This window comes from Cervus canadensis, chromosome 19 (genome assembly GCF_019320065.1).
Source record: "Cervus canadensis isolate Bull #8, Minnesota chromosome 19, ASM1932006v1, whole genome shotgun sequence".
Lineage (NCBI taxonomy): Eukaryota > Metazoa > Chordata > Mammalia > Artiodactyla > Cervidae > Cervus > Cervus canadensis.
The window spans coordinates 343-144,521 of NC_057404.1; the positions used below are offsets into that span (position 1 = coordinate 343).

At 39.6% G+C, this 144,179-nt stretch overlaps 3 protein-coding genes and 1 long non-coding RNA gene across 5 annotated transcripts in view; 2 read left to right on the plus strand and 2 right to left on the minus strand.

Moving 5' to 3' along the window:
- Positions 1-5,905: 5,905 nt before the first annotated feature.
- LOC122422375 lies at positions 5,906-25,469 on the minus strand. Its single transcript, XR_006263799.1, has 4 exons — positions 25,459-25,469; positions 19,368-19,374; positions 16,118-16,126; positions 5,906-6,028 (listed from the first exon to the last, which is right to left on the minus strand). It is a non-coding gene; the product is annotated as an uncharacterized LOC122422375 (long non-coding RNA).
- Positions 25,470-44,307: 18,838 nt separating this feature from the next.
- TXK (TXK tyrosine kinase) lies at positions 44,308-85,978 on the plus strand. Its single transcript, XM_043438825.1, has 14 exons — positions 44,308-44,537; positions 45,548-45,650; positions 46,339-46,544; positions 50,287-50,352; positions 57,065-57,119; positions 65,575-65,654; positions 66,565-66,692; positions 69,822-69,896; positions 72,653-72,824; positions 76,088-76,304; positions 78,760-78,824; positions 79,828-79,946; positions 82,506-82,663; positions 85,314-85,978. The coding sequence occupies exons 1-14, from the start codon at positions 44,464-44,466 to the stop codon at positions 85,380-85,382; spliced, it is 1,587 nt and encodes a 528-aa protein (XP_043294760.1). The 5' UTR covers positions 44,308-44,463; the 3' UTR covers positions 85,383-85,978.
- Positions 85,979-101,113: 15,135 nt separating this feature from the next.
- Positions 101,114-125,776, minus strand: NIPAL1 (NIPA like domain containing 1). Of its 2 annotated transcripts, none has more exons than XM_043438654.1 (6): positions 125,607-125,776; positions 116,721-116,981; positions 109,396-109,452; positions 106,113-106,203; positions 104,263-104,423; positions 101,114-103,738 (listed from the first exon to the last, which is right to left on the minus strand). In XM_043438654.1, the coding sequence occupies exons 1-6, from the start codon at positions 125,650-125,652 to the stop codon at positions 103,122-103,124; spliced, it is 1,233 nt and encodes a 410-aa protein (XP_043294589.1). In that variant the 5' UTR covers positions 125,653-125,776; the 3' UTR covers positions 101,114-103,121. The 2 variants fall into 2 exon arrangements, with proteins under 2 accessions (XP_043294589.1, XP_043294590.1); XM_043438655.1 differs by lacking the exon at positions 125,607-125,776 and adding an exon at positions 124,851-125,149.
- An 8,847-nt stretch (positions 125,777-134,623) lies between these two features.
- CNGA1 (cyclic nucleotide gated channel subunit alpha 1) overlaps positions 134,624-144,179 on the plus strand; it is a 44,025-nt gene continuing 34,469 nt past the window's right edge. The window contains exons 1-2 of the mRNA XM_043438559.1: positions 134,624-134,750; positions 136,231-136,410. Of these exons, the coding sequence (XP_043294494.1) occupies positions 136,380-136,410 (31 nt within the window). The 5' untranslated portion in view covers positions 134,624-134,750; positions 136,231-136,379. The remainder of the gene's footprint in view (positions 134,751-136,230; positions 136,411-144,179) is intronic.

Sequence of the window (144,179 nt, forward strand, 5' to 3'; positions counted from 1 at the left end):
TTCCACTGTGGCATTCTATGAAGAAATGTGCGTCTTTTAAAGAAGAGTCAGAAAAGTGAGGGAAACAGAAAACCCAGAGGAGCCCCTGTAGTTTGGTGAAGGCCTTAGGAGGTCACTTGTAAATGCTGCTGGCTGTCGGGAGGCAGTCTCTTGTGACCGATGGGCACAGAGCTCTGCAGGCTTGTCCTTTGCATGGATGTTCTTGTTTGTGGAAATCCAGCTCGGAGCCATCTCCTGATGTGTAAGAATTTCCCAGACTAGACCCCTAGGCAAATCCCTTAGGGCCACGGACTCCTTCCTTCATTCTATTTGTCTGTTTGACTGAAAAGCAGCAATGACCTATTTTTCTTTAAATCTGGTCTATCATCCAGGCCTTGGAGTAGTATTTCCCATCCCTCTCAATAGGCTTGGGTTCCAGGAATGAATTATAGTCAGTTGTCCATGATTTTACAGATGAGGAAACTGAGACCCTGAGAGGGTGGAGGACTGTCCAAGGGAGAATGGGATATCCTTCCAGGAGCCCTGGCTGCTGGGTTTTTAATGAGCTTCCTGCCCAGCATGGTCATTAATTGGCAAGTGTTGACGTTGAGAATAAACTATTGGTAGAAATGTAAAAGGCTTTTTTAAAGAACATGCCTACCAGCTGGGCATCTTATGGAGTATTTTCATTGTACTCCCCAACCCTTGGAAAGTGCTGGGCACAGGGCAGATGCCTCATCATTTTTATTGACTAAGTTCAATTTCACACAATTATATCCCTAGTGTCAGCAACACTATTAGGTATGTTAGAACAGTGATCATCACAGTTGGTACTTCACAGATCAGTAAAGAAAGAAAACTTTTTCTTAGGAAGACTGTAACAGAATTGCTAAGTTTTAAGTTTATTCCACAAGGATATTAAAAAAAAATGAAACAAGTCTCTCTAATCATCACCAAGGCTATTGGAGATCTGTTGAGGACCCCACACAAGGGAGGGTCTACCTCTTGGGACACCCCTGCTTCAGCATCTCCCTAAGCCAGCAACCTGGGACACCTGAGTACACTTGAAGTTCCTTCCTTGACCTTGGGAATTTTTTTGGAAGACAATTTTTTTGACAGACAGGGGTGGGGGAAGGTTAGGGGATGTTTCAAGTGCAGTCCATTTATTGTGCAGTCTATTTCTCTTTCTGTTCCCTGGTGGCTCAGTTGGTAAAGAGTCTGCCTGCAATACAGGAGACCTGGGTTCAATCCCTGGGTCGGGAAGATCTCCTGGAAAAGGAAATGACAGCCCACTCCAGTTTTCTTGCCTGAAGAATTCAATGGACTGAGGAGCCTGGTGGGCTACAGTCCATAGGGTCACAAAGGGTTGGACATGGCTGAGTGGCCGAACACCTATTTCTATTATTATTTCATCAGCTCCACCTCAGATCATCAGGCATTAGATCCTTGAGGTTGGGGGCCCCTGCTTTAGTTCCCTCTTTCATCTTCTACACAGCTCTAGTCTGCTTCCTCCTCTTCCACCTGCAGAACTACCTGCTGGGCTTCTCTGAATGTGACTAAGAATCTCCTTCCCTCACTTCCTTTTCTCTGAGCCCGTTCTCCTAACTAGGTTTCCCTGATCTCCATTTAGGATCTTTTGCCCCAGGTGGTGCTAGTGGTAAAGAACCTACCTGCTAAAGTAGGAATTCGACCCCTAGGTTGGGAAGATCCCCTGGGGGAGGGCACTGCAATCCACTCCAGTATTCTTGCCTGGAAAATTCCCATGGACAGAGGAGCCTGGAGGGCTCTGACAGTCAGACGTGACTGAAGCGACTTAGCGCAGCATACCAGAGGACCTTTGAACTGCAGACTCATGTGATTGTTTTGGCTCCTTGGAGTCCCTTGTCATTCGTGTATTGCTTCCTAAAGTCCTCCAGGGGGTAACAGGAAGGCAGGCCAGGGGTGTTGGAGAGAGAAAATAGGCTGCAAGTGTGAGACATTTTTTTCTTTCTCTCTTAAGAGGCAGGAGGAAACAAACTAGTGTTACATTTTTTCCCCTTTTTGATACAAATTTAAAAGGAGGTTTCTCTTAAAATTCTGTGTTGCCATGACGACTCCTGGCTCCACCTGAATTTAACTTTTCTCAAACCTTGAGTTAAGCAATGCATTTTTCTTATGGAAATGTTTATCTTAAGCTATGTGAATGTACTATGTATTTACCCTAGACTCTGTCTTCAAGTCAGTTCCTCCCAAAGGCTCAGAACCAACTTGACAAACAGTATGTTTTACTCATACCTTGTTCTCCTAATCTATGTTCATGAAACTATATGTTTGCTTGGAAATCTGCCTTTTTTCAAGATTCATGTCAATCACTTTATGGCCCGGCATGACTCACCTGCTGCCAATGTTATCTCAGTGCATGTTGTGGGTGAGGGGCCTGGTGCCATTCTCTGAGACATTGCCTTTCTTTAATTAGCAGACTGATAGTGGCTGTATAACATCTGGCTAAAGACTAGCAAGGGGTACTCTTTCTGCCCCTTCTGATGTCTATGTCATCAGCTTTCTCTATCTCTTTTATTCTTTAATAAAACCATGACACAAAAGCTCTGAGCGATCAAGCTTCGTCACTGGCCCTGGATTGAATTCTTATCTGGAGGCCAAGAATCCTGGCATCTTCCATGGTGTAGCAACAACCTTTCAGCCTTTTGTAATTCACATTGAATCTTCATTTCAGATTGAGGATGCATTCCATGGTGTTGCCATCTTAAGTCTTTCCATCGCTATGGAATATCTGTACATGTATTTAGGATATTTTTCAGCAATCATGTATAATTTCCAGTGTGCCAGTCTTATCATCCTCATTACATCCATGGCAAAGTATTTTATTAATGTTGAGATTATTGAAAGGGAATTGTGTTTTTAAATTCCTTTTCAGATTATTTGCTAGTGTATACAGATAAAACTGTGTAATCATTCATTTTTTATCAGTTTGGACAGCTTGATAGTTGTCTTTACTTTCTTTACTTTCTCATAATTTAAGATTACCCTGGCTCATATATTTACTGTCTCACCCCTAGTCTCAGTCATTTCTTCAAAGAACCTCTGTCCTTTTATTATTTCTTTACCATTGAGTTAGTTTTGACTGTGCTGGGGCTTTGTTGCTAGATGTCTGGTTGTAGTGAGCAGAGGCTGCCCTCTAGGTGCTGTGCCATGGCTTCTCATTGCAGTGCTTTCTCTGGTTGCAGAACTTGGGCTCTGGAGCATGCAAGCTTCAGTAGTTGTTCAGGGGCTTTGTTGCCCCTGGGCATGTGGAATCTTCTAGGACCAGGGATTGAACCTGTGTTCCCTGCATTGGTAGGCAGATTCTTTACCACCGGGCCACCAGGGACGTTTCCTGTTCCCTTTTATTAGAGAATGATATTAAAACATACATGTAGGAGCTAAATATGCTCAACTGACAATACATGGAAATATATACATGTTTTCCAGCTTACCTTTGAACATATTCAGTTAAAGGTAATTTGTGATGATGTCTGCAACCTGATCCACCATGACATGGATATTGTAGCCTTTCCTTTTGTTTATCTGTAACTTCCCATTCCAGTGGTAAGATACCTGGCTTCCACCACTTGTCACGTATAGAATTCAGTGCATGTCCCATGTGGTTACTGAAAAAACTGCCAGACTGTCTTCCAAAGGGGGCTGTGCATGCATCCCACCAGTATCTTGAGTATGTTTTTGTATGATAGTTTACTATCAGTATACCCTCCGTGGCCCGGTGTCTATTTCAGTCTTTACCAGTTATGAATGGACTTGTTTGCTCTAGTGTTCTTGGACAATTTGAGTGCAGATTCTTTGTCAGACATGCATTTTTTTAAGGAAGACGATTGTATTTATTTTTGGCTGTGTTGGGTCTTCGTGTGTGGGCTTTCCCCTAGTTTGGGTGAGCGTGGGCCGTAACCAGTGGTGTGCGGGCTTCTCACTGCAGCGGCTCCTCTCGTTGTGGGGCACAGGCTCACGGGCTTCAGGAGTTGCAGTGTGTCAGCTCGGCGTTGTGGCTTCCAGGCTCCAGAGCACAGGCTCCGCAGTTGTGGCACACGGGCTCCATAGCACGTGGGATCTTCCCATCCCAGGGATCACACCTGCATCTCCAGCACTGGCACACGGGCTCCATAGCACATGGGATCTTCCCATCCCAGGGATTACACCTGCATCTCCAGCACTGGCAGGCGGATTCTTTACGACGGAGCCAACAGGGCATATTTTAGATTCTAGTTTTCCACACATGTATCTGGTGAAAGAGGCCGGGATCAAGAGGCCTGGCAGCTGGGAATCCTCAGCCACAGTTCTGGCTGTGCTATCAAAAGCTCTGGGGCCTTTGGCAAGCACCTCAACCTCCCTGGGACTGTTTCCTCCCCTCAGAAATGCCCTGCTGTGGGACTATAGCCCACCAAGCTCCTCTGTCCCTGGGATTTCTGAGGCCAGAATACCGGAGGGGGTGCCATTTCCTTCTCTAGAAGATAGCATTTTGAAGGTATTTTCTCCTGGACATTGGTTTTGATGAAGGAAGGGGGATCCCTTCCAGGGCTTGAGAGTGGGTTCTTGTCTGACACTTGGAAATGAGTTGTCCTGGGAGAGGAGTGCTGTCCAAGCGAGAGGCTTTATTGGGAAGGGCTGCCGGGGCGGAGGGCAGGAGGGTGAGGGAAACGGAGAGAACTGCTCTGCCACGTGCCTCACAGTCTCAGGTTTTATGGTCATTGGGTTTGTTTCTGGCTTGTCTCTTGCCAGTCATTCTGAATTGGGATCCTTCCTGGGGGCACACGCACCACTCAGCCGAGATGGATTCCAGTGAGGAGGATCCTGGGAGGTTGGTAGGACCTCTGGACTGGAGTCTCCCATCTCCTTTTGTCCTCTCCAGAATTCTGGTTGGTGGTAGCTTGTTAGTTCCTTGTTCCTTACCAGGACCTCCTGTTGTAAGATGACTCCTCCAAGTGTTTTCTCTTCTCTGTTGCCTGGCAAGGGTGGGTGGTCCGTGGTTCATCTAACAGTTTGTCTTTTGGTTCTCTTGAGTAAGGTCCTTCACAGAATAAATGTATAAAATTGTACAAATCAATGTTTTAAATAATTTATATTCATAATTTGGTAAGTTGGCTTTTTTGTTGTGTGTTAGAACTCATCACCAGACCAAAGGTCATGTAGATTTTTGTTGTTTTTCTAAAATTTTTACAGTCTTTTTTTGGTAATTGAATTAAGGTGTGAGTTGCATAGTTTGTGTTTCTGTTGATTTCATTCCCTCTGTTTGGTTTTCTTTCTTTTATTTTTTTAAACAGTTATTTATTTTTAGTTGATTGATCATTGCTTTACAATATTGGTTTGATGGTCATACATCACATGAATTAACCGTAGGGGTGCATGTGGTCCCTCGCTCTTGAATCTCCCTCCCACGTCTCGCCCATTCCCACCTCTCCAGGCTATCAGAGAGCCCCAGTTTGAGTTCCCTGAGGCAGACAGCAAATTCCCAGTGGTTGTCTAGTTACCAAGGTTGATGTCCATGCATCCGTGCTGCTCTCCCCGTTCACCTCACCCTCTCCCTCTCGTTCCCCACCCTTGTCCGTAAGTCTGTTCCCTATGTCTGCATCTCCACTGCTGCTACGTGAACAGATTCGTCAGGACCATCCTTCCAGAGTCCAGGTTTTTCTCTTTCTGGCTGACTTCCCTATTTCATACGCTCTAGGTTCATCCACTTCATGAGAAGTGCCTCAAATGTGATCCTTTTTGTGGCCGCATTCCATGCAGGCTCTGACTGTTCCTTACCGTGTTTTGAGGAGGGTCGTGGAGCTATTCGGCTCCATTTGGGTTTGGGCTTCCAGTCTGAGCGCTCCCGCAGAGCTGCTTCTGGGGGAGCCCTCTGGGCTGTGTGAGCGCGGGGCTGCCCGCTGTTCTCCGGCGGCCCGCAGGGGGCGCCAAAGCCCCCTCTGACCCGCGGGCGCAGGACGCTCTGCCCTCAGACTGGGCTCGGTGACCAGCTGGCGGGAGCTTTCTCTCCTCAGGGCCGTCAGGGCTCGGGCTTCTGGAAACGGGGCTGCGTCCAGGCTGAGAGGAACGGGCCCGCCTCAGTGCCCCAGCAGGGAGGCGCTGCAGGAGGGAAAAATGAGGACGAAGTAGACGTTTCCTGTGTCCAGCTGAGCGCTGATGGGAGGTCCATCTCAGAGGACTCGGGGTGCGAGGGGAGAGCGCCATGTGCAAAACGGCGGGTTTTCAGTTAGATTTCTGTTAGATGATCTGGAGGATGACCAGTGATGTTGTTCAGTGCAGGTGGCCAGTTTTCCTGACACTGTTTCTTGAGAAGACTGTCCTTTCCTCTTCGATCGTTCCCGGTTTGATGTTCATGAACTGACCGCGTACATGTGGCTTCACTCCTGGGCTCTCTATGCCTTCCGCGAGTCCACGTGTCTGTGTTCTTGCCAGTTCCTCACTGTGGTGCTTCCTACCGCTCTGTGATGTAGTTTGAAGTCGGAGAGGAAGATGCATCCAGCTGTGTTCTTCTTTCTCAGAGTCTTTTTGGCTGTTTAAGGGCCTGTTCAATATTAGCAGCCTAATATTAGGCATATTTCTATTTCTGTGAAAAATACCATTGAATATTATTTTGTGATCGCAGTCAATGTATTTGTTGATGGCTTTGGTTGGAGTGGACATTTTAATTCCTCATTGTTCCAGTGCATGAGCGTGGAACAGTTTTCTGTTTATTTGTGTTTTCTTTGGTTTCTTTAAAACTGCTTTCAAGTGTTCTGACTACTGGTATTTTATGTCCTTGATTAAGTTTGTTGCTAGATATTTTATTCTTTTTGATGCAGTTATAAGTGGGATTTTCTTAATTTTTGTTTCTGATTGTTATTAGTGTATAGAAACACAACTGATTTTTGTATATTGATTGGGATTGTAAATTGTAGTATTTTATATGATTGTAAATTGATCCGAAATGATTCAGTTTTACTGAATGTAGTCTAACAACTTTTTGTGAAGTTATGTGGAAAATTTTAATTGTAAAATCTGTTTCTCCTGCAATAGGTCATCCAGAGGACCCAAGACATGGTGGTTACTAATAGACTTCCCACAGTACTTCTTCATTCCATGTGGACTCCTACAATGGCGGTGAGCATCACAGCTTCCCTTGAACTTCATCTGGGTAAGTCTTGGCCTGTATAAGAAAGTTTCATGCCTGTCTAATCTGATTTTCTTTTATGGTATTGACATGGTTGCTTTGAAACATAATTTACTTTCCAGTAATTTAAAATGTACAGAAAACTCCTAGCAATGGGAAAAAGCACTCACATTTGCCACATCATCTAAAATACTCTGTGTTTCATCCAAAATGGGTGCATTCTCCTGCAGAACCAGCACATAACCTCCAAAATCAGGAAATCACATGGTTTCTACATGATAATGTAATCCACAGCGCCACTTCCACTTTCAGCAGTTGTTCAATTGTATGAATATATCTTTTTTTCCATCTTCATCCTTTTTTCTTTTTTTAGAGTGTTACTGAGACTTTCAGTTATTTTTTTCAAAGCTTTTTCTGGCTTTGGATTTGACTTGTTTGGATATCTCAGACTAGTGGAATCACAGAACGTTTGTCCTTTGTTGGTCTGGTTTATTTCACTTAATATGATGACCATAAGGTTCGTCCACAATGCAGCATTGTCAGAATTAATGACTTTTAAGGGCTGAATCATATTCCATTGTGTGTATACCACAGTTTGTTTATGGAATTGACTGCCATGGACACTTAGATTGCTTCTGTTTCTTGGCCAGTGTGAATCATGCTGTTGTGAATATAACTGCAGAAATATGAATTTTTTCAGCCCCCTTTCCCAAACCTTTTGGGTATATAGCATGAATTAGAATGGAAATATATATTTATTCCATGTGTTAGTTTTGGAGTAATTTCTGTAATGTTTTGCATAGTGGCAGCACCATTTTAGTTTATATGGTAGAATACTGTTCAAGCTTCTGAATATATCCTGTGTTGCATATTCAGTCACCCACTGATGGACACTTGAATGGGTTCTACCTTTGGGCTATTGTGAATAATGTCACTATGAATATTTGTGTACCAGTTTTTGTTTGAATTATTAACAAATACATAGTACTATATATGAAAGAAACCGCAAGGACCTACTGTACAGTTTAGGAAACTGTATTGAATATCTTATGATAATGTATAATGGAACAGAATCTCAAAAGGAATATATGAAAAAGACATAATAGCCATAATAATTATTGTGCCAACAATATGAGTTATCATAGCACTACTCAACATGTATTTATACATGCCACTAAGATATTCACATCTGTAAGTATATTTCACTGATCAATTATATAAAAAATAGAGAACTCAGATAATAAATAAACTTCCTGTCATTGCTCATCATCATTTATGCACTATTACTCCCTGTAAACACTCATTGTATAAGTGCTGGACTAGGAATTTACATTATTGTAAACCAAGAGATTGTGAAGATGTAAGGAAGTATAGCTTGTTTAATTCCTTAATGAAGGATTGTAGAACTCTATGTACCTGAAGTGAATGAAAGTCAAACAGTTTAATTGAGCCACATTCTTACTAGAGTGATGAGCTTCCACCCCTTCCAGTGTTAGCTCACAATTAAATCCTGAAGTCATCTGGCCTCAATGTCTGCTTCCTGCCATCCAGAAAGAAAAGGTGAGGAAGTCCTGACAGAATTGTTGCTATTTTTCTTTTTTTGATTTGTATTTTATTGCAGGGCTTGGCAAAAAGAGGGCCTAACCTGTGTTTAGAGTTCCATCCCAAGGCTTGCTCTGGCATGTTACATATGTTGACAAACTGCTGATTATTTTCAACAAAGGACAATGATCTGCACTTCACTGTCTGTTGCTTGAGCTGGAATGGTAGGCATCCCTTTAAGTGCAGTCCTTCAGGCTGAAGTAGGCATACCTGAAGCAGCAGCGTAAGATGAACACATTTATCATGTAGACCTCGCATCCCATGAATTTGTAATAATTTTTCAGTTATACCCATCATCATTGGAGGAACTGACTTGTCCCAGTAATAACTGGAGTACCCAGTATAACAGTTCCTTGACTAAATAATAATGCTTACAAGTACTTCTTCCAATGTTCTTTCTTCTACCCTGGTCATGAACAGGAGAAGCTGATGGCTGTGGTTATTGAAATGTATATTGATTCCTAGGTGGCACAGTCAGCAAATAATCTGCCTACCAGTGCTGGAGATGGAAGTGATGTGGGTTTGATCCCTGGGTTGGGAAGATAACAATTCATACACTCATTTTATGTGAACAAGTTTGATACTCATGAGTTTTTTTCTTCTGTATACAGAGAAACAAATGCTGTTCAAGGACACTGAAAGAACCCTAATGTTGAAAATCAGATCTGTGTTGTGAGCGATGCTTAGAAATGCATGAGTTGAAGCATAGTGTCATGCCTATCATCCTTGTAGTTCCCTCAGTGAAATATTTTGAGAAAAGCTCTTCATGCATGGTATAGATTCATGAAGAAGCTAAATAGCATTAATCGTTTATGTTGACAACTGTGAATTTAAATCTCCTGTGAATCCTATGTGACAACCACACATACCAACATGATTTATTAGTATTATATCAATATTTTTAGTCCTATTGTATTTCAACTAAAAATATCAATATATAATTGTACATGAATTCAAGACATAAAATCAGTGCAAATACAAAATACGCCATCCTTTGAGGAAGGGAGCAAAAATTCTATGTGCTTTGCCTATTGCATTTTTATATATTAGATCCTTAAGTATTTTATTCACCACACCCAACTGAATGATTAACAAATCTTCAGAGAAGAAAGGATCATTTCTCTTTAACAATGAATAGTTGAACTCCTCTCAAAGCAAAGTCATAAGTGAGTCTAATTTTGTGTGAGACCATGAAAACTCAGTGTTTCTATTGTGCAACATTCCCTTTCTCCCTACGTGCAGTAGAAGTCATTCCCACTTCCCAACATGTCTGTCTTCTGTCCTCTGGAGTATGTATTACTTCAGCTCACCATGGCCTAGTAGATGGAAATCGTCAGGATATTCTAGAAACACTTTTTGCTGCAGTCTCTTCAGGAGGTTAGAACTGCTGCAAACCTCAGGATTTTACCAAGCACTTTTTACAACCTCAGATAAAGGAGAAGTCAACACTCATCACAGCCACAGGCTTCCATGGCCTGTACATGATTGTTGGCTTTGCTTTCATCATCATCCTGTTTCTTATACCCACTAAGATGTCCCTGTATTTTTTTGTCATCATTTTATCTTTGATGGTTTTTAGATCTATTATGGATTTTCCTATATATCTTTACTTATTGGTGAGGGTCTTATGTTAGTAGTAGTTACTAAAACTGACTTCCAGTCAGTTAGCTGTGGTAGAATAGGAAAAAGAATAACCAACTGTATATTATTATTATTATATATTAATATACTATTAGTTTTATTGTTTGCAGTCATCCAATTCTAACTTTCTGAAATAAACATTCAGGAAAATCACGTCCTTTTGAGTGTCCATTTGACTGTATAGGAGCACGGCAGTGTTATGACATAAAATTGTTTACAGTTTCCATTATGTTTCTTCTGTTTGATGTATATATCAGCCTTTGGTTCTATCACTAGCAGTGCAAGTAAAAAAATAATTAATTAGAGCTGCTATGGTAATTTAACTGTTAGCAATAAGTATAGCATAAAGTGAATACAGAAGAGGTTAGAGGAGACCAGATATGAAAGTTAGTTTAAAAGAAAATATACAATGTTGGATGATTACAGTAGGATTAATTTATATTTATGAAGTTCCTTTAGTATAGACAAGTATTCTATCCTTTCAGTTTCCTTTGCAGGGGTGTTAATGTACAGATTCCAGTACCATGGCTAGAGTGAATAATACTATCATTCATGAGAGCAACTCTAAGTCTTAGTGCTCATATCACTCAAGGTATTTTAATACCTATTATGTTAGTAGTGTTTGTAGTTTGTGAAGTCACATAAGTTGTATTCATTCAAGCAATAGTGTCAAACAGCTATGGCATCAATTATAGATGTGAATAGATATAGAATGTGAATCCGTTTCACTGTGACAGGTTATTATTTAAGGTATTCTATTAATGCCAGTAACAAAGCTGTGCAGAGATGATACAATGTTTATTAAGAAAACAAGATTTACTAATTTGTTTTATTATTCTATTTCTTTTAAGCCGATTTAATGAGCACAGGCTTAACTTCTTGTTAACTTGTATGACCATCAGCAGTTTGACCGAGTTGAAGAACATGACTTGTTCGTAGTCTTCCTCATCAGCTCACTCCATCTACTAGCTTTAAAATTATTTAGTACAGAGCTCAAACATTGTCTAGGTGTTAATCCAGTGTTTTGCTTGATTATCTTGCAGGATCAATTTAAAAGTAAAAGTATGCCTGTATGGGTTGGAGCTCTGATCCCAACAGTCCATGTAGAAGCTTCCACTGAGAAAGGAAGGAGCTCACAGTTTACAGTTAAGAGAGGGCTTCCTGGGAAATAAACTGATTAGGAAGCTATGGTTTTGCTCTTGGGTTTGCAAGTCCAGGCGTTTCATTTTTCAGTTTACCCATGGGGCTTCCTAGGTGGCCTAGCGGTAAAGAATCCATCTGTCAATGCAAGAGATACAAAATACATGGGTTTGATCTCTGGCTCTGGAAGGACCTCGGAGGAGGAAATGGCAGCCCTCTCCAGTATTTTTGCCTGGAAAAAATCATGGACAGAGGATCCTGGTGGGCTATCATCCATAGGATTGCAAAGTGTTGGACACAACTAAGCAGCAGGCGTGATATAGCATAGGAAAGCTGACTCAGGAGGATAAATGTACGAGACGCACAAACAAAGATAAAGAATCTTGAAAGCATCACAATAAAAAAAAGTCTTGGTATATACAGGGGTTCTTTCATAAAATTATTAGAGGATTTTGTAGCAGAAACATTACAAGCCAGAGGGAGTAGGATGATACAGTCAGAGAGCTGAAAGAAAAAAAAAAAAGCAACACTTGCCAGCCAAGAATGCTAAATGGAGCAAAACTGTCCTTCAAAAATGAAGGAAAAATAAGGAACTTCCCAGATAAAACCTGAGGGAGCTCGTCACTGCTAGGCTTGCCTTAACAAGAGTTGCTAAAGAAAGTCTTTCAAGTTAAAATAAAAGACCCTAGGCAGGAACACAAAAGGATATAAAACTCTCCCTGGTAAGGGAAGTATATATATAAATACAGAATCCTTTAATGGTGGTACATAAATCATTTTCAATTCAGATATAGAGCTTAAATTATAAAAATATACTTATGAAATATGTTAATGGATTAAAAATATTTTTAAAAAGATGAATGTTTGACATTGATAACAAAGGAGTGGTGAAGACTTAAAGAAGTAGAGCTGTTATGTCACTGTACTTAATTTGTTATCAGTTTAAAATTGATTATTTTAGTTATAATACGTTTTATATAATCAGTAAAGAAAATACCTGTAGAAAATGCACAAAGGAAAATGAGAAAGGGATCACAGTCTGCCATTGTATAAAAATAAACCACAGAGAAAAAAAAAAAAAATAAACCACAGAGAGAGGCAGTGAGAGGAAAGGAGGGACAACACAATCATACAGCATCAGAAAACAGTAAACAGAACGACAATATGAGGTTCTTTCCTATCACCAATTACTTCAAATATAAATGATTTAAACTCTCCAGTCAAACTCTCTCTATATATGCCTTATATCTAGAGAGGCAGCTCCTTTCTGCCTCCTTATGTCTAGTAAGAGAATCACTAGCCCACTTCAACTGGAAATGTACCAAAAAGATAATGGGAATATAGTTCAGTCAAACAGGCAGTTTACAAAGTCAACAGTCATGCATTAAGTCTATAGAGTTCTATGCAATATGCTTCTTATATTCACAACTGCAGATTCAACCAAACATAGACCAAAAATATATTTTAAAAAATCAAGAAAGTTTCTGAAAGCAAAGCTTGAATTTGCCCTGCACCAGGAACTATTTATATTTTTTATTTCAGAATTTACTATTTATTTCAAAATTTACCTTGTGTTTACAACTATTTGCATAGCATCTGCATTGTATTAGGCATTATATTAATATGTAATCTAGAGATAAGTTTAAGTATATGGGAGGATATGTGTAGGTTATATGCAAATACCACATGATTTTGTATGATGAATTTGAGCATCTGTATGGGGTCCTGGAATGAGTCCCCGAGAATTTCAAGGGACAATTGCATTTTCTTCTCTTTTCTCGCCTTACATATTCTCCTGGCCACCTCAGTCTTCTCTATGACTTTGACTACCATGTCTATATGAATATTCCCCAACTTTATATTCCCAGCTTGGATGACTATAGTCTTCTCTATAGTCTTAGATAACCAAGATGCTGATAGACGTCACCTCGATATCTCACTTAATCTTCAATTTGTTCAGGCTGAATTTGTCTCTTTCCTCTTTGTCTCATTTTGGTTAACAGTACCATTATGTACCTAGCACTCAAACCAGAAATCTTCTAGTCATTCCATACAGTTTTCCTTCCCACACACATATGACTAGTGAGGACTAGTCCCATTTACTCAATTTCTCCTAAATTTCCACTGCTGTTATTCTGATGCAAACCATTATCCTCTCGCATATAGATCAAGGCAACCATCTCCTGCCCCCTACCCTCTCCTGTTACCCCATCCTTCTTTGTGCTTTAAGAATAGAAACCAGATATATTACTCTTCTATTGAAAGCCCTTCACTGATCCCCTTTAAGATAATGGGTGAAATCCAAATGTTGCATACCTCAACACTGTACTTACCTTTTGAATTACGTACTTATTTTATCTTCAATATGGCCCTTCACATTTATAACAGACGACAAAGCAGTCATATTTCTACATGGATCCAATACCCATTAACCACATAACCCTAATATAAACACTGTGCTCACATCATTTAATTCACTTGCACCACCAAAATACCTCTCCACCACATATCCAATCACTAACATTGGAACATATGTATGTCACACATATTTTAACATAGCAATCTAATATCCAACAGTAATCTGGGTAATTATATACACAAGATATTTTTAAATCAGAAATATTTCAACATATTCCAGGTTCTACGATTATTTAATCCTCACAAAAGTAGAATTAACAGCGCATTTTTCCACTAGAATCCAAAGCACTGCGCAAAATGACAATATGAATGTCATGCTCATCACTGACAATGAAAATCTTAATTATGCCCATCCGAAAAAAGGTCAGCATTGTTGCTCTAACAAACTTTTTAGTGTTCCAATACAAGTTCTACCCAAATCCATAAAGAAAGACATATGCATAGGAACCTACAAATTGAAAGTACATCCTTTCAGATAAATATTGGACATCATCTGTATGAATGTTTAAGCCATAACTTCAGACATTCTTCAAATTCACAACAGGAAAGTATGGCTACACACAATCCATTCAGTTTTATAAACTATCAATGAATAACCTCACAAGGAATTTAAAAAAAGGTGACCATTTCAAATGTCATTTTCAATATTTAATAGTTTTGATCTATGAACAAGACTGTAAGACAGAAATTTAAACAAGTATGACCAAAATAAATGAAGTAAATCCTCAATAGATACGAAAACATCCCATGGTAGTGAAATCAATGAACATATTTATTAGGACTTTAATGCACAGACATATCTCCAGATTCGATGTGATCAGAATTTATATTTGGCAAAAAATACAAAAGTTGATTTTAAGAGTCATATTATTTTTCTTTGTACCCCTAAAAAGAGAAACAAACTTGAAAAACATAATCGAAATTGCAGACTCACATTTCCCAATGCCATATGTTAGTATACAAAGCAACAGCATATCAAATTTTGTAATACTACCATAAACATATGCATTTAAATTAAATTGGATGAAATACCTGAAAATAAACACATACTTCTAGACTCAGTGTTTCACAGGCAGATAACATACAATGAATGAAACTGACAAGGTAACAGGCAGTAAGGCCAGGGGTCTCCAAAGGAGGAAACAGACTGCAGGCGTCAGACACATTTTCTCTCTCTTAAGAGGCAGGAGGATACAAGCTGGTGTTTTTGTTTGTTAGGTTGGTTGGTTTTGTTCTGTTTGTTTTGTTCTTTTGCCCTCTATACAAATTGAAAAAGAGGTTTTCTCCTAAAATTCTGTGTTGCTATGACACCTGGTTCCACCTGAACTTAACTTTTCTCAAACCTTGAGCTAACCAATGCATGTTTCTTATGAAAATGTTTGCCTTAAGCTATGTGAATGTACTATGTATTTACCCTAGACTCTGTCTTCAAGTAGGTTCTGCCTAAAGGCTCAGAACTAACTTGATAAACCAATATGAGTTATTCATACATTGTTCTCCTACTCTATGTTAATGAAGCTATACATCTGCTCATGTCAATCGTTTTATGGCCCAGGATGACTCACCTCGTGCCATCTCCATGTATCTTGTGGGTGAGGGGCCTGCTGCCATTCCTTTCTCTAATTAGTAGACTGCTAGTAGCTACATAACATCTGGCTAAAGACAAGCGGGGGGCACTCTTTCTGCCCCCTTCTGATGTCTATGTCAGAAGCTTTCTCTCTTTTGTACTTTAATAAAACTTTGTGACACAAAAGCTCTGAGTGATCAAGCCTCGTCACTGGCCCTGGATTGAATTATTCTCCTAAGGAGGCCAAGAATCCCAGAATCTTTCATGGTTCAGCAACAACCTTTCAAAACAATGGTCTTTTCAAAAAATAATGATAGGTGATTAGTATACACATGCATATGAATGAAATGGGACCCATATCTCAAACCATATAAAAATAAATCTTCCCTCAACATAGATATAACACAATCAGCCCTTCATATGCATAGATTCTCCAACTATGAATACAAATATGGATGTAAAATATCACAATAAATTCCAAAGTTTAAAAGTGGTAAATATTGACTTTCACCTGCTGGTACCTCTTTACCTGTCATCTCCATTATATCAGCTACAACAATGAATCATGTGCTGTGCTAAGTCACTGACATCGTGTCCAACTCTTTGGGATCGTTTGCACTAGGGCCCACCAGACTCCTCTGTCCATGGGATTCTCCAGGCAGGGATACTGGAGTGGGTTGCCAAGCTCTCCTTCAGGAGATCTTCCTGCCCCAGGGATAGAGCCCATGTCTCTTTTTTTTTTTTTTTTTTTTTTTTTTTTTTTTTTGTGGGTTTTCTCATACATTGATATGAATCAGCCATAGATTTACACGTATTCCCCATGTCTCCTGCATTAGCAGGTGTGTTCTTTACCACTAGCACCACCTGGGAAGCCTTGAGACACATGAACACCAGTGGATCTGGGGATCCACGGGGCATATACAGAACCATTCCTCAAATAAAATGGAAGAATGACTTTAATCTCAAACAAAACATGAGCATACATATTTCTTCAATCTGACGAATGCCATGGACCGATGAAGGACTATGTGAAGAATACTTCAAAGTCGATTTGGCAAACACAGCCTAAGTTGGCTATATTTAGTCCTCACATGAATAAGAATGTCATTAGTAGTGGTCGTTTCAAATAAGTAGCATGTGAGGCTGTCTACACTTATTGTGATTTGAGGTATACCACATTCACAAATTTCAGTAGCATTGGTGCAAAAACGATACATTTCTCAGTGGAAGCTTCTACATGGACTGTTGGGATCAGAGCTCTAACCCATACAGGCATACTTTTACTTTTAAATTGATCCTGCAAGATAATCAAGCAAAACACTGGATTAACACCTAGACAATGTTTGAGCTCTGTACTAAACAATTTTAAAGCTAGTAGATGGAGTGAGCTGATGAGGAAGACTACGAACAAGTCATGTTCTTCAACTCGTTCAAACTGCTGATGGTCATACAGGTTAACAAGAAGTTAAGCCTGTTCTCATTAAATCGGCTTAAAAGAAATAGAATAATAGAACAAATTAGTAAATCTTGTTTTCTTAATAAACATTGTATCATCTCTGCACAGCTTTGTTACTGGCATTAATAGAATACCTTAAATAATAACCTGTCACAGTGAAACGGATTCACATTCTATATCTATTCACATCTATAATTGATGCCATAGCTGTTTGACACTATTGCTTGAATGAATACAACTTATGTGACTTCACAAACTACAAACACTACTAACATAATAGGTATTAAAATACCTTGGGTGATATGAGCACTAAGACTTAGAGTTGCTCTCATGAATGATAGTATTATTCACTCTAGCCATGGTACTGGAATCTGTACATTAACACCCCTGCAAAGGAAACTGAAAGGATAGAATACTTGTCTATACTAAAGGAACTTCATAACTATAAATTTAATCCTACTGTAATCATTCAACATTGTATATTTTCTTTTAAACTAACTTTCATATCTGGTCTACTCTAACCTCTTCTGTATTCACTTTATGCTATACTTATTGCTAACAGTTAAATTACCATAGCAGCTCTAATTAATTTTTTTTTTACTTGCAATGTTAGTGATAGAACCAAAGGCTGATATATACATCAAACAGTAGAAACATAATGGAAACTGTAAACAATTTTATGTAATAACACTGCCGTGCTCCTATACAGTCAAATGGACATTCAAAAGGATGTGATTTTCCTGAATGTTTATTTCAGAAAGTTAGAATTGAATGACTGCAAACAATAAAACTAATAGTATATTAATATATAATAATAATAATATACAGTTGGTTATTCTTTTTCCTATTCTACCACAGCTAACTGACTGGAAGTCAGTTTTAGTAACTACTACTAACATAAGACCCTCACCAATAAGTGAAGATATATAGGAAAATCCATAATAGATCTAAAAACCATCAAAGATAAAATGATGACAAAAAAATACAGGGACATCTTAGTTGATATAAGAAACAGGATGATTATGAAAGCAAAGCCAACAATCATGTACAGGCCATGGAAGCCTGTGGCTGTGATGAGTGTTGACTTCTCCTTTATCTGAGGTTGTAAAAAGTGCTTTGCAATATCCTGAGGTTTGCAGCAGTTGTAACCTCCTGAAGAGACTGCAGTAAAAAGTGTTTCTAGAATATCCTGACGATTTCCATCTACTAGGCCATGGTGAGCTCAAGTAATACATACTCCAGAGGACAGAAGACAGACATGTTGGGAAGTGGGAATGACTTCTACTGCACATAGGGAGAAAGGGAATGTTGCTACTCAGCCTAGTACAAGTGTAGAAGCAACAGCTCAGTGATTAAACCTTTAAAGACTCAATAAATATGAGAACGACTGGTAGGAATAAACCTTCAGAAGTGCCTTCTCAGACCTCCCATCATAAGCACAAGCATAATAGAAACACTGAGTTTTCATGGTCTCACACAAAATTAGACTCACTTATGACTTTGCTTTGGGAGGAGTTCAACTATTCATTGTTAAAGAGAAATGATCCTTTCTTCTCTGAAGATTTGTTAATCATTCAGTTGGGTGTGGTGAATAAAATACTTAAGGATCTAATACATAAAAATGCAATAGGCAAAGCACATAGATTTTTTGCTACCTTCCTCAAAGGATGGAATATTTTGTATTTGCACTGATTTTATGTCTTGAATTCATGTACAATTATATATTGATATTTTTAGTTGAAATACAATAGGACTAAAAATATTGATATAATACTAATAAATCATGTTGATATGTGTGGTTGTCACATAGGATTCACAGGAGATTTAAATTCACAGTTGTCAACATAAAGGATTAATGCTATTTAGCTTCTTCATGAATCTATACCATGCATGAAGAGCTTTTCTCAAAATATTTCACTGAGGGAACTACAAGGATGATAGGCATAACACTACGCTTCAACTCATGGATTTCTAAGCATTGCTCACAACGCAGATCTGATTTTCAACATGAGGATTCTCTCAGTGTCCTTGAACAGCATTTGTTTCTCTGTATACAGAAGAAAAAAACTCATGAGTATCAAACTTGCTCACATAAAACGAGTGTATGAATTGTTATCTTCCCAACCCAGGGATCAAACCCACATCACTTCCATCTCCTGCGCTGGTAGGCCGATTATTTGCCGACTGTGCCACCTAGGAATCAATAGCCACAGCCATCAGCTTCTCCTGTTCATGACCAGGGTAGAAGAAAGAACATTGGAAGAAGTACTTGTAAGCGTTATTATTTAGTCAAGGAACTGTTATAATGGGTACTCCAGTTACTACTGGGACAAGTCAGTTCCTCCAATGAAGATGGGTATAACTGAAAAATTATTACAAATTCATGGGATGCGAGATCTACATGATAAATGTGTTCATCTTACGCTGCTGCTTCAGGTATGCCTACTTCAGCCTGAAGGACTGCACTTAAAGGGATGCCTACTATTCCAGCTCAAGCAACAGACAGTGAAGTGCAGATCATTGTCCTTTGTTGAAAATAATCAGCAGTTTGTCAACATATGTAACATGCCAGAGCAAGCCTTGGGATGGAACTCTAAACACAGGTTAGGCCCTCTTTTTGCCAAGCCCTGCAATAAAATACAAATCAAAAAAAGAAAAATAGCAACAATTCTGTCAGGACTTCCTCACCTTTTCTTGCTGGATGGCAGGAAGCAGACACTGAGGCCAGATGACTTCAGGATTTAACTGTGAGGTAACACTGGATGGGGTGGAAGCTCATCACTCTAGTAAGAATGTGGCTCAATTAAACTGTTTGACTTTCATTCACTTCATGTACATAGAGTTCTATAATCCTTCATTAAGGAATTAAATAAGCTATACTTCCTTACACCTTCATAATCACTTGGTTTACACAAATGTAAATTCCTAGTCCAGCACTTATACAATGAGTGTTACAGGTAATAACAGTGCATAAATGATGATGAGCAATGACAGGAAGTTTATTTATTCTGTTTGAATTCTCTATTTTTATACAATCAAGCAGTGAAATATACTTACAGATGTGAATATTTCAGTGGTGTGTATAAATACATGTTGAATAGTGCTATGATAACTCATAGTGTTGGCACAATAATTATCATGGTATTATGTCTTTTTCTTATATTCCTTTTGAGATTCTGTTCCATTATATGTTATCATAAGATATGCAATACAGTTTCCTAAACTATACAGTAGGTCCTTGTGGTTTCTTTCATATATAGTACTATGTATTTGTTAATAATTCAAACAAAAACTGGTACACAAATATTCATAGTGACATTATTCACAATAGCCCAAAGGTAGAGCCCACTGAAGTGTCCATCGGTGGGTGAATGAATATGCAACACAGGGTAGATTCAGAAGCTTGAACAGTATTCTACCGTACAAAAAAATAAACTGAAATGGTTCTGCCGCTGTGCAAGACATTACAGAAATTACTCCAAAACTAACACATGGAATAAATATATATTTCAATTCTAATTCATGTTGTGTACCCAAAAGGTTTGGAAAACAGCGCTGAAAAATGCATATTTCTACAGTCATATTCACAACAGCATGATTCACACTAGCCAAAAAACAGAAGCAACCTAAGTGTCCATGGACAGCCAATTCCATAAAAACTGTGGTATACACACAATGGAATACGATTCACCCCTTCAAAGATGGTAATTCTGACAATGCTACAATGTGGACGAACCTTACGGTCATCATATTAAGTGAAATAAGCCAGACCAAAAAAGAACAAACGTTCTGTGATTCCATTAGTATGAGATATCCAAACAAGTCACATCCAAAGCCAGAAAAAGCAGAAAGTGATTCCCAGGGATCGAAGACAATTCATGTTTCATGGAACCCACCCAATTTCCCTTGGGGAAACTGACTTCCCATGACATCTCCAAAACCAATTAGACAACTAATTGGAAGCCATATCCACTCAAATGAATGTAAACAATTTTACAATTTACACCAACCTCACTCAAACTTCTCAACAGACAAAAGGCAAAACTGTATCTATGGTACCTCAGCTTTGCTTAAAACTGTATCTACACTACCTCAGTTTTGCTTATGAAATTTAACCAAAAAAAAAAAACCACTAAAGTATACCCAAAAAAGGATATAAAATTTATAACATGAACTTTAAAAAATTATAAGTTTAAACTGTGAAAAACTGTATTCACAAAATTTAAACACAAGCCACAGAAAAATATATTTACAAAATACATATTTGATAAAGGATTGTACTCCAACTATACCAAAAAATCTGGAACAAACAACCTCATTTAAAGTGTATAAATCTGAACACCTGGCCAAAGAAAATATACAGATAGTAAATAAGCATATCAAAGATACTCAAAATCATATACCATTAGGAAATTACAAACTAAAACAACAGTGAGGTAGCACTGCACACCTATGAGATCCAGTAAACTCAAAGTGGGCGGGGCTTCTCTGGTAGCTCAGGGGTAAAGGGGGCGGGGCTTCTCTGGTGGCTCAGGGGTAAAGGGGCGGGGCTTCTCTGGTGGCTCAGGGGTAAAGGGGCGGGGCTTCTCTGGTGGCTCAGGGGTAAAGGGGGCGGGGCTTCTCTGGTGGCTCAGGGGTAAAGGGGCGGGGCTTCTCTGGTGGCTCAGGGGTAAAGGGGCGGGGCTTCTCTGGTGGCTCAGGGGTAAAGAGGGGTAAAGGGGCGGGGCTTCTCTGGTGGTTCGGGGTAAAGGGGGCGGGGCTTCTCTGGTGGCTCAGGGGTAAAGGGGCGGGGCTTCTCTGGTGGCTCAGGGGTAAAGGGGGCGGGGCTTCTCTGGTGGCTCAGGGGTAAAGGGGGCGGGGCTTCTCTGGTGGCTCAGGGGTAAAGACTCTGCCTGACAATGCAAGACACTCAAGTTCCATCCCTTACACAGGAAGATCCCACATGCCACAGAGGAACACAGCTGGATTCTTCCACAGCTAAACAAGGCTCACCTGTGACCTGAGCACTACATGTCTAGCACTTAGAAAACAGCTTTGAAAAAGTGTCCAGACAACGTATCACACAATTATACACAGCAGCTCTACTTGTAACAGCTAAAAACTTTCAAATATCAGGATGCCTTCGGTAGATGACTGTGTAAGCAAATTGGGATACATCCAAAGTGAAGGGGAGCAAATGCTACCCCAGAATATACCTCTTCAGCATGAGAATTAGTTGGACCTCATTAACTTTTTTTTTTAAGAGGACACATGATCATCTCTGAAAGCCAAGTTCAAGATGGCTCTTCTGTGAGTCACATTTACAAGAGAAATCTCATTTCAAAGGAATCCTCGATATAAACCAGATAGAAGGATGACAGTCTTGTGAAACGCTTTTTTTAAACAATAGGGAAAGCTAAGACGTAAATCTGTACAACAACCATACCCTTCCTTTCCTTTGGTTTTATTTTTTTAATATTTATTTGTTTTTTTATTTGGCTGCGCCAGGTCGACCTTCATTGAGGCAAGCCAGATACTTAGCTACAGCATGCAAACTCTTCGTTGTGGCATGGGAGATCTACTTCTCAGATCAGGGATTGAACCCGGGCCTCCTTCTTTGGGAGTGTCCAGTCTTAGCCACTGCATGACCAGGAAGCCCCTGTTTTGTTTTTAGATGAAGATGTGATCTAAGGTGATATCCTGGGCCGTTTCAGTCACTGACTCAGTTTCCTGAGTTTCTCCAAAGCATGCACAAGATACACATTATTAAACTGGTTTGCAAAACAAGTTAACGTAGTTCATACGACAACACTGTATGCTTACAAATATCTACGTGGTAAATGGCATGCTATTTATTTTTAATTACTACGGGGGGAAAAAAAGAATGCAGGATCCATACATGTTACAACATGAATAAACATTAAAACCATTTTTAGTGAAAAAATTCATATAGAAAAGGCCACCCAGATCCCATATTCACCATGTCTGCTTTAAATCCATCAAGTTTGTCCAAATAACTGAAAATCTCAGTAACACTCTTAAAGGGGGGGGGGAGGGGGGCGGTGAGGAAAAGGATGGGAATAAAAGATATATTCATACAAGTGAACAATTGATGAAAGGGAAGTGGGGCTGTGGATTACATTATAATGTAGAAACCATATGATTTCCTAATTTTGGAGGTTATGTGCTGGTTCTGCAGGAAAATACATCCATTTTGGATAAAACACATAGAGTATTTTAGATGATGTGGCACGTGCGAGCACTTTTTCCCATGGCTAGGAGTTTTCTGTACATTTTAAATTACTGGAAAGTAAATTATCTCTCAAAACAACCTTGTCAATACCATAAAAGAAAATCAGATTAGACAGGCATGAAACTTTGTTATAGAAGCCAAGACTTACCCAGACGAAGTTCAAAGGAAGCTGTGATGCTCACCACTCTTGAAGGAGTCCACATGGGATGAAGAAGTACTGTAGGATGTCTATTAGTAACCACCATGTCTTGAGTCCTCCAGATGACCTATTGCAGGAGAAACAGATTTTACAAATGAAATTTTCCTCATAACTTCACAAAAACTTGTTAGACTACATCCAGTAAAGTTGAATAATTTCAGATCACTGTACAATAATATAAAATAATACAATTTACAATCCCAACCAATATACAAAACTCACTTGCGTTTCTATACACTAATAACAATGACACAAAAATTAAGAAAATCCCACTTATAATTGCATTACAAAGAATAAAACATCTAGCAACAAACTTAATCAAGGACATAAAACACCAGTAATCAGAAAACTAGAAAGTACTGTTAAAGAAATCAAAGAAAACACAAATAAACAGAAAACTATTCCACGCTCATGCACTGGAACACTGAGGAATTAAAATATTCATTCCAACCAAAGCCATCAACAAATACACTGACTACAATCACAAAATAATATGCAATGGCATTTTTCACAGAAACAGAAATATTCCTGATATTAGGCTGCTAATATTGAACAGGACCATAAGCAGCCAAAAAGACTCTGAGAAAGAAGAACATAGCTGGATGCATCTTCCTCTCCGACTTCAAACTACATCACAGAGCGGTAGGAAGCACCACAGTGAGGAACTGGCAAGAACACAGACATGTGAACTCGAGGAAGGCATAGAGAGCCCAGCAGTGAAGCCACATGTACGCGGTCAGTTCATGAACATCAAACCGGGAACGAGGGAAGAGGAAAGGACAGTCTTCTCAAGAAACAGTGTCAGGAAAACTGGCCACCTTCACTGAAGAACATCACTGGTCATCCTCTAGATCATCTAAAAGAAATCTAACTGAAAACCCGCCGTTTTGCACATGGAGCTCTCCCCCCGCGCCCCGGGTCCTCTGAGATGGCCCTCCGGTCAGCGCTCAGCTGGACACAGGAAACGTCTACTTTGTCCTCATTTTTCCCTCCTGCAGCGCCTCCCTGCTGGGGCACTGAGGCGAGCCCGCTCCTCTCAGCCTGGACGCAGCCCCGTTTCCAGAAGCCCGAGCCCTGACGGCCCTGAGGAGAGAAAGCTCCCGCCAGCTGGTCACCGAGCCCAGTCTGAGGGCAGAGCGTCCTGCGCCCGCGGGTCAGAGGGGCCTTTGGCGCCCCCTGCGGGCCGCCAGAGAAGAGCGGGCAGCCCCGCGCTCACACAGCCCAGAGGGCTCCCCCAGAAGCAGCTCTGCGGCGAGCGCTCAGACTGGAAGCCCAAACCCAAATGGAGCCGAATAGCTCCATGACCCTCCTCAAAACACGGTAAGGAACAGTCAGAGCCTGCATGGAATGCGGCCACAAAAAGGATCACATTTGAGGCACTTCTAATGAAGTGGATGAACCTAGAGCGTATGAAACAGGGAAGTCAGTCAGAAAGAGAAAAACCTGGACTCTAGAAGGATGGTCCTGACGAATCTCTTCACAGAGCAGCAGTGGAGATGCAGACATAGAGAACAGACTTACGGACAAGGGTGGGGAACAAGACGGAGAGGGTGAGATGAATGGGGAGAGCAGCACGGATGCATGGACACCAACCTTGGTAACTAGACAACCAGTGGGCATTTGCTGTCTGACTCAGGGAACTCAAACTGGGGCTCTCTGATAGCCCAGAGAGGTGGGAATGGGCGGGGCGTGGGAGGGAGATTCAAGAGCGAGGGGCCACACGTACCCCTACGGTACATTCATGTTGATGTATGACCAATCAAACCAATATTGTAAAGCAATGATCAATCAACTAAAAATAAATAACTGTTAAAAAAAATAAAACAGATGAAATGAAATGAACAGAAACACAAACTTTGCAACTAACACCGTAATTCAATTTAAAAAACTATAAAATTTTAGAAAACAACAAGAGATCTACATGACCTTTGGTCTGGTGATGATTCTAACACACAACAAAAAAGCCAACTTACCAAACTATGAATATAAATTATTTAAAACATCAGCTTTTACAATTTTATACATTTACTCTGTGAAGGACCTTATTCGAGAGAACCAAAAGGTAAACTGTTAAATGAACCACTGACCACCCACCCTTGCCAGGCAACAGAAAAGAGAAAACACTTGCAGGAGTCATCTTACAACAGAAGGTCCTGGTAAGGATCAAGGAACTCACAAGCTACCACCAACCAGGATTCTGGAGAGGTCAAATGGAGATGGGAGACTCCAGTCCAGAGGTCCTACCAACCTCCCAGGATACTCCTCGCTGGACTCCATCTCGGCTGAGTGATGCATGTGCCCCTAGGAAGGATCCCAATTCAGAATGACTGGCAAGAGGTGAACCAGAAACTAGCCCAATGACCATAAAACCTGAGACTGTGAGGCATGTGGCAGAGCAGTTCTCTCCGTTTCCCTCACCCTCCTGCCCTCCGTCCCAGCAGCCCTTCCCAATAAAGCCTCTCGCTTGGACAGCACTCCTCTCCTCGGACGATTCATTTCCAAGTGTCACACAAGAACCCACTCTCAAGCCCTGGAAGGGATCCCCTTTCCTTCATCAAAACCACAATCCATGAGAAAATATCTTCAAAATGCTATCTTGTAGAGAAGGAAATGGCACCCCCCTCCAGTATTCTGGCCTCAGAAATCCCAGGGACAGAGGAGCTTGGTGGGCTACAGTCCAACAGCAGGGCATTCTAAGGGGAGGAAACAGTCCCAGAGAAGTTGAGGTGCTCGCCAAAGGCCCCAGAGCTTTCGATGGCACAGCCAGAACTGTGGCTGAGGACTCCCAGCTGCCAGGCCTCTTGATCCTGGCCTCTCCAAGTACATGTGTGGAAAACTAGAATCTAAAATATGCCCTGGTGGCTCCGTCGTAAAGACTCCGCCTGCCAGTGCTGGAGATGCAGGTGTGATCCCTGGGATGGGAAGATCCCACGTGCTATGGAGCCCGTGTGCCAGTGCTGGAGATGCGGGTGTGATCCCTGGGATGGGAAGATCCCACATGCTATGGAGTCCATGTGCCACAAGTGCGGAGCCTGTGCTCTGGACCTGGAAGCCACAACGCCGAGCTGACACACTGCAACTCCTGAAGCCCATGAGCCTGTGCCCCACAACGAGAGGAGCCGCTGCAGTGAGAAGCCCGCACACCACTGGTTATGGCCCACGCTCACCCAAACTAGGGAAAAGCCCACACACGAAGACCCAACACAGCCAAAAATAAATACAATCGTTTTCCTAAAAAAATGCATGTCTGACAAAGAATCTGCACTCAAATTGTCCAAGAATGCTAGAGCAAACAAGTCCATTCATAACTGGTAAAGACTGAAATAGACACCTGGCCACGGAGGGTATACTGACAGTAAACTCTCCTACAGAAACACCCTCAAGATACTGGTGGGATGCATGCACAGCCCCCTTTGGAAGACAGTCTGACAGTTTTTTCAGTAACCACATGGGACAAGCACTGAATTCTATACATGACAAGTGGTGGAAGCCAGGTATCTTACCATTGGAATGGGAAGTTACAGATAAACAAAAGGAAAGGTTACAAGATCCATGGAGACATCATCACAAATTACCTTTAACTGAATATGTTCACAGGTAAGCTGGAATACATGTATATATTTCCATGTATTGTCAGTTGAGCATATTTAGCTCCTACATGTATGTTTTAAATATCATTCTCTAATGAAAGGGAACAGGAAATGTCCCTGGTGGTCCGATGGTCCTACCAATGCAGGGAACATGGGTTCAATCGCTGGTTCTAGAAGAGTCCACATGCCCAGGAGCAACTAAGCCCCCATACAACTTTTGAAGTACTTGCATGCTCCAGAGCCCAAGTTCTGCAACCAGAGAAAGCGCTGCAATGAGAAGCCATGGCACAGCAGCTAGAGGGCAGCCTCTGCTCACTACAACCAGACGTCTAGCAACAAAGCCGCAGCACAGTCAGAACTAATGCAATGTTAGAAAATAAAAGAACACCAGTTCTTTGAAGAAATAACTGAGACTAGGGGTGAGACAGTAAATATATAAGCCAGGGTAATCTTAAATTATGAGAAAGTAAAGACAACTGTCAAGCTATCCAAACTGAGAAAAATGAATGATTACACAGTTTTATCTGTATACACTAGCAAATAATAATCTGAAAAGGAATTTAAAAAAACAATTCCCTTTCAATAATGTCAACATTAATAAAATACTTTGCCATGGATGTAACGAGGATGACAAGACTGGCACACTGGAAATTCTACATGATTGCTGAAAAATATCCTGAAAACATGTACAGACATTCCATAGCGATGGAAAGACTTAAAATGGCAATACCATGGAATGCATCTTCAATCTGAAATGAAGATTCAATATGAATTATAAACGACTGAAAGGTCGTTGCTGAACCACAAAAGGCACCAGGATCCTTGGCCTCCAGAGAAGAATTCAATCCAGGGCCAGTTGACAAAGCTTGATCGTTCAGAGCTTTTGTGTCATAAAGTTTTATTAAAGTATAAAAGAGATAGAGAAAGCTGCTGACATAGACGTCAGACAGGGGCAGTAAGAGTACCCCCTGTTAGTCTTTAGCCAGATTTTATACAGCCACTGCTGCTGCTGCTAAATCACTTCAGTCAAGTCTGACTCTGTGTGACCCCATAGACGTCAGCCCACCAGGCTCCCCCGTCCCTGGGATTCTCCAGGCAAAAACACTGGAGTTGGTTGCCATTTTCTTCTTCAATGCATGAAAGTGAAAATTGAAAGTGAAGTCACTCAGTCGTGTCTGACTCTTAGCAACCCCATGGACTGCAGCCCACCAAGCTCCTCCGTCCATGGGATTTTCCAGGCAGCCACTAGCAGTCTGCTAACGAAAGAAAGGCAATGTCTCAGAGAATGGCACCAGGCCCCTCACCCACAACATGCATTGAGATAACATTGGCAGCAGGTGAGTCATCCTGGGCCATAAAATGATTGACATGAATCTCGAAGAACGGCAGATTTCCAAGCAAATGTATCATTTCATTAACATAGATTAGGAGAACAAGGTATGAGTCAAACATACTGGTTTGTCAAGTCAGTTCTGAGCCTTTAGGGGGAACCGATCTGAAGACAGAGTCTAGCAGAAATACATAGTATATTAACATAGCTTAAGACACACATTTCCTTAAGAAAAAATGCATTGCTTAGCTCAAGGTTTGAGAAGAGTTAAGTTCAGGTGGAGCCAGGAGTTGTCATGGCAACACAGAATTTTAAGAGAAACCTTCTTTTAAATTTGTATCCAGAAGGGGAAAAAATGTAACACCAGTTTGTTTCTTCAGGCTGCTTAGTTCAGTTCAGTTCAGTCACTCAGTCCTGTCCAACTCTTTGTGACCCCATGAATCGCAGCACACCAGGCTTCTCTGTCCATCACCAACTCCCGGAGTTTACTCAGATTCATGCCCATCGAGTCAGTGATGCCATTCAGCCATCTCATCCTCTGTCACCCCCTTCTCCTCCTGACCCCAATCCCTCTCAGCATCAGGGTCTTTTCCGATGAGTCAACTCTTCACACCAGGTGGCCAAAGTACTGGAGTTTCAGCTTCAGCATCAGCATCAGTCCTTCCAATGAACACCCAGGACTGATTTCCTTTAGGATGGACTGGTTGGATCTCCTTGCAGTCCAAGGGACTCTCAAAGTCTTCTGCAACACCACAGTTCAAAAGCATCAATTTTTCGGCATTCAGCTTTCTTCACAGTCCAACTCTCACATCCATATATGACCACTGAAAAAACCATAGCCTTGACCAGATGGACCTTTGTTGGCAAAGTACTGTCTCTGCTTTTTAATGTGCTATCTAGGTTGGTCATAACTTTCCTTCCAAGGAGTAGGCGTCTTTTAATTTCATGGCTGCAATCACCATCTGCAGTGATTTTGGAGCCCAAAAAAATAAAGTCTGACACTGTTTCCACTGTCTCCCCATCTATTTCCAGGCTGCTTAAGAGAGAGATTTTAAAAAAAGAAAAAAAGTCTGATGCTTGCAGCCTATTCCCTCTATCTGGAGACCCCTGGCCTTCCTGCCTGTTACCCTCTCAGGGCCTTTAGGAAGCAATACACAAGCTGACCCTAACATACAGGTGGAATGACAAGGGTCTCCAAGGACCCAAAACAATCACAGGACTCTGCAGTTCAAAGGTCCTCTGGTGTGCTGTGCTAAGTCGCTTCAGTCACAGTGGACTGTCAGAGCCTGCCAGGCTCCTCTGTCCATGGGAATTTTCCAGGCAAGAATACTGGAGTGGGTTGCCGTGCCCTCCTCCAGGGGATCTTCCCAACCCAGGGATCGGATTCCTGCATTGGCAGGTAGGTTCTTTACCACTAGCACCACCTGGGGCAAAAGTGCCTAAATGGAGATCAGGGAAACCTAGTTAGGAGAAAGGACTCAGAGGGAAGGAAGGAGGGAAGGAGACCCTTAGTCACACTCAGAGAACCCCAGCAGGTAGTTCTGCCGGTGGAAGAGGAGGAGGAAGCAGGCTGGAGCTGTGTAAAAGATGAAAGAGGGAACTAAACCAGGGGCCAACCTCTAGGATCTAATGCCTGATGATCTGAGGTGGAGCTGATGAAATAATAATAGAAGTAAGTGTTTGGTCACTCAACCATGTCCAACCCTTTGTAGCCCACCAGGCTCCTCAGTCCATTGAATTCTTCAGGCAAGAATACTGGAGTGGGGTGTCATTTCCTTCTCCAGGAGATCTTCCCAACCCAGGGATTGAACCCGGGTCTCCTGCATTGCAGGCAGACTCTTTACCAACTGAGCCACCAGGGAACAGAAAGAGAAATAGAGTGCACAATAAAGGGACTGCACTTGAAACATCACAAAACCTCCCCCCACCCCTGTCTGTCAAAAAATTGTCTTCCAAAAAAACTCCCAAGGTCAAGGAAGGAACTTCAAGTGTACTCAGCTGTCCCAGGTTGCTGGCTTAGGGATATGCTGAAGCAGGGGTGTCTCAAGAGGTAGAACCTCCCTTGCTTGGGGTCCTCAACAGACCTCCGAAAGCCTTGGTGATGATCAGAGAGATCTGTTTCATTTTTTTAAACATCCTTGTGGGATAAACTTAAAACTTAGCAGTTCTCTTACAGTCTTCCTAATTAAAAGTTGTCTTTCTTTAACGATCTGTGAAGTACCAACTGTAACAATCACTGTTCTAATATACCTCATAGTGTTGCTGACACTATGGATATAATTATGTGAAATTGAACTTATGCAATAAAAATGATGAAGCATCTGCCCTGTGCCCAGCATTTCCCAAGGGTTGGGGAGTATAATGAAAATACTCCATAAGATGCACAACTGGTAGGCACATTCTTTCAAAAGGCCTTTTACATTTCCACCAACATTTTATTCTCAATGTCAACACTTGCCAATTAATGACAATGCTTGGGTAGGAAGCTCATTAAAAACCCAGGAGCCAGGGTTCCTGGAAGAATATCCCATTCTCCCTTGGACAGTCCTCCACCCTCTCTGGCTCTCAGTTTCCTCATCTGCAAAATCATGGACAACTGATGATAACTCATCCCTGGAACCCAAGCCTATTGAGGGGGAGGGAAATATTACTCCAAGGCCTGGATGATAGACCAGATTGAAAGAAAAATATGTCATTGCTGGTTTTCAAACAGACAAATACAATGAAGGAAGGAGACCCTGGCCCTGCGGGATTTGCCTAGGGGTCTAGTCTGGGAAATTCTTACACATCAGGAGATGGCTCCGAGCTGGATTTACACAAACAAGAACATCCATGCAAAGGACAAGCCTGCAGAGCTATGTGCCCATCAGCCACAGGAAGAGACTGCCTCCCGACAGCCAGCAGCATTTACAGGTGACCTCCTAAGGCCTTCGCCAAACTACAGGGGCACCTCTGGGTTTCCTGTTTCCCTCACTTTTCTGACTCTTTTCTTAAAAGAAATGCACATTTCTTCATAGAATACCACAGTGGACCTTAGACCTCAATTTGCAAAAAACTTGGAGCTTTTTTTTTTAATTAAAGTACCACATAATTTAAAATTTTTACACGTTCTAGTTATTCAGTTCCAAAACACCAAACTTATTGCACAGGGTACCCATGGAAAGGCCCCCTCTCAGCAGGACAGCCACAGATTCCCCCATGAAAGGGCAGCAAGGTGCCCTCCTCCCTTCTTTCCTGACTTGTTGCACCAGGTTTTTAAATCCACGCACCCTACTCAGTTTCTAGGACCCTTCCCTGTCCCATCCCAGCATGTGGTCAAGGGCCCGCTGGGCTGGGCCAGCCGGCCAGAGTAAGGGTTGTGGCGCCCCAGCAGGTGAAATCACCAGGCAGGATAAACCCCTTGGACTTCCAGCAGGCACTAGGCTGCTTGGGAAAACCGCGCGGGTCTGAGCTTTACGCGAAGGGGTAAAGCGGTAAAGGCCTTGACCCCAAGGCGAGGTCTTTCTGCCACCGCCAGGTTAGAGGACTCCAAGACTGTGCCAACAGAGAGGGCAGAATACGTGGCTCCCTGCGCCACTGAGCCCCAGTTCCCTTACCTGTGGTCCGCACCCCTCCGCTCCACCACTGCATGCCGATCGATGGGGACCCAGGAGCCCACGAAATGGACATTCCCAGCCTCAATGGCAACCGCTGAGAGCACAACTGGGACCCCCGCCCCCGACACGCCCCCGGTGCGCCCCGCCCCCACGCCTACTTCCAAGAGAGGCGTGCAGGCCTCCCTACTGCCGCCAGGTGAAGCACAATGACAAGCAAATCCACCCCACAGACACAATCCAAGCTTTTTATCAGCTGATCTGTCTATAATTTAGGGATAAAACTATGACTACAGAAAGGAAAGATGACCTGACCTAGGACAGTCATGATATTCTATAGAACCAGAGAAAATTGGTTACAAAGGAAAAAAAATTTTTTTCTTGGAAATGGTAAAGCTGCTTCTTTTGCATATGCAATTCAAAACAATTAGCTTGTTACAACAAAGGCCTGCCTAGGGCAAAGATTGAAGTGAACCCTTTCCACATCCTTGAAGGACTACCCTAGTTCAGACGGTAAAGCAACTGACTACATCGCAGAAGACCGGGGTTCAGTCCCTGGGTCGGGAAGATCTTCTGGAGAAGGGAATGGTAAACCACTCCAGTATTCTTGCCCCCCCCCCAAAAAAAGGGGGATGCTCAAAGAAATATTTTAAATCTCAGGCAGAAAACTAGATCTCTGTCTGTCTGGATTTATGTCTCAGTGTGAGTTGGGCTTCCCTGGTGGCTCAGAGGTTAAAGCGTCTGTCTGCAATGCGGGAGACCTGGGTTCAATCCCTGGGTCAGGAAGATTCCCTGGAGAAGGAAATGGCAACCCACTCCAGTAGTCTTGCCTGGAGAATCCCATGGACAGAGGAGCCTGGTGGGCTACAGTCCATGCGGTTGACTGAGCGATTTCACTTTCACTTTCAGTGTGAGTCTTCTGTTTTTTGGTAATATTGCTGAAGTTGTGAGTTTTCATTTAAATGGTCTAAAAAAAAGGAAGCCGTTACAAATCAAACAGTTGTAAATACAAGAAAAAATTTACCTAAATATATTTCAGATTCACATCAAATGGGAAATAGTCAATATTAAATATCTAGTATTTTTTTTTACTACTCTACTATAGCCATGTCTAAGAGTCATTAACAGTAAGCACAAAATTTTCATAGTGCCTAGGTTTATTATAAGTTACAAATTGCTATATGGTTATATTTGTCACAAGTTTGTCAACAAAGAAAGTACCTCTAAAAACAACAAAAAAAAAAAAACTCCTAAAAAATGTAAATGTGATATGAGCTTTTAGATAAACTATTAACAATAATTATACTCTAAACTATCTGTCTATAATAGTCTCGATTGAAGGCAGAGGAGAAGGGGACGACAGAGGATAAGATGGTTGGATGCATCACTGACTCGACGGACGTGAGTTTGATCAAGCCCTGGAGTTGGTGATGGACAGGGAAGCCTGGCGTCCTCCAGTCTACCGGGTCACAAAGAGTCAGACACGACTGGGCAACTGAACTGAACTGAACTTACAATAGTTTCTCCAGATTTTGGTTACCTGAGTCTCTATCATTGTGCTAAACTAAGTGATGACAGTGTATTGAATAGCTAGGTCATTTCCAAATAAATTAAGTTTCTGAAACATCCACTACTTGATAGGACCTTCCTCTTACACAGAAACTAAAGAGATTTTTGACTATCCATGAATAGTGTCTGGTGCCATCCTGAGATGTTCGGTGTAAGAAAGCAATTTTTTTATATATATTATCACTGATACGTATGTTCACCAATCTACAGAATGCCAATATAAAAGTCAGTTCTTTGTTGCTTAAGGAAAATGTACAACTTGTTATTAAAGAAGGTATGAGGAATGAAATCACATTTGATGAAGGAAAACGAAGTAGTTCTGACTTACAGGTAGCAGTTTCAGGATGGGAGAAGCAAAGGAATGGATACAGAATGGGATAAAGAGGTTTTATGGAAAGTGGACCCCCAGAAAAGAGTTATGTGCCTAGTACAAGTTTTCTTGAGATGTTGAACTGCCTTTGCTAATGGATTTTAAGTTTCTTTACCTCTTAAGTGATCTGTTCTAGGTTTACCTTTGAAATCTTTTGTTAACTTTGGCTAAGTGGATAAATATTGTTTCACGATGACTTATTTGATCCTACCTGACTGTTAAAAACCCTTTTGATATTTATGAACAAACCTTCCTAAATAATTGACTTCTAGCTAACTTTGGGATGCTTCAAAGCCCCTGAGGCCTCCCAAGGAGAGATATTAAGCAACCTGAGTTCATCAGGAGTGATAAATCTTCCCAAGTTATATTATATGGTGGATGTTACTATAAGGTATAGTTTGGGCTGAGGCAGAAAAGAAGGAGAGAGAGATGGCATTTGTAGTTGGGCAGGGGGTGATAAGTCCCAGATAGCTACAAACGGCCTGGAGCCTCAGGGCAGGACCTAAAGTTGGGTTTTATTTCCTCCGAAGTTAGATGATTCAGCAAGGGCCTTTGAGACTGTTGTTTTCTTTTCTAGGCCCAAAGACTCCTTCAGTTACTAACATAGGTATCCTAGAAATTATGTGACATCCATGAAAATCTGGTATGTCCTGGTAAAATGCTGTCAGTTATAATTCTAGTTACCATATTACAGTGTTTCAATCACAGCAGTGACCAGACTACTTTGTCGATTTCTATCTAATCAGGTTTTAAACATGCCTTCTATGGTTTCACACTGATGCCTTTGCAAAAATACTGCTACTTCAAGATACATGAAAAGACTTTTCTAAGCTTACCTGTAAACAATTTTTTTTGTTTGTTATCTGGTAAGCTGATACCAGAATGTAATTTAGTCTCCTCTCTAGGTTAAGAGAACAAAGTTTTCTTAGAATGCAGCTTTCAATCACAGATGAATTTCTTTACCTTTCAGTGATTTATATTTGTTTTTATCATCTGTTTTTTACTTCGGTAAAGTAAATAAGCATTATTTAAGATTATGGTACATGTAGGATGGACCAAGCTTTCCCCACTCCTGCAAATTCCCTTAAGCCCTCAGATTCTTCTCATGGGACCAAGGTCCCACTTCCTTCCAGAGGGACAATCCAAGCTTTTTATCAGCTGATCTACCCCTGATATCAGAGTCAATTTGAGCATGAGTTGCTCTATAATTTAGGCATGAAACTATGACTACATAAAGGAAAGATGACTTTTTGATGCAGGATGGCCATGATATTCCTTGGACTTCAGAAAAAATTGGTTAAAATGAAACTTTTTTGCTTGGAAACTGCAAAGCCAGTTCTTTTAGCATATGCAATTGAAAACATCTAGGTTGTTAGGTCAGTTTTCATTCTGGTCCCAAAGAAAGGCAATGACAAAGAATGTTCAAACTGCTGCACAATTGGACTCATCTCACACACTAGTAAAGTAATGCTCAAAATTCTTCAAGCCAGGCTTCAGCAATACGTCAACTGTGAACTTCCAAATGTTCAAGACGGATTTAGAAAAGACAGAGGAACCAGAGATCAAATTGCCAACATCCACTGAATCACTGAAAAAGCAAGAGAGTTCCAGAAAAACACTTATTTCTGCTGTATTGACTATGCCAAAGCCTTCAACTGTATGGATCACAATAAACTGTGGAAAATTCTGAAAGACATGGCAATACCAGACCACCTGACCTGCCTCTTGAGAAATCTGTATGCAGGTCAGGAAGCAACAGTCAGAACTGGACCTGGAACAACAGACTGGTTCCAAATAGGAAAAGGAATATGTCAAGGCTGTATATTGGCACCCTACTTATTTAACTTATATGCAGAGTACATCATGAGAAACGCTGGGCTGGATGAAGCACAAGCTGGAATCAAGATTGCCAGGAGAAGTATCAATAACCTCAGATATGCAGATGACACCACCCTTATGGCAGAAAGTGAAGAGGAACTAAAGAGCCTTTTGATGAAGTTGAAAGAGGAGAGTGAAAAAGTTAGCTTAAAGCTCAGCATTCAGATAACTAAGATCATTGCATCCAGTCTCATCACTTCATGACAAACAGATGGGAAAACAGTGGAAACAGTGGCAGACTTTATATTGGGGGACTTGGAAATCACTGCAGATGGTGACTGCAGCCATGAAATTAAAAGATGCTTATGACTTAGAAGGAAAGTGATGACCAAACTAGACAGCATGTTAAAAAGCTGAGACGTTGCTTTGCCAACAAAGATCCATCTAGTCAAGGCTATGGTTTTTCCATATGTCATGTATGGATATGAAAGATGGACTATAAAGAAAGTTGACAGCCGAAGATTTGATGCTTTTGAACTGTGGTGTTGAAAAAGATGCTCGAAGGTCGCTTAGACTACAAGGAGACCCAACCACTCCATCCTAAAGGAAATCAGGTCTGAATATACATTGGAAAGACTAATATTGAACCTGAAACTCCAATACTTTGGCCACTAGATGCGAAGAGCTGACTCATTTGGAAGTTGCTTTGATTTGCCTGTGAGTGTGGGAGCCCTACCTGGGCACAGGGCCTCAGGGGCCATTGCCACTGAATCGTGACCTCCACACAAGCGCATTCCAGCTGTGTGACACTCAGCACGCAGGAGACTGGGAAAGCTATCTTCCTTGGAGGAAGGAAAGGCATCCACAGAGAGAGTGTTTTCAGGCCTCTATTTGCAGCAAGTGTTTTGCTTCTCAAATGTCAGACCTGCAGGCCTGCTCTGAGTCAGGGCCGTGTGTCTCCCTGCAGACCTGCATTCCAGAGTCAGGGCCGTGTGTCTCCCTGCACATTCCGAGCCTTGAAAACACATTCCTGGGTCAGAGAGGGCTGCCCATGAGGAAGAATGCTGTGGGAGTGTGTCTGAGGGGGCCGGGTGCCATGGTGGGGTCATCTAGTCGAGGGCACCTTGCACATCCAATGGGCCCCAGGCAAGGAGTTACAGACCAGCCCCTTGTTGGAGATATCCCAAAGCGAGGAGCAAAGCTAACTCTGTCAGAAGGAGGAAAACAGCAATGGGATGGATTTTCAAGCAATTGCTAAGTCACACCGCGTTAGGCTCCCTGGGAGAAAAATGCGAATTTCGGCCCCTAGGCCCGGTATAAAGGGGTGCACATAGGGTGATTTTCCCACAGGATCCAGGAATGTTCCAGACAGACCTAGGCTCACTAGCTGTTGCTAGGCTGCACTGCTTCAGGCGCCCGGGAGAGAAACAGGCGCTCTGTGGCCCCTAGGTCCAGTGTACAGGTTCACACACAGGGTGTGTCCCGGTAGGAACCAAGAATTTTCCTGACAGTCCTAGGCTCACTAGAGCTCTTTCACAGAGCAAAGGGGACAGAACAGACATGTGGAGGTGGCTCTGCCTTTCCCTGTGAGTCTGGGGCTATTCCCTATGGCCCCAGTCTCAGGGGAAACTGCCCCTGAGAAATGACCTCCAAGAAACGCTTTGCCAGGAGGCTGGGAAAGGGAGCTCGCAGGATGTGAGGAAAGCGAGCCTCCTTCGGGGAAGAAGAGGCTGCCACCTGGTGTGTGTTTGCAAGCCTCTATTTGGAAGGAACAGTTTCGCTTATACAACGGGAGACCTCCAGATCTGCTCAGAGGACCGAAGTTCCGGAAGCAGGAGCATGTATCGCCCCTTCCCTTTGCAATCCTCCAAAGACATTCCTGGCTGATAGCGGTACTGCCCTTGAAGAAGCAAGCAGCAGGAGTGTGACATGACTGGATGCCTTCCTGGGCTCAGCTCCTCAAGGGGCCTTTCATCTCGAAGTGGGCCCCAGGTCCCCTTGGGCAGGCGGTTGGGCCCTCTTCCCTCCACACTGCCGATGGGTGGAGCAAAGCTAGCTCTGTCAGAGGTAAGAAAAGAGCAATTGGATGGATTTTCAAGCTCTTGCTAGGCTGCACCACTTCAGGGCCCACTCGAGCAAAACAGGCTCCCTGTGGCCCCTAGGTCGGGTATACAGGTTCACACACCGTGTGTGTTCCCATAAAAGCCAAGAATTTTCCTGACAGACCTAGGCTCACTAGAGCTCTCCTACAGAGCAAAGCAGAGGGAAGAGATGTGTGGAGGTGGCTCTGCCTTTCCCTGTGAGTGTGGGGCTACTCCCTATGGCCCCAAGCTCAGGGATAACTGCCCCTAAGAAAGGAACTCCAAGAAGCACTTTTCAAGGAGGCTGGGACAGGGAGTTTGCAGGATTCGGGGAAAGTGAGCCTCCTTCGGGGAAGGCTCAGAGGACAGAAGCTCCAGAGGCAGAGCCGTGTATCTCCCCTTCCCTTTGCGATCCTTGCAAAGATATTTCTGTCTGATAGCGGTACTGCCCATGAAGAAGCAAGCAGCGGAAGTACAGTTACCTATTGAATTCTTGTTCTAAACGAGCCTCTGATCTGGATGTTATGGACAAGACAAAAGAGCATGCAACTCAGACCCTGAAAATGAAGAGCTTACAATCTAGTTCAATGGTTCTTAACAAAGGGTAATTTTTGCCCTTAGCGGACATCTGACAATGCTGGTAAATATTGTGGTGTTCACACTTGTGAGGGCGAGGTGGGTATTAGAGGGGTGATAGGGCTGTTTCCGCTGGCACCTAGTGCATAGTGGCCAGAGATGCTGCTAAACATCCTGCAATACACAGGATGGCTCCCCACAACAAAGAATTCATCAGTCTAAAGTGTCTAACGTATCAACAGTGGTGAGTTTGAGAAGCCCAGTGAGCAATGAAGGCTGCACAAAGAAATATAAATGACCATGGAAGATGGTACCTAATTAAAAGCCACAGGGCAAGACAGGTCACAGCACTTCGGGAGCCTGAAGGAGGATTAGGCGGTAGTAAAGTACAAAGAAAGCCTTTTTCAGGGTGGAGGCAGAAATAGGCAAGGTGTCTGTGAGAACAGCAAATAGAATAAGCTGATGTAGTACGAATTGGTGAACAGTAAGAGTCGGGGTCGGGGTGATCAGATTTTGAAAGGCCCTGAAAATAAGGAAAGATTCAATCTTGTTGCCATATTTTGTTGAGAATCTATTTTATCAATTTAATTTTTTACTGAGGATTAACTGATATGGGAGTTGGTGATGGACAAGGAGGCCTGGCATGCTGCGATTTGTGGGGTCATGAAGAGTCGGACATGACTGAGTGACTGAACGGAACTGAACTGAATGTTATAATAGCTGTTGCTCTACAACAGTGTTTGGGGCTGTGCTGTGCTGAGTCGCTCAGTCGTGTCTGACTCCTTGTGACCCCGTGCACTGCAGCCCACCAGGCTCCTCTGTCCATGGGATTCTCCAGGCAAGAATGCTGGAGTGAGTTATCATGCCCTCCTCCAGGGGGTCTTCTTGACCCAGTGATCGAACCCACATTTCTTATGTTTCCTGCATTGGCAGGTGGTTCTTTACCACTAGCACCACCTTGGAAGCCCAGTGATTTGGTACATGTATACGTTGCAAAGTGAGCAACACGGTAAGTCTAGTTAACATCAGTCAGCATACCTGGTTACAGTGTAATTATGAGAAATTTTAAGATCTAAGCTCTCAGCAACTTTCAGAAATGCAATACAGTATTATTAACTATAGCCACCAGAGAGTCATTTTAGCTGCTGAGGATGTGGAGCAGTTAGCTAAGATAGACTTTTAGGGAAATGAGTATATAGTACGTATTGAGGGGGAGGAATTTTACCAGTGGGGAATTTGACCAGTTTATTCAGTCACTGAAAAAGCCCTGGGTGCCCAGAGGTTCAGAGCAGACTCTGGAGTGAGCCTCCCTGGGTTCTAATCCTGGCTCTCCACTTACAAGCCCTTGACTTTAAACATCTCTGTGACCCAGAGTCTTCATCTGAAAAACTGGACTTCCTTCATGGGGTCATTGTGAGGATTAAGTGAATTAATGCAGAATTATAGGTGTGAGCTTCTGAGGGCTTGGACTAGGCTGGTAGCAGTGGGGAGAAGAAGTAAAAAGCTGAACAATTTGAACTGAATCATGGCAATTGGATATAAAGGATGGGGCTCAGAGAGAATCCATGATTTTGATGGACTCATACACAGACAAAGGAAAACTGGAAAGGGGAAATGATTGGCTAGTTTTCTTATTGGGGCTTGCAAGGAAGATGATAATTCTGATTGGGTAAAAGGTGAGACAGTTGGCTGAATTAGAGAAATAAAAAAATCTTTGTATCTATCACCAAAAATCATATACTTTCAAAAATTTTCAGTCCTAGAATAGGCATCTAACTAGTCACAGACCTACCTGATTTTCTGGGTCTTTGCTTTCTTAGCATGCCAGAAGTTATTCAAGGAGTAAAGTAACCATTATAAATACTTAGCTTTGATGATATTCAATGTTCTAGCTTATATTAAAACCTGTGGCCATGAAGGTCATCACTCACCTTGCCAGACTATCTTACAAAGGTTTCTAGGCTGAGTACAGTTTATTCTGCTTTATTGTGACCAAATTGTTCTCTGTCTTCGGTAGTCAATGACTCCGTTCTACATATACAGTCAAGATCCTATCTTCTCTTATTTCAAGGACTTTCATGATCTAATCTTATATCCCCACTCTTACAGTTCACTACTTATTCTGCTGCTTATTTAGTTGCACCTGCTTATTCTGTCCCCACACATTCAGTTTTCATTTTCCTGTTGGGATTGAATCAAAACAGGTGGGTGCTTTGAAAAAGTTATCATTTGATGCTCCTTCAAACCCATTCATTCATATATTTATTATGCTCAACAAATATTTGTTGAATAATGATTAGGTGTCAAAAACTGTTCAAGCCTCTTGGGATCTAACTGTGAACAAAGTAGACAATGATCCCTGTTTGCATTCTAGTTGAGGAGACAGTAAGGGGAAAAAATAATAAATTGCTTATCATGTTAGCATGTGAGAAATGTTATTTCTTAAAAAAAAAAAGAAGAAAAATAGAGCAAAGTCAGGAATCCTGAAGTTGGCGGGTGGAGGACGGTAGCAACAGCCGTGGGTCAGGGCACTCCTCCCTGAGGGGTGAGATTGAAGCAGACTTGGGGAGTGGAGAGGGCGGTGAAGACTGACACCCAGGGGAGCAGCGGTCCAGGCAGAGCGGAAGTGGAGAGCCTTTGCTGAGAGCAGGCCGGGCCCGGAAGCACTGTGGGGACGGTGTGGCCAGTGTGTGCGGGGTAAACGAGCATGAGCACATTGGAGAGATGGGTGAGACGGCACCAGAAAGCCAGACCATGGGAGGGCTATAGACTATCTGAGAAAACTGGCTCAAACGCGCAGTGAAGTGGAGAGCCATTGTGGGTTTCTGAGACAAGGGGTAGCATGATCGGACCTAGGTTTTAAATTAATTACTCTGCAGGAAAGAAACCATAGGGGGAGTTAAGGGTAGAAGCAGTAGGAAGTTAGGAGGCTATTGGTGTAATTCAGATAATGGAGACTTAGAGCTTTTTAGTAACAGAAGGGTGGGGGAAAACAGTAAAATTTTGAAAACTGACAGAAGCAGTTGAGACCCAAAAGCCTAATAATACACAGTGTAGTGCAAATTTGGGAGGGACTCTATTTGAGTCTCCAGAAATCAACTTTGGGATGGAGAATAGATGGTTTCTTGGCTAAGGAAGAAAGCTACTAAATCAGAGGGGTAAAGGTGAATATTTGCCTGATAGAAATGAGAGGTTTGCCACTGGACCCCCAAGGTGTCTATAGCCCAAAGACAGAATAATGGCAGTGTCCAAATCAGAGAAAGGCATGTAACTAATACATGAATCTAGGTTTTGAAGGTCAACTTCGGTGAAAGGAAAAGGAAACAATATATAATTGATTACTGTCTGGGTGTCCTCTTTATTCTTATTCACCCTGTTCTATCCTGGAAGGATGACCAGCAGGAGTTAAATGTGGAACCAGCCTCCATGGTGGTTTAGTGAGCTTGGCTTCTTGGTATTCCTTCTTCTCCTGGGAAATTAATCTGTAGGGCTTAGTTCAACATGCTTCCAAGCTTTCTGGCTCCTGGTTGCTAAATGGCCTGCTAAAGCCTCAATTCCTATGACATCTGGGAGACAACATCTTGCAAAGTTGGAATGATGTTCTATAGGATAAAGTAAATGTCTTAAACCAGCAGCAAATGTGGTGATGTCTTCATAAAGCTAGGATGCATGAGTCTGGCAACTGAGGGAGAAGAGATAGGAGTGGCCCCTCTTACCAACAATTAACCCACTGGAATATTGTTATTTTCTTTCCCCGTGACTTTTGGGTTTGGTGAGCTTGGAGATACCAGTGCCCAAGAGAAGAATCATTTTCTTAGGGAATATTGGGAGCTAAGACTGTCCTCTGACCATTGTGGGATTCTTGGTATTGGTGAGTTGATGGGCACAGAAAGGACCCAATGTATCCAAGATGAGTATCCCAATTTCCAGAAAGAAACTGGGTTCATTCTTTACAATGAGGACAAAGAGGACTTGTAAACTCAGGGGACATACTAGGTTCATTTCTTTCCTTTTTGGTGGTGAAGTAAAAAAGAATAGCTTTATTGCTTTGCCAGGCAAGAGGATTAGATTGCAGTGGGCCAATGCCCTCAAAACTGTCTCACCCCTGGAGGCAGTAATGAGTTTTATAGAAATGGTCCAAGGAGCATGGCGTGCTCAGCTCATGGATGCGCTTTTGATTGGCTCGTGGTGAGTCAGCATCATCAACTTCTGGTTCCAACAGGTCTGGGGATCATGGCTTGTGGGTGGCATGAGGTTAACTTCTTCCATATGGTGGGGGTTTCAGTATCTGGTTTTAGGACCTAATGAAGCTCAGTCATAATGTCTCATTACAGAAAGAATTCAGTGAAAGACAAAATAATAGGTAAGAGGTAGATTTATTTAGAGAGAATAAGAGGTGAATTTATTTAGAGAGAAATACACTCCACAGAGTGTGGGCCACCTCAGGAGACAACAGTAGCCACTAGCTTCATTTCTTAATATTCAAAATAGTACTGGTCAGTAGAAAATTGTAATAACCCCATTAAGACCAACCGAGGACCCAGATCTACAGGAATGAACATTTGGACAATTCCAGCAGATGAAAACTCCTTCTACCAAAGTGTAAGCAAAGACAAGAGGGTCCAAGGAATGGAAGGTGACAGAGGGCATCTATGATCAACTTAGGACTCAGGATAGCTATAAAGGTGGGAATTGGAGTACCTGTATCCTATGTTACTCTTGTTTTCACCTTGTTTCTTTCTCTATCTGATGTAAGAATCCTAATGGTGGTTAAGGTAATAGGTTTTAGGTGGGCGTGTGATCAAATTGACATCACCTGGTGATAATATGGTAGCTGATGGGGCCCCATTGTATCCTGTGTTCTGGGGGCACAGAGTGGATGCTGAGGGGTAGATAGTACTGTCTTCTGCTTGTATCCTTCCCTCTTCTATGTTCCGGGAGAGAAACTTTACTTTAAAGAAAATATCTAATTTAATCTTTTCAACAACACTGTAATGATAACAGATCTTGATTGCCCTCTTACGATATACCTGGCATTGTTCTAGGTGTTGTGTATGAGCTCATTCAATTAATCCTCACAGTAGCCTTACATGCTAAGTATCCTATTATTCCCATTTTACAGATGAGGCAACTTAAGCACAAAAAGTTAAGTAGCTTGCCCAATCCCACAAAGGTGGAGGTTAATCTCTGCCCCTTAAGGCTTCTCATAGGGGATAGGTATGATTTTCTTGTTTTTACAGATAGGAAAACAATGACTTAGAGAAGTAAAGGGACTTATTCCAGATGTAGTCAGCACCCCACCCACCTCCAGCTAGAATTCATATGCAGCCCTTTCTAACCTCAAAGCTAATGTACTCTGCTTTCTCAATAATACTTCATTTTCAGGGGCCAGTATAAGAAAGAGCTGCTGTGAAATGTAGGTTCTATGAACATAAAACAGCTTTTGATAAATTCATAATTTATTTATGATTTGAAAATAGGCAAATAATCTAACAAATAAAGATTAAGCTTGACAAAAGAAGTGTAAGAATGACCCAGATTTACTAAGTAGTTAGTGCTTTCTTTAAATATTCAGTTTGTTTGAACCTAATCCATAGAAAGTTTGAGATCCAAAAAGGTAAGTGTATTTTTATACACAAAATATAAAAATAGAATAAACATGCTAAATTATATTATTATATATTACATAATATTATAAATACATTTAGTATATTTATATTACTTTATATAAATATATTTTAAAATATATTTGAAGAAATGTGATGGACCTAATTTAAAACCCCTACTAGCAGATTCCCTAGGAGAACGTTGTTTTTGGAATCATATTCTTTGGTACATTTGTCAGCCAACATCAGCCCTGATCAAAGTAAAGTAGAATACAGCGGTCATTTATCATTCACTAAGGAAATGCGTGAAACCAGACCCAGAGACAAGAGCCTGAGAAAGGAAACCACAGTGGCCAGGGTACCAGTAACTTATTTTCAAGTTAGTGACAATCTTTCATCTTCTACTAGTGAAGAAGGGCATGGTAAAGGTTTGCATGTGCTTTATTAATAGGATACTTTCTATCACCCATGCCCTCAGAGATTTCCTCCCTTGGAATAGTGCCAGCAGCCTCCTCTTTCCAATATCATGGACTCCTGGCTTTCTAAGAGCTGAAGATGATCTGCTTTACAGATAACACCATCATCCAGTCGATTTTCTGCTGCTGCTGTTGCTGTTCCATGCAGAAGCGGTGAGTCTGAGGGCAACTTCTCGGGTGGAATCTCCACGTCTCTTTGAATCTGCTGTTCTTCTGCCTGGGAAACTCCTCCCATTTTCTCCCTGTTGAATGGCCATTCATTTAAAGCTAGCGATAGGTCATGTGTCAGGTCCATGGTCCTTTCTCGATCCTCTTGGACTTAGTTGCTCCTTCCGTTGTGTTCCCTGAGCATGCAGCCTGGTTCTCTATTTAATATTTGTTTCACACGTGCTATTCATGTGTCTGTGTCTCACTCTGTAATTTTTACCTTTTAAGGGCAAGAATCCTGCCTTCTTTGAGGTTCTCCCTGAAACTACCAATGTGTTTTATACTTTGGTGCCCAGTAAATGATACATAAAGATAAAAATCCAGGGTGCCATGATAATAGTAACAGCCACTGTTTAATGGGAGTCCTATATGTCAGACTATCCTAAGAAGTTTACGTTTTCTAGCTCAAGTAACTCTCAAAACCACCCTTTTTATTTGTTTGTTTTTACAATCCCCATTATACAGATGAAGAAATGGAGGCCTAGGGAGGTTACATTGCCCAAGGCCATACTATAAAAATGGTAGATCTGGGATCCAAACTCATGTTCTTAATCACTACACCATGTCTACTTTTTAACAATAGATACTTTCAAATGAGGCAATGCATGTGAAATGTTCAACACTGTGCCTGACGCAGAGTAAGGTCTTCATTATCGTGACTGTAATTGTATGTCCTTAATATTCGCCAGACTCTGTTGCCCACGTGACATGTATTTTTCTCAATTTTATTATTCATAACAACTCTATATGCTCTTAGTGTCTCTAGTCCTAGATTTAAAAAAGTAAAATAAAGTTCTGAGAGGTCCCAGAGTACCTTGCCCATGGAAATGGAGTTAGGAAGTCTTCTAAATAAAAAATAGGAAGGAGACTTTACTACTAGCTTGTTTATATAGTCTAGTGGATTTATAGCTAAGAGTAAAATAATCCTTTGTAACGTGATTATTTTTCAATGTCAGACAAGTGAGGACACAAATAAGCCTTAACAAAGATGAAGAACTTTCAGAAAAATACACACAGCGTCGCCCATCGTGGTTCAGTGAATTGCCAAGTAAGAAGCAAGTGAGTATCATTTTGATGGGGAAGACGGCGGGTAGAGGAAGGTGCCATTTTTAGGGTCTGTGCTTCGTGAGGTACCGTTTGCTACCCTGCCCAGACCTAATGTCATGCTTGGCACATAATAAGTTCTCAATAAACTTTTAGTGAATCAATAGCCTAGAAGACAGGGAAAGAAGAAAAGACCAGCCTATTCTGCAATATTTTGGCAGAATTTGAAACTGGGGGAAAAATGCCTTCTGGCTATCACCATTTTGAGGCCGGGATTAATTTTCAGTTCAGTGTTAGAAAATAAGTTTTCTTGAGAAGTTGATAAGCCCAAACACAAGCTTACAGCATATTAAAGGGAAAAGCTTCTTTTTTTTTTTCTCCTTTTTCCAAAGGAGAAAAATCCTTAAAGTGAAGTTATTAAGGAGGAAATAAATTTTTTAAGAATTATGACATGAAAAATATTCAGTGCCATGCTGGCAACAGAATTTGTGATCTTGAGAATTTACAAAATGATGAGTGTGTTGCTGGATCTGAAAATTGTTTTGTAGTTAGTCATTTCCTACGTTTATACCACCCAGGCTTCTGCTTTACTGCAGCAAGCTGGGAGAAACAAGGTGGCAGGCAGATACTCTCTACCCCTATTCTTTTTTAGCTTAGATCACTTAAACAATAGTACCACGACTCACTCCTTAGTTTTTTACAGTCCAACAGGGGCCATGGGCAACCATCAAAACGCAAGCCACTGCCTCCCCTCCCACCATCTGAGGTTTCTGAAGAGAAGATCCACGTTAAGGCACTGTACGATTTCCTACCCAGAGAGCCCTATGATTTAACCTTAAAGAAAGCAGAGGAATATTTTATCTTGGAGAAGTATGATCCTCACTGGTGGAAGGCAAGAGACCGCTTGGGGTAAGACTGGTGGTTTGTCTTTACCAAATTGTTCCTCTTTCAGTCCCTAAAAACTTCCTAAGTGTGAAGTGGATTCTGTTTAGTTTATTAGAGAAATAGACTCTGTTTATTTTTTCAAGGTTTATAACTCTCCCTTGTAAATGAAACAGAAGCTGTTACCACACCTCTCCATCTGTATGAATGGGCATTTCAGGCAGAATGTTATTTCAGGCAGACTCTCCAAACTAGATACATGTGTCTTTATATCCTTATGTAGCCACACACTGCTGTGTGTTTTTGGGCAAATTACTTAGCCTCTCTGTTTCCCTTCCTTCCTTCCTTTCTCCCTCCCTCCTTCCCTTCCTTTCTTTCTTCTCAGGTATAATTGACATAGAACATTATATTAGTTGCAGGTGTACAACATAATGATTTGCTCTTTGTATTGATTGTGAAATAATCACTACAAGTCTAGTTAACATTTGGCAGCATACATAGTTACAATTTCTTTTTCCTTGTGATGGGAACTTTTATGATTTACTGTCTTAGCAACTTTCAGACATGCAATATGGTTCTCTTTTTCACTTTTAATGCTTTTTAACTTTTTTAAATTATGAAAATAAGGTAACACATTACAGGAGACTTGGAAAATATAGAGCAAAGTTACATATAGTTCTATTATATATATTATAATTTTTTAAAAGTAGGTAAATTAAGATGTTTAGTTAGAGTTTCAATATAAAGCCCTCAAAAATTAATAGAATGAATATACAGAGAAGTAGAAGGATATAGTAGACCTGAAAAGTACTATGAATCAATTCAACATAATTTAAATTTATACAACTTTCACACAACAGTAGGATGCAAATTCTATTCAAGTTCCTATAGACAGTAAAAAGAACTAAAAAGCCTCTTGATGAAAGTGAAAGAGGAGAGTGAAAAAGTTGGCTTAAAACTCAACATTCAGAAATGAAGATCATGGCATCCAGTCCTATCACTCCATGGCCACTAGATGGGGAAACAATGGAAACAGTGAGAGACTTTATTTTGGGGGGCTCCAAAATCACTGCAGATGGTGACTTCTGCCATGAAATTAAAAGACACTTGCTCCTTGGAAGAAAAGCTATGACCAACCTAGACAGCATATTAAAAAGCAGAGATATTACTTTGCCAGCAAAGATCCATCTAATCAAAGCTATGGTTTTTTCAGTAGTCATGTATGGATGTGAGAGTTGGACTCTAAAGAAAGCTGAGTGCTGAAGAATTGATGCTTTTGAACTGTGGTGGTGGAGAAGATTCTTGAGAATCCCTTGGACTGCAAGGAGATCCAACCAGTCAATCCTAAAGGAAATCAGTCCTGAATATTCATTGGAAGGACTGATGCTGAAGCTGAAACTCCAATACTTTGGTCACCTGATTTGAAGAACTAACTGATTGGAAAAGACCCTGATGCTGGGAAAGATTGAAGGCAGGAGGAGAAGAGAACAACAGAGAATGAGATGGTTGGATGGCATCACTGACTTGATGGACGTGGGTTTGGGTGGACTCCAGGCATTGGTGATGGACAGGGAAGCCTGACGTGCTACAGTCCATGGGGTTGCAAAGAGTCAAACATGACTGAGCTACTGAACTGAACTGAATTGATAGACAATAAACTAGGAGATACTGGAACATATTCAGGGACATAAGACCAGATCCAGAAATTTCATTGTCTAAATGTATCGAAATCTTACAGAAGTCTGTTATCACTGTGGAAGTAAAACATGCAATACAGTACTATTAACTCGTCACGTTTCTATACATCATATCCCCAAGCCTCATTTATTTTGCAACTGGAAGTTTATACCTTTTGATCCCCTTCACCCATTTTATCACTCTACAACCACCCTTGCTTCTGGCAGCCACTAGTCTATTCTTTGTACCTTGAGCTTGTTTTGTTTCAATTTTTCATTTCTTTTTAAAGATTTCACATGTAAGTGAGACCACATGGTTTTTGTCTTTATTTCACTTAGTATAGTGCTGTCAAGGTCCATCTGTGTTGTTGCAAATGACAAAAATTTTCTTTTTGTGGGTGAATCATATTTCATATGTAGCACATTTTCTTTATCAATTCATCCGTCAGTGGACACTTGGTTGTTTCCATATCTTGGCTATTATAAATAGTGTTACAGTGAACATGGGGGTGCGTGTACCTTTTTAAGTTAGTGTTTTCATTTTCTTCAGATAAATGCCCAGAGGTGGAATTGCTGGATCATATGATAGTTCTGTTTTTAATGAATATTATTTGTAAATAAGAATACTAGTTTCTACCATACAAGTTCTTATTCTAATTTATGCTTTGGTTTTTTGGCAATTTGAATTTTTTTTCCTATTAAGCTCTAAGATAGAAGCAGAAACAGTGTATTACTCATTTTCATATTTCTACAATGGAAGTAAACATTGCAGTAGTTTCTGAATGAAATTAGGCAAAAAGGCCCTGGGATACAAAAAGACTTCTTTGTACCAGTTGCAATAGATTGTTAATTCTAGGCTGAAGTCCTGGGTAGAAAAGAATTCTGAGGGGTATGTCTACTTTCTGGGAGAGGATTCTGGCCTTGATTTCTGATCCTTGTCAAGATTTTGAGGTTATAAATACGTAAGCATTCGAAGTACATACAAACCTCTTTCTTTATGTTTTCCTATTGATTTGGCTCATTTACCAGTTCTTAATTAAGACTCAACATATGCTGGAGACTTTTCAGTGGGTAAAGAGGAATGATGTCCCAGTGATCATGTAAGTTAGTAGGTTCAGGGTTGTATCACTAACTACCCTTGCAGGTGGTGTGTTGTCATGACTCAGACTTAAAGAGAAACAGCACCAATTTTTAACTTCAAAGTTAATAAGTGAAAATAGGTTTTTAAAAAAATAATATTCAAACATGATAAATAGTGCCCAAATTCTGTGTTGCCACACCGCCAAACCCAGACTCTTTCCCAGAAGTAAGCACCATTATTCATTTAGTGATTCATTTCAATGATCTTCCTGTCCAGATCACTTTCAATGCACTTTCTGGGATGTATTAAAAATATGGTATTGTCTGAAGATTTAATTTACTTAAATCTGACTATACTTTGTGTGTTGCTCTGCAACTTCTTATATTCCTCAATAATATGTCTTAGAGATCTTTCATAATTTTAAATTTCAGATTTTGTTGGTGAAGTTATAGGAAAAAGAGAAACTCCTCCCCTGCTGATAAGTGTGAAAATTGCTGCCCTTCGATAGCTGTATCTACTGAAAAGGTGCACTTAATCAGCAACACAGCATTTTCCCTGCTTTGTATCTGTCTTAGAGAAATACTCTTACTTGTACACAAGAAGGCATATTCAAGTATTTCTTTACAGCTTTGTTGTAATAGAGGCATGGCTAAACTAGAATATCTATTCTGTGGGATGCTCTGCAGCAATTAAAAAGAATTAAGTCAATATCTTTGCAATTGATATGTTTTTAATCTAGTTACTATGATTATGTTAAGTGTCTCTTTTTCTATTTGCAAAGATATCTGTGTCAGAAAACATCTTAAACTACTAATGTTAAACATCAGAAACTTATTATTTGTTGTGCAAAGATTTTAGTTGAATGTTGAAATGAAAAAACTTTTTTCTTCTTTCAACAATTTAGTCAAATGAATTTGATTTTCCTCTGCATCCTTGAGGTTTTTTAAAGGGGTCTTTGCCACAATAATACCACAGATGTGCCAAAATTTTGATTTTTGCTTTGTCTTTGTAGGAATGAAGGCTTAATTCCAAGCAACTATGTGACCGAAAACAAACCAACTAATTTAGAAATATATGAGTAAGTGTCCTCCAAACTATGTCCCGTGGTTAATCTATAAAAATCAGGTACATTTGGGTAACTTATCAGTATACATACTGTTTTGGGCCTGAAAAGGGAAAAGAAAGTAATACATTTGGCAGCTTTAGCTTAAGAGATTTTTTATCTTAATAATGGCTGATTCAGAAGCTTCTTTTTCTTAAAATTACTTTTTTTGTTGTTTTGTATGCCAGTTAAAGAACATTTTAACAGTGACTACAAGAAACCAAACACTCATCTTGCACCTGTTTTACTGCATGTCCTAAGTGGAAAAGTTATTATTTAAAAAATGGGGACTTAAAAAAGAATAAAAATAAAAAATGGGGACTTCCCTGGTGGTCCAGTGGTTAAAACTCTACACTTCCACTGCAGGAAGCATGGGCTTTATCCTTGGTTGGGGAACTAAGATCTTCTATGCTGTGCAAGTTGACCAAAAATAAAAACTAAAAATAAAAAATGACATCAATTGTTCATTAATGAAGTTAGACTTAATATACAGACATATTACTATAGTTTGACTCATGTTTTGAAGTGTTTAGAAATCACTGAAGATGAGAAATAGGCTAATGCAGAAGAACTTTTGATATGTTCACTAGAGTTTTGCTTAGAAATGCATTCTTGTTACACTATATTAACGGATTTAGAAAATAGAAACATTAGCAATCACTATTTAACTGCTCAATCTGCAGATCAGAAACTAAGATTGAGATATTAATGTGTAGATAGAAAGTGACAGGGCTAGGAGTGGTCCTTGTTGTACAGTTACCAAGTCACGTCCGACTCTTCGGGAGCCCTGGGATTGCAGCTTGGCAGGCTTTCCTGTCCCTCACCATCTCCTGGACTTTGCCCAAGTTCATGTCCATTGAACGGGTGATGCCATCCAACCATCTCATCCTCTGTCACCCCCTTCTCCTCCTGCCTTCAATCTTTCCCAGCATCACAGTCTTTTCCAATGAATCAGCTGTTTGCATCAGGTGGCCAGAGTATTGGAACTTCAGCATCAGTCCTTCCAAAGAGTATTCAGGGTTGATTTCCTAGTCTTTTATAAATTTAGGTTTGCAGTTTGAGCACTTGAGTGCCCTCCCCCCACTTAGATACTGGTTTTGCAATGAGTATATGTTCCAGTAGGTTGTAATAGGTGATGTGAGTTAAGGCATTAGAACAGGTACTTCCCTGAGAACCAGGCAAATTGAAAGATAACTCAGCCTTGGACTGCCTTGCTGCTCATTGAAGCCCATCTGTAGGCCAGACTCAGCATGCCTGCCTGCCTGCCTGCCTGCCTGCCACGTTGCTTCAATCATGTCTGACTCTGTGCGACCCTGTGAACTTTAACCCGCCAAGCTCCTCTGTTCATGGGATTCTCCAGGCAAGAATACCTTAGTGGGTTGCCATGCCCTCCTCCAGGGAATCTTCCCAACCCAGGGATAGAACCTGCATCTATTACATCTCCTGCATTGGCAGGCAGGTTCTTTACCACTAGTGCCACCTGGGAAACTGCAGACTCAGCACGTGCGTCACCGAAAACACCCATAACCTTACCAGAACTTTCTGCAGGCTGTCTCTGTTCTCCTTCTCAAGTCTCTGTCCTCAGCTCCATCACAGTGCCTCTTCTCTCTTCCTCTCCTGTGCTTAGCTTGTCATAACCCCATCTCTTGACCTGTGTCATTTAGCTCTGCCCTGAAATTCCCGTCTCCACTCAAAGTCCCCAGGTGACTGACCCCACCTTCCTTAGCAAACAGCCCCACAACTCTCCACAGTTGCTCAGGCATGCCCCATGCATGGAGTTGGGGGTGGGGAGTGGGCAAGGGGTACTCACCACTAGCCCCAGCTGAAGCTACTCAGCACAAACAGGTCTCTTTGAAGGCCAGGTCAGGGAAAATTTTGTTTGAAAATCTCCTGCTAAGAAAAACCAGAAAAATAAGATGGTTTTATCACCATATTCTAACTTCAGTTTGGATTTTCCTGGAGAGTAAAGGAGACCTGTGTGAAGGCACCTAACACAGTGCCTGGTGGTTAGAATGGACGCTCTGTAATCAGCAGGGCTACTTCTCTTCCTTCTGTTATGAATCGATGTGCTTGTTGCTTCCCCTGTTTAGACCAGGCTTAGCATCTGGCTTTAACAACTTGTTTATACTGCAGATACTGGATCACAAATTAAACCGCTCTGAAGTTAGATAATCATCTCATTTCCTTAGCCTGGATTTATGTTTCTGTAAGTCTTCTTTTATAATGACTCTAATTATGAAAAGACCAATTTTTAACTTTATTATGGTTTCAAGAAGATTATTAAAATATAGATCATCAATATAAATCACTAAAATTAATCAACCACTTACTATATGCCAAGCACCATTCTACTGACTGTAGTGAAATTACTGTCCCATATTGAAGTGCAGTATTATGGGCTTAGAAATCAGAGAAATCTGGGTTCGAATCCTGGCATCACCCCTGACTAATGGTTCAGCTCTGAGCAAAGTGACCTAATGTTTTTAAACCTCTGAATGATCTGAACCCTGGGGATAATAATGCCTGTCTCATTTGATACATAGTAGCTCTTCAATACATTCTAGAAGTTATGATTATTTCCTTGAACTGCGAAACAAGAAAGACATTTACAGTTTTGTCCACCTTGCCTAGTATAACTGGTATACTACATTCAGAGTTACTTCAGTCCTCCACTTCATTTGTTTGATTTTTATCATTATGTTCTTAGGATAATATTAGATGTTAACTGTTGTAAGCAGTGGAAACACAATACAGAATACACAGAAGGAATCCTGGTTTTCATGGAACTTACAGCTTCACAAGGAAATAGACATTAAGCAACCCTGAATTCACAAATAGACACATCATTTTAAAATGTGGTGTTTTGAAGGAATAGTATGGGGCACAGGAAGGAAACAAGAGGGGAGGGAATATAATTTAAATGAGCATGTTGAGTGGGGAAGACCTTTCTGAGGACATCACTTGAAGCCTAAAGGAAAAAGAAGGGAGATAGGGGGCTGATGGAAGAAGGAGTGCTGTCCACATGGGCTTCTGACATCTCTGGGGAACCTTTATACAGAGAAATGTTTATGGCTACTTTGGTTTGAAATTAATATCCAAATTTTCAACATTACAATGAAAAAACTTTGTTTTCAGTAAGCCTTCAAATTGAACTTTTAAATCTTGATATACTATTTATAGATATATATAATAGATATACTATAGATATATATATATACTATATATATATAGATAGATATATATAATATATATACTATTTATAAATCTAATAAACAAGAACAATCACCTAAATTCATACTTAACATAAAAATGTCCTTAAACAATCCATCCTATTTACAAACTCAGTTAATTAAGTTTCCTGAAACATTTAACTTGCATTAATAAACTGAATAAATTCAGTTTTCTTTATAAAGGACATACCCAACAGGCCAAATTTGCAATGGTAATAGCCCCTTGTAAGTCCTTACATGATCCTGGAAATGTAATAAATTAAACATAAATATTTAATTAAACGTAATGTGAATTGAGTTCTTTTAACCATTTTAAAAATGACTTATTCTCAAACTTCAAATATCAAGTTGAAGTGTGACGTGAAAGTCACTCAGTCATGTCCAACTCTTTACAGTCCATGGAATTCTCTAGGCCAGAATACTGGAGTGGGTAGCCTTTCCCTTACTCTGGAGGATCTTCCCAACCCAGGTATCAAACCCAGATCTCAGGGAAGCCCAAGAATACTGGAGTGGGTAGCCTATCCCTTTTCCATTAGATCTTCCCCACCCAGGAATTGAACTGGGGTCTCCTGTATTGCAGGCATATTCTTTACCAACTGAGCTATCAGGGACTTCCCTTGCAGCTCAGCTGGTAAACAAATTGAAGATTAGTTATAAATCTTAAAGCAAAGACAAAAACCTGATATGCCAGATTCTCTTAAATATATATAATATCTAATATATCTAATATTTTAAATAACAGACATTGATTATCCTGAGCTATGGATATATAGTCTGATTTATCTCATTTTCTCTACACTAAATGCTTAATATTCTCAGGGTCAGAAAGTCACCAAGTGAAGCAAATTAACCTTCTCAGATCTAATAGGGTTTCCAGGTCTAAAACTCAAAGCCACAATACTGTTCTTTACGACTGGCACATGGGAGGCTTACACATATGTTCCATATGTGATGGTTGTACTCAACCACAGTTAGATGTAGTAGATTTTTTTTAAATGTATTAATAAAATCCCCACCCCAGTCCTGTGTACTGGGGCTTCTACTGACATTCAATATTAGTTTTGTAATCAGTGTTGTCTCAATAAAGAAGTTGCAGCCTTACCTATTTGAAAAACACAAAACAAAACAAAAAATTCTTCTACTTTTTATCATCTGATTTAAATAGTTGAAATTCTGAAATACCATGCCTCAACCTTCTCTAAATTACATTTATCCCTTTTCTGCCCTTTGCTTATCATTATCATAATACAGATGGAATTCTGCCTTATTTTAATTGATCTTAAATTCATCATATACTTCTATCTGGTTCTTTTGTTACTACTTTGAAGTCATTCTGAGAATGACTTCCACACGGATGGATTTTTAATTTATATTTAATCACAATTAATATAGTTTATTTATCACTATAATAAGTACAAAGCAACAGAATTAATAATAACATGATAGCAGGTAAAGAAACATTATTTAGAAAAAAATCAGTTTATGTTAGTTCCTCCCTTTTTGAGTGTCACTATGCAGTCTTCTCTTTTCACAACTTCAGTCTATTTCAGTGAGCTATGATCATTAGTCTCTTTTTAGCACCAATATTTCTTAACTTAGCCAGTATGGGGGCCTCTTTAAACTGGTCCCCTGTGAATTTAACTCTCCCTCATTTATTTTGAAAGAACTTCTTCTTTGTACAGCAAGAGGCTCAGACTCACCTTGAAATTCCCTCTCACCATGTGAATGTTCATTAGCAAGTATTGAATGATAGGCACAGTTTAAATTCACAGTTCCTCTTGTTCCTGTTAGCAATAAGTAGTTATAGGACTTTGACTAGAATCATCTGTAATCATCCCTGTCCTCTGTGGTTCATCTTTTTAAAAGACCAATTTCAATTTGAGCACATTAATATTAATATTTTAAAAACCTGGCCATGCTAGTTAGTGGCAGCTTTCTACTATAGAAGGTTAGGGGAAGTCCACATGAGGAGATAGGTTCCATTGCCCCAGGCAGATATGAGTCTCATTCAGCCACCACTGGGCTCCCCCACTTGACTTAATGCCTGGTTATACACACACCCTTTCTTCCGCTGTCCACAAAAATAGTATTTCTGGTAATATTGCATTAACTTCTTTTTAAAATCTTATTTTGAAGTGAAAGTATTTCCATTTTTCTTTTCCTCTCCATTGTTCTACCGTTGTTTCCTCTCTCTTTCCTGTACAACATTTGCTTACTGCTTAGGTGGTGTCACATCAAACCATGTTTGTTTATTTAAAATTTTTTTTTAATTTTTATTAAATATTTTTTATATGGACCATTTTTTTTTTCATTAAAAAAAAATCTTTACTGAATTTGTTACAGTATTGCTTTTGCTTTGTTTTTGGTCTTTTGGCCCTGAGATATATGAGATCTTAGCTCCTGGATCAAGGATCAAACCCACACACCCCTTGTATTGCAAGATGAAGTTTTAACCACTGAACTTCCAGGGAAGTCCCAAAACCGTATGTTTAAATTACAGTGTTCATTAATTATGATTACTGTGTGAACCTCTGATATTTTAAGGTCATTTAATGACATGTTTCATGCAGAGATAACAGGAAGGCTGGAGGCAAAAAAAGGCTTGGTAAATTTCAGCCAGGAAAGAATTCCAGTGTGGTGGAAGTTAGTGAGTTGAGGGAAGAATGAGGAGAATATGAGGCCCAGGAGGGTGTGGGATGGTTAGGGTTAGGGTTAGGGTTGTTCCATTTACTCTATTAAATTACTGATTTTACTACAAGGTGACATACTTTGGAGCTTCCCAGGTGGCTCGGTGGTAAAGAATTTACCTGCCAATGCAGGAGATGTGAGTCAACCTCTGACTGAGGAAGATCCCTGGGAAAAGGAAATGGCAACCCACTCCAGTATTCTTGCCTGGGAAATCCCAAGGACAGAGTAATCTGGCGAGCTACAGTCCATTGGGTCACAAAAGAGTCAGACATGACTTAACAGCTAAACAGCAACAACATATTTAGAAGAATCAGATAAATCAGTGTGAGTTTTAGGTTTGGAAAGGTAACAGCACATGTAAAAGCATGCAAATAAGATATTCCTGAGGGGAAAGAAATGGGTATGTTTTAGTTGGGTTTAACCAAAACTCAGGAAAGTGTTTATCGAAGATGATGACTGTTTAACCACATACATTTCGTGGAAATTTTCAGGAAGTTAAACCATTCAAAATTAAGTGTGTTAAACCAAGTGTGTTTCAGAAAGTTGAACTGAAATATGGTAGAAAAATTAGATACTGGCTTGTAATTAATATAACTGTGTTAAATCAATTGATATATTATTATAGTACATTATTGTTTATGTGAATTAATCAGTCCATTTATAAAATCAGTTCTGGAGTGTGTTTTTTAAAATGAAGGAAATGGAACAGGTTTTTTTTCTGGAAATAAGTGATATATAACATCTAAAAATTATTTTTATTGCTTTTACAGGTGGTACCATAGGAATATTACTAGAAATCAGGCAGAACATCTTTTGAGACAAGAGGTAATTTATTCATAAGTAATTTTGTGGAATTTCAAATTTTCTGAGAGGTAAATTATAAATACTCAGCTAAAATGTTTTATCACTTCCTGATTTTTTTTTAGTTCTAAAATATTATTACAACTTTACTGCTACTACATTTTCTATTAAATTATAAACTAGATTAATTTGTATCAAATCATGTTTTCCATTGATTTTCACCACAATTTCACAAATCTTTCTCCTGAAATGATTTCATCTCTAACATACCAAAACTGCTTCATTCACTGCAAGGTGCATTCTGCCAGAAGGGTCTCTATTTGAACTGCCTGTATACATTTGCATCAATGTCAATCCAAGAGATACTCTGTCCTCCTGAGCTCAGCATAGACTCATAAAAAGCACAGATACAGAAAAGTGCGTGCAGCTACACCTTCATTCTTGGGAACAGAAGGAAGAGTGGAGCAGCCAGAATATCACACTTGGATCAAAACTGCTCATTTAGGTCAAAACAAAACAGAACTGAGTATAGTTTAAATATCCCACTGACGGTATCAGCTGTGGGTAAATGAATAGTCAAAACTAGAAAGTAGCTGAGAAGTATGCGTGTCATTATGACCTGATGTCAGATGTTGAGGAAATCTAGTAATATGAGTGAGAAAAAAGTCAGTTCTGTAACTCAAAACTCAGTGCCAGTAATGACCTATGACACAGGGAAGATCCAGTTAGTATTTGGGGGATAGGCTGAGTACAAGGAACACAGGCCTCTCAGGGGCTGGTGGGGATGGAGGTTGGAGGTCTGGCCCGGTCTTGTTGGCTACAAGAAAAGGGAGCATGGTGGCAAATGCGATACCTGCCCGGCATGGCGATGTTATGTATTAGTTGGTTCAGAACGGAAAAGGAAGACATGGTGATAGGCAGGCAACACTGGAGGAAGGAAGTGGACCATTCGGTCCACGGAAAGCAAGCTTATCACAGGCAATATGGACCGAATCACTGGGCTGAGAGGGTTCTACATGAGGTTCTGCATCTGAGAGGAAGCCAGAACAGGGTGAGGATCTGACCTCCCTACCAAGAGTAGAATGGGGCATTTTGTGGCAAAACCTCCATACCCACAACCCAGATATCACAAATGGTAGCACTGATCATAACATTCTGTAATAAAATAAGACATTCCAGAAACTGTTGAGGCCCACCCTCTCCCTTATCTTTTTGGTCCTTACTTCTCAGAGGCAACCACAATAAAGGGGCGTGTTCCCATTTTGTCCATGGGTTTATACTTTTATCACATGTATGTGCATAAACAACCTATAGTGCTTGTTTATGTGTTTTAACATTTGATGTCAAGGAGAGCACATGTATGTTGATTTTTCAACCAAACAGTATATTTTCTATTTAATTCTTAGGCATACACATGGATCAAACACATACCTTCAACTATTGTGTACTATTTCATTATGAGTATATAAAAATGTATCAATTTTACTGTAGATAAACATTCTAATCATTTCTAATTTTTTGCTCTTACAAACAGTGCTGCAAAGAACATCCTTGTTCAGGTCATCTTGTATACAAGGGCAAGGGTTCTTTCAATTACACTCCAAAATAGAATCATCTGGTCAGAGGAGATGTGCAGATTTAACATTACTAGATACTGTGTATTCAAATCAGGATTCAGGTACTTAGACCAATTTATACTCTTACAGGGAGTGAAAAAACTGGTTTCCTACACGGACTTTCCTCATGGCTCAGATGGTAAGGGATCTGCCTGTAGTGCAGGAGACCTGGGTTCGATCCCTAGGTTGGGAAGATCCCCTGGAGGAGGACTTGGCAACTTGTTCCAGTATCCTTGCCTGGGAAACCCCACGGGCAGAGGAGCCTGGCAGGCTATAACCATGGGGTTGCAAAGAGTCAGACACAACTGAGTGATTAACACTCACTCACCTTCTTACTGACAGTGGGTAGATTCACATTTTTTCCCCAGTTCACTGAGTGAAAAAACTCTGTATTTTAAAATGCACATTTCCTTGGTAAACAGTTCAATTGAAGTAACTTTCCATGTGTCTTTGACCAGTTGTGCTGCCTCTGCTGTTACATGCCTGTTAATATCCTTTGCTCATTTTTCTATGTGTTTGGTTTTTTTACACTGATCAATATGTGTTGTACTTAAGAAATATATTCTGAATACCAATCTTTGGGCATTATGTGTTGCAATGATATTTTTTGGATTTCTGGCTTTTTGTAAACCTTAGACTATTGTCGGATACAAAAATTTTTAAATGTTAATGTCAAATCTCTCAATATTTTTCTTTATGATATCTACTTTTTGTTTTGCTTTATTTACTGTAAGAGATTCCTCTCTATTCTGAGGTAATAAAGTAATTTTATATTTTTCTTTAAATGTTTTAAAGATGTGCTTTCACATTTAGGACTTTAATCTGTCTGAAGAATGTATGTATGATGTTTTAAATGCATACATATTTTTCCTATATGTCTTAAAATATTTGTGTAATTTACATATTTTCCAATTTTTATTTTTAAAATTATTCCTGGTTTAAATTTTATTTGGTTATGAGTCATTTAAAATATATATTGCTAGTTTGGCTTTCCTCAATTTAGCAATTTTCCTGTTAAGTTCAAAGTGAGCCCAGCTTCTAATTTTCTGTTCTCTTTGTCTGGTTTTGGTATAAATGTTACCCTAACATCATAAAATGAATTGGAATGTGGGTTTTTTAATCTCTTTTTCTAATCTCTGAAATTGTTTATATCAGATAGACATTATTTGTTTCTTGAAGGTTAGTTAAAGTTTCATAAAATAGTCTGACAAAGACCATATCTACCCTTGTAAGAAAGAGAAAAAAATACATTATTGCCTTCTCCACTTTGACCACTTTGAGAAAGTAAATGGAAGTTTTGAACACACCATTTGCTGTACACTCATCGTGGATTATAATTAAGCCCTAGTTTTGACTAGCCTGTTGACTTTATAGTGAGTTGTTGTACATTCCAGTTACATAGATGTTCCCCTGAGATTTTGGTGAAATTTAAGGGAAGCAGAAGTCTGCATTTGCAGTGAAAAATGATTGGTCTCTTTTTCATATTTAAGGGGCATGTGGCTATTTTCATACTAATTTTGATATCACATGCATTCTTTTCATGATCTTATTCTGCCACTATAAACATATCAACAAAAATGTTGTTTCCAAAATGCAGTTTTTAAAACCTGGGCTTTATTAATAGTAGCAGTTTTGAAAATGTGAGGTTAGTAGCTGCGGAAATCAAGCACTAGGTGGCACCCAGTTATCTTAGCATTGGAGATATTGACAGTTGTCAGTTTTTTAACTCACTTATTTTTAAACTTGATTCAGAGCCGCTTTACAACGCCGTGCTAGTTCCCACTGTGCAGCAAAGTGCGCTTTCCTGTTTTAAGCATGACGCTCCCTCTGGCTGGTCTCTCTGTTTAAGAAACTTTCTGAAAATATATGTTTTGTCTGTACGAACTCCAGAATTAATTTGCCTTGTTTAAGAAACCTTCCTGTTGTTTGCGTTAAATTTACAGATTAATTTAGGGAAGATTATTTATGCATTACAAATCAGTGTGGTTTGGGGACCAGTTTGTTCCAGGACCTATATATTAATTATTCACATAGAAAAAAATCAAAATTAGACCCAAACCTCAAGCAAAAGTTGATATTAGATAGGATGAAAGACCTAATTAGAAAAAGCAAATGCTTTTGTATTTTTCAGGAGAATTTTAAGGTTTTCTTCATTTAACTCTTGCACATGTATTTTTTAATTTATATTAAAATAATTTATCTTTTTTTTCTATTATAAATGGGCATATCTTTTTATTTTTACTTTTGAAATCTCTTGATTTCTATGAATTAATTTTGTAACTGATGACTTGAATGAATTCAAAGCTTTTTTTTTTTTTTTGATAGGTAAGAAGTGAATTTATTTAGAGAGAAACACACCCCACAGACAGAATATGGGCCATCACAGAAGGCGAGTGTGGCTCAAATATTGTTTTGTAGTAGTTTTTCAGTTGATGCTCTTAGGTTTAGGTACGTAATCTTAGCAGTAGCAAACATTATTTCAACCCTCTTTTACAATTTTATTTCAGGGTTCTAATTTCTGCCTCATTTAATGGCACTGGCTAGTTTCTCAGAACAGTTTTAAATACCTGTGCTGACAGTGGGCATTTCTTTTTTCCTAATTTTAGTCAGAATGATTTCCACATAAAGCATGATGCTGGACTTGGGACCAAAGTAAATAACGGCTATTGTGTTAAAGAATATATATATATGTATATATATATATATATTCCCATTTTATAAAGAATTTAAAAAAAACTTGATAATAGAAATTGAAATTAAGTGCTTCTTCAACATCTATGGAGATTTTTGTAAGATTTTTCTTCTCAGATCTATTAAATGTTGAATCATATTAATAAAATTCCTAATGTTATGTTACTCTTGCATTCCTGTATGTAACCCCTCTTGATTATGGTGTATTATTCTGTTGTTGTGCTACTGGATCCGGTCTGTTAGTATTTAGTCAGGGCTTCGCACTGATATGCATGCAGACTGGTTGGTAGCTCCCCCTTTTGTGCAGTCTTTACTGTGTTACGGTGTAGGTATTGAGTCTACTTTGTATGATTTGGAAGATTTTTTCTTTTCATATGCTCTGGAATTATTTAATTGATCTATCTACCATTTTTTTTAAGATTTAGTAACATCACAGTATAACAGTAGCGCTTTCTAATGTTGAAGCGCTTTTAAAACCTTATCCACTTTTCAGTTTATTAGGTCCATTAAGATTTCTAGCTTTCCTGGAATCAATTTTGACAAATTTTATGTTTTGCTAGCTATTTTTCCATTTTATTCAAGTTTTCAAATATATTATATAGAGCCAAGAAGATTCTTTAATTTTTTCTGAATCCTTGTGACATTTTTAATAGATTTCCTCCACTGTTTATTGATTAGGTTAACTAGTAGGTTACCTATTTTATTGTTTTTCCCTAGACAACCAGACTGAATTACTATTACTTTACTATAGTAAAGTATAATATTACTATACTTTGAATACTGTTACTATTGAATACAGATGTAATTACTATCTGTATTATATTTTTGTTTTTATAATTTATTATTTTCTGCTTTTGCTTTTATTAACTCCTTTCTTCTACTTTACCTGAGTTTATTTTATAATCCTTAACCTAACTTCTTGAGTTGGATATGTTTATTTTGTATTCTTCTCATTTATTGATATAATAAGACTGTGAATTTATTTCTGAATATTGCCTGAACTATATAGCAGAGGTCCTAATAAGTAGTGTGTCCATATTCTAGATTTTTTCATTTGTACTTGAATTTCCTTTTTCACTGAAATGTGGTTGACTTACAATATTGTATTAGTTTCAGGTGTACTGCATAGTGATTTGATATTTGCATACATTATGAAATCATCACTGTAGATCTAGTCACCATCTGTCCCCACACCGGAGAAGGCAATGGCAGCCCGCTCCAGTACTCTTGCCTGGAAAATCCCATGGACGGAGGAGCCTGGTGGGCTGCAGTCCATGGGGTCACGAAGAGTTGGACACGACTGAGTGACTTCACTTTCACTTTTCACTTTCATGCATTGGAGAAGGAAATGGCAACCCACTCCAGGGTTCTTGCCTGGAGAATCCCAGGGAAGGGGGAGCCTGTGGGCTGCCGTCTATGGGGTCACACAGTCAGACACGACTGAAGCGACTTAGCAGCAGCAGCAGCAGTCCCCATACAAAATTACTACAATATTATTGACCATATTTCTTATGTTGTATATTACATCCCTGTGACTTATTTATTTTCTAAGAGGAGGTTTGTAATTCAGTCCCCTTCACCTAGTTCATGCTCCCTACCACCGCCCCCGCACCGGGCAACCACCCCATTTGTTCTCTGTATCTATGAGTCTGTTTTTGTTTTGTTTGCTTTGCTTTTTAGATTGCACATACAGGTGAGATCATATGGTATTTGTCCTTCTTGGTCTGGTTTATTTCACTTAGCATAATACCCTCTGCTGCTGCTGCCGCTAAGTTGCTTCAGTCATGTCCGACTCTGTGGGACCCCATAGACAGAGCCCACCAGGCTCCGCCGTCCCTGGGATTCTCCCTAGGTCTGTCCACAAATGGCAAGATTTCATTATTTTTTATGGCTAAGTAATATTCCATTGTATATGTATACCACATCTTCTTTATCCATTCATCTATCAATGGACACTTAGGTTGCTTCCATATCTTGACTATTGTAAATAATGCTGCTATGAACATGTATCTTTTCAAATTAATGTTTTTGTTTTCTTTGGGTGAATACCCAGAAGTAGAATTACTGGACCATGTGGTAGTTCTATTTGAGGAGTCTTCATGCTATTTTCCATAGTGGCTGCACCGATTTGTAATCCAACAAAGAGTACACAAGGGCGCTCTTTTCTCCACATCCTTGGCAACACTTGTCTCTTTGATGACAGCCTTTCTAACAGGTGTGAGGTGATATCTCAAGGTGGTTTTGATTTGCATTTCCCTGATAATTAGTGGTATTGAACATCTTTTCATGGTCTGTTTGCCATCTATAGGTCTTCTTTGGAAAAATGTCTGTTCGGGTCCTCTGCCCATTTTTAAACAGAATTGTTTGTTTTTTGATGTTGAGTTGTATGAGTTCTTTGTATATTTTAGGTACTAACCCCTGATCAGATATATCTTTTGTAAATATCTATTCCCTTTCAGTAAGCTGCCTTTTCATTTTGTTGGTCATTTCTTTCACTATATAGAAGCTTTTTAGTTTAATGTAGTCTTGTTCATTTTTGCTTGTTTCCTTTGCCTGAGAAGACAAATCCAAAAAAAAATGTTGCTAAGACCAATGTTAGAGAGCATACTGTCCATGTTCTTTTCTAGGACTTTGATGGTTTCAGGTCTTACATTTAAGTCTTTAATCCACTTTGAGTTTATTTTGATATGTTGTGGCAGAAAGTAGCCCAGTTTGATTCCTTTGCATTGGCTGTCCAGTTTTCCCATTACAGTTTATTGAAAAGGCTGTCTTTCCCCCATTGTGTATTCTTGCCCTTTTTTGGTCACAGATTATTTGACCATATAAGCATGGGTTTATTTCTGGGCTCTCTATTGTACCACTGGTTAAAAACTCTGACCAGAAAAGGCTTGTTTCTTGGTAAGCATCTGGAAGGAGGAGACAATGTATTATGTTCCTCTTGAGGGGTCACATCATGTTGTTAGGGTTGTGCAATTCTCACCAGTACTTCATAAGTGTAAATGTTCATGAGTTTGACAAGACCTGAGATATTTTCTTCATGAATGTAAGCAAACTTAAAGATTTTTTTTAGAAAATGATATCAAACAAACCAAACCAAGCAGTCCAACCTTCAAGTTTATTTAAAAGTAGTTTCAAAGAATGTCAAAAGTGTTAGTTGCTAAGTCCTGCCTGACTCTTTGCGACCCCATGGACCATAGCCTGCCAGACTCCTCTGTCCATGGGATTTTCCAGGCAAGAATACTGGAATGGGTTGCCATTCCCTTCTCCAGGGAATCTTCCTGACCCAGGGATCAAACTTAGGTCTCTCGCATTGCAGGCAGATTTTTTACCATCTGAGCCACCCAAAGCCTAAAGAATGTCATTGGGGATCCAACTGATAATGTAAACACCAAACTTACTATAATATTCTTCCCTCTTGCCATGTCTCCCTCTGTCTCTCCTACATCCCTGCATGCATGCTAAGTCACTTCACTCGTGCACAACTCTGCAACCCCATGGACTGTAGCCCACCAGGCTCCTTTGTCCATAGGGTTTTCCAGGCAAGAATATTGGAGTGGGTTGCCATGCCCTTCTCCAGAGGATATTCCCAACCCAGGGATCGAATCTGCATCTCTTGTGTCTCCTGAATCGTCAAGAAGCCTATATCCTTAGAGCAAAGAAAATGGTTCTCCTTGCTCTTCTCTCAAGACTTCTCCAAGTCTATTCTCTTTCCATCTGTGTCATAAACTGGTCTTTTTTCCCCATTCCTCAGCTTCCCAGATGTATTTCTCCCTGCCTCCCTCACCCCCACTTGCCATATTGTTTCTTTTCCTGTAAAGAAAAATCCTGTCCATTTGTCTCAGAGTTCTTCTTATTCATCAGCTCTTTTATCTATTACTTAATCAATATACAAAAATAACTAAATGGTGGGGTACAAGGTTGTCAAATGCAGTATTAGAAAAATCATAAGTGAAATTTTAAAATGCTCACACATTGCAGATTCTTATCCCAATTTTATTTTATAGGTATGATAGCTAAATCTGTAAGGATTTAAGAGATAAGATTGTGTGTACTTATAAAAATAATATCATCCTTCTATAGTAAGTCAGTATAGCTTTAGTTTTTATTATAGAGATATTTGTCTTTCTTCCAAATAAGGAATAAACATGTACAATGAATGAATTGTTTTGCAGTCTAAAGAAGGTGCATTTATTGTCAGAGATTCAAGACATTTGGGATCCTACACCATTTCTGTGTTTATAAGAGATAAGAGGTAAGCAATTGTGATTTTGGTCACTTTAGAAATAACAATCACTAGGATATTCATTGTTAAAGAGACACCACCACAAAGAGAATGGAAGTGAGAGCCTAACATAGAAAATTGCTGGCCTGGATATTGGGACAACTAATTGGTTCCCAACTAATTTTATCCCCTAAGAAGCTCTGTGTGTGATATTGAATATAAGTTCTTACACTCTCTCATCTCCTTTTCTCAAGTATCAAGTGAGGAGATTTGATTAGTTGTAGCACACACTGCTGATGATTTCCTCATATCCCTTGGTTAACCCCAGGGTTTACCTATAGAGAGCTCTCTTGTATGCAGGAAGCTTCCTGTTTTTTCTTCGTTCTTTGCCTATGGGTTCTCGTGGTCCCCCGGGGGTGGACTGGAAGTGACTAAGAGCATTGTAGGAGTGACCCTCCATCCAAGTGAAATAAGAGATAGATTCCTCAGCTCCTTTGCACTTTAGGGGGACAACTCCGAGGTCTGTTCCACAGTCTCTCATGGCTTCCTAAAGGGATTAACAAACCTGCTCATCAAGACACGCTGTGCTGGTTTTCCTCCTTTCTTTGTCTCACATCTCTCACAGTGCATTTGTTTATTCATTGGACTGATACCTGATTCAGTAGATACTTGTAAGTGTCCATTACAAGCTGTACATTTTTTAACACTAGACTTGTCACCTAGACATCTTTGGCTGAAGTTATATTTAAATCTAAGACCCTAATGCCATAGCCGTGGAATTTTCCCAGCGTTGGTGAGGACCTGTTTATTGTAACCCTACCTACTTTTCAGTGTGTAGTGAGGATACAAGGTTTTGAAGTCGAGTCCTGTTGCTTAATGATTGACTTGGTTCCAAAGTGATCTTTTGCTTGTTTACGAACTCACATTTTATTGGTTGTAGAGATATGGAGGCTACCATCAAGCATTATCAAATTAAAAGGAATGACTCAGGACAGTGGTACGTGGCTGAAGGACACCTGTTTCAATCAATCCCTGAGTTGATCTGGTATCACCAGCACAATGCAGCCGGTAAGTTGGAAAATTCAGGTTGGGAGAGTTGGGGAGCCAGGCCCCAGGCAGGTTATGTGTCTTTGGTCAGACATTTAACAGGAACAAATATCCCTGAAGAAATGTTTAAAAGCTTGGAATACAACCTGTCTTCTGAGAAGTTCTCCTCCTCAGTGATGTTTTTTTGTTTTTCTAGTCAGAGGGGCAAGAGTAGGTTGATTTTTTACATTTCTGCCAGGTTAGAAAAAAGATACATGACAAAGATTCAAAAGGCCATTTAGTCACTATACATTTGTTCTTGAAATTTACATGGTGCTAAATGTAATAAAATTTCAAATGTCTTAAAGAATCATGCTTTTTTTTCTTGCCCCTATAAATTTGCTCTCTAGACAGTTGCAGTAGAAAATTACCCTTAAATGTCTCATCCTCTGTTATTTCCTGTTTGGAGAGCAGGCACAGTCTTTCTCAGTTATAACCTGACTTAAATATACCATACCAGAGGCATATTTAACCCCTACTCTTGCTGTTATCTGAAATAATGGCTACTTTTGCAAACCTATCATCTGTGGAAAGATGTAAGATTCTAGAAAGTTCCATCACAATTACAATCACAGCTCTGACCTTCAGCCCTCATTCAGTCTATTCTGGACTACTCTGAGTCCAAGGGGAATCTCTTCACCTCAACATGATAGAATTTGGAACCCAATGTACAGTTCATGTTGTTTTGATTTCTTGATGCACAGTACTTTTTAAGATTTTTCTTTTTTTTTAAAGATTTTTCTCATGAAAAGTTGTATTGACAAAAAGAATCCCTTTTGGAAAGCAGTCACTTTTCTATTACACTGGTTTTATATATCAGGAATAAATCCATGGAAATTTTATACACTTATGGGCTGAGTCCACCTGGATATTCCTGGTGGTCACTGGGCATTTGGTTAGAGAGGAAGTGGCAACGTGTTTGAGTGAGGCCAGTGAAGATGTATTTGTGGCCAGAGATAGAAACCTTTAGAATCAGATCAGGTCTGAGTTTTCTTCTTCACACTCTTCTTTCCTCTTCCTTCAAAGATGAAATTTAAGAAACTCAGTGTTTGTGGTGGTGAGGTTAAAAAAAGTACTGTGGCAGATCAGGATGTGCTAACCTAAAAGATGTTAGTGATAAATGGTTTAGTAAAGGGAAAAAAGTGCAAAACAGTATATTTATAGCCTCACTTTTGTAGAGTAATACACATTCACACAGACATGTGTGGCTAGGAAAATTCTGTTAAAGTTTAGATTATAATTTTTGAACTAATAAGATGATAACAGACTATAAACTGTTAATGTTTACCTCTGGGGAAGGAGACTGAGGGTAAGGAAAACTTTTATTTTCTGCTTTATAGATTGACCTAGGTTTTTTTTTTTTTATTACAATATACATATACATAAATTATTCTTACAGTGTATGAAATACGATACAGATAACTTTTAAAATTAAAGCTAGATCAAACAATAAGAAGATGAAAAACAGGAGTTGAAAACTTATAACTATGGCTGCTGTTAGAGAGAAAAGAAAGTAGAAAAGAGATAAGACAAAGAGGAAGAAAAATGGTAAGAGGAAAGGCACGGGATCCAGAATCAACTAGTATTTATTGAAGACTTACTTTGGGCCAGACCCTATTTATGTCTATTTATTTATTTAATCCTCAGAGAAATCCAATGAGGTTGATACTGTTGACATCTCCATCTCACAGATGAGGAAACTGAGGCATGATTTGTGCTCAAGCTCACACCATTAATAGGTATTTGAGCCAAGATTTGAAACCGCAGAAATCTATGAAACCATTGGAGCCATTAAACCCACTGGCTCCACAGTCTGTGTTTAATGACTGCTGTCTTTTCCAGAAAGAAGCAAATCAGATGATTGGAGAGACCATTTTAGAAGAGTCTTGGAACCCATGACTGACCCATCTACTTTTTGACTTCTGGTCACTTTAGCTTGTAACAATCCATCTCCTTACCAGAAGTAAGGATAGTGCAAAGAGAGTGACAGACTTTTTTTGTTTCTATCAGAGAGACACACTGTCACTAAACTGTTGGTAGTAATTCACAGAATAAAAATATTTGGCAAACAAAAACTTTGAATTCAGAGGGAAGTGTTAGGATGTTAAAGCAATTACTCTTGTGTTTTTATTTGGATCGTGTGTTATAGAGTCCCAATTTGATGAGGGCTCTAATCCCAGCTAGGGATTAGAGTCACTAGTCTAATTAGACTAGGGATTAATCCCTAATTAGACTCTAGTGATTAGAGTCACTAGTCACTCAGAGTCACTAGTAAGCATCCTCTCCTGTTTTCTGTTCAAACTTCTACCATTCTCAAAAACCCTCTTTCCAGAATTATCCACTGCCCATCAGCAAATTGCCTCTCTACTTCACTAAGAAAATTGAAGTCTAAGAGGTATAAACTATGTGCAAAATAAGCTGCTAGGATATATTGTACAACATAGAGACTTATAGCTAACATTTTATCATAACTGTAAGTGGAGTGTAACCTTTAAAAATTGTGAAACACCTTATTGTACAGCTGTAACTTATATAATATTGTGCATCAACTATATTCTGTTTTAAAAAATTAAAAGAAAATCAGTCACCAAACACGAGCTATCTCAATTTCATCCTTTTGCTTGCCATGTTCTTACCCTCATCTCACTCCCCTCAGCACACAGCATGTTTTCCTATAGTGAAATCTTGGAAATAATTTTAAAGTCTATTTAGTCATTGATGTTTATTGATTATTTGTTGAGTGTAAGAAGTTTATAGCAAAACATTGGCATTTCCATGAAACATATCAGATGTGTATATACGTTCAAATACACAGATAGAGATTTTTGCAAAGATGGTCCCAAAAATGATAACAAAGTATCTCTGGATACTAAGATTTTGTAAGGGACCTTTTCATTTTTGTATTTTCTTGGATTCTTTAACTTGTGTTCAATGAGCATATACTATATTATGAGAAGTCTTTTTCAAATAGGAAAAATAAGCAAACAGACTAGCTGTAGAATACTTTCTTTGGCTGATCTGTTTAGGGAATGGTTCCATCTTCCTGTATATTTGGCTTTTTCTCTTGTACCAGGAACTAGGATTGAAATGCTGGTTTCTCTTTCTCCCCAGGGCTCTTGTCCCGTCTCCGTTACCCAGTTGGTCTGATGGGCAGTTGTTTGCCAGCCACAGCTGGTTTTAGTTATGGTAAAGTATGCGTGTGTGCTCAAGTAAAAATTGAATCCAGTAAAAGAGTTTACCCCAAGTTCCCTCTATGTTCTTTAAATTGTCAGCTCTTTTGAGATGTCTGTCTTGATATATGTTTTCTCCTCAAAGATTTGATCTCCTTTCTAAGATTCAAATGCATTTAAATGCATCTCATAAGGGCATTTAAACTTTGGGGGAAATGTTTCACTTTTGCTTCAAGTTTCATTATACATTATTTGGAACCTGTTTGATAAATTCCAATTCTTTTTATTTGAATGATTGGGTTCTTGCTCTCTAGTTATGTGGGTGACTGGGAAATGACTTCTTCCCAATGGGACCTACTAAAATGAGCTGCTAAATCTGTCCTTTTCACCTTTTCAAATAGAACTTGGGTGAAGTTTGATTTGAACTATTTTCTAGTGAATGTGGTAGTTGCACATCTATGAGAATAAATAAGAGCCAAAGAATATTTCTTTCTAATTTGGTGATACTTTATTTCCTTAAATTTATCTCACTATGGGGACTAAGAATATGCTAAAAAAAAAAACAAAAAAAAAAACCCACAATTATTGTGTAGCAGGTACGCAGGATTCAGTCTCTGAATTGGGATGGAAAGGTGATTCCAGAGTTTTATGGGTGCTTAGATTATTCCTCTACCCCATAAATACTACATGTTTAAAAATTCTATCATCAGCAATTTATCTAAGTTAAATATGGTCCTCATTCATTAAAAAAATAAACTTCTCAAAATTTAAATATCCTTAACAGTACATAATTTTATAAATCTAGAGTCTGATTAATTTTGTCTCATTTTGATTACTTTACATAAACAGAATTCAGCACAGCGCATCCATGTCTGACTCCTTTCTCCACCGGCCCATGAGTGAATCCACCCGCGGTGTCGGAACCGGCCGGCTCGTGGTTGGTGCATCCGTGCCGCACTGCGCTGCTACGCTCTGAGACTCTACTGCAATGGGCTTGCCCATTTTTCTTTATACAGCCATTTGGGTTGTAACCAATTATTGGCTTTTCTAAATAATATTATTATGAACATTCTTGTTTGCCTTTTGATAAAGTTTAATCACATTTATGCCCAGACAATGTTGGATGTATACTTAGAAGTAGATTTGCTCAGTCATAGAGTATGCACACACTCAGATATAGTCAGCTTTCCAAAGAACTTATCCCAAATTATACTTCAATCAATGACATATGTGAGTTTCAACTGTTCCACATCTTTGTCCTTGCCAGTGTTTTGTATTCTTGTGGTGTTTGCTTGTTCGGGCTTGGTTTTTCTTCACATTTTAGCTAATCTAGTGCATGTGTGCATATATCATTTTGGTTTAAATATGCAATTTCCCTGATCAACTTTTCATAGGTTCAGTTGCCATTTTGGGTATTCTCTTTTGTGAGAGAAAACTCTATTCAAGTTTTTATTTAACACTTAAAAATAGGATTATATGCCTTTTCCTAGTTGATTTATTATTATTTTGAAAAGGACTTCTTAGGTTTGTTATATATTTTAAGAAATATCTTCCCCCAGTCTGTGGCTTACTTCTTCATTTTCTTAATGGGCTGTTTTTGATAAATAAGATTTTATGAAGTATAATTTATCAATATTTTCTCCTGTGGTTATATTCTATTGAATAAATCTATGCCAATCCCAAGGTCATGAATATATTCTCCTATGTTACTTTAAAAACACACCTACTATTTGGAAAGGGGAGTACCTTGCAAAGCCTGATACAAAGGTCCATCAGTCCTTATAATTCTTTTTTTTGGCGGGGGGTGGGGGGTGGCGGTGAGCGGATAGGGGAGAATGTGCTTCACAGCTTGTGAGATCTTAGTTCCCTGACCAGAAATTCAACCTGGGCACTGGAGAGTGAAAGCATGAAGTCCTAACCACTGGACAGCCAGGGAATTCCCTTTAATTCTTTTAAATGCATTATCTTAAAGTTCCAGCAGATGGTGGCATTGCTATATAAAAGGGGATACTAAAAAGCTAAGATATGATTCTCAGAGTTTTCCAAAGCATTATTGCAAAAATAGTCCTTCCCTCCCCCCCGAACCCGCCACTGATTTGCTTCTATAGGATGAGACATATTCAGTAAAGCAAATCTCATTTCAAACATACACTTAGATATAGGTTAGAATCTTAATATTGAAAATATTTATGTGATGAATTGTTTAGACTTTTTGCAAAAGAGAAAGAGCAAAAAAGCCCATTAGGGGTGGGAGTGGCAGAGGAACAGTAAAAGAAACTGGGGTGGGGGTGGGGGGAACCGAGGTTTTATCTACCTCACAAGTTTACTTATCAGAACAAAAACAGTCTAGGGACATACAAATTTAGGTCCCACATCTGGTTTGGGCAGGTTTAGTTTAGAAGACACAGAACAGTGTTTCCTTCTGGGTCTCTTGGGAAAGAAAAAGCCTGTTTTGATACCCATAATTTCTCTCCAAGTAAGTGAGATTTGTATCTTTGTTTATTTTACTTATTTTACAAAAATGTGTTTATATGGCATGACTCAACATACAAAATTCCTTTAGAAATTATTGCATTTAAACTTGAATTCTGGAATTATACTTTTAAGCCACAGTGATAGTATTAAAAATGGTAACAGGCCCTTTCTACTCATTTATAAATGTTTTCAAGCTCTCTGAAAAATAAAAGAAAATAGATCGAGATAATTCCTAGATCTTTTCTAGCTCTAAAATTTAACATTTTTCCTTGTAACATGGATATTTTACTTTTCCAGAAAAGTGGGAGATAGATCCATCTGAGTTGGCTTTTGTGAAGCAGATTGGAAGCGGTCAGTTTGGAGTGGTCTATTTAGGCCAATGGCGAGCACATGTCCAGGTAGCTATCAAGGCCATCAACGAAGGCTTCATGTCTGAAGAGGATTTCATTGAAGAAGCTAAAGTGATGATGTAAGTATACACAAAACCCAGATAAGTATGGCACAACATCTGGGTGTCATGGAAAGAACATGGATTTTGGAGTCAGTCACAAGTAGATTTGTGTCACAACTCTGCCCAAGCTAGTTGTGGGACCTGGGTAAATTATTTGGCTTCTGTGTGGCTTGAGTTATTTCATTTTTCCAAGCTTCAATTTCCTCACCTGTAAAATCTCACCTAGAATCTCTATCAAAAAGAAGGAATTAGAATTTAAATCCTTCTTCTGAGATGTTTAAATATGTACTTCTAATTTGAGCAATTTAAACTTTGGGGGAAAATATTTCACTTTTATTTCAAATCTCATTATACATTTTTAGGCGCCCTTTTGATAAAGCAGGTGGAAGATGATGGTGAAAGGGGTGAAAGCAGAGATGGAAAGAAGAGAATAGTTTCAGGATACATTGTTGAGATAAAATTATCAGAACTTGCTGATAAATTAGATGTGGCAAATCACTTAAGGAGACTGAGGGACCAAAAAGTGAAAACCAAGGTCTTCGGTGCACTATTAGGCAGAGAATGGCACAATTTACTGAAATGGGAGAGACTGGCTGAGGAATAGTTTTGGAGGAAAAATGAGTAATTCTACTTTGGACATGTTGAATTTGAGAGACCTAGTGGGTAGCCAAGTATGACCAAGGGTCAAGTGCATAATGAGTCTAGAGTTCAGGAAAGAGGTCAGCCTGGTCACCACAGATGACATTAAAAACTCTGACTTGATCTGATCACATGGGAAAAAAGAACAATTAGAAGAGAAGGAGACTACAGAGTTTGAAAATATTTAAGTAACAAATTTACATAAATATGACATATTTGTTCTACAGTGAATCATATGCATTTTTCTAAGATGAGAAAGGAATTTTTATTAATGGGTCCTAAAGTTACAGCAAACAACAGTGTTCTTTTTCTGTTTGCATCTTTCTGTGCCCTTGAAAAATATTTGTCCTATTTGTTAGACTGAACCATACAAGTGAGGGTTTATTTATTTGTTCCTGCCTTATTTCTGATAAAAGTTATTTCTTTTTTTATGATAAACTTTTGCTAGTGGTCTTACTGAGCAAATACAGTGTAATGTTCTAATTCTTAAATGCTTACATGTGAATATCAATTTGGTGGCTTTCTCATGGAAAATTAGTTTTCCGTTTAAAGAATTGCCCCCCTGCCATTATTCTGCACACACGTTTGCTGCATCCCCTAAGTGAAAATACACTTCATGAATTAGAAAGGTAAATCAGACAAAATCCTCACATATAATATGTACATGTGTGTGCTCAGTTGCTCAGTTGTGTCTGACTCTTGTGATCCCATAGACTGTAGCCTGCCAGGCTCCTCTATCCATGGAATTTCCCAGGCAAGAATAACTGCAGTGTGTTGCCATTTCCTACTCCAGGGAATCTTCCCAGAGTTGGAACCCGTCTCTTGTGTCTCCTGCATTGGCAGGCAGATTCTTCACCACTAGTGCCACCATATAATACATATATCTACAAATTAAAATTATGTATACGTTCTTGAATATCTTTCTCCCCTACTTACTGGAGTGTTTCTGTTTGCTCACTATATGGGAAAGTATCAATCACTCATACATGTTGTTTTAATATAATTAATCTCCCTGATTCATTGATCTTGTATTATCTTTATGGATGGAAAGAAGTAACATTTCAAGGTACTTTTGACTAACAAAATATAGTTTATTATATACCTCCTAAAGTTACAAACATTAATTTGAATATTCTATTCCATGTTCAAGTTGACTAGTTGGCATAAAAGGGCTTTAGGGACTAAATATTATAGTACAAAAGAAACAATAAACTTTTGACAAATAGATGACTAAAAAGTTTTTTCCTTTTTTTAAACTTTTTATTTTATATTAGACCATAGCCGATTAATAGTATTGTGATAGTTTCAGGTGAATGGCAAAGGGACTTAGTCATGTATTTACATGTATCCGTTCTCCCTGAAATGCCCCCCCAACCCAGGTTGCCACATTGCATTGGGGAGAGTACAGTAGGTCCTTGTTGGTTATCCATTTGAGATATAGCATGTGGATCCAAACTCCCTAACTATCCCTTCTCCCAATCTTTCCCAGCTGGTAATCATAAGTTCATTCTCTAAGTCTGTGAATCTGTTTCTATTTTGTAACTAAGTTCATTTGTATCATTTCATTTCTTTAAACAAATTTTTTTTAGATTTATTTTATTTTTGGCTATGCTGGGTCATTGCCGCTGCACGGGCTTTTCTGTAGTAACGGTGAGCCGGGGCTACTCTCTCGCTGCAGTGCGCACCCTTTTCGTTGCAGTGGCATCTCCTGTGGGGAGTACAGGCTCTAGGGCCTGCCGGCTTCAGTAGTTGTGGCTCCCAGGCTTAGTCGCTCCATGGCATGTAGGATCTTCCCAGATCAGGGACCAAACCTGCGTCTCTTGCATTGGCAGGTGGATTCTTTACCACCGAGCCACCAGGGAAGCCCCTTGTTTGTATCATTTCTTAAAAACTTTATTTTAGTGTATTTTAGTAGGCAATATTCAAGGACACTGTGTATGTGTGTGTGAGAAGAGAAAAAGAGAGGAGATAAAAGTTCAAGTAGCTGAGCACAAATGTTTTAATTCTCGAAAGTGCAATTTTCTTTAAGAGTTATCTGACAGTTCAAAGCTCATTTCTATGAGGTGTCACAGCCATCACCCTTTTAGGAGACATAAAATTATGATATGTGTGTGTGTATATGCGTGTGGTTACTGAATACATAGAAGAGTTTCATGTCAGTAAAGGTTTTTCAGTCTTCAACTCAATCTAAAAATTTCCTTTAAATGCATTTATTAGTTATAATTTAATTTTCTTTTTAAAATTCATATCAATTGCTCTTTCTCCCCTCTGTCTGTCCCAAATTTTTTGTCTAGAGAGCTGTGATTGGGGAGGTTGAAACTCAAGGAACAGGAACTGGGCAAGGAGCAGCAGTAAAGAGGAAACAAAAGGCTTACAAAATGGAAAAAAGAAAAACAGAATATGGGGCATGGACTATTCTGTATGTACCACAACTTAGGAAGCAGTACCACATAACCTCTTGACCCCACTCTCTTAGCACATAAAGTGGGAAGGAAACTGTTCTACTGGCTCTGTGGTTGGATTAGTTTTAATCATAGCTTGATGATGAACATTATATGGAAATGGTAAATATCACCAGTTGAGTTCAAACACTTTAAAAAGCAAAAACAATTTTGCTCATGGATCTGTGTTTTCTTCAACAGGAAGCTATCTCATTCGAAGCTGGTTCAGCTTTATGGAGTGTGTATGCAGCAGAAGCCCCTCTATATTGTGACAGAGCTGATGGAAAATGGCTGCCTGCTTAACTATCTGAGAGAGAGAAAAGGAAAGCTTAGCAAGGAGCTGCTACTGAGTGTGTGCCAAGACGTCTGTGAAGGAATGGAGTATCTGGAGAGAAACTGCTTTATCCATAGAGATTTAGTAAGTACACTGCAAATTTGCTGGCTGTTTTGTGTATTAAACATATATTGAAAGTTAGGACTTTCAATACTTTGAATAATGCATCCTTTGGCTTAATTTTAAAACATTTTTCTATTCGTGTAATTTGTTGGGAAATGTACCTTTATTTTCTATTGCCTACTGATGCTGTAACCAAGTAAGAAGTTACTCTACATGTGTCTTGAACTAATTGTTCACCAACAAATCAACTAAAACTACTTTTCTTTCCTCTCTCCCCCTTTCTTCTTCCTTCTCTTACTGCAATCTTTCTTTGTTTCAACCAATAATCAAATACATATTAAGTGCTTATATAGGGCAAGCTCTTTGCCAGGTGCTGGAGGACCATGCTGAAGAACCAGCCCCAGTGGGTCTCACCCAGTGGGTGAAACTGCCTCCAAGTGGAGGTGGTTTGGTTCTTACAGCATCATAAAAGCACTACTGGCATTATTGAGAAGGCCTTGAAATGTTAAACCATTCTGTTCTGTATTGCTCAGAACAAACAACCAAACAAAAAAGATCAAAGCTGGTTTTACCTCAGAAGCAAATAACTCTGCTTCCCTGCCTTGCTACCTCCCCTTGAAAAACATTTTCTATCTGCTCCATATTTATTCATGATCTTCGTACTATTCCTTCTGTGTCCTTTCATGTCTCGTTTCTAAGTTCCCAAATTAAATCCAATGAAAATTTGAGAATTTATGAGAAGTCCCTGTTACTGACACTTACAGGTAATCCTAAACTTCCATCAGCCATGACTAGGGTGACCATAATATCTATCATTCAGGCTGGACTATTTTGGAGAAAGAAAGGGGTCATAATTTCATTAGCCCCAGCACACCATTGCTTGTCCTACACATGATTTAGAGCTCTCATTGGCATTAATTATTTACTACCTCCTTTAATAATTGTTTACATTGTTTACACAAATATTAGACTCCAGACTCCTTGACATCAAGATGTTGACTTCTGAGCTGCAGTTCAGTGTCATGAGAGTGCAAGTTGCTAAGCAATGGCTCTCAAATTTAGCTGGGCATTAGAAATACCTGGGAGCTTTAAAACATCACAGTACCAAGCCCATACCACCAACCAATGAAATCAGAATCTTTGGGGGTAAAATCTAGTGATCAGCTTTTTTGGAAAATTTCCCTGATAAGTTCATTATGTAGTCAAGATGGCATACCCTGCCTCAGAGCTAGTTGAAATCTCGCCTTTCTTTCTTACTAGCCATGTGACCTTAAGTAAGTTAGTTAACTAGTCAAGTGGTGTTAATTATAGCACCTTCTTCCTATGGGCTTACTGGGAGGATTACATGAATTAATATGTGTAAGCACTTAAAGCAGTGCCTGGCACGTAGAAAAGCTCCACCATTGTTTTCCATGCCTCATGACGCATTCCCCAGTGTCTGGCCCGAGTTGCATTGAGCACACATTTTATCGGATGCATATGATATCGATTCCACCTAACTCACCTTCCTGGTCCTGCGGTTTTTCCTCCCCGTAAAGACTAGATTCAAAGTTCAGTCAGGTCTGCTCCAGCTGTCTCCTTGCAGAGCTCGCCCCTTTCTTTTGTGCCCCGTTTTCCCCACCTACATGCCGCTTGAGGTGTGTCAGCTAACAGTGCGCGTTTTCTCTGCTGAGGCCTTGCCTCGTGGTTTGACTTTGAGATCATTGCTGGCATTTGTCAACATCTTCCAGACTGGCTCCTGCTGGCTCTCCATTTCAAGTTTTTTCTTTTGTTTTTGAACTAACTGAACCACAAATTAGCTCAAAAGAGAAAAATTCTGTCAAACCTTTGACCTACATGAGGCTAAAAAATCAAGTCAATGATTTTCCTGACTAAGCTGACTGAAAATAGATTGTCTTGGCATCAAATAAATTCTGCATTATATACTATTAAATTTGGTTCACTGTGGTTTAATAAATAAGAAAATATCAATTGTAAACAGTTACATTCAATGAAATATATGTTTTAAATACAATTTCTTAATTTCTATAAGTAATTTTATATAATGATTATCCCAAACATATATAATGATCTTTTATTTTTCATGCATATTGGACTTTCCTCTTTTTATTTATAAAGGTAAAGTTTTAAATACACAGTTTTTTATATCAAGATTCATAGTTTTTTACCTCTTAGGTTGAGTTTATCCTGATACTTGTCAAGGATACTTCTTGAGAAAGATTACACATTTTAAAAAGGAAAAAAAGTTAGTTAAAATTCTTCTTTTTTTATCATTTCTTCAAGAAGATCACTAAAATCCTTCTCGCGAGGGCAGATACATTAAATCCTATGTAGCATCGACAGTTATCACCATGAAGTAACATGGCTATTCACTCAGAGGTAGTGCTGAGCCACAAAGGAAATAAGGAAAAGAGTACAAACTCTGGAAAGAAAAAAACTTTGTATTCAAACCTGGATTCTTTTCTTCTTTCTATAGGCAGCAAGGAATTGTTTGGTCAGTTCTACATGTATAATAAAAATTTCGGACTTTGGAATGACAAGGTACAAGATACACTTTCTTTCTTTTTTTACTCATAGTAGGGAATCTTACATTCGTCTGTAGACAAACTGAAGGTGTTATTGGCTTTGCTCTTTTTTCCCTGAAGCAAGCATTGATGTGGTTGGATGTCCTGCTGACCCAATTTGAGCTTTAGGACAGGCACCAATTTAGCTATAAGGGAAACTGAGACTGTGGGCCAGTCTTCTGATGTGTCAGGTCATTATCAATAAAAGTGTGTCGTCCCTTAAAAACAAAAAAGAATTTCTCAGTCTACTTATCATATGTAGAAGGTTAAGAGAAAAGTTTTCCTTATATATTTCTGAAATAGAAAAAAAAAAGAATTTGTTTGCTCAGCTCTGACTTTGCTGTCCCTTTCCTGCATTTCTCTTATCAATTGTAGTAGCTGACAGACAGCAAGGGTGTGAACATAAGGTTGGAAAACCTTATTTTCAACAACTCAGTGCAATTTATATTTTGAGTCTGCTTTCCTTCAGGTTGCTAGAAATTTAATCCTAGTGATTTCAGGTTTTCTCCCTGACTCTCTTCAGGGTCAAAATCCAAACTCCTTCTGTCTCATGGGGCCACATTCTAGAGATGGCCTGACTGGTCCCTGTTGCTATCCACTGACACTGTCTTCCCCGCAGCCACCATCGTCCTGTCTTGTCCTTGTCTGACTCTTCACACAGGTGGTTGCTGACTCATCCTGAATTTCTGTCTGCAAGATTCCTTCATGCCTGGCATTATTAAACCACAGGCCTGTTTTAGACTGAAGAATTGCTATGGTTTTCTGAGATTCAAATATAATAAACACAATGGAGGTTTGGTTTAAGGAGGAAACTGTATAAGGGTTACTTTCCCACCTTGAGAGTAAGAAGAGAAGGTATACTGAGCCTTTCTGTGGTAAAATACTTTGTATTTTAGAAATCAGGGTTAACTAAAAGGGTTAGAAGTACACAGAACTTAGGGGTGATTAACACAATGTGCTCTGAAATCTGATGGCCCTAGGTACGTTTTGGATGATGAATATGTCAGTTCTTCTGGAGCCAAGTTCCCAGTCAAGTGGTCCCCTCCTGAAGTTTTCCATTTCAACAGATATAGCAGCAAATCTGACGTCTGGTCCTTCGGTGAGTGAATTTGATGTTCATTTGTTAGAGCTTTATTGAATAAAATAGAGATTGCTCTTTTAACTTTGATTTCTTAATATGATCTAGCTAAAAGTCTTCTTATAACCGTGTTTCTGTCTCAGGTGTTCTAACACATCAGATTGTCTTTGGCAACTGGCAACCTTCTTACATAAATTTGCCTTTAGGGTCTTTTCCTTTCCCAGTGAGCACTTGCTGTAAAAACCATTACAGTCTGCTGATTTAGAAAACAAATTCAGCCAACCTTCCCACACCACAGAGATTTGCAAGGAAAACTGATCTTACAGCATCATTTAATCTTGAGTGTAATTAATAACCTTCATTGCTTGACTATCAGTGATGCCATCTCATTTACATTATTATTCCCATATTTTGTGAAATTAGACATAGGCTTCCTTGAGGTTTATCAATTGCTATTTATATTGGGTAATGTTCTTCATTGAAAAAGAGATACTGTGGACCCATGTCTGATGGAATTTGTTCTTTGACTTTCAGAAAATGGCAATCAATGTATAAATGATCTATCTATTCTCTTTTACCTTGACCTTCCTGGGTGCCTTCTTAGGTTTTGAGAGACATCTGTACCCTCAAAGGGTGTGAATATTATTGCCCACGATAAGGTTTAGCCTGTATTGATCTCATTAGCTCGCCACTGACATATGATAGTCTTGGCTGGTGACATTTTAAGCTCTGCTGGAGAGCAGTTGAGTTGTGAGACCAATGCCAAAGCCTTTGACTGTGTGGATCACAATAAACTGTGGAAAATTCTGAAAGACATGACAATATCAGACCACTTGACCTGCCTCTTGAGAAACCTATATACAGGTCAGGAAGCAACAGTTAGAACTGGACATGGAACAACAGACTGGTTCCAAATAGGAAAAGGAGTACATCAAGGCTGTATATTGTCACCCTGCTTATTTAACTTATATGCAGAGTACATCATGAGAAACTCTGGGCTGGAGAAGCACAAGCTAGAATCAAGATTGCCAGAAGAAATATCAGTAACCTCAGATGTGCAGATGGCACCACCCTTATGGCAGAAAGTGAAGAACAACTAAAAAGCCTCTTGATGACAGTGAAAGAGGAGAGTGAAAAAGTTGGCTTAAAGCTCAACATTCAGAAAACTAAGATCATGGCATCTGGTCCCATCACTTCATGGCAAATAGGTGGGGAAACAGTGGAAACAGTGTCAGACTTTATTTTTGGGGGCTCCAAAATCACTGCAGATGGTGATTGCAGTCATGAAATTAAAAGATATTTACTCCTTGGAAGGAAAGCTGTGACCAACCTAGATAGCATATGAAAAAGCAGAGACATTACTTTGCCAACAAAGGTCCATCTAGTCAAGGCTATGGTTTTTCCAGTGGTCATGTATGGATGTGAGCGTTGGACTGTGAAGAAAGCTGAGCGCCGAAGAATTGATGCTTTTGAACTGTAGTGTTGGAGAAGACTCTTGAGAGTCCCTTGGACTGCAAGGAGATCCAACCAGTCCATCCTAAAGGAGATCAGTCCTGGGTGTTCATTGGAAGGACTGATGCTGATGCTGAAGCTGAAACTCCAGTACTTTGGCCACCTCAAGTGAAGAGTTGACTCATTGGAAAAGACCCTGATGCTGGGAAGGATTGGGGGCAGGAGGAGAAGGGGATGACAGAAGATGAGATGGTTGGATGGCATCACCAACTCTATGGACATAGGTTTGAGTGAACTCCAGGAGTTGGTGATAGACAGGGAGGCCTGGCGTGCTGCAATTCATGGGGTCGCAAAGAGTCGGACACGACTGAGCAACTGAACTGAACTAAACTGAATGCTGGTTGTAGAACAATTTGAAACCCTTGAGTTTTACCTGACCACCTGTCTTTCATCCTCACTGGACAGTGAGCTTCTTAAATTCTTAAGAACTTGGACAGATTTCAATCTTAAGAATTCTGTGGCTCTAGCATAAGGGTGGAGTCTGATGAATACATAACACATATTTGTAGAATAACTGAATAATTAAATAAACTCAAATTGAGAGACTTGAAGGAGCTTCATCAGCCATCAGTGATTTTTGAACACCTGCTTATTTAAACAGAACCCCTGCCAGATTTTCTGGGACTCTCCTCAGCAGTCTTTCAGTGGAGAGAGGGAAATGGATGCCATCTACTGGTCAGGAGTTTTCCTGGCCTTAGCAGGCAGCAGGGGATTACACAATATTGCCATTTTCTATGGAATGGTAGAAAGTTTCATTGATGTCAGGGTGTGGAGACATGAATAGTACTTTGAATTAAAGATGTTTCAAGCATTTTCTTCCAATAAGGAGGCAGTTAGGACCAACAGAAAAGGGAAGGAATTGTTTTCCCTTGGAATATATTCAGTTTGATGACCTCTTCAAAACTAAGATGCACAGGATCTGCTTCCTGGATAGAACTGCAGTCATTGTGGATGATTGTAACTCCATGGCTGCAGGAGGGAAATAATGCCTTGTAATTAGAAACTGCTCTTTCAGTTCCAAGTAACCACCTCTCTCTAACTTCTTATTTTTATGTGTTTTATTTTCAGGAGTTTTGATGTGGGAAGTTTTTTCAGAAGGAAAAATGCCTTTTGAAAATAGGTCAAATTTGCAAGTTGTGGAAGCTATTTCTAAAGGCTTCAGGCTGTACCGACCTCACCTGGCACCAATGTCCATATATGAAATCATGTATAGCTGCTGGCATGAGGTGAGTGCCCTTACTTTCCTGCAAAGGTTGGCAGTTCCCACATCTGAGAGCAGATTGATTATCACCCATGTTACCCCAGGATTCTGTCATGGCAGGAAAAAGGTTTCTATTTCTTGATAATTATCCCTGAGAGCAGAAGTACTTCCACAACAAAAATCATTAACCCATTTTAACAGTGGCCGTTCAACTGAGGAATTCAGTACCTTTTGTAAGTCTTATCTTTCCAAAATTGGTTCCTACAGAAACTCTCAATGTTGTTAAAGCCTCAGTGATGAGAGGTTTTACTCCTTTTAAGAACTTCTGGGTGGAAACTAAGGGTGGAATCAGACTTGTCAATTTTCACGTCGAAAGAAAAGGATGGTGTTTTTATTTACTTCACTCTACTCTAATTTGTCTTGCTTTTTCAAGGCTAAGAGTAATGGGTTTCATCTCTCCTGTGGCATTTGAGACTCCTGATAGAGAGATTAAACAAGAATAGGAATGAAGACAGAAGTGTGCCAGGAACTTGTACTCAGAAAACACTCTCTCAGAAGGCCAGTTTCTCTTTTACTTGAAATGCCAAGCTTAAAAATAAAGCCAGAAGGGTTCACATCCCACCTCTGTCTTTTCTGGGCACAACTCAACACACCCCTCCCCATCATCAGACTCCGCTGTGACTTTGACAGTTCTTCTCTCTTTCCAGTTGACAGTTTCAGCCCAGAATAACTACAGCTGGATGAGGACTTCCTCCTGGCCAAAAAAGAAATCACTCAACTTCCAATTCACAAACACTAAAAAAAATTCAGTATTTCAGAAGTAACATGGTTGTTTCCATCCCAGAGAAGTATTAATTTTATAAATATCCCCAGTGTATGAAAATACTTCACATATGATTAACTGCTCTGCAAGGAATCTTGAAAGACATAAAAAAAAAAAAAAGTAAGCTGTTTGTAGCAAATAGATGTCTGAAGAGCATCTTTGCAATAATAAAGTAAATAGCTCAGGAATATACATGTTTAAAAGCAATATACTTGTACAGGCACATACAATATAATCCTTATTGAGATTTTACATATCTGTGGGAAGGAGACAAAGAAAGGAGTAAATGAGATGCTGACAAGAGGACCAAGCAAACAAGGAGCTTAAGCGTCTCTAGACTCAAACACGGCCACGTCGGCGTGGTTACACTTGTGTCATTGGCTCTGCTCCTGGCACGGCCTCAGCACCAGCAACAGGCTCCACTCTTTATCCTTGAAGTCTCAAGGAAGACTCTCACATGTGCTCACGTACCCTTCTATTCTGTCCTTTAATTTTTATATTTTATCTACTCTATTTAAAAAATTTAGTTTATTAAGCCATAGTTGACTTGCTATGTTGTGTATTAACTGCTGCTGCACAGCAGAGTGATCCAGTTATACATGTGTGTACATTCTTCTTATTCTTTTCTGTTATGGTTTATCACAAGAGATTGAATATGGTTCCCTGTGTATACAGTAGGGCCTTGTTGTTTATCCATTCTTTATATAATAGTTTGCACCTGCTAATCCCAAACTCCCAATCCATCCCTCCTCCACTCCCCCTCACCCTTGGCAACCACAAATTTGTTCTCTATGAGTCTGTTTCTTTTTTATAGATAATTTCATTTGTTTCACAGTTTATCCTACACATAAGTAATATCATGTGGTATTTGTCTTTCTCTTTCTGACTGACTTCACTCAGCATGATAACTTTAGGTCTACTCATGTTGCTGCACATGGTATTACTTTCTCTTTTTTATGGCTGAGTAGTATTCCATTGTATATATGTACTTCCTCTTTATCCATTCCTGCATTGATGCACATTTAGGTTGTCTCCTACTCTGTACTTTTATTGATGCCATCTGTTTACAAGCCACTAGGCATGGTGTCTCCCTACTAACCCTGTTGCCAGGGACCTCTACTACTATGAATATTTCTATTTCCCATGGATTTCCAAGATGCCATGGAGCTTCCTCATGGAGTCAAAGTCAAACCGCATCCCACTGTGAAATACAAAAAAAGGCTATAATCTTCACGGCTGGGAAGTTATTGACTGAGCCTTAAGACAACACAGTCAATGCTTCAAGACCTGAAAATGCCCTCATGGAAATACGCCTTTGCTTTCTGACTAAAATCTGTCTTTCTACAGGGGATCAGGTATAGTGAATAACTGGGGCTGAGCTTGGGGATTTGGGACTCTAGAGGCCCTTCTCTCCCAGCTCTTCCTTTATTCCATGCATATCAAGTCATCCAAATAGATCTCTAGGGCAGATCTATGGAACGTTCTGTGGTGATGGAAATATGCTATCTGCATTGTCCAACAGGTCAGGCCATACTGGCTATCAAAGAATTGAAAAGTGGCTAGGGTGACTGAGAACTGAATTTTAAGATGTATATAATTTCAGTTAATTTAAATAGCCACATGCGGCTAGTGTTTGCATCTCTAGCCATTTTATTTTTGCAGTAATCTCTTCCCTTATATTTTCACACCCCTGCCTCGCTCAACTGCTGTTCATGCCCTGTGTATCAGCCAAGATATCTGTCTCTTCTGTTCGTGGTGAAGCAGCCTGGATCCAGGTCCTGCCAGCAAGTTCCAGAGCTGGTCTCTGTGTGAGTCTTAAACTAAATTGACCGCCTCCAATTCCCTTTTCCAGAAACCTAAAGGCCGCCCGACGTTTGCTGAGCTGCTGCAAGTTCTTACAGAGATTGCAGAAACCTGGTGACCTAAAAGGACTGCCAACCCAGAGGATCATCCTGCAAGACTGTCATGAAAGGAAACCCCGGGTGAAGTCACTGATGGTGGATATCACCCTTTAGAGCCACTGACTGAGAAACAGTGCAAAAATCACAGGCTCTTCCAATTTCTTAAAGCTTGACAGTATTCTGACAGTAACTTTTCTACATGTATGTTTGAGAGTGACTTCTAAACTTGGATTTTTCTGTAATATTCTTTATGTCTCATCAATGAAGAATGAAAAAATTGCTCCATGGTGGTCATTATAGTGGCTGCTCTTCATGAGAAGCGCCCTGAGAGTCCCTGAGGTTACATGAAAACCTTATCCTTTACTTTACTGAGGACACTGCTTTACTGAAGAGGAGTGGATTTTTTTTTTTTTTTTACTTTGGTGGCTCATGCATAGAAGATGAAAATAAATTCTGCCAAATCCTGGAATAAAGGAGCCTCCCCTGCAGGATGTCATGCTTTTGAGCTGTACAGATCTTTATGAAAAATGCACCTTTACAAACCACATGAGTGGGCATTCTGGAACTGTCCTTCATAATCTTCCTTATGTTATTTAATAAACTATTTTTGCACAGATTTTATTATTTCAGCAGTTTCCTGTGCTCCAGTATTGAACACTGTTACAGGAGAAAGTCCTTTGAACAGGACCTGGTGAAGTTTCTGTTTCTAGTGAGATCCACTGTCCAAGACAATTCAGAACCTGCATCTCAGTTCTGAGATTTCACACTTGGTAACTGTGAAACTGGATACTAGAGGAAGCCTCATTTTGTCATAGAAAGTACCTCTGGCACCTTCTAGAAGATGACTTGCTTTTTCCATAAGAACAAAAGGAGGCAAAAGCAAGATATTCAAATGTTATACAAATTCCACTATTTCTGAAGTCCAGGGTTTTAGATTCAAAATGAAATAACCAGTAATCATCATTAAACCTTAATTTTTCACATACCATTTGCAGGAATGATTGGAAATTGATCTTCGTCATCCTCAGTGCTTCAGAAGTATTGGGTTGGCTGAAAAGTTCATTCGCTTTTCAGCCAACCCAATATGTAGGGGAAAGGGTGCTGCAGAAAGCGGGAGTCATTACCATAAGGTTTAACAATGGGAGGGGCTCTCTAGGTGGCACTTAGTGGTAAAGAACCTGCCTGCCAATGCAGGATGTTTGATCTCTGGGTCGGGAAGATCCCCTGGAGGGGGTTCATGGCAACACCTTCCAGTATTCTTGCCTGGAGAATCCCCTGGACAGAGGAACTTGGCAGGCTACAACCCATAGGATCACAAAAATTGCTGGACACAGCAGAGCACACATGCACTTGGAAATAGAGACTGAGAGCTCTGGGGAGGAGCAAGTAATAGATGCGGGAAAGAGAATCAGAAAACACCCACCATTCTTCTCTTCCCAGTGACTCTCTCGCTTTTTTGGCCATTTAACAGCATCCTCCCTAGTAACAACTTGGAGCTGTTCAGCTATGATCCCTATTTCCTTAAGGCAGATTAGCTCAAGCGTGACTGATAAAGTCGGGGACTTTGTCAGTATTAAGTGCCAGTTGGCCAGGTTTGTTTTTCTCTAGCACTTTAATGTTTCAAACTGATCTGGGGTAATTTTTCTCACAACTAAAGAGAAAGCTTTAGCAGTAAATGAGGATCTTAAGGAGAAGCTGAAAGTCTTTTATAGATGCCTTCTTTTAGTGCCGGTAGTGATGGGTTTGGTGACTTCCTGTATGATGAGTTGTCTGGGAAAGCTGAAAATGTAGGTGAAGAATCGGCTTGGACTGAAGCAGAGTGGTTTCCTTCTGTCACTTGTGCATATCCACTCACTGACCTCATCTCCTGCTCCTCCCCCGTTCACCCAAACTGTTCCTCGAACATTCCAGGCACCTCCTCACTTCAGGGCTTTTGCACCTGCCTGCCTTTTATCAACATGGCTTGCCTCCTCATGTCCTCAAGACTATTGCTCAAATGTCACCCTCTCTGTTACGCTTTCTTTAATCATCCTATTTAAAAAGATAACGCCACCATGGACATTCCCCGTCTCCTTTTTCCATATAGTTTTTATCTATAGCTCTTCAGTTCAGTTCAGTTCAGTCGCTCAGTCGTGTCCGACTCTTTGCGACCCCATGAATTGCAGCACGCCAGGCCTCCCTGTCCATCACCAACTCCTGGAGTCCACCCAAACCTATGTCCATCGAGTTGGTGATGCCATCCAACCGTCTCATCCTCTGTCATCCCCTTCTCCTCCTGCCCTCAATCTTTCCCAGCATCAGGGTCCTTTCCAATGAGTCAGCTCTTCGCATCAGGTGGCCAAAGTATTGGAGTTTCAGCTTCAACATCAGGCCTCCAATGAACACCCAGGACTGATCTCCTTTAGGATGGACTGGTTGGATCTCCTTGCAGTCCAAGGGACTCTCAAGAGTCTTCTCCATAACCACAGTTCAAAAGCATCAATTCTTTGGCACTCAGCTTTCTTTAGAGTCCAACTCTTACATCCATACATGACCACTGGAAAAACCATAGCCTTGACTAGATGGACCTTTGTTGGCAAAGTAATGTCTCTGCTTTTTAGTATGCTATCTAGGTTGGTCATAACTTTCCTTCCAAGGAGTAAGCGTCTTTTAATTTCATGGCTGCAGTCACCATCTGCAGTGATTTTGGAGCCCCCAAAAATAAAGTCTGACACTGTTTCCACTGTTTCCCCACCTATTTGCCATGAAGTGATGGGACCAGATGCCATGATCTTAGTTTTCTGAATGTTGAGCTTTAAGCCAACTTTTTCACTCTCCTCTTTCACTGTCATCAAGAGGCTTTTTAGTTGTTCTTCACTTTCTGCCATAAGGGTGGTGCCATCTGCACATCTGAGGTTACTGCACATCTGAGGTTACTGAGGAACTGAGGTTCTTCTGGCAATCTTGATTCTAGCTTGTGCTTCTCCAGCCCAGAGTTTCTCATGATGTACTCTGCATATAAGTTAAATAAGCAGGGTGACAATATACAGCCTTGATGTACTCCTTTTCCTATTTGGAACCAGTCTGTTGTTCCATGTCCAGTTCTAACTGTTGCTTCCTGACCTGTATATGGTTTTCTCAAGAAACAGGTCAGGTGGTCTGGTATTGCCATGTCTTTCAGAATTTTCCACAGTTTATTGTGATCCATACAGTCAAAGGCTTTGGCATAGTCAATAAATCAGAAATAGATGTTTTTCTGGAACTCTTTTGCTTTTTCGGTGATCCAGTGGATGTTGGCAATTTAATCTCTATAGCTCTTAACACTATACAAAAAATCATATATTTCTACTTATTTATTTGGTCTATTGTCTGTCTCATTATCCCTGAAACTGTAACATGTGTGAGGTCAGGCATTTTTGTCTGTTTTGTTCATTGCTATATTCCCAGGTCCTTAAATAAGACCTGACACAGAGTTAAGCTAAACACTCATGGAATAACCCAATAAAATACGAGTGGTGGAATTTTTCATCTTCCAGAGGTGGGGATCCAGTCTGGTAAGCAGCTCTCCTCTTGGGATTCTTGGCCAATCCATTGCTTTCCCACACAATAGTGGACCATTTTTCCTTCTGGTTATAGTGTATAATCACAAGTGTTCATCCGCTCTTCTTTTTGGTAGAATTCTTACTTTTTCCAGAACAATTTGACTTTCCCATAAATTTTCTATATCTCCCTTTCTCTGTTTACATAGAGAAAATTATGTTTTGTTAGGGATTGACATCAGATTAACAGAAAAAAAAAAGATTCCCGAATAAATCTATAGAGAAATATAAATTCATATAGAGACATCAATATTTAATAGAGGAAGTAGATTATCCTCATGTCTATACAAGGATAGAAGTTTCTTCACACTCCTATCAGATGTACAAGCAGCCTGCAGCTACTTTATTTTATCTGAAATTATCCTGTTTTCCTCAGGTGCCCCTACTTGCTTAGGAGTGCTGGAAAAATTTAGCTTAATCTTGTGACTTTAGTCCAGGGCAAAAATGAAAATATTCTATGTGGGTGAAGTGGGTTGTCTCTCAGATTTTGCCTTCCTTCTGTTTCTGCCAGGGTAGCATCTGGGCAGAGAAGAGAGAGGGGTGACTTTATCCAGGGAGTGATATTCAAAATATTTACCAACTGATTTGTCACAGGCAAACACCAATCAGAATGGATGCTGGCCTCCAGTAATCAGTCCAGCCCTTCTGATGGAGACCATGACTGTCAGTCCTGGCAAGGTGCCCTTGAGGTGCTGACATGAATGGAGGACTGCTTAGATTGGAGCAGTGTCCCCTGGCACCTCTGGTCTCGGCAACACTGCTTATCAGCCTGGTTGCTGCTTGTCCTGCAGACCATGTTGGTGGCTGGTATAGGCTGGCCTCTCATGACTAGCTCAGGATACAGAAGCCCTTCCTGGCTGCTGAAACCTCATCCCAGCTCTTGCTGGCACTGTGGGCCCCTCTTAGGCTCTGCTCTGAGTTCCATTTGTCCCTCAGCCTGGGCTGTGTTGTAGCAGAGGCTGCCAGTCACCTTGGCTCTTGAACAATGGGCACCATGACAGTGCTTCTGTGCTCAGTTCATGGAGTTCCTGAGTCCCATTTTGAGTGTGTGTGGGAACTTCTGGGTCTTGTTCATGACACTTAGGATAGAACATTTCAGAAAGTTGAAACCCTGCAACTGTGCACTCCCACCACTCCCCCTTATCACCCTGCCTAACCTTGTTGTGCAGCAGAGTTTATCTTACTATGGCTGCTTGCCAGCTTTGGGCAGGGACTGTTTGTGAGGGAACCCTCTCCAGGAGTCTGAAATATGAATCACAGCAAAAGCCCCCCACTGCCGTTGATAGTGTCCACCTGGCCTCCCCTGCCTCGGTGGTATCTTCAACCCATCTAACATCACTCTCCCAAAGAATATGAGATTTTCACTCCCTTGCCCTGGTCCTCACACATTAGAATGATCCAAGAGCTCTTCAAAAATATCTTATTTAACTGCTTTGAGGGGACCCAGGCATTGGTGGTTTTACAATAAAGTGCCCCAAATGATTCTCATGCAGGGTTGAGAAGCACGGTTGTTAGCCCAGTGGCTCTCAGTCTTTACTGCTTATTGGAACCATCTGGGGAGGTTTCATGCTCAGGCTACATCCTACAGCAGTGAAATCAGAATCACTAGCACAGGACTTTTTAAGTTCTTTGGGTTATTCCAATAACAGTCAAATGTGACAACCCTTGTTCTTCCAGGTCAGTTACTCTCAAATGCTAATATATGTACAATCACCTGCGGCCTTTGTTAAAATGCAGGTTCTGATTCAATATGTCTGAGGTGGGGCCTCAGAGTCTTAGTTACTAAAAAGCTCCCAGCTGATGTCAATTAATGAAGGTCTTTAGACCAAATCCTTCTTCCCAGAGGGCATTTGTCTTCCCACCCCCACAAACTAACTGGATTCAGAGAGAGGGAAATCACCTTTTGAGTAACATATTTCAAAGTTATTATGCCTATTACATATTTCCTGGTAGTTGTTGGGGTTTTATCTTCCAAAAAGTCACGTAAGACCCCCCCTTTATTATTCCTGTTTTGAAAGGTTGAAAAATTCAATTTTTAAGGCTGTCTTGTGGCAAGCTTGTTGGTTTAATTGCTAAGTCATGTCTGACTCTTTTATGACTCCATGGACTGTAGCCCACCAGGCTACTCTGGCCATGGAATTCTCCAGGCAAGAATGCTGGAGTGGGTTGCCATTTCCTTCTCCAGGGGAATCTTCCCAACCCAGAGATTGAACCCACATCTTCTGCATTGGCAGATACATTCTTAAAGCTCCATGGCAAGCTTACCCACATGAGAAAGTTCTACATAATGAGATGCAGCCAGAAGCACCCAAGGATAGCTTCCCTTCCCAAAGGAACAAACCAGTCTCACCAGAAGAAAAACTTGCTTCTTCCTGCTTGGAGCATGGCCTTGAGACCTGGAGGCATAGTAGGTATAGTGACCGTGGATGGGGTTCTCAGATTACACATAGAAGGACCAGTTAAATTTGAATTTTGGATAATTGACCTCTTTTTTTTGGCCACGCTGTGCATGGCTTGCAGGGAACTTAGTTCCCAGACCAGATATGGACACTGAAAGCATGGAATCAATCACTGGACCGCCATGGGGTTCCCAACAAACAGTTTTTTAGTGTGTCGTAGTCTCTTCTGTCCCAGTCCAGTACTCTTGCCTGGAAAATCCCATGGACAGAGGAGCCTGGTAGGCTGCAGTCCATGGGGTCGCTAAGAGTCAGACACGACTGAACGACTCCACTTTCACTTTTCACTTTCATGCACTGGAGAAGGAAATGGCACCCCACTCCAGTGTTCTTGCCTGGAGAATCCCAGGGAAGGGGGAGCCTGGTGGGCTGCCGTCTATGGGGTCGCACAGAGTCAGACATGACTGAAGCGACTTAGCAGCAGCAACAGTCTCTTCTGTTATGGTCACCCCCAGAAATGGATGAACACCTATCCCAAACTTGGTTGAGATGTTGAGACTGCCATTATCAAGCGAGTGTGAAAGGTTTATGACTCACAGAGTGAGGGTTTCTGTGGACATCAGTGAACACTCTCCCCAGCAGACCCAAAAGTTGACTTGAGAGAGCAGGGAGGGGCGGTTCCCTTGGGGTTTTGTGGTCAGGCGTGGTGGGGTGGAGAGGAAGGGGCTGGGCTGTTGTAGTTTGAACTTCAGCTGCTACCGAAGGAGCAGCTGTTCCTATCAGCTTGCTTGGGTGTGGGCAGAAGGGAAGAAGGCAGTGATAAGGCTTGAAAACTGTCATCAGTTGAACTCTGTAACAGTGTGTTCCAAAGGTTGTAGGGACATTCTTATACTATTTGAGGTATTGTGTGTCTGAAATTCAAATTCAGCTGGGTGGTGTTTGTTGTTGTTTTTAAATCTGGCAGCCTTGTCTATGGAGCAGAGAGATACAAAGGGCATGAATCTCTCCTTTGTGGCAGTTCTGCATTGCCCGCTTCTATGAGTCTTGTTCTGTGAAACAAATGAATCTCTATTTCTTTAAGCCAATATTAGTCAGTCATTTAATTACCGGAAGCCAAACCTGTTCCTAAATGATACCTGTCTACTGATTCTTCTATTGGCAGCTATCTTACTGTATGCTTCTACTTAGGTCCCAATTATGTAGCTCGCTTCAAAGATTATTGAAATCTAAGAAATTGAAAACAACCACAGCCACAGAATATACATGCTATATTTTAGCACTTTTTAAAAAACAGCTTTGCCATGGGGATGTGAACTTGGATAGGTGGGGTCTTAGATTAGATCTGTGGTTCTCAAGCCTGGCTGCATGTTAAAATCACTGGGGGAACTTCTAACAAAATAGCATGACTGTACCCCGACTCTCACATGTTCTCTTTGATTGGTTTGGGGTGGGGCCTGGACTTGGGAATGTAAAACAGCCTTCTCAGGTGCAAGCAATGTGCAGTCATGGTCAAAAATCATTGCATGAGGCAAAATACTTTATGTATGTTTTCTCTGGGTCAAGACTTCTTGTGAAGATTTTTTAAAAGGTGGAACAAAGGGAGAAAGATATCTCAGTGATGCCTGATGAGTAACAGCTGTTCAATAGGGGGCCCCTTACTAAGACATCAGATGCTTTAGTTAGCCTGCCTTTAGCCACCAGCACAGCCAGGAAATCAAAGCCAAGGAGGGCAGAGGAATACAATGACCTTTTTTTTTTTTTTACAAAGAGCCAGAAATCCAGAGGCAGGAAGTTTGCAGTTTCTCCTCTCTGGATGGTAGTGCTCCCAGGTCTCTTGGGAAGATATTAAAGATGCTGAGAACCTAGCAAGGATTTACTCATTTTAAAATTATTTTTAAGATTTTTTTTGGATGTGGACCATTTTTAAAGTCTTAATTGAATTTGTTACAATACTGTTTGCGTTTTTGGATTTTTGGGCAAAAGGCACGTGGGATCTTAGCTCCCAGACCAGGGATTGAACTCACATTCCCTGAATTGGAAGGTGAAGTCTTAACCACTGGACAAGTCCTGAGGAGTTACTGTTTTTATCTCATGGTGGTGGGGGGGGGCACTCTGCATACAGAATTCCATGAAATCTCAAGAAAAGAGCCAGAAATTCATGTATTCTAGGAAGGGGGTTGTAGTTTTGTGGAATCGGCTGGTTGATTAGGGGAAGTGAAAGTCAGGCTGAGTTTCTGACTCTGAAATTAAGCCTTGTTTTCTTGTCTGCTTGGGAACCCGATTGGAAGTGTTTCTGTTCAGCTACAGGTTTTAGAGCTCAGCCTTTATGTCTCATTGACAATTCTGAAGTCATGGTCTTTCAGAGACACTGGACACACAGATGAGTTTGTCAGAAGGGTTTAATCTTCACTCGGCTGGATTGTAAATTATCCCAATGTTGTGAGGGTAAGATCACGTGCCCAGGTCGCTGGCGGGGACCTGCTTCTTCCAGCCCCAGCTACAGCACATTGTGCAGCAAAACAAACAATATGACACTGGGTCTTGTTTGACCAGTTCCTCCACACCTTTTATTTTCCTCGGGTAATCTCCTATCAGCAGGCACCTCCCCGTAAGAAGTGGAACTGCTGCCTGTAACCTGAATTGCATTGAATTCCTTAAGTTCACCTGACCTAACCAGTTTGGTTCTCACAATGAAACCACATTGTGGTGTCTCCAATGTTGGCCCCCCTCCTTGCCCATGTGAACTCAATCCATCAGCCTCCCTTTGCAGAAAGTCTGTCTCAGTACTCGTTGAAAAGACTGAATCGCTGGGTCATATGGCAGTTCTATTTCCAGTTTTTTAAGGAATCTCCACACTGTTCTCCATAGTGGATGTACTAGTTTGCATTCCCACCAACAGTGTAAGAGGGTTCCGTTTTCTCCACACCCTCTCCAGCGTTTATTGCTTGTAGACTTTTGGATAGCAGCCATCCTGACTGGCGTGTAATGGTACCTCATTGTGGTTTTGATTTACATTTCTCTGATAATGAGTGATGTTGAGCATCTTTTCATGTGTGTGTTAGCCATCTGTATGTCTTCTTTGGAGAAATGTCTGTTTAGTTCTCTGGCCCATTTTTTGATTGGGTCATTTATTTTTCTGGAATTGAGCTGCAGGAGTTGCTTGTATATTTTTGAGATTAATCCTTTGTCTGTTGCTTCGTTTGCTATTATTTTCTCCCATTCTGAAAGGCTGTCTTTCACCTTGCTTATAGTTACCTTTGTTGTGCAAAAGCTTTTAAGTTTAATTAGGTCCCAATTGTTTATTTTTGCTTTTATTTCCAATATTCTGGGAGGTGGGTCATAGAGGATCTTGCTGTGATTTATGTCGGAGAGTGTTTTGCCTATGTTCTCTTCTAGGAGTTTTATAGTTTCTGGTCTTACATTTAGATCTTTAATCCATTTTGAGTTTATTTTTGTGTATGGTGTTAGAAAGTGTTCTAGTTTCATTCTTTTACAAGTGGTTGACCAGTTTTCCCAGCACCACTTGTTGAAGAGGTTGTCTTTTTTCCATTGTATATCCTTGCCTCCTTTGTCAAAGATAAGGTGTCCATAGGTTCATGGATTTATCTCTGGGCTTTCTATTCTGTTCCATTGATCTATATTTCTGTCTTTGTGCCAGTACCATACTGTCTTAATGACTGTGGGTTTGTAGTAGAGCCTGAAGTCAGGCAGGTTGATTCCTCCAGTTCCATTCTTCTTTCTCAAGATTACTTTGGCTATTCGAGGTTTTTTGTATTTCCATACAAATTATGAAATTATTTGTTCTAGTTCTGTGAAAAATACTGTTGGTAGCTTGCAGGGAGCCGGCCTGAATGTACAGGCCCCTTACGGCCCTAAGAGAGATCAAAAGGTCTCTCTTTGTCCTGCCACCCCTTCTTGTTAAAAGTATAGACTGGCATTTGTCTCCTTCAGGGAAAAAACACACCGGTGACCTTTTTGCCTGTTTTTCTGGTGCTGATAAACTCATCATGCCTGAAACCTGTTTTCCATCTAATGTTCTATTGATGAAACCTGTTTTCCATCTAATGTTCTATTGATGAAGCCTGTTTTCTATCTAATGTTCTAATGATCTTAATCATGTTGGGCGCTAGGGTAATTAACACTTTACTGATCTTGAGTGTGGGAATTTAAAACATCTGTAGCTCTGCACGTATGCAAACCCTCGATCTATTCTTAGTAATTCCTGTTAGCGTATATATAGGCGTGGTATTCTTCAATAAAGTTGGCGGAGTCAGACGCAAGTGGACTCCGTCCCTCTCAACCCCATCTTTCTCTTTCTGAGTCTTCTTTTTCCTAGGTACTCTGGTAATTGCGTTCTTGACCAGTTCGTTTGCCGGCAGGCTCCGGCAGTAGCTTGATAGGGATTACATTGAATCTATAGATTGCTTTGGGTAGTATAGTCATTTTGACAATATTGATTCTTCCAATCCATGAACACGGTATATTTCTCCATCTATTTGTGTCCTCTTTGATTTCTTTCATCAGTGTTTTATAGTTTTCTATGTATAGGTCTTTTGTTTCTTTAGGTAGATATACTCCTAAGTATTCTTTTTATTGCAATGGTGAATGGTATTGTTTCCTTAATTTCTGTTTTCTCATTGTTAGTGTATAGGAATGCAAGGGATTTCTGTGTGTTAATTTTATATCCTGCAACATTACTGTATTCATTGATAAGCTCTAGTAATTTTCTGGTAGAGTCTTTAGGGTTTTCTATGTAGAGGATCATTTCATCTGCAAACAGTGAGAGTTTTACTTCTTTTTCTATCTGGATTCCTTTTATTTCTCTTTCTGCTCTGATTGCTGTGGCCAACACTTCCAAAACTATGTTGAATAGTAGTGGTGCCAGCAGCAATCCTACTCCTGGGCACACACACCAAGGAAACCAGATCTGAAAGAGACACATGCACCCCAATGTTCATCGCAACACTGTTTATAATTGCCAGGACATGAAAGCAACCTAGATGCCCATCAGCAGACAACTGTATAAGGAAGCTATGGTACATATACACAATGGAATATTACTCAGCCATTAAAAAGAATTCCTTTGAATCAGTTCTGATGAGATGGATGAAACTGGAGCCCATTATACAGAGTGAAGTAAGCCAGAAAGATAAAGACCAATACAGTATACTAACACATATATATGGAATTTAAAAAGATGGTAACGATAACCCTATATACAAAACAGAAAAAGAGACACAGATGTACAGAACAGACTTTGGGACTCTGTGGGAGAAGGCGAGGGTGGGATGTCCTGTGAGAATAGCATTGAAACAAGTTTACTATCAAGGGTGAAACAGATCACCAGCCCAGGTTGGATGCATGAGACAAGTGCTCAGGGCTGGTGCACTGGGAAGACCCAGAGGGATGGGACGGGGAGGGAGGCAGGAGGGAGGATCGGGATGGGGAACACATGTAAATCCATGGCTGATTCATGTCAATGTATGGCAAAAACCACTACAATACTGTAAAGTAATTAGCCTCCAACTAATAAAAATAAATGAAAAAAAAAAAGACTGAATCACTGCCTTCCTTAAGTTTACACCCTGTGATTCTGCGATCCCAGACTCGCAAAGCCTTGCCCTTTTCTCTGTGCATGCAAGATTAGTCAGAAGGAATTAAGTTCAAGTACGATAACAAGGGTAAATAAAACCACATTCTATCCATAATAATTAAATTTCTGTTTCCTACAAGGCTTGTCCATTATAACCTAGCCTTACTATTCCCTGGGTTGGGAGAAGTGTGAACTCTCTTATTCAAATATACTTTATTTAAACTCTTCTAGTGATATGATGAAAAGTTTATAGTGAAAACAAAGGCAAAAGCTAATTGAAAAACAAGGAGACTTTCTGAGTCGCAGAGCTAGTTTGTCCCTTCTTGGTCTATGAAACAATTTGTTTCATTGGGATGTTTCTGAGTTTATTTTCTGAATGTTTGTTGTGCACAATTAACTCAAGGAGGAGTCATATACTTCACCCAGATCCATTCCAGGGAAGATCTAGAGACTTGATTCATAGATGCTAAAGAGTCAGGCCCTGTATTTGGTCTCCATGGTTGGTGAGTCTATAGAAGGCATTCACAATGCAATCCACAAGCTTTTTAAGTATAATACTTTTATTGTACCTAGTTTTCTTTTAAAAAATTATTGGAATATAGTTGAGTTACAATGTTGTATTAGTTTCAGGTGTACAGCAAAGTGACTCAGTTTTATATATATATTCTTTTTTAAAAGCTTTTTATTTTGTATTGGGGTGTAGCTGATTAACAATGTTGTAATATTTTCAGGTGAATAGCAAAAAAAAAAACAACAACCAGCCATACATATACGTGTTTTCACACTCCCCCCAACTCCCCTCCCATCCAGGCTGCCACATAACATTGAGCAGAGTTTCATGCACTATACAGTAGGTCCTTGTTGGTTATTATTTTATATACAGTATTTTGTGTATGTTTTAATCCCAAACTCCTAATGTATCCCTCCCCCACCTTCCCCAACTTTGCTTTTGGTAACCATAAATTTGTTATCTAAGTCTGTGAATCTGTTTCTGTTTTGTAGATAAGTTCATTTGTATCACTTTTTTAAGATGCCACAAGTAAGATATATCATATGATGTCTATCTTTCTCTGACCTATTTAATATCATCATCTCTGAAAGTGTGAAAGTGAAAGTTGCTCAGTTGTATCCAACTCTTTATGACCCCACGGACTGTAGTCTGTGGAATTCTCCAGGTCAGAATACTGGAGTGGGTAGCCTTTCCCTTCTCCAGAGGATCTTCCCAATACCAGGGATGGAACCCAGGTCTCCCACATTGCAGGTGGATTCTTTACCAGCTGAGCCACACAAGGGAAGCCCAAGAATACTGGAGTGGGTAGTCTATCCCTTCCCCAGGGGATCTTTGAGCTATCAGGGAAGTAGATCCATCCATATTGCTGCAAATGACATTATTTCACTGTTTTTTATGGCTGAATACTATTCCATTGTGTATATGTACAATCTTCTTTATCTGTTCATCTGTTGATGGATACTTAGGTTGCTTCCATGTCTTGGCTGTTACAAATAGTGCCACAAGCTGTGGGAACAGATTGAGTTTCATGCTGGCAGTCAGGAATTTCTGGCTGGATCACAGAGAGCAGGGTGTGGGAGGGAATTCTGGGAAAATGGTACTCATGGCTTTTACCTCCATCTGGCATCCCCTCCACCCCCCACCCCCAACCCCAGTCAAGTAGTTGCTAGGGCCTACTTGTGGCTGTGTGAGGGAGGGCCATATGGTCTTAAGAGCACACCAGTGCAGAAAACTGGTGTGAGGCCTTATCTCCTGATGACTTGACAAGCTTGAGGTTAGTGAAGCTTGGCATACAGAGATTCCTGCCACCTCCATTCCCAGCCACATGGGGAGTTCTACATATAAAACACAAAAGTGCTTTAGAACTCAGAGGTTTTCTCCCATATTAAAGGTGTTAATGGAGACTCAGTTTTCCTTCCAGAAGAAAGATTTTTCATGATTTGTAACTGAAGTGGGAAAAAGGTGTCTCAGGTGGTCAGCTCTCTCAAAAAGCTTTTTCTGCTTGTTTTTTGGCAAACACTCAGTTGGGAAACATACATTGTTCATTGTTGTAGATAAAATTTAAGACTCTTTGTAACCTAAGCTTACCTCTTAGAGGCTTCTTGTACACTGCGGCCAGGGTACTGTAATGTTTGGTCTATGCTAACATGGCTTGCTGGGGGCAGTTGTAGTTCGTTCTAACTCTGGGGAGATGTGTTCCACCAAGGCCTCCTTAGACATGCCTACATACGGTGGAGTGGGTAGTTTGGTGAGCTTAGGTTTTGGCCTTCATTCTAGCCCTAAGTAGCAATGTGATTTAGGGAACTGCAAATTATTTCTGTTCATTTAAAAAACAGACACAGGTAAGAAAGAGGCTTTTGTACCCTAGACAATTCATTTCCATAGAAACAACTGAGAGAGTTGTTCTTAAACATGAATTCAAATTAAAATAAGGAAAGTTGATAAAGTTATGGTGATATGGTCAATACTGATAAAGTTGATAAAGGCATATGGTCAAGTTCCCCTGGGACTAGAAAGAGGGTTTGCGAATATAAATTTTAATGTAATGCAGTGCTACCAAATATTGTTATTTTTTTTTCTCTTTCTTGTTTTTCTTTTAAATTTCTGAACTGAGAGGAGATACCATTACACTGATGTTCAACAAAATTATCAAAAGATAAGACAGTTTCTCCTACTTTTTGTTCAGGTGCCAGACCAGTTAGTTAAACAGGAGATGGTTTTGTGCAGAGCCTTTTTCTAAAACATAGACTTTAATTTCAAGGAAAATGACAAAGCATTAAGCAGAAAGCATTTTAAACCTCAAACTTTTCTTTTTAATTTTGCCATGACATAAACTTAACTTCAAGAAACTCAAAATGGAACTCCAACAAGGATAAGTAAGCCACATTATTTTATTACAAATGAAAGATATAGAGAAACATTAAAAGTTGTAAACTTTCTAAAATGCACAGTATTTATAAACATGAGAAAAATAGAAAATTTCATGATCATTTTTTAAATATTTGAAAATATTTCATTTATATTGATGAAAGTTATTTTCTACAAAGCTTTATTGGGATGTGAAAACTGTATATAGTTTGGTTTTATTAAGAAAAATATTTTTGTCTAACATTTTGTATTGATAATACACTAAGAATTCATTTTCACTTGAATTATTAAAAATGAGCTAAAGTGACAAACAAAAAAGAATTTACGAAAACTGACGAACGGTCCTCATCAGTCTCATATTAAGACTGTGAGAATTAGAACGTTTCAGAGAGAACTGAATTGTATCAATGCCTCAATGTCAGGGATAAACGTGAGTGCTTTCCATATACATATATTTGACTTCATACTCTTAAAACAAAAATGTTAATTGCATTATGAACATTTGGAAATCTGAACTAAAAATTAAACAATTAACCATTGATCTAAGAATAAAATTGTAAGTTAGAAAATGAAACTATTATGTTTACAGAATTAGGAAAGGCTTTCCTTTTGGCTATGTGAAGACAGTTTTGTGATCCTTGATGATACATGTACAGATTTTCACATAATAAATCTTAAGGTATCTGAGATAAAGTATATATATTAAAAATATATACATTTGAAAGTACCAGTTAAGACTAACACAGTTAGTCTGAATATAGGGATCCAGCATTTTGTTCCTCCTTGGACAACATCTTCCTATTTGGGAAAAAGTATTCTGGGTTTTGGATTTGCAGCATTTTGGTTTTTCAATGCATATGCCCACCAGAGATTTTTAGAGTTTTTCAAATGTTTTATTGTTTCTCAATATGTTTCAACTCATTAGATCTTTCTGAGACTTTCTCCTGGGCATATGTGTCAACACCAGTTCATTATCCATCCCAGGGTACACATGGTTTCTTGTATTCCAGGGACCTTCAAGCTGGGCACAATATGCCAAGGGCAAAGCTTTGTAACAGGTGACACTGAGGAAATACCTGAGACCAAGATTCAGTTAAGTGGAGGACTACCTTGGCCTCAGGTTGGATGCTATGAATCTGCTCACTAAGAAGGTGTCCTGGAGAAAGCAACAGTTTTCAACAGAAAAAAAGAAAAACTTTAAATGAATTTCTACAACTTTCAACCACTACCTTTTTAGAAACCACGTTTTCTACAAGCTTGTGTTCATAACTTATGTATCTGATATACAATTTAGATGAGACAGCAATCAACAGAGTAAACATATATTTGACCTGAGGTATCAACCCATGCATCTTCCATGGATTATCAATTTTCAAAAATGTGGAAGGCACTGAATTGCACTCAACACTGCCTGTGTGCTAAGTCACTTCAGTCGTGTCCAATTCTGCAACCCCATGGACTGCAGACTGCCAGGCCCTTCTGTCCATAGGATTCTCCAGGCAAGAATACTAGAGTGGGTTGTCATGCCCTTCTCCAGGGGATCTTCCCAACCCAGGGATTGAACCTGTGTTTCTCCTGTCTCCTGCATTAGCAGGCTGGTTTTTTACCACTAGCGCCATCTGGGAAGCCCTATGCCAAAGAGACTATACAAGCACTTTAGAACTTTGCAATCATCTCAGGTCATCACTGTGGACGTCAGTCATAGTTCAACAAAACTGTGGAAATGCTCAAGTCACGTTAATGGAATTCTGAAGAAAAGAGTCTACTACTATTACCCAGGATAGACTTCAGCTAGATTACAAACAAATAAAACTAATAACATTTGACATTAGAGGAGAAAAATCCAGTCAAACTGAAGGTTTTTTTGTTTGTTTGTTTTTAATGTCATAATTTTGGGGTTAGAATTTTTTTTGAGAGAAATACCTTTGGTCTAGAAATAATATAGCTAATTTCTTTTCCATTAAATCAATGAGTGATGAGTAATCTACCCATAAACAGTAAAGACCACCAAAATTGTTACTTCTCCCATGCACTTGGAGTGAGATAAGAAAATTTTATGCAGGCTTTAACATGAAAATATATTTCCCTGTACTAGTCCCTGAGGTCTTAGTATTTTGTTTTCTAAGAAGTTAACCCACCTTCCTATTCTCCCCAGATAATTACAATAAAATGTATGGAAAGCATGGCCAGGATGAAATTCAACAGAAAAAGACAATCTACCACTTATTGTGGTAGGATATGCATATTTTAAAAAATGTTAGTAACCAATTATAATTTCCTTAATAAAGGTGAAAATGCCAGATTTCAAGAGGACAATTATGATAACTCATTCAGGTCTTTCATAAAGATTTTTCTACTTGTTTCTAGTTTGTGGAAAACCCACCCTTTGGGGATTAAACCTTTGAGAAAAATTTAAGTGTACAATATAATGCTAAAACAATGTACTTACTCTTTGAAAGGCTCTACATCAAAAAGAAAAATGACATTTGGGATAATAATAATAAAAGTAGAGAACAAAATGAATATAAAGAACTCCACAGCCGAAATCACTTGTACTTCTTCAGAAACTCAATTGTGTCCTATGTTGTTCAGGTCTGAATTAAAAGAATCCATGAACATAATCATGTGTATTTGTTTTTGTGAAAAGGAAAAATAGTTTCATTTACCTAAGGTAATTAAGTATTTCTCTCTTCCATTCTCCCATTTTAATTGTTAATAAACCTCTATGATGTATCAATAAATCACAGCTTATAAGCCCTTCATGGGCACATGTAGCATACCGCCGAGCATGTGCATGTTCTTTAACACCTTCCCTTCAGCTACTTAGAAAGAAGGAAGCTGTAGGGTGAGGGGAAGCATCAGTGATCTCGCTTCTCAGTCTTAATAATTTGAAATTATGACTCATTAGAGAGTGATGACTGATATTCTGCTTATCAGTATACAGTTGAGTGTACCTATGAATTACTGAGAGACTAAGAATAGCAGCCAAAGAAATCAAGAGCCACCTGGCAAAGTCAAACACACTGTGACCAGAAGAAAGAGATTGTTCTGAGAGTTATCTAATTCTTTGACTTCTTTCATGCTTAGGCAGTATTTCAAGTTTGCAGAAATGAAAAACAGCAGAAGTCTTCTGGAGAAGGACCAAAACTTTGATTTTTCAAATGTGATGGCCAAAAGTGCAGGCATTTTTATTTGGCCTCATGTCTACATTATTAGTTAGAACTTTAAAAATGCCAGCTTTCCTAATATTTCTTTCAAGAATCAGGTATTCCTTCTCCTCTCCAAGTGTCTTCTGGTGGTTAAAGTCCAGGTTTCTAGGGATTTTGACTAGTCCTGCTATACAAGGTAATGTCATCATCGAATCCTGGGACTGAATAGTCTGTGTTCTCTAGTAAGACGTATTTGTCTTCACTGCCATTCGCAGAGAGGACTTCTTTCCGAGTAGTGGATGTCAGGTCACTCCAGGTAATGTCAATGTTTTTAAAAGCATGTAGAAGGAAGATGCCATTGATGATGGTGAAGAACCCACTCAAAGTCCCGATGACATCTCCAGCATTCATGCCATACCATTCTTGAAATAAGATGGCAGAGCAAGTCACTACCATGGATGTGAACAACACGTAATAAATGGGAGTCACAAGAGATGTATTAAAGGTGTCCAGCGCCTTGTTGAGATAGTTGATCTGTGTCGTCACCGAAAGCACAAGTACAGCCAACAAAACGAAGACCAGAGGATGCTTATAAACGGGCTTCCATTCCAGTAGTTCCTTAATGGCAATGCCCAGGCCCTTGACGGAGGAAACTGAAAATGCTCCAATCAATGAACAGATTGATATGTAGACCAATATATTGGTCTGTCCTTTCTTGGGTGCCACAATCAAAATTAGTACCAAGGAGATCACAGTTATGATCACAGCAAAGCAGATAAATCCTGTTAGAAGGAGAAAAGAATTAGGCTTCAGAAAATGCCAATAGGGTCAGGTCTTTGTGAAATCTTGTTAGTCATGAGTTTAGGAGCATAAGTGTTTTAGAAAGAGAACCATGATTAAATTAAAAACAGGAACAGCAACAACATGTTACTGCATGGCTTTTGATATCTCACAATGGACTTTCACAGACATATTTGAACCTCACAGATAACACTATAAGGTAAAGCAGGTATTGCCTGATTGACTTTATTTTCAGAATGAGGAAGATGTCAAAGTTTGGGTTGGAATATAAGCCTTTCCCCTCTCCAATTCCCATCTCTTCCCTTCATTCTGTGGAAGCGAAGCACGGACACAAAAATAAGTTGTGGCACCTTTTCAGAAGGCTTGTACTACTCAGTCAAACCCTACTATATCTCAACCCACAGACGGGCTTGCAGGAAGCATATTACAATATTAATACAAACTCATGTGATGAGGAGAGAAAGTGGAGCAGAATTTGAGTGTCTCTTTTGGTTGAATTACAGACCTGGGTCTCTCAATTTCATTTCCATTTCATGCAGAGTAGCAACTTTCTCTTCTTGTGGGGCATGGATAACCATCACAGTTGATCCCAATATACTTAATATACAGCCTATTTTCCCATGAATGTTCAATTGCTCATTTAAAAAGTAGGAAGACAATATTGCACTGTGGGAAGAAGGAAAAAAAATCACTCTTATTCAATTGCCTTTGGATTCCACAGCAGCTCGGCTGTCACGCTGTGGTGTGCGCCAGTCTGTATCTCTGTCAACTGACTGGAATATGCCACGTGACACTGAAAACCCCCGTTAGCTTGCTTGCTTTATTTATGTGTGTGTGAAGTTTGTTATATATTACTAAATTTGTATTTAGAAAAATTTCTACCATTTGTCAAACTTTAAGATTAACATTTTAAAAATCATTGGTAGTTTGCTATTTTAAAAAAATTTCATGGGAGTATAGTTGATTTACAATGTTCTGTTAGTTTCAGGAATACAGCACAGTGAATCAGTTATACATATGCAAATACCCACTCTTTAGATTCTTTCCCATATAGGCCATTACAGAGTATTGAGTAGAGTTCCCTGTTCTATACAGGGGCTTCTTATTAGTTGTCTATTTTATATATAGTAGTGTGTATATGTCAATTCCAGTCTTCCAATTTATTCCTTCCTCCCCCTTCACCGTCTGGTGACCGTAAGTTTATTTTCTACATTTGTACTCTGACTAACTTTAAAACTCAGGAAAGATGATTAATCAAATCTGCTTAATTGCTTTTATATCTAAAACATTATAATAGGCATTCTGTACACCTGAAAATTTCCCATGACCTTCTAAGAGGTCCCACACAATTTGTTTTCAATTTCCCCACCTTCTCTTGTAAAGTCAAAGTAGAAGATATTTTTACATCTTACTGGCATGATACATTTAGAACATGCATGCGCATGAAGGCTTCAAAGAAAGATATAAGCCTAAAGAAGAATTAACTCTGCTCTTCAGGACTAGTGTTTAGTTGGTACACACAAGTACAACCAAATGGGTTGTCAGAATACTAAAATATTTCCTTACCAGCTGCTATTGCCCTGATACTTTCACCTATCCAACGCTCCCACTACTTTGGTTGCTATGGCCTCAGGAAGTTCTAGATTGGCACTACGATGGACACAGATTATGCCATCCTGCTGTTCAACCACTAGGTCGGCTGTGGTCCCTTCTCCTTATGCCCTGGCACTCCCACCAGTGGGTAGGCCTAGTCATAAACCTTCTTCTAGAGGTTGATAATGGAGATAAAAGGAAAAGACAACAAACACAACAGTTGCTTAGTTACAAAATAAAACAGTTCATGGGCTCATGGGACACATTCATTTGGTATCATAATGGTCAACTCAGATATATTAGATCCACTTTCTATTGACAGGAAAATGACTCCTGCTTACAGGACTAAAAGAACCTAAGATGTCTCCAAACAGAAGTATTCAGCAGCAATGCAAGAGTTTTAATAACAGCTGAAATTTAACCCAAACATCATGCTTTTTAAAATCCTCTGATAACTATGGTCATTAACCACTAGGACAACAGAAAGCATTAAGAGGGTTGTGGCAATTTGTTCAGGTGAGAGGGGAAAAACTGCTTGGCTTCATTGGATCATCACAAAGAAAACACACAATTGCCTTAAGTTTGGCAGGAAGACACTCCGTTTCTTATTTCTACTGCTATTTATTGTGAAATCTTCTCAAATTATTTTTGTGATTTTCAAAATTTTGCTTTGAGATATGCTTAGTAATCTATTTCTTGTGGGTTATGTGAATCATGGTATTAAAATCTCTACAGAAGCCAAGTTCCTTACTGCTCACGTACCTTACAAGAACACTCAGCGCGCCCAGTGAGGTGACCAGAGTGGCAGGAGCAAAAGCATAAGCTGCAAAATTCACAACCTCTCCTGCTCCCACTGGAAAGCAAGCAGCAGTGTTAATATAAAGGATAGGCACATGTATTCAACAACTGACACATGCAAAACCAGTAGTCTTTTATCCTGAAGACACTCATATCTAATGAAAAGGAATAATTTAACTTCTTTTAGGGAAGGTGGGGAAAGTTTGGTATTAAAAGGTTGCAGATAAACCATAATTACCTGATGATGCTAACTCACTAATGCAAAAAGTGGTGACAGGGAAATATCTATTTTAAAAGACCTTCAATAAAGATTTTAGTTAACCTTAGTACCAGAAACATAGTTGGTCACTCTGATGAAATCTGGTAGAGGTAGGATTTGAAGTGAGCAGAGAATTATTGTTTGCTCAAGAATACCTACTGTTGGGCAAATTAACAATAAAGCAACCTGTAAAATTAGAATGCTTTCTAGAGGTGTACAGTCCAGGCAGGGGATAGGAAGAGATACCCACAGGCCTGTGTAGTCAGGCACCCCTGGATTGCAGGGGATCTACAAGCAACTAACAGTATCTTAGTAGCTGAAGTCCTAACAATGTGCTCCTGGAAGCCTTTTCTTATCTGAGCAACTCCAGACTTCCATGAGATAGGGGGATGCAATTGACTTTGAGAGCAATGGAAAATCCCTCTAAGAGTTGGGTTCTTGTATTGAGAGCAGATTATTCTCCTGCTGGGTCACAATTGAATGCTTGCCCATAGAATGTAGTATTTCACACCGCAACTATGACAAGCATATACTTCTTGTTGAGAGAGCTTCTGGAACAGATAAAAGACACCAGTACACTTTTTCCCTCTGGCTGCTATCTACTCCACTCCCCGTCCCTACCCCATCCCCAGCCAGATCTGCAAGAGTAATCAGCTTTGAAACATCGTAAAACAAATAGAATCATACAGAATGGAACAATTAGGAGATTGTGCATAACAGCAACAGTGGTAGTTTTCTTGGAATTGTAAGCAATGAAATAAAATTCATATTTTACGGCAAGACAAGAAAAATGTAAACACAATTTTTTTTTGCCATTTGGGCCTCCCCTCTCCCCTTTAGTGTGTCTGTGCGTTAACCAGACCTCCTTAGCAGATATCCCTCCTCCTTAATCTTGAAGGGCCCACTACCTTCTTTGTAAATGCATCTCTGGATGGTGTAAAGTGTTCATAATACATCATTTAACGTACAGCCTCCTGTCTAGAAAAACTTATACAACTGTGCTTTGATCTCTAATGGGCAGAATAGTTTGCTGAGAGGCTGTTCTCAGGTTATAATTCTCAATTTGGCTTGAATAAAATTTTCCATTTCTTTTTTAGATTGACTAGTTAATTTTTCATCAACATAAGCTTTTTTGAATACCTCATTATTTATATTTTTATCATGATAGCTTTCCAGGAAAATACTGACCTCATGAAGTACTGTATGTTTGTCTCTAGGTAAAAATCTCTAATGTTGAAGACAATGCTTTTCTCTCTTCAATACTTGTAGAAACCATGTGCATGGTGAGAATACAATTACAAATGTAGCCATATAATATTCTTCTACTTTCTATTGCATAGGTAGAAGGTAGGAAGATATGAGAAAGAGAGTAAAGGAAAGAGAATCATCCAAGTATTTATTTGGAATCTTCCCAGTATAGTCCCTGACAACAGTTGCTCAAATGAAGTAAGAAAACAAATGTGAAAACAGCCTAAAAATTGAAAAAAAAAAGCTATATAAATTTAAATTATTTTTGTTCACCATCTTGTAAGCAGATAGGGTATGGGTTTCCCAGAGGGAAAGAACCAGATACAGCTTTTTGACGTAAGAGAAGCCATTTTAGGCCTAAGCTATCGTGTGCTCTAAGCCTGGCCACAGTGCTTGCCCATGAACAGGCCTCAGTAATTAATGATCTTAAAGGAACCAAAGGACAAACTGTTATCGGGCAAGAAAAGTAACAAAAGCAAAGATGATAAATTGGTTGTAAAGACTCCCAATTCTGGTTCAGTGGAAAGGTTAGCCTAAAGTACTTTCTTGAGCTATTTTGCAGAATTTAAATCCCCTCCACCACTAGATCCACTTGAACCTAAGGGATGATGTTGAATTTGCCCAACCCTCATGACTTCTATCAACTAGACAGAAGCTTTAGCTTGGATTTTATCAACCTTCGTCCCATTTTTATGTTGAATTCTCCTCTGCTCAAGCCCTCTATGAATATGCACATACTTTGAGCTTGAAACATTCCCAATTTGCTGTTTGGGGAGATAGTGCTTTGGGAAAGAGCGCCAGAATTCTCCTTACCTGCTCCAAGTAATAAATTCTTCCTTTTTCTTATCTATGGTTTGGTTGTGTCTTTTGACACCCGCCGAGAGGTGAAACCCAGTTTTGCAGTAACAAGCCTTTTAGATACCACCATTTGTTTAAGAAAAAGTTATCCAATTCTTTCTTTTAAGAGGATCTCAAAAATACTGAAATGTTTTACTTGGTACAGGAAAATTGATGGAAGTTTAAAGGCTTCTGGCTGCAGAGGGAGATGGCTGGCGAGTGTGTGAAACTAAAATTTATGAGGTCCTTTCTCTGGAAGTTTAAGGCTTGGAATTTGAGAAAGTTCAGAGGAGTTAGGAGGGAGATATAAATCTGCAAAAGTGCCTGAGAGATAACACTGCCTTCTCTCAGGACATCATATTAATAAAAATGCTTTTACCTCATACAGAGTCTCATTTAATCCTCCAGGCAAGTCTAGGAGGAGGGAGAATGCTGACAACTTTCATCTCCTCTCTATTTGTTCAGAACTAAGCAGCCCAAGGGGACTTTCCTTTATCCACGTTTTGGTCCTTGCTAGGAAAGTTACCCACTCTTTGCATCTAGAATAGTCACATATAGAATTAGGAGCCGGGGAAATGTAAGAGGGACGCATTTTCATCAATTATTATGGGGAATAAAATACAAGAGAAGGAGAAGTTTGTGATAAAACATAACATTTCAAATGGTAAGTTTTCCCTAGCATTCCAACACAGCATTGAGAACACAGGGGTGGGAGGAAGCCAGAGTAAAAATTAATTCTAAATTCACAGGACTTACTTTATATATAAGACATTATGCCCACACAAAAACTTCCAGACTTAACTGACAGCCTTACCAGTCGGATAAATTGATCGATTTGAACAACTGCATGTAATTTATTCATCATTTTGCAAGCAAACACTATTCTTGGCATTATGGACTCACTTGAGAGTAATCCTGCCCACCAGAGCCATTCCTTGAGGTAAGAATGTCCACCTTGTCCTAGGAAAATGATGAAAATAGAAATTAAGTTCTAAAGTGGAAGAAGAGGGTTTGGGGAATTAACTTCTATAAAAGGTACCGGAATATGGTTGGAAAAAGCAACACTTAGGGCCTACTCAGTATATCTCATCTTTAACTTACTTACTCAGTCATTTCTAGAGATCTCCTAAAGTTTTCTTTATGTTGCCTTTGATTTCTACAGAAAGTAAGTTTTCTTCATTTGCAGGAAAATTAGTCATGAGGTCTATTATTGTCAACAAAAAAAAATGCAAACCTAAAAACTGAGAATTATGTGGTTTTTTTTTTTGTTTTTTTTTTGAGAATTATGTTTTATTTGGTGGATTTGCTGAGGACTTAAGTCTGGGAGGCAGCCTCTCAGATAGTTCTGAGGGCCTGCTCTGAATAGGAAAGGGAGGAGCCAGGATATATAGGAGTTTTGCAAAAAAAACAAAAAAACAAAAACAGAAAGATAGTTGGAACATCAAAAGATTAGTGTTAATTTAAGAAAATGAATTTAGCACTTTTATTTGTATGGGAAGATGCAGGAGTCTGGCTCACTGGAATCATTCCTTTGGTACGCACCTTCAGTATTTAGGGCCAGTGTCCAGTGCTCTCCACCCTGAATCCCCTCAGGCTGCACTGACTGTGGGTGGGGGCAGTCGCTAATGCCTCGATGTCAGCAGTATCCTTTGTTTACTGATATGGAAGGGGACATTCTTTGTCTAAACTATTTATGCCATTCAGAGGTGTAGATAGAGAGTATTATAAGCCCTAAATACTTTATTTTGGCCACAGTTAAAGACAGAACCCAATAAATATTAGATTGGTACCTAATGAAGACATTAAAGGAAAGAAGATGGTTGAGATAAGAGCTTTTGAAATTTTGGATAGTCAATGAGAGAACAACCAGTGTTAGCCAGCTGGACTCTACTTATTCTCTACCTTTTGGCACCATGAAACTGAATTTGTGTCAGTTGTTGTTCAGTCGCTCAGTCGTGTCTGACTCTTTGCGACCCCATGGACTGCAGCACGCCAGGCTTCCCTGTCCTTCACCAACTCCCGGAGCTTGCACAAACTCCTCATGTTCACTGAGTCAGTGATGCCATCCAACCATCTCATCCTCTGTTGTCCCCTTCTCCTCCTGCCTTCAAACTTTCCCAGAATCAGGGTCTTTTCTTTGCAATGAGTCAGTTCTTCGCATCAGGTGGCCAAAATATTGGACTTCAGCATCAGTCCTTCTAATGAATATTCAGGACTGATTTCCTTTAGGATGGACTGGTTGGATCTCTTTGCAGTCCAAGGGACTCTCAAGAGTTTTCAACAACACCACAGCTCAAAAGCATCAATTCTTCGGTGTTCGGCCTTCTTTATGGTCCAACTCTCAAATCCATACATGACTACTGGAAGAACCATAGCTTTAACTATATGGACCTTGTCAGCAAAGTAATGTCTCTGCTGTTTTATATGCTGTCTAGGTTTGTCACAGCTTTTCTTCCAAGGAGCAAGCATCTTTTAATTTTATGGCTACAGTCACCATCTGCAGTGATTTTGGAGAAAATCAAGAAAATAAAGTCTGTCACTGTTTCCATTATTTCTCCATCTATTTGCCATGAAGTGATGGGACCGGATGCCATGATCTTAGTTTTCTGAATGTTGAATTTCAAGCCAGCTTTTTCAATCTCCTCTTTCACTTTCATCAAGAGGCTCTTTAGTTCCTCTTCGCTTTCTGCCATAAAGGCGGTGTCATCTGCATATCCGAGGTTATTGATACTTCCTGGCTATCTTGATTCCAGCTTGTGCTGGAATGCTTGTGCTTTATCCAGCCCAGCATTTCCCATGATGTACTCTGCATATAAGTTAAACAAGCAGGGTGACAATATACACACTTGATGTGCTCCTTTCTCAATTTGGAACCAGTCTGTTGTTCCATGTCTGGTTCTAACTGTTGCTTCTTGACCTGCACACAGGTTTCTCAGGAGGCAGGTAAGGTGGTCTGGTATTCCCATCTTTTTAAGAATTTTCCACAGCTTGTTGTGATCCACACAGTCAAAGGCTTCCGTATGGTCAATGAAGCAGATGTTTTTCTGGAATTCTCTTGTTTTTTCTATGATCCAACTGACGTTAGCGATTTGATCTCTGGTTCCTCTGCCTTTTCTAAATCCAGTTTGAACATCTGGAAGGTCTGGGTTCATGTATCGTAGGCCTGGTTTAAAGAATTTTGAGGATTACATCTGGAAGTTCATGGTTCACGTATAGCTGAAGCCTGGCTTGGAGAATTTCGAGCATTACTTTACTAGCGTGTGAGATGAGTGCAATTGTGCTGTAGTTTGAGCATTCTTTGGGATTGGAATGAAAACTGACCTTTTCCAGTCTTGTGGCCATTTTTCCATATTTGCTGGGATATTGAATACAGCACTTTCATAGAATCATCTTTTAGGATTTGAAATAGCTCAGATGGAATTCTATCACTTCCACTAGCTTTGGTTGTAGTGATGCTTCCTTAGACCCACTTGACTTCACATTCCAGGATGTGTGACTCTAGGTGAGTGATCACACCATCCTGGTTATCTGGGTCATTAAGATCTTTCTTTGTATCATTCTTCTGTGTATTCTTGCCACCTCTTCTTAATATCTTCTGCTTCTGTTAGGTCCATATCATTTCTGTCCTTTATTGTGCCCATCTTTGCATGAAATGTTTCCTTGGTATCTCTAATTTTCTTGAGGAGATCTCTAGTCTTTCCCATTCTATTGTTTTCCTCTATTTCCTTGCACTGTTCACTTAGGAAGGTTTTCTTATCTCTCCTTGCTATTCTTTGGAACTCTGCATTCAGATGGATATATCTTTCTTTTTCTCCTTTGCCTTTCAGTTCTCTTTTTTTCTCAGCTATTTGTAAGACCTCTTCAGTTAGCCCTTTTACCTTTTTGCATTTATTTTTCTTGGGGTTGGTTTTGATCACACCTCCTGTACAATGTTATGAACCTCTGTCCATAGTTCTTCAGGAGCTCTGTCTATCAGATCTAATCCCTTGAATCTATTTGTGTGTAGCCTACTGAAAAGGACAAAAACCTTTCCTAAGATACTCAGAGAATTATCTTCCCACTCTTGTAATTTTTGACCTTAACCACATGAATTAACCACTTATTTATGATTTTCTCATTACAAAATTTGCAAATAACTAAATTGGAATATTAAAATATGATTTCATATGCTGTTTTTAAAAAACTTAGTATCAGAAATACTTTCTCAGCCCTTAATTAATAATTGAACATTCCAAAGTCTGGTATATTATTATTAACGTGTATGAGACCATACAGACACTCAAACATAGAGTGTACATATATATACATATATGTAAGTATATATAGTTCCTAGTTTTTTCTTATCATTATATAAAACCCTTAAATATTATAAACATCCAGATATGTAAATCTAGGTTGAATTCTCATTCACTCTTTTTTTTTTTTTTTACTGTTTTACTTTATAGACCATAATGGTTATGTTGGATGTGTTTTTTTTTTTAAATTGAAATATACTTGATTTACAATATTGTGTCAGTTCCAGGTATACAGCAAAGTGATCCATTTACATATTATAGATTTCAGATTAACTTCCACTATAGGTTACTACAAGATACTGAACGTAGCTCCATATGCTATACAGTAAATATTTGCTGCTCATCTACTTTATGTACAGTAGTTTGTATCTCTTAATCTCATAGTTCTAATTTATCCTAATGTATCCCCTTCCCTTTGGTAACCATAAGTTTGTTTTCTATGTCTGTGAGTCTGGGTCTCTTTTATATATATATATATATATATATATATTCATTTGCATTATTTTGTAGATTCCACATATAAGTAATATATATTTGTCTTTCTCTGTTTGACTTAGTATTATATTCTCTAGGCGCATCTATGTTGGTGTAAATGGCAAGATTTAATTCATTTTTATGATTGGGTAATATTCCATTATATTTATATATCCCATATTCTTAAACCAATCATCTGTTGATGGGCACCTGGGTTGTTTAAATGCTTTGGCTCTTATAAATAGCGCTGCTTTGAACACTGGGGTATGTCTTTTCAAATTAGAGTTTTTGTCTTTTTGAATATATGCCCAAGAATGGGATTGCTGGATCATATGGTAACTCTAATTTTAGTGTTCTAAGAAACCTCCAATCTGTTTTCCATAGTGGCTATATCAATTTACCTTCCCACCAACAGTATAGGAAGGTTCCCTTTTCTCCACACTGTCTCCAATCATTTGTCTGTGGACTTTTTAATGATGGCCATTCTGATCATGGTGAGAGAACACCTCACTATAGTTTTGACTTGCATTTCCCTGGTAATTAGTGATACTGAACATCTTTTCATGAGTCTATAGGTCATATGAATGTCTTCTTTGGAAAAATGTAAGTGTTCTGCCATTTTTTGATTGGGTTGTTTGTTTTGATATTAAGTTGTATGAGCTATTTGTATATTTTGGATATTAACTCCTTGTTGGTCACACTGTTTGCAAATACTTTCTCCCATTACATAGGTTGTCTTTTTTGTTTTGTTAATGGTTTCCCTTGCTATGCAAAAGCTTTAAGTTTGATTAGGTCCTATTTGTTTATTTTTGCTTTTATTTCTTTTGCCTTGGGAGACTGATATAAAAATATTGCTATGATTTATGTCTAAGAATGTTTTGCCTATGTTCTCTAGGAGTTTTATGGTGTCACATCTTATATTTAGGTCTTTAAACCATTTTGAGTTTACTTTTGTATATGGTGTGAGGGAATGTTCTAATTTCCTTGATTTACATGTAGCTGTCCAGTTATCCCAATACCATGTGTTGAAGAAACTGTCTTTTCTCCATTATATAGTCTTGCTTGCTTTATAATAGAATAATTGACTGTAGATGTGTGGGTTATCTCTATTCCATTGATCTATATGTCTGTTTTTGTGCCAATATGATGCTGTTTTGATTACTGTAGTTTCATTCACTTCTTAAGATAAATTCCCAGAAGCAGAATTATTAGATTTTAAGATGGTAACATTTTAAGCTTTCCCAAATTTCTCTCAGGAAAGTTTGTACCCATTTATATTGCTTCCAGCAATGTTTGAGAAAGCTATTTATTTCTCAAATTCCCTTAGCAGCATAGGGCATTACTTTTTAAAGAAAAACAAAATCTTGTTAAAATAGTAGGCAACAACCCAGAGCCCATTGTTACATAGTTGATATCTCTTTGGGTACTAGTGAATTAACATTTACTTAAGTATGTTTATTGGCCACTTACAATTATTCTGTGAGTTCCTTGTTTATGTGCTTTGACTTTTCCTGTTAGGTACTAATCTTTTTCTTATCAACTGTTGTTGTTGTTTAGTCACACCTAAGTCATGTCTGACTTTTTTGAGACCCCATGGACTGTAGCCTGCCAGGGTCCTCTGTCCCTGGGATTCTCCAGGCAAGAATAATGGAGTGGGTTACCATTTCCTTCTCCCGGGATTATCAACTATAGTCACTCTTTATATATGGTGGATCCTAACTACCCTTTGTCATATATATTGAAATTTTCTCCCCCACATGTCATTTCCTTTTCAGTTTCAGTTAAAGGTGTTTTCAAGTAGGATTATTTTTTTTGGTCAATCCAGATAATTTCTTTCTTCATACAGAATTGTTTCTTCCTTTATCTTTATGCTTAGGAAGACTTTCTTTTAGGATTAAAAAAATTATTTTAAATTTAACTTAAACTATGTGAAATCTACTGTGAAAAGTGGTATAAAGTAGAACTCTTAAATTTTTCTCCTCTAGTTTTTGCCAGTTGTCTCTATACTTTTGATTGAATTATTCATCCTTTCTGTAGTGGACTGAAATGCCACTTTAAAAATTGTGTAATAAACTGCTGCATGGACTTATTTGATTTTTCAATTATCTTTCATTTTGTCTATCTTTTTTAATGCTAAACTATTTGAATCAGTGTTCCCTCAATAGTACTCTTCTATAAACTTGTTTGCACAATTCATAACTATTTATTATCCTCCTTGGATCTTAGAACAATATTTAGCTTTTTTAAAGACATTATTCTTGATAAGAATGAATAGAAAATTCATAGCTAATGAAGGACAGTCAAGCCGAGCTAACAGCTTCTGAAATGTCACTGCAAATAGTAACCTGATTCTACTGCCATCCATTTATTGACTTGACAATACTTATTGGGTACTGACCTCTATGTTAGGTGAGGTTCCTGCTTTTGTGAATCTAGTATCAATAAACAAGCCTGTTGACAAGTAAATAAACAATAAATGTACAATGACAAATTATTCCAGGGACATTGAAGGAAACCCTTGGTGCAATAATAGCAGGGGTGGAGGTGAGTGAGACCTTCCCAAAGAGGATGGTCAAGAAGGCCTTTCTGGAGTGATTATATTTTAGTTGAAGTCTGAAGGATGAGTCACCAAATGATGGGCAGGGAGAAGAGAGTTGCAGGCAAAGGAAAAGACCTTGAGGTGGGAAGCTGTCCCAGCCATGCTGTGCTCAGTCATGTCTGATTCTTTGTTGACCCCATGGACTGTAGCCCGCCAGGCTCCTCTGTCCATGGGATTCTCCAGGCAAGAATACTGGGGTGGGTTGCCATTTCCTACTCTAGGGGATCTTCCCGACCCAGGGATTGAACCCCTGTCTCTTGAGGTAGGAAAGAACTTGGTAAATTCCAAGAGCCAGAGAAAAGCAGGCAGCAGACAGGGTAGCAGAAGATGAAGCTGGAGAGGTAGCATGGGACACTTTAGGCAGGAGGTGAGGTCAGAGATTGTGGAAGGATGTTTGGATTTTACTCTGAGTGCAAAGAAAACCCCCTGATGTGTTTAGCCTGATCTGACTTTAAATCCTGAAACCTCAGAGTAAGGAGGAGAAGGAGGTGACAGAGGATGAGATAGTTGAATGGCATCACTGACTCAATGGGTGTGAGTTTGAGCAAACTCCTGGAGACAGTGAAGGACAGGGAAGCCTGGCATGCTGCAGTCCATATGGTCACAAAGAGTCAAACATGACTTAGGGACTGAACAACAAGGCTATGAAAGAAGAACTCATTCCACACTCTAAACTTCTTGAGTTTTAGTTTCACCCTAAAGGAGACACAACTGGTTCAATCCTGGAAACTGCTGAGAACAGAGACAGGGGCAAGACAGACACAGTGAAATTCTCTGAAATTCTCATAGCACCACAGTCTTACAATAGGATTATCTCTGCAATTAGAAATTTGAATTCGTTAGTTGCATCTATCTCTTACCAGCTCTAGTGACACCCTTTTTGGCCAGTTGCAAGAGGCCCTTTTTTTTCAAGATGAAACTGGAGCCAATAAAAATACTGGAACTTATTGCCAGTACCAGGCCTATATAAAGGCTGTATTTGTTCTCTGTAGAAACGCTCAGGTTGGTTATGCTGGAATTCAGGTCCATGTAGAGGACAGGAGAGGCCAGCAGCTGTGACACATGTGTGATCTCACACCAAGCCTGGGAGGCATTCGGACAGCTCAGGGACAGCACATAGCCTGGAAAAAGGGAAAGACGGAGACGTCAACCAACGAAAGGGAGATGCATTAACATTTTCTTTCTTTCTCCAAGAAATAGAAACTTTCTTTCTCTACTGACACACTTTTTTTTACTGCCTGATGGGCAGTCCCCAGCATGTGATCCATGGGTTGGCAGACACGTTCCGCTGGTCTCACACACACAAGTTCTTCACAGTGTTTTCAAAGTGCTTTAGCTGTCATCATCTAAGCATGACAGACTTCACAACAAAGTCTGGATTCCTCTTATTGAATGGAAAGTCTAGCAATACTTGGTTCTTTGCTTCAGCCAACAGCAGCCTGCTGGAACATCAAAGAGCTGTGTGCACTGGCTTGGGCTCAGCAGTTCATTACAGCTCCCTACCCCGCACATCCACTTCTCTCCTTCACGCCATCAGTGTGTTTCCCAGAAAGCATCATGCAGTGTGTGTATAATGCCCGAAAATAGGGAAGGGCACAGCACGCCCACCAGACTAGAAATCACCACGTTACAGGAAACTGAGCTAATCCACTTGATGTGCATTTCAGATAATCTGTTTAAAAGTGGGTCTAGTTTTCTAGACCATTTTCCCCATAGAGAATAATTTTTCAAGTCTAATTCACTTCCTCCTTAATAAAACAGACTCTAATAGAAAAATGAATTAAATATCAGTAGGCCTTTTTTTTCCCCTTGAAGAGGATTCAAATAAGCATGTAAATCCACTGAACCAGACCCATTATTATAACTGCCTTTTTTTGGGGAGGGGGGAGCTAAATACTAAAACACAGAATGAAAACATTTTATACTGTTTAAGAGATTTTTTATAATCGATTCTCCACTTGAAAAGCTGCCAACACAGTGACCCTGTGACTAGGTTTTCTATCTTTTCAACTTTTTTTCCATTTGAAAGGCATATTTTCCTAGCATGACTTACCCTGAACAAAAATGGGCAAAGACGAATTAACTACAATTTTAGGATTCAGTGAAATAAAGTCAGCTTTACATCTCAAAAATCTTAAGAAAGCATGTAAACAACAAAAATAGTTTGACTAAATGTTGTCTTAGAAACAAAACTTTAACAGTGGGATCTGTGCCTCTGGGGCAAAGCAGTATGCGTGTGTGCATGAGTGCTAAGTTGCTTCAGTCATGTCCAACTCTTTGCAACTGTATGGACTGTAGCCCACCAGGCTCCTCTGTCCATGGGATTCTCCAGGCAAGAATACTGGAGCGAGTTGCCATGTCCTCCTACAGTGGATCTTCCCAACCCAGGGATCGAACCTGCACATCTTTTGTCTCATGCACTGGCAGGCAGGTTCATTACCACTAGCACCACCTGGGAAGCCCTAAAAGCAGCATTAGTTCTGTGAGCTTTACCACACATACAGTTGAGGAACAACTATAAAGTTCAAGACTAGCAAAAGGTAAAATAATTGAATTCAGTTTTTTCATGGTTATTATTTCATTTATCTCTGTAATTTGAAAATGAACCAACTTTGATTCAGAGATACAGGATAAATCCTGAGACAAAACTTCTAAATATTCCAAGGAGAATTATATTACTTCAGGGATAGTTTACCGTAACTGAGGAATTTTTCAGGCTGGTTGTTTTAGTAAGAACTGCTGCAAATTTTCACATAAGCTAGCCGCAAGCAATCTAGTCCTGGACACTGTTCATCTCATCTAACCCCCAATTACTACCAAAGTAATTTTTAGTAGTAAGAATTTTGATTACATGAATTTTTGTGAAAACATCTGACTGAACTGGACAGAAAATTCCATGGCTGCATCAGTATCATTTACTATGTAGTTAACATAACCATTCCAAAACTTTAACTCTGGAAACAGTGTGGGTGGACCTCATTCCAGTGAAACAATACTCTTTCTGAACTGTTTACACAGCAAAACATTTCCAACATTTTAGGGGGGTGGGGGCAGAGGATGATAAGGGAACGCAAATAATGTTTGTTGCCTTTTGTAAGTTCTCATTGTAAATGAACATTAATGTTGTAAGTTTTATGGCAGGAAAAATAATAAAATCTTGTCTAGTTACTGACCTTAGAACTTAAATTATTTTATGTTTGGGGAGCATATGAAAGAGGGAGGCCACGGCAGATATGAACGAATGAGGAAGTGACTGGTGGGTAGGTGGGTATGGAGTGCTAGGGCAGGAGGGGAGGGATGGAGGAAGCAGAGTATGTGGGCAGGGACACTGGAGGTTTCTGAGCAATTAGAGATCTCAAAATTGAGGTAGCTTCTTAAGATTATAGTAAGCAAAGTAATTCTCCAGGAGTTTAATCCAAACTTTATCTAACACAGAAAATCTATTACATTCCTTCTTTTTCATTTTAATAGACACTGCCAATAGCCCTTTCAAGTGTCTATACCAATTTATACTCCTGTCAGCAAAGAGCATGTATCATTTCTTTAATGTTATGATATATTGTTTTAAATATTGAATAACATTTAGGAAATATGTGTCAGTTATTAAGAAAAAAATAATATACACCAACGTATCAACCACCTAATTTAAGAAGTAAAACACTGTCCCTCAGAGGTAACAACTAATCTGATTTTCTGTCTAATACTCCTTGCTTCAAAAAAAAAAAAATGGTTTCCTGGGACTTCCCTGCTAGTCCACTGGTTAAGACTTGGAGCTTCCACTGCAGGGGACATGGGTTCAATCCCTGCTCAGGGAACTAAGATCCTACATGCCATGGGGAATGGCAAAAAAAAAAAAAAGAAAGAAAAGGAAATTTCCCCTATAAGATGATATCTTTAAATAATAAATTGTTTCATTTTCTCCTTTTTACTTTCTAAACATGTAACCATACAGTATGCATTCTTTGGTGGTTTGCTTGCTTTTGAGATTTATCACTCTTGATGCTCTGACTGTAAGGTTTGCTTTTTTCCCTACTTTCTATAGAATTCCACTTTATGACTATCTCACCAGGAATTTTTCTATTTTATAGTTTGTGGACATTTGGGTAATTTGCAGTGTTTTTTGTTTTTAACAAACAGTACTGCTAATGTTCTCAATTATGTTAAACCAAATGAAGTTGATGCTATTTGACAATTTTTGACCCAACAAAAAAATAGCAGTTTCATAGTTTCATATGATTCAACTTAAGATGTATCTTCTAGGTACAGGTATAAATGTCTTCTTATATACACTTAAAAATTTAACAACAAAGTCAAATTTTCTATAGGATTATATGCCTTTTCCCACCTTAAACTCCATTACTAATCATCTATAATGTTGGGAAAATTGAATCATCACTCTTGACTTCAGTTTCTTCATCTCTAAAATGAGGGAGTTTGACTCAATGAGTCTAAAGATCCCTTCAATGCTTTTGGGTTTGATAATAAGTTATCTTCATTCCCAGAGTAATTTACTTATAATTCTGGTAGTTCATAAATATTGCTGATGGACCAGCTCTAAATTCATAGGCACTTGTATCTGGAAGATATCTTAAAGAAACTGATGCCAAGATATTAAGTGACTTGGCAAAGCCATGTAACAGCCAAAATCAAGGCCAAATAATCCAATTCCCAGACTAAATTCTATTTCAGAAACATAAGAACAAAAAGTACAAATAAATAAAGTCAGTTAACATTTATTGTTGTTTATACAAAGATGAAATGCTTTGAATAGTTTTTTCAAGTCTGAATTTGTCTATAAAGAATAATTTAGGGCTCCCTTGGTGGCTCAGTGGTAAAGAATCTGCCTGCCAATGTAGGAGACACAGGTGGATCCCTGTTCCCGGAAGATCCTACATACTTCGAAGCAACTAAGCCTGTGCACCACAACATTGATCCTGTACTCTGGAGCCTGGGAGCTGCAACAACAGAAGCCTGAGCACCCTGGAGTCTGGGTTGTGTGTAATACAGCAATAGCTGACTGGTGGTGGTGGTTTGGTGGTTTAATCGCTAAGTTGTGTCTGACTCTTGCAACCCCACAGACTGTAGCCAGCTAGGTGCCTCTGTCCATGGGATTTCCTCGGCAAGAATACTGGAGTGGATTACCATTTTCTTCTCCAGGGGATCTTCCCGACCCAGGGATCAAACCCACATCTCCTGCCTTGCAGCCAGATTCTTTACTGCTGAGCCACCAGGCAAAGCCCTAGCTGACTGATACACTTGCCTGTTTATATTAGCAAAGGAAAGAATGAATGAAATCTCTAATGTCTCCTACAATTTATTCTCCAAATATCAGCCATTGTGAATCAGATTACAACACTCCCCTGCTTAATTCCCCATGATTTTTCATGGCAGTTATAACAAAATTTAAATTTCTAATTTTTAAAGAGCTTTACATGTTCTGAAGCTTGCTCACCTCTGACATTATGTTGCATTACTCTCTCTCACTCATTCTCTGAAACAACACCTTTCATTCTCTGATTCGATATATTTTTAATGAGTATCTACCACCTGTCAGGCATTTTCTGGAAGTTGGGGTTACAACTGTGAGTAAAGTAAAATTCCTGCTCTACTACAGTCATTCTAATGGGGGAAAATAAACAAGTGACCTAAAAACTACAGAATATGTTGACTGCCATGGAAAGGAGTAAAAGCAGCATAAAGGAGTATTTTTTAAGAGAGCATTGACTAGAAAAAACTCTGTGCTAAAAGTAAATGCAAACACCCAGATGTGGGAATTTGCTTAAGGGGGGTGAAAGGAACTTTAAGCCAGGTTGGCTGATGAGAGAAGAGAGATGGTATGAGATGAGGTCAAAGAGTAGTAAGACATAAGCTCGGGTGAAATAATCCTTTAGTTAAGTCCATCCTTTTGTGTCACTTCTCCTTCCAGAATTGTACAATGGCGTCCCTTTCCATTCAGAAAAAATCCAAAATCCCCACCACAGTCTAAAATGGCCTATAGAATCCTGCCTCCATGTATCTCTGTAACCTCATTTCCTAATTTTCTCCCTTCTTTCTTTAATAGGCTTAATTTCTTCTGACCTTAGACGCTTTTAAGTAAGCAGTCTTCACTTGTTACTTTGTCCTAGTAGTGGCTGGTATAACTGACTCCTCTTACTGAACTCTCACCTCCTTAGAAAGCTTCTCTGCCTTTCCAACCTAATTTCTCACTTTCCACTGTACAATTTAACACTGCCAACCAAACAAATGTCCTCTTACAGCTTAATTATGGCTTTGTAACAACATTGTATATCCACAGATCTATTTCATTTATTTACTCAACAAACTACCATATGTGTGCTAAGTCACTTCAGTTGTGTCCAACTCTTTGTGACCCAGTGGACTGTAGCCAACCAAGCTCCTCTGTTCATGGGATTCTTCAGTCAAGAATACTAGAATGGGTTGCCATTTCCTTCTCCAGGGGATCTTCCAGACCCAGGGATTGAACTCGCATCTCCTGTGTCTCCTGTATTGGCAGGCAGGTTCTTTACCACTAGCGCCACCTGGGAAGCCCAAACTTCCATACAAAGCCCCATGTTAGGTAACCATTCATCAACACTTAAATTCTTATTATACTTTCTGTGTGCCAGGCCTCTTCTAGGAATGTGGGAGACCGTGATCAACAAGGCAGGTAAACAGGTCTCTGTTCTCATGCAAACTGACAATTTTATTGAGAAAACTAACAAAAAGACTAGAATAAGGAGGGTAGAATAGGAATGAGAAATAATTTGGAGCAGAAATGGAGAGAAAATTTGGAGCAGAAATAAGAATGAGAAATAATTTTGCTATAAACTGGAAGTTTGGAAATAAACTGTGATAGGACTGGGTAAGAAGCCCAATATTTCAATTAATCCAAATAAAATTGAGCAGATACTGTTGACTTTTTTAAAAGTTAAAAATTTGTATATCTAAACAAGATCATCCCACTATCAGTATGTTTGGAAGCCAAATACTCTATGAGGACTGTTGATCATCAGATTTCCTACATAACCTGCTGCAATTAATAACATATTGTTTTCTGAACAACCTTTAGTGAAGAATTTTTACTAGCTTAGAGCACTTAAATTTCAGCACCTAGAGCACTTAAACTTGAAAAAAAAAAAACCTATTCTTTTAACTTTCTTGTAGAAATCTGGAGAAAATCTATTTTAGTGTAATATAAAAGAAGCTATATTTTATATAGAAAATACAGCTTGCCCTGCTAATAAAAGCTATATTCATTTGGTGGAATTTTGAGAAATGTTTATGATATGTTTTTTTTAAGAGTAAAATCTCAGAATCATTAACATATACCATTGCATCCAAGAGGCCAGAGACTGCAGATGGGCACCTACAAAAAAACAAAGTCTCAAATAATTTTGTACTTTGTTTGATTCCTAATTATGAAGACTTATTCAATTATTTGGGCCTCTAGGCCCAGACTGTCTTGCAAATCTCTCTGTTCTATTAATAGAACCTAGGTCAATGTCTGACACATGGGACCTAGGTCAATGTCATTTGAATAAATGAACAAATGAAAAATTGATCCTTTACTCCATGTCAGGTCAGACTCTGAAGTGTTTGCTTCATATGTAATCCCACCTGCATCTACTCCTCAAACTCTAAACTGTAGGAATTATTCTCAATTTACAGACAAAGAAAGACTTAAGGAGGATGTCATGGCTGAGAAGACTGCCTGTGTGCTCAGTCGCTTCAGTCATGTTGCATTCTTTGCAACCTCCTAGACTGCAGCCCACCAGGATCCTCTGTCCATGGGATTCTCCAAGCAAAAGGACTGGAGTGGGTTGCCATTCCCTCCTCCAGGCAATCTTCCTGATCCAGGAATCGAATTGGAGTCATCTGCATTTTCTGCATTACAGGCAGATTCTTCACCACTGAGTCACCAGGTAAGTTTCACTGATAACAATTCTGATTTCTCTCAAGTCTTTTCCCCTAGTCGTGGTTCAGTCATGGGCTCAGTCGTGTGTCCGACTCTCTGTGATCTCATGGACTGCAGCATGCCAAGTTTCCCTGTCCTTCACCATCTCCCCGAGGTTGCTCAAACTCATGTCCATTGAGTTCGTGATGCCACCAGAGTCCCACACAATTAATTACCACAGTTAACCCTTGGTATTAAACATGGAGGCCTTCCTTGGTGGTTCAGTGGTAAAGAATCCGCCTGCCAAAGCAGGAGACTCGAGTTCTATCCCTGGATCGGGAAGATCCTCTGGAGAAGGAAATGGCAACCCACTCCAGTATTCTTGCCTGGAGAATTCCATGGACAGAGGAGCCTGGTGGGCTACAGTCCATGGAGTCACAAATAGTCTTACAGGACTTAATGACTAAAAAACAACAATTAAACATGGAGCTTGAACATTTCTTGTTGGAACTAAATATATGAGCAAAGCAGAAATTCATTCCTAAGTTCAAACAGGCAGGGTAATTCACACATTCTCCTTACAGATCCCTGGGTAAACAAGGGTGGACGTGTTAGTATCAGTGGACGTGTTATTAACAGTCTGATTTACTGGTTTAGGAATTCTTTAGACAAAGATTGACTATCTAGGAAATAATTCTAGATCCCACTGCCTTCGTAACCACTTTCAAACACTTCCAAAACCACAACTTTCTAATAGTTTGTGAACTGTTCAGGCATTTTACTCTTTGTGTTCGTTCTTTCTCTTCCTGGCACCGTTCTGACTTCTAACTTAAAACAAACAATACCTCTCCACAGCAAGGAATAAGCTGGGAGAGCCAAGGGAAGAGAAACTCTGGGGATTTGCCCGCAGTTTTGGGAAGGCAGAGTTCTTGCCACGCCTCTCATTGCCCCCTCCCTCTTTACATCCTTACTGGGTAAATCAGAAATCAGCTTTCCTCTGGACTCTGTACAAACTGAAAACTGTGATTTCAAACCGTCCGCCAGCGCCCCTCCCCGCCCGCCTGGTCCCCAGGTTCTTAGTTTCATCCCGACTTACATGTGCCTTCGGTACTGAAGTTGTAGAAAGCCCACGAGCAAAGTGCAAGGGGCGGCGCCCTAAGACTTTACCCGACGAGGGTTGGGGCAGAAACCCAGGCCGCAGAGCAGTGAGAAACCTACAAAGATCGCGCCCAGTTCCGGTCTCGCCTTAAGCAGCCAAGTGACTCTGCAGCAAGTCAGACGCGAGGCTACTGAGGTTGGAGGCGTTTTCACCTCTCAAAGAAAGAGGAGAGAGGTGGGCAGCTCAGCCGAGCCCAGCGTCCTTCCCCGGGGGTGTCCAGGGCGCATGACCCTCCACCTTGCTCGAGCTTCGCCAAGCCCGCGCTGGGCGCAAGACGGGACGTCAGCCGGGTCCACGGCCGCGCCCTCTGCCGGCGGGATGACGTCGACCACGGACTCTGGAAGTGAGTCTGAGTCAGTGGAAGCGTCTTTCTCGGGTGAAACTTGGGAGTCCCCACAACACCCTGAACACCCCGTCAAGACATTCAGCTCTCCATAATTTACGTGGACCCGTCTTCTGGAGTGGGAGTGGGAAGCCACGTATTTCTTGTTCGACTCAGGCATTCCCATAGAGTCTGGCATATTGTTGGCACCAATAAATATCTGTTGACCAGCTGAGTGAATGAATAAATGCATGAACGAGTACGTTAAGAGTCGGCGTTTCCCTTTCTAGACTCCACAAGTACCCGCGACCGCCCGCCGGGTCTCATCGCCACCCGGACGCCAAGTCCTCCGGCCCGGAGCAGACACTCACCTTCTCGGCAGGGCTCTCCGGGCGGCAGCCTCACCTGTCCCCCCATGGCCCCCGACGGGGCTTCCCAGGCGCAGAAGCTCACTCCTCAAGCACCCGGTCTTCTCCTGCTCCCCACGTACTCGCGTTGGGGCGGAGCTGCGGGGTCTCGGACTGCCGCGCGCAGACCCTGGCCCCGGACAGCCTCAGCCAATGGGGACGGCGGGGTGGGGCCTCCCCTAGAGCCACGCCCCCGAGCCGCGGGGTTGGGTGCCGATTCCCACAGAGCGGGCGGAGGCTGCGGTCCGCCCGCGCAGGTACGGGTGGTGGTTTCGCCGACGGCCCCTGGGGACCGCTGCTGGACCCAAGCAGAGCAGAAGCACAGGCACACTTCACGGGGTAAAGCGTCTTTCGGAGCGTGGAAATCGCCAGGTCAACTCCAGGGGAATTTTGTGATGTAAAAGTCTGTGCTAAGGCCCCCTTCAGGCTCCTCCCTGGTTGAAATGCCTTCTGCCAGGGGATTCTGAGGGCTCTGCTTTGGGTGTTCGCGGCTTTGCAGGGAAGTTGTGGCCCCTGGGATTCTGCTCTGATTACCAAGTAAAGTTTATTCTGGGGGCTTGAGAAGAGAGTTTGTTGTTTTGTACCATTATCAGCTTTTCCCTAAGTCCCTAGGCTTCAAACTCCCACCTTCCATCTCTCCCTTTCCTAAGTCATGTAGAGTTATTGCCCTAAGCCCTAAAAAAAAAGGCAATGCTCAAACTGAAACGACTAATTCCTAACGTTTATGATAGTCTTACTTCACCATGCATATGTAGGCACTTTATGTGTATTAACTCGTTATATCCCACAACATAGTCTGTTAACCCCTAATTTACAGAAGAGAGTTCAGAGGAAACGAATGAGATTAAATAATTTAACCAGCTATTCATTGGAAGGCTTGGTAGCAGGTCTTTATGCAGCACGATAGGGGTATAATTCCTGGTAAAACTCTCACCACAGGAATGAGGTGCCTCTGTGTTCTGGGGCTTTGGCAGGGAAGGAAATACTCTTGTCTGCCTATCTTGCCTTTGCTGTAGGTAATCATGAACAGTGCTATTAACTTTGTTACCTAGGAGTTGCGTAGCAGAGGCTCAATCTTGCTTTTCTTGTTCTTAGGCTAAGTGAAGAGTTAAGATCAGCAAACAAAACAATACAAGGTACACATTTTCACATGTGATTGGTTTGGTGGAGAAGGAATAGCATAGGGAGGTGAAAGTTGGAAGGAAGGGAGATTTATGCCAAACTTGGATTACTGTAAAGCTTAGATTTCTATTTAAAAGTTTTGTTTATACCTTAGAGTTGAAAATTCTACCTTATCAAAGTTTGTTGATGATAGTCAATAGGGATCTAAAGTACTATTTATTTATTACTTACTTAGTTAACTGACACATATGTAGCATTTATATGGACAAATATTCTGAGATTTTTATGAATATTTGCTTTGTAAATTATCATAATAGAAACTATTCTTAATCCTCACTTTACAGATGACAAAAGGGAGGCACGTAGAGACTCAAAAACTTGCCTGTGAACATATAGCTAGTAAGTGGTGGAACTGGGTTGCTAACTGGGGCCTCAGAGTCTGTGCTCTTAACCCATTTGCTAATTGGATATTTTTTTTAAAAATTAAAAATGTATCTTTGAGATGATATATAAATCTAGATCTGCAACTGAGTGGTTTTCCTCCTGATTATAGATCACCTTTTTCTGCTTTTTAAAATAAATTAAAATTTTTAATTATTTATTTATTTATCATTGGCTGCACTGGATCTTCATTGATGCAGGGGTCTTTCTCTAGTTGTGGAGAGTCGGGGCTACTCATTGTGGTGGCTTCTTTTGTTGCAGAGCATGGGCTCTAGGCATGCAGGCTTCAGTAGCTGAGGCATTTGCGTTCAGCAGTTGTGGTGCACGGGCTGAGCTGTTCCAAGGCATGTGGGCTCTGAGTTCCCCGACCAAGGACTGAACATGAGTCCCCTGCACTGGAAGGCAGATACTTAACCCCTGGACTATCAGGGAAGCCCCTGAGCATGCTATTTAAAATTCATGGCTTATTTCTGAAACTAAGCATCATTTTATGGCTTATACTGACAAGCAAACAGTACAGAGTCTCTCCACATAGAAGCTGATAAAATAGTCCACGCTGACCCAAGTGCACTGATGTCAGTAACACACAACCCTGTCTCCTCCGTGACGGGTTCCTTCCCTGCTCTGAATCCTTTGGAGCCCTTCTACATTTAATTATGTTGCTTAACTAGAAATTCTGTGGGCTTCCCAGGTGGCCCTCGTGGTAAAGAATCTGCCTGACAATGCAGGAGATGCAAGAGACATGGCTTTTATCCCAGGGTGGGGAAGATCCCCTCGAGTAGGAAATGGCACCCCACTCTAACATTCTTGCTTGGGAAATTCTGTGGACAGAGGAGCCTGGTGGGATACACTCCATGGGGCCACAAAGAGTAGGACACAACAGAACACACACACACACACACCCCACACACAACCAGAAATTTTATACTCTAGCAGTAATTATTAATTAATAGGGAACTCCAAGACCTTTCAGTAAATAATATCTTCATAGTTGTCATAATTGAGGTTCTAATGTATGCTAGACCTGTGGGAAGAGTTTTGTGTAGAATATCTCTAATTACCATTAATTGATAAAAAGGATCCCTTCGACTATCAACTATACTGATAAAAACAAATACTTGCTAATTGGCAGAGCCAGTGTGCAAGTTACATTAGTTTGACTCCAAAGTCTGTTTGGTTTTCTAAGCAACTGTTAACATCAGGTGCTAAAATTTTATTACTCAGCTTCTTTTAGATATATAAGAATTAATCAAAATTCTATCAGTTTTTTAAGATCAGTTAAATTCAGTAATAATAAACGTTTTCCTTTAAATTCCATGATAGTTTATGAAGAGTTGTGTAATTTCAGTTACAATAGCACAATGGTAACCAGGTTTATGCCAAAGCCTTTGACTGTGTGGATCACAATAAACTGTGGAAAATTCTGAAAGAGATGGGAATACCAGACCACTTGACCTGCCTCTTGAGAAACCTATATACAGGTCAGGAAGAAACAGTTAGATCTGTACATGGAACAACAGACTGGTTCCAAATAGGAAAAGGAGTACGTCAAGGCTGTATATTGTCACCCTGCTTATTTAATTTCTATGCAGAGCACATCATGAGAAACGCTGGGCTGGATGAAGCACAAGCTGGAATCAAGATTGCTGGGAGAAATATCAGTAACCTCAGATATGCAGATGACACCACCTTATGGCAGAAAGGGAAGAACAACTAAAAAGCCTCTTGATGAAAATGAAAGAGGAGAGTGAAAAAGTTGACTTAAAGCTCAACATTCAGAAAACTAAGATCATGGCATCTGGTCCCATCACTTCATGGCAAATAGATGGGGAAACAGTGTCAGACTTTATTTTTGGTGGCTCCAAAATCACTGCAGATGATGATTGCAGGCATGAAATTAAAAGACGCTTACTCCTTGGAAGGAAAGTTATGGCCAACCTAGATAGCATATTAAAAAGCAGAGATATTACTTTGCCAACAGAGGTCCATCTAGTCAAGGCTGTGGTTTTTCCAGTGGTCATGTATGTACATGAGAGTTGGACTGTGAAGAAAGCTGAGCGCCGAAGAATTGATGCTTTTGAAGTGTGGTACTGGAGAAGACTCTTGAAAGTCCCCTGGACTGCAAGGTGATGCAGCCAGTCCATCCTAAAGGCGATCATTCCTGGGTGTTTATTGGAAGGACTGATGCTGAAGCTGAAACTCCAATACTTTGGCCACCTCATGTGAGCTAACTCATTGGAAAAGACCCTGATGCCAGGAGGGATTGGGGGCAGGAGGAGAAGGGGACGATAGAGGATGAGATGGCTGGATGGCATCACCAACTTGATGGACATGAGTTTGAGTAAACTCCGGGAGTTGGTGATGGACAGGGAGGCCTAGCGTGCTGCAATTCATGGGGTCGCAAAGAGTCAGACATGACTGAGAGACTGAACTGAACTGAACTTAGGTATGTACACTTCTTACAGGTAGGGCTGTGATTCTGTAGGCTGTAAAATCCTGTTTTATTAATTCAGTAGATCTGGTTTTACAGGTTGGATGATTATGATCTGTAATTAGTATGTTCTTTTCCTATAAACAAATCTACCTGAAAAGCTAAATTATAATTAAGGAGTTAGTTTGCTCATTAGCAGAAATCTCGCCACGTATTGAGGGCTTCCCAGTGACTCAGTGGTAAAGCATCCACCTGCCAGTGTAGGAGACTCAGGAGATTCAGGTTTGATCCCTGGGTTGGGAAGATCCCCTGGAGTAGGAAATGACAACCCACTCCAGTGTTCTTGCCTGGAAAATCCCATGGACAGAGGAGCCTGGCAGGCTACAGTCCATGGGGTCACAAAGAATTAGACAGGACTGAGTGACTGAGCCTGCACACACAGCCATATATTGAACACCTCATTTGTGGAAGAAAGTTTACTTACTATGTTAGATATATCTTTTAACTAAGAAATAGAGAAGACTTAGAAAATATTTTTAAAAATTGAAGTATAGTTAATTTACAGTATGTCAGATGACACCACACTTATGGCAGAAAGTGAAGAAGAACTAAAGAGCCTCTTGATGAAAGTGAAAGAGGAGAGTGAAAAAGCTGGCTTAAAACTCAACATTCAGAAAACTAAGATCATGGCATCTGGCCCCATCACTTCATGGCAAATAGATGGGTAAACAGTGACAGACTTTATTTTTGGGGCCTCCAAAGTCACTGCAGATGGTGACTGCAGCCATGAAATTAAAAGACGCTTGCTCCTTGGAAGAAAAGGTGTGACCAACCTAGACAGCATATTAAAAAACAGAGACATTACTTTGCCAACAAAGGTCTATCCTAGTCAAAGATATGGTTTTTCCAGTAGTCATGTATGGATGTGAGAGGTGGACTATAACGAAAGCACTGAAGAATTGATGCTTTTGAACTGTGGTGTTGGAGAAGACTCTTGAGAGTCCCTTGGACTGCAAGGAGATCCAACCAGTCCATCCTAAAGGAAATCAGTCCTGAATATTCATTGGAAGGACTGATGCTGAAGCTGAAACTCCAGTATTTTGACCACCTGATGTGAAGAATTGATTCATTTGAAAAGACCCTGATACTGGGAAAGATTGATGACAGGAGGAGAAGGGGATAACAGAGGATGAGATGGTTGGATGTCATCACTGACTCAATGGACATGAGTTTGAGTAGGCTCTGAGAGTTGGTGATGGACAAGGAAGCCTGGCGTGCTGCATTCCATGGGGTTGCAAAGAGTCAGACATGACTGAGCGACTGAACTGAACTGACTGAAGTGTACAGCAGAATGATTCAGTTATACATATATTCCTTTTCACATTCTTTTCTATTATAGGTTATTATATTATAGTTCTCCATGCTATATAGTAGGTCTTTACTGCTTAGCTATTTTATATATAGTAATATGTATATAAATTCATTTGTGTCACTTTTTCAGATTCCACATATAAGTGATATTATATGATATGAAATAGAGAAGTTTTATAACTTGCCCTCGGTAACACTGTTAGCAAGAAAAAGAACTAGATTTTGAACCAAAGTGTATCTGACATCCTGACTGTTAAGCCAGATTGCCTCTCATAGGGAGTGGTATGCACACTCCCTATCCCAGTGCCTGGCATGTAACACTCCCCATTTTTTCTTAACTGAATAAGGGCATTAGCATTTTGTCAATCTTGCACATTTTATGTATTTTGGACTCTGATTTATTGAATGGAGAATATTGAAAAGATATTTAATAAATATATATTATATTAATATTGATACATACTAGCTATTTGGAAGTGGTAAATTAATGAAAATCATGGATCATGTCAGAAAAGAACACGTTTTCATGTATATACCACATCATGTTATAGTATCATGGGGTCCTGGACTCCCAAATTATGCTAATGGGATTTAAGAACTTTGGGGTTCAAAGGGCAGTGGAAGGCAGTTCTACTGTTTATCTCCTTATCAGTATCGCTGCTCTCAAAGCTGTACAGGCTCTACTTTCTCTTGCTGGAATCCTGAATATTAAGGTAAATACAGGTATGGGAAAATACATAAATTTTTCATTCATCTATTTCAATGAATATTACTGAGGCACTGATATGCACTAACTCCTTATTTTCCAAACAGATCCCCCATCTCCCTCTATCCCCATCCTGTTCTTCTTGGTGCCTTCCTATCTCATTAAATTACAATCTCTTCTTTAGTTTCATGTGTCAAAATCTAAAGTCCACCTTGACTTCATTCTTTCACTCACACCACCCCACCCCTGCCTCCATGTAGTCAATCAGCAAATCTTATTGTCTCTGTCTTAAAAATACATGCCTTTTTCATCATCTCCACATCTGCCATCCTGGTCTGAACCACTGCCATCTCTCACTGAATTGCTGTCATAGCCTCCTAACTGTTCTTCACATGATCTGTCCTCTAAGACCTTAACTCCTTCCCCTCCAGCCTTTGTTTCCTCTAACTTAGCCACCTGATCTCTTTGATGTTCTTTAAATACTCTAAGGCAGTCCTGTTTTTGAGATTTGCACATATTTTCTTGCTAGGCAGGATCTGCCCCCCCAGAACTAGGCATGACTAGCTTTGTGCCTATATTGAGGTGTCAGCTAGGTGAGGTCTTCCCTGAGTACCCCATCTAAAACTGTCCTGCCTTATCCCCACATCATTTTCTCTCCCCCCTGCCTTATTTTATCATATTATTGATCACTGTCTGACTTCTGTGTTTACTGCTTAGTTTATTGTCTTGTGCTGTCCTACCCCACTAGAATGTATCCTCCATGAGGGCAGGAACTTAGTTTTGTTTACTGTTAAACTTCTTAGTGCTTAGAAGGGATCCTGGCACTGAATATCTGTTAAATGAATGATTATGCATGGTATTGAGCTAGACACTAAAGATACAGTCATGAATAACACAGACACCATCCCTTGTGGAGTTTACAATTTTTATAGGGAAGACAGACATTAAACAACGTAGCTCAGCTGGTAAAGAATCTGCCTGCAATGCAGGAGACCTGTGTTCGATCCCTGGGTAGGGAAGATCCCCTAGATAAGGGAAAGGCTACCCACTCCAGCGTTCTGGCCAGGAGAATTCTATGGAGTGTATAGTCCATGGGGTCACAAAGAGTCAAACACTACTGAGTGACTTTTACTTTACACGAGATTTAATTATTATGGTTATAAGTGCTGAGAAGACATCATTGACCATTCTGACTACAGGTCTTGGTGTGCTGGAAGACATACTATCAAATATTTAATAATTTAGGGCCAAGTGCCAGAATCCTTTAAATCACACAATTTTTGAAATGAAAATACAACAGAATCAATGTCACACAAATGAGCATCTACAGTTAGAGGCAGTTTAAATAGGATTATAAAGATTTAGAGGGAGCTGACGAAGCAAGGCTGGGAACCAGACTAAAAGTAGCCTACTAAACAGATAATCCAGTGTGGCTATGTTCTCTCCATCAGTCAAGGTTACTGCAGGCCCCAGGAAGAGAAATCCATTGGTAGGCCAGGTCAAGTTAACTGTCCTTTGGAGGAGAAAACAAAATGAAACAAGATGAAACATACTTTTACCCTTTTAAATTTGGGTAAATCAGAAAAATATCGTAGTATGTGTGTTGTATATATAAATACAACATTCCTGCTTACCTTCAATTTCAGCAGAGATAATTTTCCCCCAGAAGTTTTCTTGACCAACTCTTTTCCTCTCCAAATCTTAGGGCTTCTTTTGTGTGCTTCCTTAACCCTCTGTCACACACACTCTTTTGTAAGCACCTCTTGCTTTGCCTGTTTCCCTCTTGTGGACAGTCTCTAAGGAAAGGGCTCCCACATCTTAGAGCAGCACCCAGTGTAGCGTGGAGCTCAGGAATTACATGTTGGATGAATTCTGTGCCTTTATGAAGGACTATTATTTCACATTGTTAAGTACTGTACACACAGAAAACATATATTTTCATTTTAAAAAACTGAAGAGAATTATTTTATTTGGTCACACACTGCTAGAATTATGTAACAAATTGTTTAGAAACGGTATAAAAAATAGCTCTGTATCTTTACCTGTTAGCCAAGTACGTGTGGCTATTAAATAACTGTCAAAAGTCCAATCGCAACATGTTGAATACAGGTAAGGCCTAGGGAATGTGCTGCAAAGCTCCAGTTTAGAGGAAAGTGAAAGGAGAGAGAGCACGTTATTAAGTGTTCTCTTATATATACCATGAGCGTGTCATATGCTGTAATCTTGCTCCATTTTTCTCACAAAAACCTACTGAGGGAGGTATTATATTTCCATTTTACAGATAAGGAAATTGAGACTCAGAAAGGTTAAGAAATTTTCTCAAGACTGCACAACTAGCAAGTGTCATCCCAAGAATCAAAAATATTCACTTCATCCTTAATTATAGTTTTGGAATAGGAAAGGTGCACAAAGGCAGTGTAAGCTAGTAAGGGAAGATAAAATAAATGAGAGATTCTAATGGTGTGTGTGTGTGATTCATTGGGGAATAGCTATTGTATAATGGCAAGTTCTGTGAAGTTTTATGTCAACCAGGGGTTGAGTTGGCAGGAGGAAGAAAGGTATCAGAATTATTGCTCAAACTTATTTAATTCATTGAATCATTCTAAGAGTATTTCAGTTAACAGGCAATCCAGGGGAAAATGAATGGCATTATGAGGGGGCAAGTTCCTAATCTTGTCATCTTGTTTTATTTTTAGGTATATTTGTTTTAGTTACATCTTTGGGCTTCCCTCACAGCTCATTGGTAAAGAATCTGCCTGCAATGCAGGAGACCTCAGCTTGATTCCTGGGTCAGGAAGATCCACTGGAGAAGAGATAGGCTACCCATTCCAGTATTTGGGGGCTTCTCTTGTGGCTCAGCTGGTAAAGAATCTGCCTGCAATGTGGGAGACCTGGGTTCAATCCCTGGGTTTGGAAGATCCTCTGGAGAAGGGAAAGACTATCCACTCCAGTATTCTGGCCTGGAGACGGTATTCCATGGACTGTATAGTCCATGGGGTCACAAAGCATTGGATATGACTTTCACTTGGTGTATGAGGTAAGATTAGAAAAAGATTGCTCTAAATAACCATAAGATATTTCCTGAGTCAGGAGATGTACTTTTTTTTTTTTTTTTTTTTACTTCTTTTTGGCCATGCCATGTGACTTGTAGGATCTTAGTGCCCTGACCAGGGATAGAATCTGGGCTCCTGGCACTGGAAGTGTGGAGTCCTAACCACTGGACCACCAGGAAATTTTTAAGAAAATGTATTTTAAACTTTTAAAAGAAAGCATACACATTTGTCATAGTAGACTATTATAAAGTTTAACTCTGCTATTTATCTTTAAAAAAATTTTAATAGTCACTTATCAAGTGTTTACCATGCTTTCAGTTCAGTTCAGTCACTCAGTCGTGTCCAACTGTTTGTGACCCCATGAACCACAGCACTCCAGGCCTCCCTGTCCATCACCAACTCCCTGAGTTCACCCAAACCCATGTCCATTGAGTCGGCGATGCCATCCAACGATCTCATCCTCTGTCGTCCCCTTCTCCTCCTGCCCTCAATCTTTCCCAGCATCAGGGTCTTTTCCAGTGAGTCAGCTCTTTGCATCAGGTGGCCAAGGTATTGGAGTTTCAGCTTCAGCATCAGTGAACACCCAGGACTGATCTCCTTTAGGATGGACTGGTTGGATCTCCTTGCAGTCCAAGGGACTCTCAAGAGTCTTCTCCAACACCACAGTTCAAAAGCATCAATTCTTCGGTGCTCAGCTTTCTTTATAGTCTAACTCACATCCATACATGACCACTGGAAAAACCACACCCTTGACTAGACGGACCTTTGTTGACAAAGTAATGTCTCTGCTTTTCAATATGCTATCTAGGTTGGTCATAACTTTCCTTCCAAGGAGTAAGCATCTTTTAATTTCATGCCTGCAGTTACCATCTGCAGTGATTTTGGAGCCCCAAAAAATAAAGTCAGCCACTGTTGCCACTGTTTCCCCATCTATTTGCCATGAAGTGATGGGACTGGATGCCATGATCTTAGTTTTCTGGATGTTGAGTTTTAAGCCAGCTTTTTCACTCTTCTCTTTCACTTTCATCAAGAGGCTCTTTAGTTCTTCTTCACATTCTGCCATAAAGGGTGGTGTCATCTGTATATCTGAGGTTGTTGGTATTTCTCCCAGCAATCTTGACTCCAGCTTGTGCTTCATCCAGCCCAGCGTTTCTCATGATGTGCTCTGCATAGAAGTTCAATAAGCAGGGTGACAATATACAGCCTTGACGTACTCCTTTTCCTATTTGGAACCAGTCTGTTGTTCCATGTCCAGTTCTAACTGTTGCTTCCTGACCTGTATATAGGTTTCTCAAGAGGCAGGTCAAGTGGTCTGGTATTCCCATCTCTTTCAGAATTTTCCACAGTTTATTGTGATCCACACAGTCAAAGGCTTTGGCATAGTCAATAAAGCAGAAAGATGTTTTTCTATTTTAGGAAGTGTAATAATCTCTTCATGTTACTATATCTCATTTTCATCCTCAGATCTGCAAGGTATTATCATGTCCATTCCATGGAAACTGAAACTGAGGCCCAGAGGGTTCACTACCATGCTCTAGTCTCAGAGCTGGTGAACTTGGAGCTGAGATTCAAGCCAGGCCTGTGACTCCAAAACCTCTGCGTGTAAACTCAGCATGGCGTCACAGACACCACCCCAACCTAAAGGTGACTGTGTAAGAGAGACGGAAGTAAAGTGAACGTTAAATTTAAGAACAAGAGGTTCTTTTTTATTAGACAAGTATAATTTTCTGAAAAATCCTTACTTCCAAGAAGAGATATCTAACTAAGCATATTAAGGAAGTCTACAGTAATAAATCAGAAAAAAAGTTTTGTGAGTATGTGAAGTGAAGTGAAAGTTGCTCAGTCATGTCCAGCTCTTTGTGATCCCCTGGACTATATAGTCCATGGAATTCTCCAGGCCAGAATACTAGAATGGATACCATTCCCTTCTCCAGGGGATCCTCCCGACCCAGGAATTGAACCACGGTCTCCTGCACTGAAGACAGATTCTTTAATAGCTGAGCCACCAGAAAAGCCCTTAGTGAGTATGTAAACTATCAAATATTGCATTAAAAACTCTGAGGAAAATTTACTGTTTGGTCATTAGAATAATATTTGGACACTAACTGGTATATCTTATTGCCACACCTAAAGTATGCCTTATTCTTTCAGGGATGCTAAAACTCATCCAATTTTGTTTCTGACTAGATATGTTTCAGACATACAGCTCTTCCACAAAACACACATTAAATGGGTCAATTAATAAATAAGTACACCTTATTTATATTTTAATAGTTTTATTATGATGGCACTCTATTTAAAATTCTAGTCATAATTTATAAAAAGCCTATAATTCTACCCAGATTGTAATGCTGGGTGAATTGAAAATAGAACTTTAATAAAATTCATTAGCCAATATTACCTTGGGTTAAGTTTAACTGCAAATTTGTTAAGAGGTATAGTATGAGAAAACCCCTTTTGTTCCTAAATCTGTCACATATTAATAAGCTTGGGCTCTAGCAAAGGATAATGGTGCTTTGCTGTTATTTTCATCTGTATATAAATCCGCAAATCCAATACTGGCTCATGAAAATCCTCCTTTGTCAATGCCACAGAACTGTTTCTTTCCTTGGGAATGATTAGGAAAACTAGCTGTTCGTGCATATTTAAAGAAAGGAAAAAGATCAGTGTATTTATTTCTTTTAAAAATTAGGACCTGGATTTTGACAATGTCCAGATTTACACTATATCCCTGTTTGTTTTGGATATACCACTGACTTCTGTTTCTAGAAGACATAGATATAGTGCTTAAGCAACCAAAGGTAAGAACTCAGTGGTAATTAAAATTATATTTTCACATATGTTTATACCTCTATCTCGATTTATTAATGCATCAGCATTTGCTTTGTTTTCCATGGTATATACTTTCTAGCTACAACTGATGGTTTTATTTTTGTTGATTTCTCTGTAGTTTTGACAGATAAATGAATATTTTACTAAATACAATTTAGTTAAAGATACAATTTTAATTAAAAATAACACTAAATAAAGTCTGGCAATATGGTCCTGCTAATCTGAATATCACAGCATAGTAAATACTACCTTTTTGCAAGTTTCAAGTTCATTTTTTACAAATGTAAGTATAGTTGATTTACAGTATTGTCTTAGTTTCTAGTGTACAACACAATGAATTTGGTTTTATATATGAATGTATGTGTATACATATGTTACATATATATATTCTTTTTCAGATTCTGTTCCATTTGGATTATTAAAAGATATTGAGTAGAATCCCCTGTGCTATATACAGTAGGTCCTTGTTGTTTACCTTCAAGTTCATTTTTAGAAGTCAAAACAATACCTTTGTTCAGATGTGTCTTTCCTCAAAGGAAGTATCATATACTAGATTTTCTTTCTTTTTAAGATATTTGAAGGTGGAACACTGTCAAATTCATATAAATTTTAATAAAACTTCCTGAAAATATGAGCTCCAACTCATTGGAGACGTTTAAGAACTTTTTAAATGTTAGTTACTTTATAAGCATTATTATAACAACCTGCACACCTCCTTTAGAGGTAAATGGTCTAAAGAGGTTTAATGACTCTCTCAAGGTAACATATTACCATTATGTGATGGAGCCAGAATTTAAATTATCTTGCTTTCTTTTATTTCTCCATGACAGGCATGTATAATTTAATTAGACTTTTAAAAACTTAGCAATTATTTGATAGTTTTATTTTCCTGGCCTCCCTGGTGGCTCAGAAGGTAAAGAATCTAAAGAATCTGCCTGCCTGCAAGGCAGGAGACTTGGGTTTGATCCCCGAGTCAGGAAGATGCCCTGTAGAAGGGAATGGCTACCCACTCTAGTATTCTTGCTTAGAGAATTCCATGGACAGAGAAGCCTGGAGGGGTTCAGTCCACAGGGTCACCAAGAGTCAGGAACCACTGAGTGACCGACACTTTCACTTTTTTCACTTTATTTTTATAAACTTAAAACTACTCTTTATCATGTTTATTGTGCCAAGATTACAGGATTTTAAATATTTGTGCTTTCATTCTGTATCAGAAAGTTAGACTTTATTAAACTGAGCTTTTAAAATGGTCCTACTGTTAAAGACATATCTTATAAACTAGCTTTTCACTCCTTGACCTTTTCTGTTTATATATCCCTCAGTCAATTTGTTCCACTATATTCATTCTTTCACTTACTCTTCTTTCTATAAATGTTACTCACTTATGGTTTTGTCAGATGAAGCAGGCAGAAAAAAGATAATGGGGATGGAGGTGGTAAAGCATCATGATGTTAACTGTAAATAAAAGACCTAATAATTATTGGTTATACTTTATATCCCATAGCGCAGGGGTCCCCAACCTCCAGGATCTAATGCTTGATGACCTGGGGTGAAGCAGATGTAATAACAATAGAAATAAAGTGTACAGTAAATGTAATGCCCTTGAATCCTTACCAAACCATCCCCCTCAACCCTGGTCCTTGGGAAAATTGTCTTCCACGAAATTGGCCCCTGGTGCCAAAAAGGTTGGGGACCGCTGCATAGAGAATATACCCTCTTTCCTCTACTCTTGGAATATTGGCACATATTGACCACAAAAATAATCTCAATTAGGCAAAAAAAAAAGTATACATTCTCTGGTCACAGTCAAATAAAGTTAAAAATTAATAAATTTAAATTAAGGACCCTACCCCTTAGAAATGAAAAAAAAAAAAGGGGGGGGTGGGAAGGGGGAGAAATATCAAATAACTCTTTGAAGATAATAACAAGACACTATTATAGAGCTTTCTCTTTTTCACGGAGGTAATTTTTTTTTTTCAGTGGGTTTTGTCATACATTGACATGAATCAGCAATAGATTTACACGTATTCCCCATCCCGATCCCCCCTCCCACCTCCCTCTCCACCCGATTCCTCTGGGTCTTCCCAGTGCACCAGGCTCGAGCACTTGTCTCATGCATCCCACCTGGGCTGGTGATCTGTTTCACCATGGATAATATACATGCTATTCTTTCGCAACATCCCACCCTCACCTTCTCCCACAGAGTTCAAAAGTCTGAGATTAGATCTCAATTACAGGAAAAAAATTGTTAAAAATTCAAACATATGGAGGCTAAATAACACGCTTCTGAATAACCAACAAATCATAGACGAAATCAAAAAAGAAATCAAAATATGCATAGAAATGAATGAAAATGAAAACACAACAACCCAAAACCTATGGGATACTGTAAAAGCAGTGCTAAGGGGAAGGTTCATAGCATTACAGGCTCACATCAAGAAACAAGAGGTAATTTTTTAAGCTATGAAATTAATAGTGCTAAAAACTTAAAAGTCTGGATAAAATAGATTATCTTCTACATAAACAAATGCCTAAATTTAAATTGAAGAGTAGAAGTTAAATTGACTAATACTTATGGACATGATTTTAAAAAGGGGTCCAAAACTACCTCCAAAAAAGCTACAGTACCCTAGATATTTTTATTTATCATTCAGTAAAGACTTACTTGGTGCCGACTATGTGCCAGTGATGGTCTTAGATAGAAACTTTGCTTTGTTTCCCGCTGTGTCCCCATCAGTAGGTCGGCGGGATAAATCTGCACCGTGCCAAAGGCCGTCACCTGACATACGAGTGCGTGGGAATCAGGCTGTCATATCTTAAGTTTTGGCTATGGCACTAACCAGACAGCCGGCACTTTCCTACGTCCCCTCAAAGGGAAAATAGCATGTGCCTTCTCATCAGCAGACGACCATTATGCCAAGATTTTGAATTGTGGTAATATAGATACTCTAGAGTGTGAAGCAAGTGCTTATAATTACACATGACAGTTCTCAAATGTTACAAATGTTCCCAGTTACAAATCAACTTAGCTTTAGCTGATGAAAGGTAACTAGTGAAGTTTAATGTATATTCTTGAAAAAATAGGAAATTACTAATAAAAGAAAACTTCCTTAACACAATAAAGAAAATTTATCTAGAACCAGTGAGAAAAATAGGAGAAATTCTAGAGACTGAAACAGAAACAGGATATATTATCTATTATTTAACAGTGTTCTATAACTTCTACTCAACATAATGAAATGAGAAAAATAAACAAGATATACATTTTGAAGAGATAAAATTATTGTTAATTGTGGGTATTGCCTACCTAGAACATGCAAGTGGATCAACTTAAAACTATTAAATCTGAAGTTCCAATAAGATGATAGGCTGCAAAATAAATATATAAATTGACAGCTCTCCTATAAATTAGTAGTAACTAGTGAGACAATATGTTTAAAAAATCTTATTTATAAACACAAATTTAAATACATAGAATACATTTAACTAGAAATATGCATAGCTTGTTTAATGAAAACTATAATGACTTAAAACATATATAGTAGACTTTAAAAGCTATCAATAAATGAAGAGACGTCCCTTGTCAGGTAATTAAAAATTTTAATATATTAAGTATGTTGATTCTCTCAAAATTAATCTGTAAATGTAATGAAATCTCTTTTCAAAGCACATTGTTTTCTTGGGAAATGATAAAATTGTTCTAAAGGCAATTAGGACTAAGAAATTTACACATTGTACTGTTATAGTATTTAAATGTGATCATTAAAGTGATGATAGAAGGTAGATGTTTAAATTTTGAGAGTAGTGTTTGTGCAATAAAATAAATATCAAAAGTAAAGCAAAGATTTTTTTGGAAGGTTTTCATGAGCCAGGCATTATGTAAATTTCTGGAAACATAAACATCAGAGTTCACAGGTACCTGATCTCAAGTCCGGTGGGACAGACCCTGATAACTGGATCATAATACAATGATGGGTCAGGGCACTCACGAGAAGTCTTCCACATTACATGAGTGCTGAGGGGAAGCCACAAGCACCCAGGCATCCTAAGCCTAGGCATTAGAATATTTGCTCTTTTCTTCATTCCTTACCTTCTTCAGATGCTGTTTCTTCTGCCAGGAGTGCTCATTTCCACTACTCCCTTAGTAAACACCTACTCATCCTTCAAAACCCAGTCACATATTCCCTGCTTTGGAGAGCTTTGCATGAATCTCCTGACTCCACAGAGCCTTTATACACACAATATTGTCATACTGGATTTTTGTTACTTACAGGGCTCTCTTATTAACTTCTTTAGGGCTGGAAGCCTGTCTTAACATGCCATCCTTCCTCTCTTCTTCCTTGTCTTCACACTGCAGCAAGCTATACGGCGCATAGCACGTGCTCAACAAGTGTTGAGAAACAAAAATATTAAGTAAAGATGAGATTATGTTATCTTCAAATTGTTTAAAGTAAAATTATCAGTAGTTTTAATGTGTTCTTTTGGGTATAAGACATAGATTTATAAGAAAAGCAGGGAAAAAATTATCTTAAATTTCAAATAGCCATTGTGACTGACAAAATTCCTGTGTAATTAGAATCCAGGGGACCTCAAGTGCTGGGTTAGAAATACTTATTTGCCTCTTTGTATGTTTACTCACTATTGTTTCCATCAAATTTTGTATTTGCTTTGTCCCAAGGATGTAAAGAGCAAAGAAAGTTCTCTGCTTTTAAGAAGCTTAGAAAAGAATTGGTAAAGTGGAATAGTCACATGCAAACGTAGATGTATGTACAAGGAAGTAAATGCTTGTGGCTAACATAATGGTTTAAAATATAGTCAATACATATAATAGATGGTAAAATTACAACAGATTTTGTGGAAGATGAAACCCTAATTTAGACTTTCCCCAAAGGCTTCTCATCAGCATCCATTTTCTGAGAAATTCCATTCTCATCACATTGCATTTCCTGAGAAACAAATATTTGAGTGAGGTACCCTAACATAAAGGTCAAGGAAACCTGCAGGTAATCATAATTTATTAATTTTTATGGTCAATTTTTAGAATTCAGAATACTTTGTGATTGAGTGGGGAAAAGTGGAGAGGATAATGCATTAAGGCTTCCAACCATTGCGGAAAGTCTTCATTCTTACCCTTGATTAGTGTAACACATTGATTCTAGAGAAAATTTTCTTTGATGATGTAGGGTCTTGTGATGCTCCAGAGTTTTAATATATATGACTTTATTGTTATAATCCATACTTTAAGTTTATTTGAAAAATATTCCTAGTTCTGGTCATTGGGAATGGAGTAGCAGTTTTGCTCTTAGGACGTTTACTTTTCTGGCATTTATATCACTGTTTTCTTGTAAAATGTTTGGCTAAAAAAATGAGTCTAGAAAATATATTTGGTTATTTGATGGTTTATTAACTGCCTTTTGATTAATTGAGATTTTACTTTATGATGGCCCCTGTGCAAATTTCCTGTGAATTGTAAAGGTGATGATAATGACTAGGATAATAATGACCACCTTAGTGAAATTGTTGCTTCTTGAGAAAGTGTTAGGGTTAGGGTTATTCTTTTGAGAAACTATATTGAAATTTATCCTTTTATTATAAAATTAATATGTGCATATTGTATAAAGTTCAAATAATGCAAAGATCTAATCTCCAAAGGTAACTATTGTTTATAGTTTACTGCATGTTGTTCTGCACTTTTTTTTGAGGCTTGAATTTTACTGGTTGCATTGGCGGATTAGAGTACATTCTTTAGAATAGCTTTGCACTAATGGAGAAGAAAGCATTTCTCTTTAAAAAGGTACCTATTTACTTAGTGTCAGTGTAACAAATAATGTTGTTGTTCAGTCGCCCAGTCGTGTCCAACTCTTTACAACCCCGTGGACTGCAGTCTGCCAGGCCTCCCTGTCCCTCACCATCTCCCAAAGTTTGCCCAAGTTATGTCCATTGCATCAGAAATGCCATCCAGCTATCTCACCCTGATGCCCTCTTCTCCTTTTGCCCTCAATCTTTCCCAGCATCAGGGACTTTTCCAGTGAGTCGGCTGTTTGCATCAGATGACCAAAATATTGGAGCTTCAGCTTCAGCATCAGCTCTTCCAACAAGTATTCACAGTTGATTTCTCTTAAGATTGACAAGTTTGATCTCCTTGCTGTTCAAGGGACTCTCATGAGTCTTCTCCAGCACCACAGTTTGAAGGCATTAGTTCCTCAGCACTCTGCCTTCTTTGTATTCATACATACAAATAATGGATGAATACCAAATACATCATTTTTCTCAATTTTGGGGGGACATTCACAAAGAATTCTACTCCAGAAAGCACCAACATATAGGAATCCTCATACAAGTTGAATCGTCTTTGGCTAATGCTAAAGCGGGAGTTGGTGATGGACAGGGAGGCCTGGTGTGCTGCAGTCCATGGGGCTGCAAAGAGTCAGACACGACTGAGACACTGAACTGAACTGAAAGCTGAAGCTCCTGCTTTGGTTACCCGATACGAAGAGCTGACTCATTGGAAAAGATCCTGATGCTGGGAAAGATTGAAGGCAGGAGGAGAAGGAGGTGACAAAAGATGAGATGGTTGGATA

Bases quoted from the DNA above. Each gene is read 5' to 3' on its own strand.
- TXK (XM_043438825.1), top strand. From the start codon at position 44,464: ATGATCTGCTTTACAGATAACACCATCATCCAGTCGATTTTCTGCTGC. The intron at 57,120-65,574 runs GTAATTTATTCA...ATTGTTTTGCAG, and splicing joins AACATCTTTTGAGACAAGAG to TCTAAAGAAGGTGCATTTAT. The intron at 78,825-79,827 runs GTACAAGATACA...TGATGGCCCTAG, and splicing joins TCGGACTTTGGAATGACAAG to GTACGTTTTGGATGATGAAT.
- NIPAL1 (XM_043438654.1), bottom strand. From the start codon at position 125,652: ATGGGGGGACAGGTGAGGCTGCCGCCCGGAGAGCCCTGCCGAGAAG. The intron at 109,453-116,720 runs GTAAGAGATAGA...TCATTTTCCTAG, and splicing joins AAAGGGTGTCACTAGAGCTG to GACAAGGTGGACATTCTTAC. The intron at 103,739-104,262 runs GTCTGTAATTCA...TCCTTCTAACAG, and splicing joins AATGAAATTGAGAGACCCAG to GATTTATCTGCTTTGCTGTG.